The 131,652-nt window shown below is 39.2% G+C and overlaps 3 protein-coding genes across 6 annotated transcripts; 2 read left to right on the top strand and 1 right to left on the bottom strand.

The window, feature by feature from the left end:
• The first annotated feature begins 47,235 nt into the window (after positions 1 to 47,235).
• On the top strand, positions 47,236 to 52,218 carry EIF3F (eukaryotic translation initiation factor 3 subunit F). The gene is made up of 8 exons (XM_059821245.1): positions 47,236 to 47,518; positions 47,613 to 47,683; positions 47,968 to 48,047; positions 49,142 to 49,279; positions 50,370 to 50,461; positions 50,659 to 50,795; positions 50,935 to 51,048; positions 51,822 to 52,218. Exons 1-8 carry the CDS (start codon positions 47,236 to 47,238, stop codon positions 51,897 to 51,899), a joined length of 993 nt encoding a protein of 330 aa, XP_059677228.1. The 3' UTR covers positions 51,900 to 52,218.
• A 7,164-nt stretch (positions 52,219 to 59,382) lies between these two features.
• ANXA7 (annexin A7) lies at positions 59,383 to 74,894 on the top strand. Its single transcript, XM_059821198.1, has 13 exons — positions 59,383 to 59,435; positions 62,940 to 62,997; positions 65,864 to 66,080; positions 66,388 to 66,495; positions 67,612 to 67,655; positions 68,041 to 68,143; positions 68,436 to 68,530; positions 69,233 to 69,346; positions 70,642 to 70,812; positions 72,320 to 72,490; positions 72,599 to 72,674; positions 73,904 to 74,016; positions 74,514 to 74,894. Exons 2-13 carry the CDS (start codon positions 62,941 to 62,943, stop codon positions 74,634 to 74,636), a joined length of 1,392 nt encoding a protein of 463 aa, XP_059677181.1. The 5' UTR covers positions 59,383 to 59,435; position 62,940; the 3' UTR covers positions 74,637 to 74,894.
• Positions 74,895 to 78,439: 3,545 nt separating this feature from the next.
• PPP3CB (protein phosphatase 3 catalytic subunit beta) lies at positions 78,440 to 122,109 on the bottom strand. Of its 4 annotated transcripts, none has more exons than XM_059821195.1 (14): positions 122,060 to 122,091; positions 109,626 to 109,826; positions 107,346 to 107,470; positions 103,980 to 104,091; positions 102,957 to 103,102; positions 97,508 to 97,647; positions 97,333 to 97,410; positions 97,140 to 97,234; positions 95,742 to 95,867; positions 93,632 to 93,709; positions 88,955 to 89,039; positions 87,553 to 87,650; positions 81,843 to 81,872; positions 78,440 to 80,159 (listed from the first exon to the last, which is right to left on the bottom strand). In XM_059821195.1, the coding sequence occupies exons 2-14, from the start codon at positions 109,651 to 109,653 to the stop codon at positions 79,981 to 79,983; spliced, it is 1,320 nt and encodes a 439-aa protein (XP_059677178.1). In that variant the 5' UTR covers positions 109,654 to 109,826; positions 122,060 to 122,091; the 3' UTR covers positions 78,440 to 79,980. The 4 variants fall into 4 exon arrangements, with proteins under 4 accessions (XP_059677178.1, XP_059677179.1, XP_059677177.1 ...); XM_059821196.1 differs by having other exon boundaries at positions 88,955 to 89,036; XM_059821194.1 differs by lacking the exon at positions 81,843 to 81,872 and having other exon boundaries at positions 122,060 to 122,109.
• Between the last annotated feature and the right edge of the window lie 9,543 nt (positions 122,110 to 131,652).

Below are 131,652 nucleotides of genomic sequence, written 5' to 3'. Positions count from 1 at the left end.
CTGTTGTTGAATATAGCATGTTCCTCTAAAATGTTTGAACTACCACTAAATTAATTTTATGCTTACTTGACACAGGTTTTCCTAAACAATGTATTTTCTGATTTGTACAACAAGTTTTCTTTACACAGATTTATGTGCTTTCCGCTTATATATTTTCCTGTCTTGCCCTAATGTAGTTTTATAAAAGGTTAAATGTTTGGCCCCTTTCCAGAGACACATGGCAGCCCTAAAGCTTTCCTAATGTGTCCCTTGAGAAGTCTCTGGGACAGAGTCGTCCCACATGGGACAGATCTACCAGAAAAATCTCTGTCACACCATGCCCCGTTCTCAGCCACCATTGCTGGGGGTTTAGCCACATGAAAGAGGATATGTCCCCAAAATGTCAAAGCTCTGGTGCACCCTGAGAGCTGTAAAAGACAAGAAAATTCAGAAAAGCTTCAAGGTTACCCTGACTTAAATGGAGGCTTGTCTAGCTTTGAAGTTTGAGAGTGATTTAAGTCACTGAAGTCCTTGCAGTCTTTGGCTGGATCAGTGATTCTGGGCTACATATTTTGGTAGATATGTCCTCATCTGTAATTATATTTGATACAATCTTGCTCTGACAAATATGCATTCCAAACATATTATTTTTCTCAACATATTTTTCACAAAGGTCTACATCTATTTTGCACCTTATCTTCATTATTTTAGGCAGTTCCCACCCCAGACTCTCTGCACTCCATGTTCCCAAGACAAGAAATTGAGTGACTAAGGGAAAAATGTGTGAAAGAAGGTGGCATGAATAACAATGAAGATGGGCGTGCTCACATAAATCAGCAGTCACCATGGTCACAGATGGCCTCCAGCTCCAAGACTGCCACATGACAGTGATTTGTAGGCAGTGCAGCAAAGACAGGCCTTGAAGAGGCTTCTTCTATGCTCTAACTGGAGGACAGTTAGAGCATAGTTGAAGTTTGGCAGAGGAGTTCCTCCCACTTACAAGAGAAGGTGCCTGAGTGGAAAAATGCAGACAAATAAGGAGATAAATATTGGTGGAATAAAGCAGAGGCACAGGAAAACAGGTATTGCATTAAACTGTGGATGAAGTCTTAGCAATGAAAAAGGAACAGCTCCTTTGGCTTTGTTATAAGTACCAAAGCTGGTATTTTTCCTAATGAAGCATGATTTTTGGTTTGGTTTTAAGTGTCCATCTTGCACTACCTTAAAAGGCTTGTTGGTTTTTTCCCACTTGGAGAAATAATGAACACCCATGTTCTGAAAATAGGAAGAACTTTCACTGGAAGAGTCGTGAAAGGCTGAGTATGTTAGTATATTGTTAAGAAACAAAGTGCATGGGAAATCAATTTGATACAACAGAATTTAATACTTTGTATCCCTGCTTAAACTGATAGTATCTTTCACTAATACCATGTTTGGGTAGTTCTTACTGAATCCTAGCTAGCAGTTATGTTACTAGTAAATCCTTTGGGGCAAGTTTTGTAGGCAAAGGTAGTATCTCTTCCTAAATTAACTGATACAGTTGAGAAAAAACAGACAAGCTTCTGGTGATGTCTGCTTCCTAAGTCTTTGACAGAAACACTCCATTATTCCCCATGGATTTACCTTCTCTGACCCTCTGACACAAACCTTTTTGAATATGCCATTTAACTTAGTAGTAATATAACTAATAGAGACTAATACACTCTTGGATGAGACATGGACATGTTCAGACTACTAACTTTACTTCTGTTTCAAGCTTATTCTTGCCAGGAGCTGTTCACTGAAAAAGTTTGTTCCCAAAGACCTACTGTCTGAGGAGCCTAAATCTGATGTTCCCGACAAACATCATTCTAGGACAAATTTGCAAGCCTGAACCTCAGCCTATTTAGGTCCTGACAGAGACCATGAGTTTCATTTGCATCTGGAAGTGAGCAAGAGGAGGGAGCACTTGCAAAGACCATTCAAGGATTATTCAAGACCTAGCAAACCATTACTCAATTTTGCTGTGTATCAGCGGAGAAGGAGGAGGAAAAAAACCCAACCTGTTAATTGATTTCCTTATATTTCTAGGAAGGCAAAGAGAAATTTCACACCTTCCTTACTGCCCCTTATTGAGGGCAAGTATCCAAGCAAAAAACATTACAGTTTTAGGAGCCACTCACTGGTTCATGGGCTCGTCTCACTATCATGCTGATCTACAGAACCAGCTCTGTCTTTGCAAGGCGAAGATTCTTCTTCTGGGCATGTAGCTGACTTCAGAACATGACTGTTTAGAGACTGAGTGGAATGTTACGGTTCAAAGAGAAACTTCAAACAAGCTCACTGTGCTTGTAATATATACACTGTACACTGTTACCTAAAAAAAAACCAACCTATCAATCACAAACAAATTCAATCAAAGAAGAAAAAGAGTGCCTAACCATTAGTGACTTGGTAAGAAGGACTCTTCCACTAGCAGGTATCTGGTGTTGTTACTTAATGACCAACCCTAACTTCAGCACTTTAATACAGGAGATGAGTTATAGTTCATTGTATTGGTCTGTTGCGAGTGGGAGGAAGCCGGAGCTCCCCAGGAGGGTGCCAAACCACGGGCTGCTCTCACATATTCAGGGGACGGAGCAGGAAGGCGGGGGAATGCACGAGGTCCCTGTTCCACTTGGTGTGTCCAAACTGATGCTGAGCATTTCACAAATGCTGTGCAAGGTTCATACACAAGCTGGAACAAAGCCAAAACTTCTAGCACAATCCATGCATCCATGGAGTAAATCTATTCGTTAGCTACTATTTCCCCTCCCTCAGCTATTTTGACTTTGTGTCAGATAGGAGTTTGGATGTGGCTAATACTTTTTCCAATTGTAGACTACAAAAATCCATTAATCATTTGAGAGCAAGTTTCTCTTGCTGGGACTAAAAAGCAGCTAAAGTCACAGTTCATAAAGTCTACAAAATCCTGATCCAAATATTGCCAAAAGCTTACAAAATTCAAATGCCAGTTTCTTGGTCTATCCCTGACAGAGGAGAGGAAAATAAAGCCATCTAAACCAACATGAAGAGTCTTGGCAAACCAGTTCTGTTACTTCATGAAAAGGTCAGGACATAGCTGTGGAATGTGTGTTTATCCAAAGCTGCTACGCCATGAGAAGGTGGGGCTGTCACTAAGCAGAACTACATTTAGTGGGAGGTGTTATGCAGCATGATGACAGTATCATTTATGTCATATTTAATGTTTCTAACAACAGATAAGAATACATTAATAGTTCATATTTCTGCTCTCTCCTATTCTGTTAATGCTCATCAGTACATCAGAAAATCATGGTTCATTTTGAAAGTATTGCTGCTTTATTTCCTAAAATGCATAGTTTTAAACCAAATTCTCTGTACATCACCATATTTATACACTACAGTTGTTATCCAATGGAAATTTAAATAAAATGGAATTGTCCACTAGCAAAATAATTGTGCATGAAGGTAACTTCTATCTCTTTTGAATTTGAACACTAAATGAACTCTACCTTCCGGCTCAGTAAGTTTGTCTTTCTCTGCATCCAAATTAGTATCCCAAATGATATATCAGTGGCTCGAAAGCAAATCAAATTTATTCAGTCTCCTCTTTTCCATGAATGATGCTATTTCTGTAAAGACACGAAAATTATCTTGCTGGAGTGTGCAAAGATGCTGGGACAGTTTATGCGGTTTTGGTCAACTTTGACAACACTGATTGGGGTTCTGGTGTGTATTCTCCTTTTTGTTAACTTGTTAAGTTTAATGTACCCAGAAGTGCTATCAGCTGAATGCTATGCTATTTAACAGTGTTTGTGAACATGCCATGGTATAACTGAAGTTTCTCAGCATCAGTATTTTCTTGTCGAAGTCTGAAACATGTGCCTTGGCTTCATCTTCTATACCAAACTTCACAGGGTGAACCAATGGCCCAGTACAGAAATAACCATGTCTAGTGGAGCACTGGAGCACTGTTAAGGAAAATCTTTAACAGACTAGAAGCCAGGCGGAATGGATGTTTTCCTTCAAAGCCCTGCAAGCCACAATCTTGGTTTACTTCTTTAAGGGAAGCTGTTGCCATTTCTGTTTGACAGAATGTCTTGTTTTCCTGTCATATTACCTTACTACCTGAACTGCTGCTACAAGGGAAACATTGATTAAAGGACTTTATTGGGGTGGAAATAAGGGAATACTGAGGTTCTGTTGGGATGCTGTGTAGTCAGCACTTGTGCAGTAATCAGAATAACCACAAGAGTTTTGGAGCCTGGGGCACATATACTATTTGCTCCCTCCTGCTCCAGTGAGGGAGGATTCTGTAGGTTCTTGGGGCCTGGAAGTATAAGTCCATCTATCCTCCCTGCCCCTATTTCTCAGTACTCATAGTTTTCATGAACCTAAGTAATAATGACCTCAGGAATCCCAAGAGAAGAGTTCAAGCAGTGAATGCTCACTCTTTCCTCCCTATAGCAGAAACAGGCATATAATTGCCAAATAATGGATAACGTCTTAATTGCTTTTATATAAATGACATGTTCTGACTCTTTTCTTTCATCTTCCTTTTTTCCTGTTTCCTTCTATACCAAAAGGCATGTTTGCTTTCCTCCGCTGCCCGGTCTCCTTAGGTTGTTTTTTTCATGGTGCTTCTCTACATAACACCACTTCCTTTATTCTGACAGAAACAATTTTCTATCCACCTGCAAACTCTCCTGAATGAAACAGTCTTGCTCTCTGCTCCATGTGATTATTATTTCTGTAAAAATGAGATCTATGCAATATTAGTTGCATTCACATTTCTGACAAACATTTCTGCATACTCTTGCAATTGCATCAAGGCATCTGTGAAGCACTCAGCACAGAGGGATGGCTTTTCCACTTGCCAAGAGGTTTTTCTTTTTTACATCAATAGAGAGGTCTTTTAGCTTTAGAGAGAGAGGGTAATAAGTTTCACACAGTGCAGGGGCAAGCGCACAAGAAGCGAGTGATCCATCACCTGTAGGCTTCTTTTTACGTTCTGTTATCAGATCTATCTCTTTCAGAAGTTGCCAATGCTGTAGATCCCTGTTACCAAAATATAAATACAGGGCTACTTAGTTCTGCACCTCAAAACTCAGAGCCTCTACAGCATTTCAACTTTCACATGTTTTCTTCTAATCACAAATATGGTAAGCTTCTGTTCATTATTCTTATTGACAAATGAGGAAGCCCTTGAAGAGAGAGGTGAAACTTGTTCAAAGCCAGTCAGTAAGTAGCAGAGCTGCAACAAGCATCTCCTGACCTCTGGTCATGAACCTCAAAATATGCAGGCTCTGGTTAGTCTGAGCTGCAGGTCAGCATATGCAGGCAGAGTGTAAACTGTAACCAAATGTGATTCTGGTTTTATTTTGCATAGTGGGCTCTTTTTTTCAGCAACTACGTATCAGGATAATTCAATGGCTGTAGTTTCCAAAAATCAGTGTTGGTGAGTAAGGTCTTTTACAACGCTCACAGCTTTCTATAAAGTATTAAAATGAGAGATGTTTATTTAAAGCTAGCACTGAATGCACAAATCAAGTACCTCAGTGACATAAATGTCAAAGAAATTAAATGTGGTGAGGTAGAAACATGTCCTGTAGCGTTTTTTACAGCTCATTAGGAATGCAGTAGCATGGAAGTTAAGAACAGAGCTGTACTATGTAAGGAAAAGCAGTAAGACTAGAAAGGATAGCAGCAAATAGAGTAAAAATTGTTTTAAGTGATTGCTGATTGCAGGTGCCCAATTTGAATTTTCTTGGGCCTGTAGTTTTATCCTCACAAGTGCTGAGTGTCTGCACTATGCAGCATTTTTGAAAACAGCTTTTAAGTTATATAGATTTCAATTTAAATATATCAGGGGTGAGGATTCATTCAAATGTTGGCTTTTTTTTTTCCCCAACTTTAACATCAGTGGAGTCATCTTCAGCAATTTCTGTCATTTATTTATTTAGTTTCTCTGACAAAGAGAAATTACTTAGTTGGAGCTCAACAATATTTTAGTCTCCCTGATTATGTAACTAAATAGACTTAAAAGAAACCAAGGATGGGTTCAGCACAGCTAACGTGGAATAGGGAAATGAAGCTGATCTGCCACTGTCTTTTGGGTGACAATAGAAAAGGCCCTTCCCTGACTCAACTTCTGCCTCTGCATAGCGCTGGTTGAGATTTATTCCTCCTTTATAATGCTTGGGCGGACGCTTTTTTTTCTTCCCCTCACCCCTCTATGGCTAGAGCTCAATCTCACATCTCGCACAGTATTCTGTTCAGAGATTCTTCTGTTTCAAGGCAGCTGCTAAAACGTACTTCAGGAAATAATTTCTGTTAGCAGTTTTGCTGAAGGCAGCATCAAGAGCCCTGGCTGGTGCTGCCAGAGCACAGGGTCTCCTTGTCACAGCCTTCATGTCACATCACACAAAGCTGTAGCATAAGGAGAATATTGAAGTTTCCCCAGATATGCCATTTGATCACAAAGCAGAGTGTATGTCTCGCAAAACCATCTCTTGATTTATGGCGAGTGCCGAGAAAAAGCTAGAAAGCTCTAGTTCTAACCTATTTTCATCTACTCATGTTTAAAATTAATGTTGAAGTTATATATCAAAGGCAAAGTCATCCAGTAACCTATTACCACACACCTCTATCTCCAGATGCACACCTTGTTTTCACTCAGATAATGGCTACATAAAGACTGTGAGCCTCTCAAATACAATAGGAGTGGGAAAGATAAATAACTAAAATAAAGTCTTGTTTCAGGGGAAGAGGTTTGTTATGCACATGCTTTTATATTCCAAACACCACTTAAAGACTGGACTGTACAGATGAAAGAGTAATTGTTTTTAGCTGTCATCTCTCACAGATGGTTTCTCACAATAAGCACAAACTTCCTTTAAAAGTAATTGCAATGAAGAGCAGAGCAAGCACCAATCTGTTTGCTTTGTTCTGATCCACACTTAGTACAGCACCTAACAAGAAAACTTGTTCTCCAGCTGCTGGTTATGGATGAAAAAATGCACTTTGCAAACTTGCATTTGTTACAAGTTTCTGTGAATTTCACAGCCTGAATGAGAGCAGTAGTACTTGAATGAACTCTAGCAATCTGTTTCAGAACCAGCAGAGGAAAGAAACTTGTCTCCCAAGTCAGTGCATCACTGGTGTGATGCTGCAGCCTCAGTTCTGCAGGTGATGCTGCACAGTGAAGGTCAGAGTGCATCTAAGTGGATGGTACTGGTCTGGCACATTCAGGATCTTCCTCTTAGTGAACGCTTCTTGTAGCTACTCAAGGGCCTGTTAGGTGACTGCCTACCTTCTAGTGCTCCAGCCAACACAGCTGCCACAGACAGAGACCTCCTCTCTGACAGAAACACCATAGCCCAGTGTCTTCCAGACAAAAAGAACCAAATCCTTAGGGAGTGTAAATCAGCTCTATCCCATTGAAAGCTGTGCTATTTATAGATCCTCCAGGAATCTGTCCACACATAAGCAACTCCAGCAGTAATGATATTCATAGCATAGATGGCATGAACTTTGCCACTACATTGTATATAATTTTGCCAATGAGCATATCGAATCTCAGCTTAAAAATCAACTGAGGATTTCAAAGCAGTAAATCCCTGCAGTGTGAGACTATTAGCATTGATGAAGAGGTGTCAGCCAAGTCTCTTTTATGGGAATTCCAGAGACCAAATCTCTTCCTATTGCAGCATGTCCCAGGAGGCTGCGGAGAATGGCTTTCCCCAGCAAAGATGACCCTGCATCTGCTCAACAATGATAAGAGTTCAAACCACGGGCAATTTTTCCTGTGTTGCCTTTCGCAACACTGACATCAAAATAATGTTAGATACTATGGTGATAAGAACACCTGGAGTCCTGGCTGGGCTATTTTAAAAGAGAAACATGGCCTTCTATTTTGCAAGCACAGATACTGACCAAATAAAGCCTTCAGCAACAAAACCTGCCTTTCTTTCAAATGGGTGTGCTCAGAGCTTGCCTATACTGTTCCCATGTGCTTCTGCAGCAGCGTTAGCCAAATGTTGCCTCATTCTGTTTAAGCTGTCTGGCTTGGGCAGTCAGTGTTTTTGTAGCAATCCCATCTACTCTCTCCCAGTCATGAAGTATCTTACAGATAAGCTAGCAGTAGAGGTGATTCACTGCAGTCCTCCCACCATCAGGTATTGTATTTCCCTGTTGTCCCTGGCTTGCAGTCTGGTTTTAGGCAAGTTCCTTTGCCCCATGCTCATTTCTCTTCCATAGTTCACAGGACAAAACATGGGATGACAATTACTATCCTAAAGACCTTCAAGTTGGACCAGGCCTGGCACAGCATCTCTCAAATGAAGCCACCAGAAACATTGTGCAAGGCCAGCACAGTTTCAAGTAACTACTAGTGCTGTCATCAGGACTCTATCCACTGTGCACTTTCTGTAGCCACATGTGCTGTCACAGCAAAAGTCTGTTAGGAAATCTCTGATCTAGCATGTGTTGATCTGCATTACAAAGTGTTTCGTAACAAAAGCTTATAGGAATTAAATACCAGAAAATATGTGGGCCTCATATTGCTGTTTACTACCACAATCATTACGTGGCTTGCACTGAAGTTTTACTACTGCTTTCCAAGCAAACTATCAGGAAACATGAAGGAATTTTCTATGCTTAAGTAAATAATGTTCAAGGAACAAGACAACCTCCAGCAGGAAAAGGAACTACTGCAGTATTTGGCTGGGACAGATGCCACAGTATTTTATTTTATTAAAAGGAATGGAAATTTAGTGATAATTTTTATCCACATGATCTGTATTCAAACACTCATTAAAATGTTGGTTGTTCAAAACACACAAAATTGCAACACTTTTAGCACAAACCATTTCAGTTGCTCTGACCAGTCTTCTAGAATCTGCAGACCTGTTAAAACATTTTCCAATATGCATAAATATTCTATTTTCATTACAGTTGTTGTTAATCTAGTATCAAGCCTCTGCTAAACATTCCTAAGCCCAAAGATCTGTACTCAAAGAGCAAGGATGTAGGGGTACTGCTAGAGGCTTCTCACTTCTAACAAGCGAAACTGACCTCTTGAAGAAACAGCAACTGCTTCTTCATTTAGTTTCTGCCACTAATCTCTCTAATTTTTTGTGAAACAGACCCTGTCAATATTATTTATTTTTAATAAAGAAGAGATCACTGGGAATGACGGAAGGAGAGACTAAGGTGAAATACCTATGTAGCGCACGTGGATAGCTACTTATGTCACTGTTAGGAGTAAGATGGTCACACTGGATCTAGAGAAGGCAAAAGCAATACATTAAGTTATTGAAAGAGACTGTTTACAGTTAGATGAACACTTTCAGGAAGAGGTTATAGTTTCATACTCAGGAGCATAAATCCTTTCCAGGGGATAGTAGAGCATTACTGTCAGAGATGGTACTACTTACAAGGCCCAGAAACCTCATGGTTATGGATTAACTGTGCTAACTAGAGAGAACTGTAAGCCACATACACTGTGCCTAACAGGACACAGAAGAACTATGCAGTGAAATCCATGAGAGGGGAACATCAGAAAAGGTATCCTAACACCAGTTCTCAGAAATCAGCTGTTCTATATCTAGCGTTATCTTTGAAAGACCCAATTCTGTAGCTGTAACAGCTGCCCTATGTCTGACACTCTGCACTAAGCAGGCTTAAAACCTAGTGAATCCACTCAGCAGGGGATTTCTCCTGTGAGGGGGAATCCTTTTGTAACACAAGACAATTGCAGCTGTTCCTTCCTCAGCTTCTGCTATAGGAAATGCAGCTGGGAAAGTTAGCAAGGCCTGGACAGCAACAATTCCTCTGTTCCCAGCTTCTGGAATAACAGGTCAGCAACCATTCATATAACTGTAGAGCAAGGTACAAACTGACAAATTTTGCTGGGACAAGTTTAGTACAGTTTGCCACAAAACTGGGCAACTACTGTGTTCTCTGCAACCCTAACCCTATTCCCACCTGCATTCAGCACTTAATTACATTTGAGAAAACAGTCCTGTAGGGTACAAGTCTTTCGGGGAGCTGGTGTTTCCAATTAATTCAGAACCTTGCTAGATAACATCTGTTCACCCTTACAGTGGCTGGCACAGAGCTTTATGCTTGACTACCATTTCAAATGCACATGCCAAGATCTTCTGCAGAAGGGAAGCAGAAGATGATTAAAACTCTCATGAATTTTTTCTAAAATTGGAAGACCCATTTCAAACCCTGTAGATAAGCATTTGTAGATATGCCTCTACAAAAAGGAGCCCTGTTACCTTAGGCTGGATGACACTCAAAACAAAAAGGCTTGCCCTATTTCTATTAATTAGTCAAAGAGATAGGGGATTTTGGTAATGTTTTTAAAGGTGCATTTACAGCAATAGGGAACACACTACAGTCTTCTGTACTCCTTATCTCCTGCCCATCACTCCAGTATGTATATTCAACATCTGTCCTTAACTGAGGCAGGTTGTGGGGCTTTGCTCAATTTGAGTTTTCTTAGTTCTCTTGACTTGGATCCAGCTGCTTAGGAATTACTGGAGTAGTCAGACACCAGTTCAAGAAGGGCACTTGAGAAGAAGGGGCTTAAGTCTCATTAAAGTCAACAGACCTAAGCACCTGGGCTGTTGCAGCTTTGTTTATCAGCATTCATTCAGGAAACTATGCATGCGATGCATTTAGGCACACGAGAGTTCCTGGTGCAGCATTCTGGTCATGCTCCTGGAGCACACAACTGGAAGTCTAGCAAAATTATACTTCTCAGACAGCTCAATTAGATTATTTGGAATTCCAAGACTCCGCAAATTAGGATTGCTGGTATCCATCCATCTAGCTTAGACAGCTCTCTTAAGTAGCAATTTTCCCTCTACTTTCTTCTCTTACATTGCCTGCAATGCAGAAAAAGCCCTGTGCAAGATTCTGCCAAGAGCACAAGCAAAACACTAGACAGGACAAGATACATAAGAAAATTCAATAATTTGACTTATTAAAAAGTGTTTTCAGCTAAGGTGTGAATTAGCCCTTCTTTGACTTAATCAGCCTTTCCATGGTGGCTATGGCAGTCACACTCCAGCAGATTTAAGGCAACACATGGGGAAAAGAGAACAAATTCACTTGTAAAGGAACTCCACTAGTGTCTGATATTATTCTAGGTGTGAATTAACCTAAGTAGTTTATCCCCAAGCAATTTCCATTTTCAGACTCCTGTGCCAACTAATACTTTGCCAAAAGCAGAAAACTGACTGCCAAATCTTACCTTGTAGTTAAGCACAGTGCTGCATCTTGAAAACCCATTTTGGGAGAAGGGCTGGGCTTGGAGGTGATAAACAGGATAGGAGAGTTCAATGCTATGTGGCCGCTCCTCAGTTCCTTCCAAAAATAAACTACTACACCCTTTGAAACAAAACCTTGGCCATGCAAGATATTAAAGCCCTTAGCTCAAGCACTCTTTGTACACAGCAGGAGGAGATGTTATCAGGAGCAGGCCAGCCAACAGAAACAACTGCTAAAGCAAAATCCTTTTGTGACTGGTCCATTGTTTCTGAACACCCAGAAAGAAGCAAAGGGTGTCCCTCGCTGGAATGGAACATCCCTGTGTAACAGCAAGAAGCTTTGCAAAGATCATTAGCTACTATTCAAAACAATGAGACAGTGAAAAAACACAATGTGAGGGCTTACATATACTTTATCACTTCTCTGCCATTCCCTCTCCCTACGTACAACCACTGTCCCAAACAATAAAAAGGAAGGAGGTTGCTGTCTAGCGAATGGAACAGGATATTGTAAGGCAGGACCTCCTGGAGCCAGGCTCAGAGTTAAGTGCAAGCTGCTGTAAAGTGCACAGCAGGAACCCGCAGTCAGACTGAAGTTCTGGCTACACTGCTGTACCAGGGAGCAAGGACACACAATGACATTTATCACGCCTTGCACAGATGATCTGCATTTGGAATAACACTGCCTCTTTATGCACCTGGGCACAGACAGCCTCTGGCCCATGCAGGTGCATTAATACAGTGTCAAAAGCCATCCATGCCATTTGGAGATGACTAACTGTTTCCTCACTGTGGTTCCAGAGACTCACAAGTGTCAGATTTGGTGACTGGTCTTTGGCACAACAACCACAGAACAACCCTCATTCAAAGCATATGAAGAAAGTCACACAGAGGAGAAACAAGAATTATGTTGTTACAGCTGATACAGCCAGAGCAAGACAATGTATAAAACAGGAAAAGTAGCTAGCAGGAGAATGTAAGAAGATAGGAGATAGAGCAGTCCCACCCGATGATGTGCTGCCAATATTTTAAAATAACAGCTCCCAAAAGCGTCTCCCTGACATGTGATGGATCCCACACAGCAGGAGTGGCTGTGCTGCAGAGAGAAGTGCTGGGTGGGTCGAGGAATCTGTTCGCTCTTCTCTTGTTTTCCCCATTTAAACAGCATTTTCATAAACCAAGGAGGGAGGTGGCTCCACTTGGCAGACAGGCTCCTCCTGAGTAAATTTGCTGGAAGTGTTTATTCTCTGCTCCTGAAAGCTGTACTGATCCTCTGCCCCTGAAAGCTGTACTGAGCATACTCAATAGCTGTGCACAGAGCTCAGCAGGTACAACCCAAAGAAGTGCTGAAGGCTTTGTGCAGGGAATGAGATTGATCCTTCCCTCAATATTCCTCCTTCCCCCTTCCGAGATACCTGGTCTTTCAGTATAAGATGTATTTTGAAAGTAATGTAGTTTTACCCCCCAAAATTGCTTGCATGAACCTCAAACAGGGATGAACAAGTAATAACCAGAAAATGCAATTTGGCATAAGAAATCACTTTCCTCTTCAAGGGCTGGTTCCTAAAATTCCAGCGACCATCCTCCCAACTCCCAAACCTTACAGACTGACACAGGTTTACTGAGTGGGATAAGTACGCCCTAGATTCTTTCCCTATAATCCCACTCCTTTTAGGCACTCACTTGTTTCCTGACCACTTTTTGGGTCCTCGAAACAGAAGAGATGTAAAACCCACAGCAGTGCAGGAAGGCTCACCCCCGTTCTCACTAGGTGATGCAGTGTGGGAGGAACTCGCTCTCAAATCACCCATTTCAGTCCTCTTCCCCCACACACCTATAGATGATGCTTAATTATAACTGACACATATTTCTGCTGCAGGGATTGCTTTATGTATTTCAGACACCTAATGCTAAAAATGCCCAATCTTATTTTAGTCCCAGACCAGGTTCCCAAAAACGACAGCCAGCCAGCTCATTTTATAATCAGTAAGAAGGAGACTACTGTACCTGTGTTACATACTTCTGTCTTTTCATACTTAATAACCAGGTGCTGAATTGTCCTCTAGGGAAGAATCCTATCAGGGCTGAGAGTCTGAGGTATTACAAAGCTGCTTACATTGAGGCCACTCATGATTTATGCACTATGTGATTAGCCAGAATCAGTCTCTAGGGTTAAGCTTGCAGATACTATTTCTGTCTATGGCAAACCAGTAAGTGATCTAATCAAGTATTTTGCTATTTAATATGTAGCCTAATTAAGATATTATAATATATTCAGGAAGTAACATAAGGTCCATGTCCTGTAAGAGATTTCTCGTAATATGAGAAAGTCACTTTTGTATAGGTTTAGAGTGATTAATGAGAGGAAACTAGCATTAGAAAAATAAATAAATAAGAACCAGAAACATGCAGGAACGTTGGCCAAGAAGTACAGAGGCCCATCAGCAAATAAACGCAGCACTGTGATCTGGACTGAAAACAGTTCCCCAAGTAAATTTATCATCTTCGGTACATTAATAAATCCATGTGCATGGTATTTGGAAAATGGCACACAGTGCTAAAGATGCTGAAAGTCCTGGTAAAGGAAACAGTCCGTGTTACCATCAGGTATTCAAAAGCACCAGGTTCTTCACTCCAGGGTGAAACAAAGGTAATTTTGTTTCAGAGAAGGCAAGACAAAAATGGATTTGTGCTTTGTGCAGGACCGCTATTCATTGCGGGAAAACATAGTGACAACAGGTGAAGTCCTTACTCCAGTAGCTTAAATGTAATCTCCTGTTCTAGCAGGCTGAACTTGTCCAAAGGGTCTGAGTGAGGGTGAGAGTCAGAATCCATTGCCCAAGAGGGCTAAAAGTCAGGTCAACATCCTTATCAGAGGGTTCAGCCTGCTCCTACTGGAACCAGAAAAAGGAAACCTATCCCTATAACATACCACATCCTCTCCATAATGCATGTCTAAACCCAACTACAGTGCAGCCTGAGGTAGGCACTGAGTTCACCTTGCCTAGACAGCTTTCCCCCCCATGCAAGGACTCACATCAGGCCATGACATTCCTCATTTTAGGACTCTGACCCCTCTGGTCTGTGTTTTGGTTACAAGCCACTATTGACAGCTGGCCACCAAGTGTGCACGTAAGTCACACAAAAACACTAAGCAGCCTCCAAAAGGTGTGCTGAGTTCCTATACTTCAAACTGCGGAACATCTGTATCTGCAGGAGGCCACAGGCTAGGTAGCTAGGGACGAACCACCAGGGTGAAGGAGAAGACTAATGCACAGCTTCCCATGGCTGGCATCAACTTATGCACACAAAAATTACCAGAGCCAAGCCACAACACTGCTTTGGTATACCATGATCCAATATGCAATCTTTCAGAGATTCACCTTCACCCACCCCCTTAATGCTGATAGTGACACTGTTTTCCAGGGGGTCATTGTTCCATGACTGCAACACAACAATACCATGCACTCCCTGTTAAGGAGGAGGAAGACAACAAATCAACTATTCAAAAACTTTAGAGTGAGAGCCGGTCTTGATATAAGGATGTCAGAATACATAAAGTCCACTGCATTCCAGGCACATTTTGCAATTGTTCATTTATCCACAGTATTAACAGTTTACCTATCATTTCTAGCTTAAATTTGCTGACTTCACTTACCACAACTATCTATCTGTGCTTTAGTCTGAGCTACCTAGATTGCTTTTCCTTTGTGAGATATTTCACTGCCAACTTCAGCTAAAACCATGAAGCCCAAGCATATTTCATTATTCAAATTGCATCAGATTTGTACCTAATGTCAGAAATTTCAGAGCCTTACTGAGAAACCCATATTCAGTTCATTATATTTTTAATAGCAGTTACTAGGAGCCCCAACAGATAGCTGAAGAACAACTGTTTTTTGTTTTGGGTTTTTTTTGGTTGGGGTTTTTTTTTTTTTTTTGGTGGTTTTTTTTTTTTATCAGGAGGTAAATTCAGCTGCTTGAGCAAGATAGAAATTAAGTTCTGGCTTATTTCAGAGACTCCACCTCCATAATTCCCCCTGCAGGATATGGAATGGCTACAAACAGGATAAATTCAGTGCCTGATAATAGCGTTAGATTAGAAAACGTTACTGACTGCATATCTCCATGCACAGAGTAGTGTTACAGTTGTGCTTTTTTTTTTTCAAGTACAGTGACATTGTCTAGTCATCACTTGCCTTTCAAACTTTCTCTTTAAGCTTTTGAATTTTGTGTCTTCAGACCAGTAAGAGGTTTTTGGTTGGTTTGCACTTTTTTTTAAAATTAAACTAGTCACCATGGTCAGCTTAGAAGCTTTACCCAAAGTGTAGTTTAACACAATTACACAAGACTTGCCAGGTCTTAATAACTCAGCGAAGGCACAATGTTTAAGACCATTTTCTTCTTGAGAGAGAATCCTGGGGTACACGGTGATTATCATGGCTTACTAGACAAAAGGAACCTGATGTTCTAAGGTGTTTAGTATTTAGGATTTTACTCTTGAATCATTTTTCAATGTTTCAAATGCTCAGAAACACATTTAACAGGCAAAGGAATTGCCACTTGAAACATTACAAAAGACAAAAAAAAAAAAGTTTTCATCTATTGCATTGTGCGAATTCTGCAAGACCGCAGTGGAACATTCATGTCAATAGCGCTGACTGAACATCTTTTGCAAATAAAAGGTAAAATTAAAAATGGCCATCATTTTACCCTTATCACAGATAATGATATAGAGACTATTAGCGCTGAGCCAGTCTGAGTGGCATATCATAGATAACGAGGCCAATCTCAATGTTATCAGCATCTCAGTGTTACCTCACATTATAAGTTAAAGAATGAGTAAGCAGATTAATGTAGTCATGTATTTTTAAAAATATGCATTTTAAGTGTTCCCTGAGTCTAGTAAGCCTTAAGCAAGTAATCCCTGTAGAGAATATTCTGATAGTTATTTTATGCATCAATGTTACTAGGCAACATTCATATCATCTTACACAGTTGTCCATACTTGTGCAAGATCCCGCAAAGAAGGACAACATTGCAAAACTGCAGGCAGAGCTGGATCCAGACACTTTGAAGACACTGGAGCAATGCAGCAATGTGACTGCAAAAGTGTTATGTGACTGCCAGTTTGTGTGCATTAGGTAGTACTAGAGGAAGCCTATGGACTTTTTAGTCTCCCACATCCTTTCTTCTGGTAAATTTACACCTACTTGTAAAAAAAAGACTGATTTTTCACAGGCTGTCTCTTGTGAAATCATTTTTGCCTCTGCAGTTGAGTACAACATGACCCTCTTTTTAGGCTTTTTATTCATAGCTGCAAAAAGGTGCTAGCAAATGAGATTCAGGGAATCTCAATGAAGCAGGTAAGAAAGATTTTTTCCCAGAACTTTTGCATCACTCTTGGGCACAGATATTTTATGACCAGGTAAAGACAGACAACTGTGCTCAAGATTCAGCTTTAGAGAATGTAAGGTCCTTAAAGTTGGGAAGCAACATGCTATGACAAAGTAGCAGCAAGTCTGTAATGTTATTGTTACAAGGTGCATTATGTGAAGAGCATGGACAGGACCAAAGAGTTTATTGTAAATTGCAGTAAGTATAGAGGATGCAATGATCACAGCAGATCCACACCCCGTATGTCTGCTACACTTGTCTCAACCTGATGTTGCACACCTGTGTTTAGCTAGCATTTGAAACATTTTCTTACTGAAAAGTCTCAGCATTAGACTATAGTTTCATTATTGTGTGAAGGTTCCTGTTGAATTCAGTGGAATCATTCCTGAAAAGTGGTCAACTGCACTGGGAAAGATAATAGAGTATAAATTTATTTGCAAAAGTTATTTTGATTCAGATTTTTAAGTGTGCTCTTGTACAAAGTCATGGTTCTAATAAATTTTGCAAAACATGCATGAAAACTGATACAAATAATTGCTCATAACACCTGAAATCTTCAACAAACATTTACTATTTTTTTGCAGAAAAACATTTGACCAGACTTTGAATTTAGAAGCATGCTCCTTATTCATTGTTTGAAATCCTAATAGCATGAGTAAATTGACGCTTTTATGCCAGCCAGGTCGAGGCTGGTTTACATCAATCACCCACCATTCATGTTCATTCCCCTACCCTATATGGTATTGATTTGTGGCTCACTGCATGACTGAAATCACAGTGACTACACAAAATCATGCACAAGTACTCATGCAAGCACTTTTTGCAAAGGTTTTAGTCTTCTCTTTCTAGGAATGTTCTTGTAAGCAAAAGTTTGCATGGATAAATACTAGTAGAAAACCAGTAAAGTAAGATTCAAAGGTTGTTGGGGGGGTGAGGAGGGTATTTGTTTGGGGCGGGGGGTGGGGATTTGCAGGTATTTGGCAGCCTTTATTCTTGCAGAAAAAATGTTGTGGCATTTTCCTATTTCTGCCAGGCATGTGTTTATAGCCTACACCAGCAAAAGTATTATCAGATGCATAAGTGCAAGCTGGAAGTTAGCTGGGCTGTGTCAGAGCCTAAGCTGGTAATCGTTGCAGCTCTTTTGACTCAGCTGAAGGATAACAAACACCAACTGAGGATCCAGCCCTTTACATGCTGTCAAAAGGGGAGGGCTGTGGAAAGTGATACCCACGGAATCAGGTTTTGTGTACATTTCCTGCCATTCTTTAGCTGTAGTTTTCCATTGTTCTAGTTCATAATCTTATGAAATGACACTCCAATTATATTTGGGTTTACAGTTCTATAATTCCCCTCACCCTCCCGCATCCCAGTCTTCACTACTGCTAAAGATTCACGTATAAACTCTAGAAAGAGTTCTCTAGCTTTTAGGCATTAAGGAATTATGTTCCCTTGTACTGCATGGCAACTAGCTGGGCTTTCAATTGAACAATTAAAAAAAAAAAAAAAAGAAATACAACTGCAGACAAATAAAGGTTTTTTAATCTTCTCCTGTTGATACAGCAGCACTATGTCACAACAGAAACTAGTGCAGACTTGCCAACTCCAGTAGCATAAGTGCTCACTGTTATTGCTGTGCAGATTATCAGATCCATGAAAATAGTAAAATGCGATAAGCTAAAAGGATATTTACCACAACAGTTTCATATACTAAGAAGTCAACGTCCCACTCCTGCAAACTGCACGTCTTCTGCAAGGCTCCATAAGGAATCAAAGACTCAACTGCATCAATTGTTTATATAGCAGAACCCATTTTTTTTTCTGGATTCATGTCCTAGGTGGAACTATGGCCTCAAAAGAGACTGATATCTCTGTCCACCATATCCATTAACTACAGCTTTAATTATTTTATTTAAGTTATTACTTTACAAAGTCTTTATTAAAAGCTCTTGCTATAGCTGCATTCACTTTAGGAGTCTTTAGGACTTCAGCCCCTTTAAATGTGCAAATAATTTTCCAAATCTTCTGACCTAGCCAGCCAACCTTTTTAATCCATCAACTTTAGAGAAATAAAGGAAACAAGACTCACGGGGTCAAGATTAGAATTCCACATGATATTCAGAAGGGCTACAGAACTAAATTCTAGATTGAAGAGAACTGGCAACTGCTTTTTGCCAAATTCATCACCAACATAAACAGATGTAATTTCCAAACTTATGCCAAGTTGCAGCCACTTATTCTAAGAGCGTGACCTTTTTCATTCCAGTTATTCCTACCTCCCCTTGCCCCCCAGTCCCTTCTTTATTTTGGCACGCAGCCCAAGACTGCAGGTACCAGTTATGTTTTTATAATACTCCAGTCTCAGTTTCCAGTAAGAGGTAAGAACAGCCAAAATGCACATGACAGGGCCCTTATAAATAGTTAAAATCTAAACAACAGTCCTAAAAGAGGAACAGATTAAAAATGGCAGCAAGAGGCCAGATCTTACAACTTGTAAAAACGCTGAAAATGGAGGAATCAAACTTAGTTTGACTGAGGAAATCAGGATGAACAAGATAGTACAGTTTCAAATATGATTCTGCATTGATTAATAGCAATAAGTTCAGCTATGTATTGTATTTTGGTAAAGCACAAAGCACTGAGCACTTGTAAACATGTGTTAAACAACAGGCTGAAGGTTAAAGAGTAATTCAGTTTGCTATTACTACACAGAGACCTCATTAATCCATGGATGCCTCATCCAGATGTCTAGGTACCCAAAGGCTTAAAGTGTAAGCAAACCAATAGGTCAATAATGTAGGCTTTTCTATTAATCTAGTAGGGCCTTTAAAAGCTATCTGATTAGCCAGGCCTGGCTGTCTAGTCATCATTTAAAGATTTTGCTGTCTTTTCATGCCAAGTCTCCGATTTCTCCAGGACAAAACTGCTGAAAATAGCAACTTGGAACAAAATTATGGCTAAGGATGTTTGTTGCTCGACTTCAAGCCCACTTAAAGTCTAGATCAAAACTCCTGTCTTATATCCCTTCACTTTCAGTTGAACAAGGGTTTGACATTCTCTCTTGCAGTAAGTCACTTCAAAGTTATTTTAGTTTTACATCCTAGCAGCTCAATAAGATCTCCATTTCAAGTGTCTTTAGCACAAGAAGTATCGGACTAACAGCTCTGAAGACAAAAGACCTGGCTACAGACAGCACACGACACAGGAGAGTAGCAGAGCAGCCTTTCATCCCCCTAACCATGATCCAGCTGGTGGATATAAATGTAGACTTGATATAAATGAGGACTTCAACTTCAGCAACATGTCTATCTGCATACTATAACGGTAGTCTCTCTCAAAAGCTACAGATGTCTAATTTGCAGATGCACTGAGCTGAACAAACCCAGGGGTGAGAGCAATGTGAAGACACCAAGATTTAAAATACTGCCCTAGAAATGGAAGGTCCACATGCTGCCATCCACCATTTGAATCAGCTAATTGTTATTACACAAAGGGTCACTCTAGATCCAGTTTAGGAGCTGGGTTGAGGAAGCTGGTGAATTCAGCTATATATACCTTCTACAGAGCGAACAATATATACAGAAGTATAACTGATAGGTACATGCACATTCCTGAAGTTGGCCTGTGACTGCCAAAGCCATTTGGATGCAAATACTAAATACATAATTGCAGCCTATTATGCCCCACATAATACCTGCAACTCTGGACTTGGAGTGATCACTTGTATGGAGTGATCCCTAGCAGCCTGAACAACCAAAGCAACCGCAGAGTTAACCATAAACAACTCATTTCCAGTGTTAATGGAAGTTAGGAGGACAAAAAAAAGTAGTCATCTCACATAGCTGTTGTTACAGCTAATATTACATATAAAGGCTTAGAGCTAACAAAATGTCATGGACTGCATTCACCAGCAAGTTTCAATTCCAATTTCAGAAGTTTCTATGGTAACTGAATTGTTAATCCACATGGTTGATATTCCAATTCATGCTACAGATCACATTTGACAAACCTCATAAGCTATCAATTTACATCTAATTGATTCCTTGTTTGGGGATATAAAGTGCCATCTGCTGGGTTACAGGGATTACATGGTTTTTGTATTCTCACACACTGCTTTTAATTACAAAGATGAAAACCCAAATGTTTTAAACAGAACTTTGGTAATGCATTAAAGTACAATTAAAAAGAAGCAAACAGGTTCAGTATTTATGATATTGAGTGCCTAGAGTGTCCCTGTTGTTACTTTGCCCACTCGTTTCTTCTTGCATAGGGATCAGTGGGCAGGACTTGTCTGCACCTCACAACAACCTGCTGAAGCTCCAGTTAACTGCTAGCAATGCCATGGGTTATAGTAGCATGGGACAGAGAATGGAACAGCAAAGGATGCACACAGCTCACTGAGGCCTGGCTCCATATCAAGGTCAATCACAAGCAGTTGTTCTAGTATGAGCAAGTTTCTTTAAAAATAAAAAGATGCCACATCTCTTTTAAGGGATATTTTACAGCAAGTGTGCTTCCTTTAAGGAATTATGGTTATTTCTCCCCATTCAAATGTCTTTACCAGCTTCCAACCATGAATTATTCTAAAGTATTAAAGCTCACCAGTTATAACATTCCAAAATATTGTAATCAATTTTGTAAGACTGCTTAAATTAGAAGTGAAGTTAATTTGAAGCTCAGTCTTGAAAAAATAATATTTAGCAGTTTTGAACATTTAGCAGTCTTAAAATTAGAACTTGACACATTTTTCCAATAATTAGTATTTGTAGCATAATTATAGTTTGCCTATCATTTTAGTAATCCTTAAAGAGCTTAGCTGCAAATCAAGAGTCTTTATCCAATATATAAGAATGTTTCTAACCAGTAGAAAACACTCAAAATCCCTTCAGCTACAGACTTTAAGAGATCCTCATGGGTGGGGAGGAAACAGGGGGATGAAGACAACACACATACATCATTTCCAGATAGTCAAAGCCTGCAAAATGAAGTATAATTTGAGATCACAGTCAAGTGCCTTCAGAGAGGCTCCATCATTCAGAAGTTACATCTGGGATATTAAGCATTCGGTACTTCCATCTTTCCAAAACTTCTATATAGCCTGCTTCTCTGAATGTCCTCCAAGTCTGACTCTCAGCTCAGCTTTGGAGGAAGCAATTTCATTTTCCAGTTCTATCACTTAACCCTGAACCTTTTCTTCAGGCCACTTATTATCAGCATCATACCAATAAGTCCCCCAGAAGTAAAGTTTTCCTCTGTAATAGCCTCTAGACCCAGACAAGGCTTTCCAGAAGGCCTCTACCTAGTAACTCAGGCTCAGTCAGATGAGTTATTGCAAAACCATGCCTCCAACAAGCCCTATCCTGGACATACTATCAGCTGAAAGATTTAAGACATATCAGTGTCTACCTGCTGTTTGCATACTCATTAAAGAGCCTTTTCAGAAGTTTGTACACGGTATGCCATTTCTTTGTCTGGGTCACAAGTACAAAACATGGTATTACCCTGACCTGTAATTTCAATGGCAAAGACTCAAATACATGCATGATTTATCACCCTTGACACAATTTCTATTTTAAGTGTAGTCTTCAGACAACATAAGAGGAATACTTGGACCTAGTATAGTTAGTTGTGTTAAGATGAAGCATAAGGCTTTTTCAGGCAGAAAGCCACACTAAGAAGAGAGTGTGTTCAGTAACTATATTTCTTAGTGTTTTTCTGCAGAGTTCAAGCTACTGAACAGCTAAGTCATTCATTCATTTAGCATGTGAATAGAGATATCCCTTAAAATACAAGGCTTTTCATGCAGGCCAGCTTAAAGCTGTGGGGATCCATTGTGAACTCTGTTCAGAACAGTAGTTAAGTTTCTGGGACAGCTCTATTTTCATGGAGTGGAAACTACATTAACAAATTCAAGGTTCAGTACTTTTGTTCCTTCCTAGTCTGCCATAGCTCCTTCAGTTTAGCGCCTCTCCAATTTCAACTACAATATCTTTCCAAAAGCAACATTTTTGTGCTCAGATTTTTGCACGCAACATCAGTCCTTTAAATACCAAAACCTAAGAACTTAAGTCACACTGCAGAAATGGAAAAAATGTTCTGCAGAACTGGGCAGGAAAAAAAAAAAAAGGATTCCTCATATAGCTTTTCAACAGAGCTATACAATCTGCAAATCAGTTTTCTTGTGCCAACCACTACTTTGTGCTTTTATGCTGTGATATTATTCTGCAGTTGCCAGCAAACTTAGCAAGAAAATGTTTCACCACCTGATCAACTGCATGAGAAAAATAATGGCATTTATAATTTAAAATGGACAGTAGATTACTTGTCTTGGTATGATTTTGGACATTTAATTAATAGCAAATATTTTCAGCTGATATTCCCCCTTCTCTCCCCCTCAATTTCCTTCTCCACATACAACTACCCATTGAGGACAAGCGTTTGATGCTTGAATGAAAAAGAAAACTGGCAGTTTAGGGCTCTGTAGAGTCTCTCCTCAATCTGTGAAAAATATTTGAGAGCCTAGTAACAGTAGAAATCACTAAACAGAAGGTCTTCTCTGTTATAGGGGAACCAGGCAATCTTATGCTCACCAGCAAGTTAAAAATTCATGCCGCATGACAAGTTTGGAAGTTTCATTTCTGAGAATGGGAGGAGATTTTGAATATCAGTAACTAGCTGTAGTAAGTGTTCTCAATAGTCCCAGCTACTTTTTCCCTTCTGAAAAGGGAAAGGGAGGGCTAAAAAAACAATCCACAAGTGGTATCAGTCTTTCTAATAGAATTCAACAGATTTCTGGAAAGTGTTAAATAGGAAAAACCCAAATTTGTAGGATCCCTGTAGCTCCTAAGTAGACTCATCACGCTACCACAGTTTCCTTAAACTGCAGTACATGAATAATGTTATGTATTACATACAATGTTATGTAAGGTGTGCCATAAAAAAAACGAACAAACAAACCTACAAAAAACACAGCACCCTCCCAAATTTCAGACTATGCTAAGCAAGTATAGATATCAGTAAGGCAATACTATTCAGCATTCAATGCTTAGCCTTTATTTCTACGTTTCCTTCTCATTCCTTTCCAGCTGCCCTCTTGGGATAAGGTTGATGACGGGAAGCTTAAAGGTAAAAGAAATCAGAAGGAAAAGCAAGAACAAATTACCACTTAAGCTATTTCTGTAGTATGTCTTTCACTCACATTGTGAATTTGGGCAACTCAAGATCTTTCTTAACTCATGCCACTACCAACTACCCTAGATAACCTTCTCCTTCACATTGGGCCTGCAGAAGGGCAGTGCATATATATATACTGCTGCCAGACTGGTTTCCAGCTCCTTTCGGGCAGTACATGTAGATCACTGAAACAGTATTCCAGGAAGACCTTAAAAAAAAATCTGGTGATGACTTACTCAACATACTACTCTGGGTTTGCTGTGATGCATCCTGAAGTCTTCTGTAAAAGCCTTTTTCCATCCATTTCCATAAAGAAAGCTCCCACCAATACACACACTACTTCCTCCAAAACAAAAGTCAGCTCACAAGAAACCGGAATCTCTTATTCTCTCCATTGGCACTACCTTAAAAATCCATAGAGGGGAGACATTTCCAGACCTCTAGCTACTGCCCTTTGCCTTTTGTTATAACAACTGCTCTTAATATGCCCTTGGGACTGCTCTACAGTCCCAAGAATGCCCATCTGAGCAGCCTGGCATGAGCCAGCATTCCTGGTACACTAGCCAAACCCACAATACTTACAGATTATTCTCTCAGCTGCCTGGAGGATCATATCTGCTTCTGGCAGAATGCAAATGAACTAACGGTTTAGAAAAGCCTGCGTAGAAAAGAAGGAATCAAATGCTAGAAAGTTAATAGTATAGGCTACCAGGTTTCCAGGAAGCAGCAGAGAACCTTCTGGTTTTGTGCCCTGTAACACACTGTGCTACCAGAACAAACCAGTTAGCAACAAAGAGAAGCAAATAGCAGAGATGGGGCCACATGAGGAACCCAGGTCTTCAGGTTCTGCTGACCCCAGGCAGTTTTCTGCACTGTCCATTGCATAATGTGAATGACAGAGTGATACTGACACAAACACAAGCTCACAGAGCATGTTGCCTACTGAGGTTTTGCTTGCTGTGGCCAGTTTACTCACATAATTCCTGACACTGGCAACAAAAGTTGATACTACTGTAGCAGCTTCCTTCTGCTACTAAGAAATATTTGCTATAAACAGTAAAGTGGCCCTGTAACTTCAAACTTGCTCCTTTTTATTTGCTCATGAAGTGCCTTTTTGGGAGAAAATTCCATTGTTTAATTAACAGCCTGTTTGAGGGTAATTGCTACACCCATCACTTCTCTAACAATGAGCATTCTTCAGAGTTTACACAGCAAACATGGATCATATGAACCAAGCTAGACATTCTCCATTTACATCTGGTAGGAGTCCACAGCATGGATTAATTTATTTGACAAGCAGGTGAGTACCCTTGCCATCATTTAATACTAACTACAAGCCATCAAGAGAAAGGATTTTTTTTATCAGTCACAGTCTCCAGCCCAGGATCAAAACTTCCATTATGCAGTGGTTAATGGACACCAGATTTACAAGAACATTAGGCTGTGAACTATGTATTCAGATTGGCATTTATTTCATGCTGTCCCCTGCAACTGTGGGGCAAAAAAAAACAGAGATGAGAACTAAACACATACAGGGAATAGTCAGAAATAGACTGAACTTGGCTAACAGGGGAGAGTTCTCTTATCTGTTGTCCTCTGATTTCTTCCACTGACAAGCAGCTTGCCTTGTTTTCTGAAAGTCATCACGTACAACTCCCTTGAGCTAAAAAGGTAGTGGGTGTTCTTAAAAGGCGAATAAAAAAAAAATTGAAACCATCTTCTTCCTGCTTGTATGTTATCTCATGGAAGTAGTCTGTGCACAGGTCTTCCATGTGGTAAGAAGCATCAAACTACTGCCTGTCTGGGCACATTATTACTTTTTCTACAAATGCAGCATGCAAAACTTTATACCCTTCATCAGAAACAGAGAGATTGCCACCAAGTGGATCTCTGGGCCCACTGGTTGTCAGTTATTCCAACAAAGTTAACTCCTGGTCCTACTGGGGGTGGGGGGTGGGAAATGAGGTGGTGATTGGGGAGGAATGAGAAAGACAATTATCAACTTAGCAATAAACTTCAGAACTCTAAAAAATAAAAATATATTAAAAAAGAATTCTTTCCAGGTCATTTTAATTCACTACAAGAGAATAAGACTACTCCTTATGTGGAGAGAATAAGGAGCTGCATCTCAAGACAACTTAAAGCTAGATGGTTTAAATCTGAACCCTTGCTAGGAATGGATTCACAGCTTAGAGAGCTCTCGAGTTGGAACTTACTGGCTTGTGCCTATTTTGGAAAATATTCTGCATTGCCAAAAGAGAAAGGTCAACCTCAAATACCACAAACTGCAATACAGTATTACACAATATGATCTCTTGCCCATCATAAACCATCTTCTCTGTCTTCCAGGTGACCTATATTTACTAATCAAATATTCAAGTAGTTTTGACAAATTTAGGACTCATGACTTAAACTGAACTTTACTGGTACTCACCCTAAGGGAAGATTAAATGAGGAATGAAGGGAAGGGCTAGATACTAAGTTTATGCCCTTGTGTCTTCTACAGTGCACTTATTTAGTAGTTTTCCATTCTATGGCTGTTGCTTTGATTTTCTGAAGAATTTCGTGCTCAGCAGTACACACCTAACTCTGCAGTTCCTGTCAGCATGCCCAACCAGCTTTGCAGTAACGACTGGTATTTATACTGAAGATATTCCACATCCCTCCAAAACTGACTCAGACCTGCTTCAGACAGGTATCATGACAGAAAACACCCAATTTCCTCTCCAGGCAGTTGCTCTAGCACACAGACAATGGCCTGGAAACTCATCTCTGGGGACACATAGGGCTCTAATACAGAACCACCCATGTATAGTCTCATTGTATATTATTCTATTAACATCAGATTATTTTCCAAAAATTATACTGAACTGATTTTTAGAAGAACTCCTACCAATAAAGTCTGAACCAGCAGACACAGGGAACCTATATGCCAAATTTGCCCTTTTGATCCTATGTTAAACTCAAAGAGGATCCAAAATTCCAAAGTGGTCTCCAACTTTGAAAAGTAACTTGATCCAAAAGACACAAATCCAAGCTTCCCAAGGGCTATGCTGTATAAAAGCTGTGTTTGTTTTTTCAGCTGGAGATGGTATTGAGCTACTTTATTTTCATCAGTTATCTTTTAGATAAATATATAATGCTAGATATATGCAATGTCAAAACAGAGCTGTATATTCCATGTAATATTCAGTTATTTTTTTGAAGCCTGTTAATTCGTGCCAGTAGAAATTGCATTTCTAGAACAGTACACTTCAGCTAGATCAGACAGGTTCTTTTTTTTTTTTAAACTTGCTAATGCAACAGAGTACTCAATGAAGAAGCACACAAGAGAGAATGACAGAATGATAGGGGTTGGAAGGGACCTCTGGAGATCATCTAGTCCAACCCCCTCCACCAGAGCAGGTTCACCTAGAGCGGGTTGCACAGGAATGCATCCAAGCGAGTTTTGAGTATCTCCAGAGAAGGAGACTCCACAACCTCTCTGGGCAGCTTGTTCCAGTGCTCTGTCACCCTCAAAGTAAAGAACTTCCTCCTCATCTTTAGATGGAACTTTGTATGGACCCAAGTTTGTACCTGTTACATCTTGTCCTGTCACTGGGCACCATTGATAAAAGACTGGGCCCATCCTCCTGGCACCCACCCCTTAAGTATTTACAAGCATTAATAAGATCCACCCACCCGGTTTTCTCTTCTCCAGACTAAAAAGACCCAAGTCCCTCAGCCTTTCCTCATAAGAAAGATGTTCCAGTCCCCTAATCATCTTTGTAGTCCTTTGCTGTACCCTCTCCAACAACTCCCTGTCCTTCTTGAACCAGGGAGCCCAGAACTGGACACAGTACTCCAGATGTGGCCTCACCAGGGCAGAGTAGAGGGGGAGGACAACCTCCCTTGACCTGCTAGCCACACTCTTCTTGATGCACCCCAGGATGCCATTGGCCTTCATGGCCACAAGGGCACATTGCTGGCTCACGGTCATCCTGTTGTCCACCAGGACTCCCAGGTCCCTTTCCACAGAGCTGCTCTCCAGCAGGTCAGCCCCTAACCTGTTCTGATGCATGGGGTTGTTCCTCCCCAGGTGCAGTACCCTACACTTGCCTTTGTTGAATTTCATAAGGTTTCTCTTTGCCCAACTCTCCAGCCTGTCCAGGTCATGCTGAATGGCAGCGCAGCCTTCTGGTGCGTCCACCACTCCTCCCAGTTTTGTGTCATCAGCAAACTTGCTGAGGGCACACTCTATCCCTTCATCCAGAAAGTATCCTTCCTCCCACCCTTCAAAATAATATTGGCTGCAAAAATAACCAAACCCCAAAACTGATGTCAAGAATAGCACGGAACTGTGCTTTGCTTTACACCAAGAGTTCATTTAGGATATGGTCCCTGCAAGCATTGACTCTGACCATGCTGCTTGGCTTGGATAACAAGCCAGTGGCCAAAGACTTAAGATCATTTTATTGGTGACAGCATTGGTGTGCTTAAGGGTCACAAGGGGTTCTCTGAGCCTTATGAACTGAAAAGTCACTATCCTAAAGAGCTTATAATTTTATATATGATGAGAAGAATAAAGTATTTGTCATATTTTATAGACAGGGAATAAAAACACATGGTTACAACACAATCACAAGAAGTTGGTGGTTAGATCTAAATATTTAAACCAACAAAATTGTTCAAATTATTTTGCCGGACCTTTCCCTTCTCCAGTCTAACAGTACCTGGTAACAGAGCAGCCTTCCTATAGAGATAACAAGACAAACTCAGCAGTTAGGATACCATGGTTAACTAGTAATAAGCATCAGAACCAGCTTCTGTGACCATAATTTGAAGGAATGGGAAGACAATTCAGCCTAACTTCAAGCTTCCAAACACTTTTTCTTACAAGCATAAGATTAAGACTGAAGGAAAGAAACAGCTGGTTTATTAGCATTTCTTAGCTATGTCAAGGATTCTCACATACGTCCATCTCGTAGCTTTGTATGTTTCCTTCTTCACATATTCATCTTCTTGCTGTTAAAAGATTCCCAACAGCAATGGAAACTGGATCTTGCTGTTCATCCAGAATCCAACACAAACAATCTTGGGTATAAGTTCTTTCAACACTTCTCTTACTCTTTTGCTTTTTCGTCAGCACCTGGGTTTCCACTGAAACCAAGAAGAAAGCTTTCTCACCAGATATATTCAGACCTTTCACAGGCAAATCCCCAGAATGCTTCACTTTGATGTCTTAACACTAGCATCACCACTGCCACCTCAGTTACCATTAGACTCGACACACTTCCTCCAGTTCCCAGCTTGCTCCTAGCCCCCAGCTCTCCAGGAAACCCTTTTGTCCCTTCTCCATCCTAAGAAGAGAAATGGCCTACTAGGAAGCAAAATTACAGTATACATCTTCAAAACAATGGCGTTGTACATACAAAGTTGACCGACTGCAACATCCTCCCTTTATACTGTCATAGCTGTGTTCTCTGCTGTAAATGCTCTCATGTATTCAATTTTATTAGTATCAAATACCGTCTCAACAAAATTGAGGCCCACTGAGCTGACTGTTGGTCTCAAACATCTGGTGATGCTTTGAAGATCTGTCTAAATATTTCTAACAGTGCCTGCTATAGCTAAAAACAATCCCCACAAAATGTGGGTAAACAGCTTCACCTTACACACATAAAGCACAACTTACAAGGTTCTTCATATGCTGCAGATCAAACCTCTCAGCACCTCTGGCTCATTATTACATCTGCCAGCTCTACCTTGCCTCTGTCTGCTGCAAGTATCCCTTCTTGTGGGACCTCAACAGTGCCACACACTATGGTGTTTCACAGTGCTTTGCAGAAGAGATTAGAAGCACTCCCATTGCCCTCCCTGACATGTGGAGAAGGCAGCCAGAGTTCATCAAAGTGGAGGCAAAAAGTTTAGAATCTTTAGGGAGTTGAAAACATCAAGATCACCTATGGGAAATACTTTGAATGCCTGCATGCTCAGGTTGCATAACAGACTGGGGAGTGTGCTCCTGGAATTGGTTCCCTCCCTCTGAGCACAGAAGAACCACCCAGAGATGTTTGGATTGAGGGTGGATCTATCAATTATTTCGATGTTCATGGAGCCAGTCCTCAAGCTGCATCCCTCAGTTTGAAAAGGCAACAGATGACATATAGAGGAACTTGTTATTTCCTATTAGTTTTGGTGCTTTAGGTAACATTTTTTTTATTCCTTTGGGTAGCTACCTTCAGGGTGCAGAGTATCTTCCCATCCCTTGCAATGGCCAAGAAGGAATTGCAAATATGTATTATTGGAGACAAGAGTGCTGGCCTGTAAACCCAAACCAACCAAATGTAGTAACTCCTATTCACTTGTTTGCTCCGCATACAGTTGTCAGATGCAAGGAATCCCAAAGAAGGTCACTTGCCGAAATAAAGTTCTCAAAATGGCTATAATACAAAGTCATCAACTTTCATCTAAGTCAGTCATATGCACAGACAGCTAGAGAGCTGATATCTAACCCTCATTATTTTCCTGCTACATAAAGGAAGGTGAACTCATTAATTGATGCCTGTAGGACAGAAATACCATTGAAGTCCATCAGCAAAACCGAAAACAGGAAACATCAACTAAAACAGAAGATGCAACACAAACAATGCCATTAAAAAATTATTAAAAAAAAAAAAAAGAAGTGATAAAAACCTCAAGATAAGTTCCTCCTAAGTAAGAAACAGCTTTTTTATTCAACACAATGCCACCAGCTGACTTACCCTGATGTTGTATTCACATAGCCAGGTGGATGTATGATAGCTTTTCATGGAAACACACTTGCAATTTTACATAAAGAACACTCGTACACTTTTGACTAAGTTAGTGCCCAATGAACAGGTTGAAGAGCCTGACCAATACTTTAGAAGATTCAGATGAGTAAGCCCAGACATTCAAAAATCCTTATATTGGAACAGGATACTTCAGAAGTAAGGTTTTGGAGACTTCCAAGCACAACTAGTTTTCATACAAGGGGCAAGTCTTAGATCAACCAAAAGCAGTTGAAACTCTGTTATTGGTGGGACCAAGATCAGCTGGTAGTGCAGTAAGGACTTCACTACCTAAACCACGTTGTCCTATTCACAACACAACAGCTAACCTTATTTAGTTATCTTCCACTTACAGCCATAAATTGCATGAAGATAATCAGAAAAAATGCTTAGAGGCACATTTGTTATTAGCTTCTCTTTAACTGAGAAACAAATTGGTTTAATTTGTGTCATACCAGACTTTATAAGCACACCCTGTCTTGCTATGAGCTGCAATAGCAAAGCAACCCTTATACTTGTTTATGCATCACTGTCTTCACCCTCCTCACTCTTGACCCCCACACCAAAAACAGAGAGTAGAACAGGATCACAGATCCCCGATACAAGCATGCATCCCAAGTCAGGGGCATTGCTGTATTTAATTCTTCTCTAGTTGCCAGTATGCTTGTCTGTACTAAATTTCAGCCCTAACTCAGGACTGAGAAACCCAAGCACCTCTTCAAGTAAAAACACATACAGGACATAGAAAGCACCAGTAGAGCTGGAGTACAGATCTGATTTTAAAAAGGAGCCTCAAATGGCTGAAATCTCTGGATTTGGCAGGGGAAAAAAAAACCACAGCAGATTTTTGTTACCTTTTCAGACAGCACAACACATCCTGTTATAGTTCTACGTACACACAATACTTCTGTTTTGCCATTTGCTAGAGGACCACACAGCAGATAGGATCTACCTCACTGGTAGATCTGGTCAAAAATCAAAAAGAAATCAAGTTCATTCAAGGCCTATCTACTCTGATTTCTAGTCTAGTCTGACTAGCCTAGTAACCTAGTGCACTAACCAGGACTGCAGACAGTAAGGGTTTTTAGGGTTCTTTTCCAAGGTAACCTAGAACATGAAGAACTTGAGGCAAAGCACAGACTTTCTAGACATCTAGTATTCCCTCCCCCAAAGCAGAACCTCTGAGCTGGAAACCTCAAAGCTTCCAGATTCTAATCAGCTGTTCTGCCTTGCTCAACACTTCATTGTGTAATAAGCAAACAGGTGATTTCAATCAGCAATCGCCATTTCCAAAGGGGTATGTAAAATTTTCTGATTTGCAGATTACTGCAAGCAGTGTTTTTATTCCGAGTTGGGATAAACTTGAGCTAAGATTTCCTGTGGGCCAGAAATACTGCAAGTTAATAATGCTCAAGAACACACACTGCTTGTAATTTGGTTTTGTAGAGCATCAGTAAGTGTTTGGGGCATTGCAAATGGCTTCTTGAAGGGTAGCACTCAAAAACCCCACAAACACACTAAAGAAGTTAACCTCAGCAATTTACATTTTGTTGAACTGAAGTGTTTCACAATATCAGAGATGAACTGGAGAGAAAAACTGTGATAAATTATACAGGCATCATTTAAAAGATGGTGTGCTGAGCTTACAGATAAGCTATTCTGATAACAGAATGAACAATACAATCTAAGGACAAACCAGACTGAAAAAAATTTCCTCCCATTACAGAGAATAACATGCCTGCTCCTTGAGCCACCAAATTTTTTGATGGCATTTTCTATCCAATGATCAGCATGCCTTTCTTGTTATTACTTTGTCTGTGCTTATAGAGAGAGAGCTGGTTTCAGACTATGCTTAGTCCCTCTGTGAAGATAGAGTTCCTTACAGTTACATTAAAGCAAGCACATCTAGCTTCTGCTAGATGGAATCTGAATGGCTTATTTATGTCCTAGAACCCCTCACTGTTAAATACAGAGTCTTAGCCAAACTTGTAGGAGTTCTTTAAAATAAGGTATTGGAGGTTTATTCCCACTTTCACAGAGACTGAACAATTATTGATGTAAAGCCTGCCAACTGCTGCATCCCACAGCATGTTGCTATGGTTTCATTAACTTGAAGCTGAAGCCAATACCCCAGTTCTTTAGAGCAACGCACTAAGGCTTTTTTAAATATAGGATGGAGAAAGCCTCTTCTACCAGACCTCACAAGGTCTGGACCAGCAAGCAAATCAAAGCTCAAATGTCCCCCAAGAGCAGCTCTAGCCAAGCCATACAAATCAAGCAGTTTGCAGTGCAGCGATCTTGTTCAAGACGTGGCCAAAACCGACTCCTAGGAAATACTGGGAAAGAGATTTTTCTGGCAGTGCTCTTTCGCAAGATGCACTCTTGGTAACACGGTATTGCCACATACTTAGTACAAAGTCAGACTTCTAGGGAGAGTCAGATGCTCTTAGTCAAGTTGAGATTTTCAATGGATTCCCCTGGATCCTAACTTCCCATGAGCTTTGCCTGCTATCACCATGCTCATACCACCTCATTAAAGTAATATCAGGGTAATAGTTTACCAGGATTGTGACAAGCCCAAGTCAGTGCTTTTGAAACCCCTTTGTCCAATAAAAGATATTGAAATCAATGTGAGACAACACCTTCCAAAGGACATCTCCTCTTCATTATGAGTACTTTTTGGCCACTAATGTTATCTCAGTTTGTTATATATCACATCACAGCACAGCATGCTTCTGAGAAAGCATATGCTGGCTATTTTTAAGTGCAAATTACTATTTTTTTTTTTTTTTAAGCAATCTTTCTCCCACCACTATTCTCCATGGTGATCCTGGATTTCAGATGTTAAGAGTTACAGTTATGGAATGAGATTACCTGTTCCTTGGATTCAGCCATGCTGGAGTTTATGCAAAAGAGCATCAGTCATATTGTGCTATTTCATGGGCACAGGCTTCACAGGAGCAGTCAAGGTAAGCTCCTTCTGAATTTTGCCTAGGGAAGAAACCTAGTGTCAAAGCCAGTCTAAATAAATAAAGCCACAAACACCTGCTTCTTTGAATTCAGATATTTATGAACAGGGTTGGTATCCTTGCCACTTGCTCCCCTCTCCGCCTCAAGCTCTAGAAAATTTTAATTTCACAAGACACCCTGGTATCAGTTACACCAGATAGAAGGCCTACTCCAGGCATGCATCAAAGCCAATGAGATAAGAATCTGTCCCAACCTCTACTGCAGCACGCAGCACAACCAGCATTTATTTAGCTTTTCCCTTGAGCACTGATGCTTGGTATTTCTTAAATTGAACAAAGCTATCTAGACTGACTGGCTGTTTCCAGAAGAGCAGCAATTAGCTGCTTACATCCTGGTGGTATCTGTGATTACAGTCTGATTTAAGAACCCAGGATTTTAGTTCTGGTTATGGATCAGGCATCTCTGTACCCCAGGAAAGCTGTTTAGCTTGTTTGTCCTCACGGCCTCTCGCTGCCAGGATCTGGAGAAAAACCAAGCTCTTAAGCTGCAGTTTCATAGAAATTGTCATAGAACAGCATCATCAGGCTGTACTTTTACAACAACCTGAACCAATCCAACTGCTGGCCACCACAGTCCTGCTCCATCCTTGCCTCAGAGTCCCACACTCCTTCTTTGCATTAACAGAACAGACACCAAGGAAGTTATAAACTTTCTCACCAGATCTGAAGGCAAAGACAGCATTATATGAGGACAGATAAAGGCCAGAACCAGCCTGGAAGGAAAGTAGGACTGTGTGGCCAATTAGATCAACCTCAGTCATCATAGGAGTACAGCTTTTGCAATTCTCAGATCTCACTAGCTCAAGTATTAGATTCATTATTGAAAGCGTGAATGGAAGGCCACAGCAGAGCCTCTTGATCCAAAGCGGTTTTGCTATTCCAGCTAAACAGAGTCCATTATGAAAGGACAAGATTAGACTCCTCAGCTATTACGAACAGAAGAAGGTCTATTGTTGACTACAGCAGTACTCACAGCAAGAAATGGATTAAGCCCCAGAAGCTGAAGTGAGGTGGCAGACAGACAAGATAGGTCCTCTAGTTGGCAGAGCGCTAGGACAGAAGGGATGCAGCTTGCCCACGCAGCAAGTCAGAAGCAGAACTAGCTAGCTGCCCTTCCCTTTCCCTGTATACTCTTTCAACAACTTTAGCCATTCAGTCTAGTGCTTTCTAGGCTAAGCATCTGTTAGAGCTTATTTTGGCTCAGCTTCAGGTCTCAGTCTTGTTCTTGGGAAGGTATTTTGCCAAATGAAATAGCAACCTTTTGGCTCCAGTGCTTGTGAGCAGATATTTAAAATATTGTTTTTGTCAGGGACAACTTCTTTTGATGGGCTGCAAAAGAGCCAAATTCAACTTGAGACATTATTACAATCCCTTACAATCCCTGGAAGCTCTGGTTTGCATTTGATTAAAGGGCAATGGAAACCGAAGATTTCATTTTAATGGAGCAGTCTTGAGTGTTTGCAAAAGTTCTACCCAAAACCCAGAAGAACTTCTCCTGTGGTGACACAAACTGGACATACCACTTAAAACAATTAAGTACCGTGTTCTATTTGCATAGCATGTGTCCTGTAATTTGACTTCAGCTGACAAAACAAATGCGTTTAGCAACAATTAAGATACACTAAAATCAGTACTGGTATAAACCCACAGTCAGAATTATGTCTTAGGAAAGGCTTGGTATTACACAGGAAATACAATTCTAGTTCCCAGGCTGAACAAAGACGATAAAGACTGAACACTACCTTACGCAAGCCCTGTTAAATACTGGACTATGCTACAACTCACTACCTACGCAGGCGGTTGTATTTGCTTTGAGTGCCTCAGTTGCAACAGAATATTGAACAATTTTGAACAGTTTTCAGTTGAAGGGATACTCTTCCAATGCTATTGACATGAAACATAGCAGCATAGAGAGCTTCCATGAGAAGGCAGACTGAAAGAAAGCACACAAAAATAAAAGTTTTCAAAGAGAAGAAACAAAAAGAGAAGCAAGAAGTGTTCCAGCCCAAAAAAGTCTTCTGCAAAGCTCTGGCTAGCATGCAGTCTCATCACCTTTGGAGAGTTCTGTTACAGGATTCATAGTCACCCAAGGGTAACAAGCACATCAAGGTAAAGCTTTGCTAACTTGCTGTAGCCAACCATCAGCAGCTCTACAATTCTTAACCAACAACTTACATATTTCTGTGAGCCTCTGTATACCTGTAAAAATGTACAAGGCTCCCACAGAAATGAGAAGTATGTTCCACACACTCCCTTTTTCCCCACAGCCCTCAGTCTTGCTGTAGATGGTGGCATGACTGATCATTTGACTACCATCTGTCCAACATCTGCTTTTTAGGGAAACCACCTGCAAATATAATTAGCTGGCTCTAGGCTACCATTATTCATAACGAATACCTTGTTGTATATTGAAGCTATCATATTGAAGCTATCACTAATGCTATTCCGTTAAAAAGATTCAGCGTACTGACTCAGAGCATGAGATCTCTGCTGGGGATGTTGTTTGTTCCTGTGTGTTTGTCCTTCTGTGAAGTTATATACCTGCATTACAAACACCACCATACAGTGATAGCTGTGGTACCTGAGCAAGTTAGCTTGGTTATGGGAAATAATATAGCTGGCTGAGCACAGAAATTAAGTGGCCCCACTGTGAATGGTGTATTAGTCCAGAGAGGCTGCTGTACTAACATGGCCTTAGGGCTTCTCATACCTAAACTGTTTTGTGTGTGTCTGCATTGCAATGTGTTTGCCATGCATTGGTCTAACATATATAACACAAACATACACATTATTATTTTCTTCTTGACAGTGATGCTATATTGCCATCAGCTTTCAACATTCAAATATCCTATCTAACGATCCCCAAAATTGTGAAAGTGGGGGAAAGTTTTTGCATATTGACAAAACAGTATTTGTTTGATACAGTATTTCTATAGTCGTAATTTTCTTTTGTAACATTGAGAATTAAAAACTTAATACAAAACTCTAAAAGCTGATATTATCACTTACTTTAGGACTACAGTAGCTTGTCTTAAAAAAGAAACAAAACCCAAAAGCCAAAACCAGCAATTATTGCAAGACTTGCAACAAAATGAAGTGTTTGGCATCACACTTCTGGTGGCAATACAGTAGCATGGCACCTTACACACGAGAAAGAGTTCAGGGCTCAGAACAGCCATGGACAGAACTGCAGGTGCTTCAGTCATTTTAATGCCCAGAGGTTGCTACAAACTACATTTAGGATTCCACTCCTGTCCCCTAAAGGCATAAGTAAGCTCAGCCAAACCACTGACTATTCCTGATTTCTATCTGAACTGCAAACTTTTTGGAGCTATATATCCTTTTGTGCCTGTGTAGCTTCATCTGAACAGAAATAATAATCCAGGCTGCCACAAATCCAGATCCCAGACTCAAGCAAACTACTGAAGCTTTAAGGTGCCATGACCCAAATTCTGCTTGCAAAGGGAGTATCTTGCAAACTCCCTCTAGACTCATAAATATAGTTCTCTTTCCAATAATTTCTAGTTAACATGTTTTCTGCATTTAAAACCATAATCCTTTGATAACTTTGGGAATATTTGGAAGATATTAAAAAAAAAAAAAAAAGATTAAAAAACCCCCAGAAAGCAGTTGGGGATCCCTGAAATTCATTGTTTATATGAATAAGCCATAGAACAAATAAAAGGCCAGACTGACCACAGTAATAACTCCCAATGCTGATTTGAAGAAATTAAAAGCAGGCCAGGAAGCTTAAATCTAAATGTGTTTTCAATTGATCCTTGTTCCTGGCTGTGTTTAATGGTCAGCTGTTTGAGAAACCCTCTGGGGTTCTACTAGGTGATTTCAAACTGAGAAACAGCAAAGAGTACCACAGAGAGTGAATTTAAACACTGCTGAAAGGTTGCAAACTGCCAGTCTCAGAAATGTTTTATAGAAGAAATACAGATAAGCTTTTTCCACTCCCTCTATCTACAGTACTCATACATCTCCCAGGACAGAATATCTGAGCTGCTAATGAACTAATTCTCCATAATTCTCCTGCAAAGCAACATGGTGTTACCTTCCATATCTTACTCTTATGTAGAAAGACTCTAGGCTATATTCAGATGACCAATATTTCATCCATGCCCCTAAGTTTAGTGTTTCCTGCAGGCTAGGTATCTCTGGAGGCCACATCAGCCAATACAGGACTCAGTGCAGGGACTGAGGTAAAATTTGACTCAGTTCCACTGGGCGCAATGTATGTCTAACCTCTACTACTCTGAGAGCATATGTTTATAAGTCCAATACTCTAGACTTTCATTTTGCTGGAGAGATGCTGTGCTACCCCTGAAACAAGTCTTTAGCTTCTGTTCTGTTTCTATTCGTTTCTTCAATTCTTAAAAAAAAAAAAAAAATTTTAAAAAGTAAAAAAATACAGAAACAAACAAAGACTTTCCCCAAAAATTTGATCCTTGATAGAGAGAAATTTTTTTTTTTTTGAGCTATACAGACAAGAGATACGTGAAGCCATAGGGGCAGGCATGCTCAGAATGAGATAGAATGCATTAATGAACTAGACTATGGTGATCAGAGTGCAGAAGCAAGACCAGAAAAGCAAGCTGCTAGCCCAGCCTCCCTTTCATTCCCAAATACTCAGAATTCACCTACCCCACTGCTGGCCAGCACTGTCACAAGCTGATGACACCTCAGTTCTTTGTTTCATGCTGTCATCCTGTTTTCAAAGGTTACAGCTATGTTCAGACGGTTTGTGTTAAGCAGGTAAATTAGATGCTTATGTTAGACATCTAGGCTCTGTAAACTCTCCATAAAATCAATACTCAGAGTGACAATTGCCTTAAGAGGGCAACTATGAGCATCTATATTAGACTTCAGCAAGGTGACTGAATTGCTTTCTGAAGGTGCTTCTCTTACCATTGACCACAGAGAGAACATACAGAGTCCAGGCTCCAAACACGGGCAATCATCTAAGACGGAAGATAGACTATGGAAATACTAGCCATGCTTTTGTCCCTTGGCCAGAAGTTATTAGAAAAGTATCACCCAGTAACTTTTTGGCTACCTATTTTTTAAAACATCAAATGAGGTATAAGAGGAATGAAAACTGAAAAGTCAGGCTGCAACACCTTTTAAAGCCATTGGGAGACTTCTTACTAGCAATGTCTTTTTCTGGGTAGGTTTCTCCTACCATTCAAAAACCTTTTCTTTCAGAAATAAGGAAGGGATTTGCTTCTCATATTTGCTAAACTGGGACAAGACATAAAAATGCAAAAGGTTGTGACTTCCACTTTCTTTAAGATAAGATGTACTTACTAAACCTGACCATTCTGCTAATGAACTCTACAGAATATCCCAAGGTGTATACAGATGAAGTATAAGATACTGGCACATTATAAAATGAGGCAATTTATTCATATTTGGTAAGGAAAATTCCTAACAACAAAAGGATCTGGGAGAGAAGTTTTACACTATTTTCAAAGACAGACAGAATCCACTGTAGACTTCAGAGGGAAGAGAATGAAAAAGAAAGATTTCTAGACAGAGCTAGCTAAGGAAAGATGACTGGGCATGGTGAGGGATATCTGCCATAAATTTTGCCATTGGCAGAAGGCAGCCTTGCTGGCAACTATGGAAACAAATGACTGAGATGATATTTCAGTGATGGATCGGCTCTTGTTATTTATTCCAATGCAAAAAAAGAGATGCAAAGGGATGTCATTCAGAATAGTAAGTGGCAAATCCCAAATGTTTGAGAGAATTAGAACAAAAAATCCCCAGAACATCTAAAACCAACTCTGGAGACTCTGAACTTTTCAGGTCAATTTACACTGGGTGAAATAAATTAGCTGTGAAGTTGTAACTGCAAACAGAAATTTGACTTTTCAGAAGGGGGCTGGAATTCTCACCTGAACAGTCTAATTAATTGTGTTTGTGTACTCCCCTGTCTGCCACAATAACTCAAGTTGAGCAGAGCTGTAAAGGCTTGTGATTCAGCTGGAGTACTGGGCAGCTTGGAATCAATTCTCTATTTGTGCAGACCAGTCCAGCCAGCCCTGTGCAGTTCACTCAGCCAATGCTGTAGCATGCTTTCTGATGCAGAAAGACAAATTGGCAAACAGAATATTGAAGGTGAATTTATATGTCAGCGCTTGGGGTATTTCAAATCCACAGACAGATTAGTTAAGACAGCATTTAGCAAAAGCAACCCTTGCAAATGCTGTACTAGAGTCCAAGCTTTCATGATGAACATGTTTGATATAAATGCAATCAAATTTTGCTGCTACACCTGAGGTCTCAGCAGCATGAACTCACCTCAGCTAAGGAATTATTTCCATTTATTATTGGAAAACAGTACAGAGATAGTTACTGTTCTCCTCCTGCTTAGGCTAGTGGAACACTTCCTCCCTCTCCAAGTGCAGAGTCTCTGGGTCAGGAAATGCACTCTTCAGCTTCCTCTCAAAGCTGTTTCCTCAAAAGGTAAGGTCTTTCCTGCCCTTCCTCAGTAGGCTCTCTGTCCATGTCCTATATACAAATCTAGCCACTGCAATATCATTAGTCATGTTTTGCAGAAGTGGAAAACTGAAATCTAAATGTTGAATGACTTCCTCAAAGTCAGTGGCAGAAATAAGAGGAGAATAATACTATCTATTTGTTAGAGCTAAAACACTACCCAAAGCATGCCTCTATCATTACTTCAGCTATATGGATGAGTTGCCTTAACATCGCCCAGTAACAGAAATGCAATGGGCCCTCAGGTCTCCCAGGCTCCTACACAGAAACTGTCCCCTAGGTTTTATTACCACTGTTCCTTTTCAGCTCCCATTTCTGTGTGTAAATGATTATCTTCTTAACTTCTCTCTCATTGCCCCCTTATTCATCCAACACATCATGATGCAGCTGCTTCATACTGGGAAAAAAGCGCAGAGCTGTGAAGGGACAGACAACGCTGTCAGACTGGTGATGTAAAAATCATATAATCCTCGGAGTTCGCCAAATAACAACATGTTTGCCATTTTCTCTCTTGGCAGGCTTCCCTACACCATCAAATGAAATATGTGTTTCCCAGTCTAGTAACTTCACCTCTGCATGCAGATTCCACCTCAAGACACCAAAGCTAATGTTCGTGCTGAGTGACACAGCTAACAGTGCCAGTCCCAAAGGTCTAGCTCAATGTTTCTGGGGACATAAGCAATTTTGGTCTGGGCTCAAATGTATGGAAAGTGGTGACTTTGACCCATGCTGTAAAGGACACCAAGGAAAGGACATGCTTACTCGTAAGAGAAGTAAAGCTGTGAAGTGATTTTATAAGAACAAGGGAGTGGGAGAAGAGATTATTTGACCAACAAATAGCACACTGATACATTAGCTGTTACAAGTGTTAGAAATTTTTAATATTTGTAATCTGCCTGCACAAGAACTTTCATACTTATCTGCTATCAGTGACATTACACTTCATTTTATTTGGATGTCAGTAGGTATTCAAGGACACAGCACTGCTCTGTTACAAATGCTTTTAAGTCAAGCACAGTAGCAGCAAGTTACCAGACAAAGGGACACTGTGTTAAAGGCTGCCTGCCAGAGATTACTTATTCAAGTTGATTACACGGAAAGGACAGTAGCGCTGCCACACTTCTGCCCCATACTCCCCAGGAAAAAAAAGCCAGGAGTCATATCTAGGTTTTCTTCAGTTCTCACTGCATGAAGTAGGCAGGAAGAACGTAATGTAATATAAAAAGACACGAGGTTTGATCTTGCAAGGTAGTGCACCTACCTGCTTTGCTAGGTCAGTGCAAGCACATTCTATCTTAGTACTACTAAGTACAAGTAGTATATAAAATACCTCTCACGTGAAATCTGACGCAGAACATGATTTGAAGCAAAAGCAGAAAATAATCACAATCATAGATCATCAAGAAGCAGGAATATCCTGAGAGGTTGGAGAGTTAGTGCTTTCATCAAAGACCCAAAAGACCTTTCATTACCATCTATTTCAGTAAAATTTGGGGTCGTACAGCACATCTTAGGATTGCACCGCCATAACATCCATAAGTAAATCTCTGTGTGACATTCTTATGTGAAATGGCACAGAAGAATTAAGGTAGAATTAATGAATTCACTGAAGAGAGAAACTGGCAAGTCAAATACGTATAATAAATATTGGTGGAAAAAGTACTACGCACAAATTCCCACTTACGCTACTTACTTCAAACCAGGCAGAGGTAAGTCACTAATTAATTACCATTAAGTGATTACAGAGGATGTGGTTTGTATTCACGACTATCTAATTGCTTTAGTATCAGAGGAAAATAAAATTGCATCTCTTCGCAATAATCAGTAAATCCAATTAAGCATGAAACTCATGCAAAGGCAATGATTTCAGACCCCGGGAAAGAGGACTGGAACTAATTATCCGGTACGAGGCCGCGCTTGTACGCATGTGAGACCGCGTGTGCCTGCCGCCACCTCGTGGGGAGGCGCCCGCTGCAGCCCCGCGGGGCCCAGCCCGGGCCGCGGCCTGGGAGGGCCGGGCACCGCCGCCTGGGAGGGCCGGGCACCGCCGCCGAGCCGGGCCGCGGCCTGGGAGGGCCGGGCACCGCCGCCTGGGAGGGCCGGGCACCGCCGCCGAGCCGGGCCGCTGGGGTGCAGGCCGGCGGCTCAGGGCCTGGCATCCCTAGGGCCATGACCTGCTGTCAAGGAGGCCTTGGGTGATGTTGGGAAGCCCAGCACTGCAGGGTCTCTGTCTGCAAACGCAGGTGGAAATAGGGAGCCAGGAAGGGACTCCCGCATCCATCCCTGGAGGGCCAGCACACAAGACCTTTCTGAAAACACCTGGATGAATTACTTTTCTTCTGGCTGGCAGGAGAGGCAGTACCTTTTATTAGATCAATTGATCTTGCTGGAAAGAAAAACAGACTGCCTTTTAGGCACGTAAACACTTACTCCAGGTCTGCCTTCTGGGAGCCACCACAAGATCTCCTATCATTCATTGGCCATAAATCTCACGTGCCAAGAAGTTTCACATTTCCCAAACAATCCTATTTCTAGTTATCCCGTTTCTTTTTCTCCACGTCCTATATATATTATTCTTATTTCATCCTTTCCTTTCCTTTCTTGCATTTTTCTTACATTTTCAAACCCAAAACCTAGACAATAGTACACTTCAGGTAAGATTCTATTTCTCACATCTTTCTATCTGTGTATCTGAAGCATTCATGATGATCTGCACAGTGTTAAGTGATTTCTCATCAAATGCATAAAATGACAAAAATGCCTCATACACCATTGGTCCAAAAAGCAGGAGTCTGCTCTAGTAACGTCTAGCAACATCTCTCTTTATGCAAATGTTTGCAATATGCGCATGTAAGCTGAGGCATCGCTGTTAGATATTTCTGATTTTCCTCAACAAATTGTGGTATGGCAGTTGTATTATGTGGCAATGCCTGCACAGGGATTATGCCTTGTACGCTTTTCCATTATTACTTGAGCAGCCGTAGTCCCCGCCATGGGCGTTTGAATATCCTACGGCCAGTACAAAGAACTAGGGGAGAAGCACGGTAGAAGGCAACAGAAGACTCTTTCAGAATATCCTATCAGCATTTGGAATAAAAGCAGTTAGCCATTGATCTCAACAGTAAACAATGAATTACAACAACAACAAAAAAATGCACCAAAGAACATCCTCTCTTCAGGAAAAGCCTTTTCCAAGTTATTACTGATACATTCCCATTGAAGTCTGAGGGGTTACAGTACTGCAACAACAGAAATCTGCCTTTTAGATCAAAATGCCTTTTATCGCAGCTTTTAAATGTAGTTCACCTTCTCTCTTTTTTGACAGATCTCTCACTGGTCATCTGAAGCAGCGGAACTGGTACATACAAGAATCATGAACAGCTAAATAAATTGTTTTGGGATATATTTCGACAATTTAAAATTTTCAACACTTGTCTGAGCCAATTAGTTTGTACCATTTGGGGTTTGCTAGGGTTTGGGGATCTTTCATCTACTGGCAATCCCAAATGCACATGAAGTGGAGGAGTATCCAAGACATTCCACTAAGACTAAATAAGGAAACGATTACTTTTTGTAATAGAAAAAAACCACCCAAAATAATAAACAAAAAACCCAAACAAACAAAAAACTAAAAGCACTGCCCATCATATAAAAGTCCTGGATAGAAGGTAGAACATACGGATCCTGAAAAACACAGATAACCAATAGACAACAAAAGTGCTGGTAACTTGACTGTGAGAGAAGGTGAAGTGGGAGCTCTGTGAGCACAATGAAGGCTGGAGACACAGACTTGAAATTCCAGGCAGGGAAATGGACTTCTGTCCTTTGATCCCAAAATTATTTGGAAAATGAGACCTGATAATAATTTTTTCTTAAATAAGCATGATTATACAAAATAAATGTTGAGTGACTGATTTTTCTCTTGGCAGAAATAACTGAAAGACTCTACTAACTTCTTAGACTGAATGCACAATAGAAAATTATTCTTATAATGATGGAATAAAAATGTTGGATTCAATCCCATGAAACTAACCAGATAAACCTATGTCCTGAAATGATGAATCAAATAAATTGTAAATACTTTATTTTACCTGTAATGCAATGTAAGAAATATTTTTCCTTAGAGCAAGAGATGATGTTGCTTCCAGTAATACAAGCAAGATGAGAAGATAGCTGCTGATAAAGAATTTATACATCATCTGTGAAAATGCAGCTGATGTGACAGCAAATGCAATAATAGTGATTCAGTCACACGTAAGGACTATAAAGAGAAATCATACAAGAGCATAGCTAGGAGGTTAATTATATTCACCACCAAAGTCAGATGCTGGGAAACCAAGCAAGGAAAAATGTAAAATCAGAAAGCCCTGAGTTACCACGCTGATCCATGTTCATGGGCAAATGTGTCTTCTGTTTCTCCTCTAGGCAGATAGATTTTACTGTAATGGGTAGTATCTAAACATCTTAATCATCTCACTACATGGATGCTACGTTTTCAACAACAGGCACCATTAGTATGTGTGAGTGGTAACTATCGTCCTCTAAAAGTAAATTGATAATTTGTGAAACAATATTAATTATGAAGGTCTCTATTTTTCACTAGTCATTCAGCAAAGAAAAACAAGTTTTGTAGCTTGGACACATCTGCTCCAAGCACTATCATGACTAATTTTCTTACCATTAGACAAAAAGATTTATACAATCTTTGTATTAAATGGGCCAACCACTTATCTTTGACTTTTGAGATATAGGCTATCCATCTTTACATACACTCTTCGACATGCTGTCCAGCAGCTTGATGTCAACATATTAAAAGGAGGTTATCACAGTTGCCAGTTTTGAAGCACAACTGCGGCTCCATATTAAGCTGTCCAATTTTAAAGGTGGCAATGTAAAGGTATAATCTGCAGGTCTTAACAAGCCTTGCTTGCTTCACCTGAATCTGCAGCTGACTGTGTCAAATTAAGCACCAATGGCAGTTTCATGCAAACAAAAATGAGATCAAACAGCTGCTCTCTAACAAGAACGCCTCAGACGTCAGACCTCTCAATGACACATCAAAGCTCCAGGAAGAAAAACATTTTAAAGCTTGATGCAATTTGACCCAGGCACACCTACAAGAAATGAAGGCTGCACAGTGAAAGCCTAAGAATAGGAGATCCAGTTTTTACTGGTACACAGACTAGGAAGTGCTTTTATGAAGAGATAAAATCTGTTTGTGTTCCCATGCATTAGCTCTCCTTTGTAGCTTTGACAGGTGTTCCCCACTTACGTAAAAGAAGTAAATTGCTAGCACATGGGTAGAATGTATTATTTTTTTATTGAGCTGTTCTTTTTATGCTCAGGAGCCTGTCTTCAATGACTGAGTTGAAACTGATGATGTTCACTGTTATGAAGCAGAGAAAACTCCAAAAGCTACGAGTCATGATAAAATAATTTTTTATGTTAAAATTACTTTAACTGGTAACCCAGATATGGGAAAGAGTGTGTCAGGAGCCCAAAGTGGATCTATACAAGAGTGAAGATGATTGTACCTGAGGTAGTAACCACCACTGCACTTTTCTCTCTGCTACACCTGGCAAACAACTACCTGGAAATGTTCTCAATTATTCAGACACCTGATTGACAAAGTGGTGCCAGAGAACTGATACAGTTTTTGACTGGCATAGTTTCACTGGACTAAGCATTGTATCAGGAGGTGAGACTTCTGGATCTTTCAGTGTTTATATATGTGTATACACACACAAACAGTTTACTTGTGGGAAAAGAACAGCTTGAGACCAAAAAAACCCCCAAACATTTCAAAGATACCTGAAGTTCTCCCTTAGAGTTCATCAAACTAATATTTAAAACTGTGATAAAAGGTTTTGGACTAAGACACTTAGAGATAGATCTGTTACTATGTTGCTACAACTGTTAAGACAACAGCTGCAAGCATATGGTCCAGAAAGGGAAAAGGATGCACCAGAAAAATCCAGTCTCTTTACCAGTTATCAAAAGCATAGATGCTTCATTTTACAACCATACCTGCCCCACACAGGTTTGTTGCTTGAGAATGGACACATGAGGTGCTACAAGTAATTGGTAAATTATATTTGAGAAGTCAATTTGTTGAGTAACTATTAAACCTCAGACAGAGGTAACCAGCATTTGGTCTCTGCATGATACTTGGCAACCACATACTCTTCTGGGCCTTGTTGGCAACAAAGATCTGGAGAACAGGGCCAATACTGTAAGGGCTGCATAGGCCTCACATACAGCACTACTGGATAACCTTCCTCACTGTGGAGGCAGCTTGGTGCAATGTCTGCAGGCTGCTGTGTTTACCACATCACCACGCAGCTTTAGGGCAGCAGAAGTGCTGCTGCCTCTACATTCACTACAAGCAGGACGAGGCAGCAGCAGCGACCCTGCAGCTGCACAAACACCTCAGCGGCCACCCACAGCTGAAGGCAACACAGGCCTGAAGGGCAAAGGGGAACATGCCAGAGAAACACAGCCAGCTGAGGCAGCCCAGGGACACAGCAACATCCCTGAGGTGGTGGAGCCTGGAAGGCCACAGGGAGCTCTGGGACACCCGGCCCTATTCAGCCTACTTCCCACAGGGCCCTCAGTCCCAGGCACCGCCAGAAGTACCCAACACCAGACCGGCCAGGCGAGTGCTCGGCACTGCACACACTAACAGAAACCCTGCCCTCTGCTAGCCACCAGAGAGGTAAGTGCTTCCGCCACAGCCAATAAATAGGCCCTCGCGCCCTGACAGACAGAGGGTAAGAGCGGTGCCAACCAATGAGAGAGCAGATAGGCACGGAGGCGGGGGACGCGAGGACCCAATCGAAAAAATTTCCGGCCCCGAGAGGGTGGAAACAACAGTAAGCTTCAGTCACAGACGGTGTCCCCATCCTCCAATCAGAGCGTCTTCCCTCATCGTTCTCCCCAGATTGGTTAACAGGTGGCAGGAGGGCCTTAGCACAACGCCTTTCCCCAATGAGAAGGTAGCACTGGGTAACAGGCTTTCAAATCAGCCAATTACTGCTGGCGCGAACCCCCCCCCGCCCGCCACCTCTCTCTTGCAAAATGGCGGCAACAGCTCCTACTCCGGCTCCGGCTCCTCCCGCGGCCTCCCCAGCTCAGAGCCCGACAGCGGCGCCTGCAACGCCGGCGGGAAACGCTCCCCCCACCGCCGCGCCACCCCCGCCCGCCGCCCCGGCGCCGCCGGCTGCGCCGCTGTCGGCCGCGCTCTCGGGCCCCTTCCCCGGCGGCCGCGTGGTGCGGCTGCACCCGGTCGTGCTCGCCTCCATCGTCGACAGCTTCGAGCGGCGCAACGAGGGGGCGGCGCGGGTCATCGGGACGTTGCTAGGTAAGAGCCGCCGCCCCGCCCTGTCCGCCACCAGCCTGGGGGCGAGCAGGCCGCCGCCCCCACGGCCCCCCCTAACCGCGCTGCCCTCCCGCAGGGACCGTGGACAAGCACTCGGTGGAGGTCACCAACTGCTTCTCCGTCCCTCACAACGAGTCCGAGGATGAGGTACGGAGCGCGGGACTGCACGTCCCCCACCCCGGAGGCGGCACCGGCGGCGGGCGGACGCGCGGAACGGGGCCGGCCCGCCTCGCGGAGGGGCTCCGCGCCCGCTCCGGATAACCCGCCCAGGCTGTGCCGCAGAGCAGGCGGCGGGGACTACCGATGGGTGCGGCCCCTGTGCTTCTCTGCTCTCCCTCTGATGGCGGCGGTAGGGCTTGTGCTGGTGTTGTCCTCCACTGAGTATTAAGTGTCCCTGTAACCAGCTGACTTGGTCCTGTCCTGTTTCTCAGGTGGCAGTCGATATGGAATTTGCCAAAAACATGTATGAGTTGCACAAGAAGGTGTCTCCTAGCGAGATCATCTTGGGCTGGTAAGTTCTCCTTCCCCAAGAACATGCACGCAGTTGTGTTGGTCCCTTAAACTACTTGAAATATGTAACTGTCACAGGTTGAAAAGCAGAAGCGCTAATGCTTGTGACAGTAAGATCTAGCAACTCTTGTTACAGAGTCAGTTATAAAGGTGCTGCAATTCATAATAGGAAGAGACGGTAATGGAGACTTACAAGGTTTGCTTTTGTTTGTATCTAGAAAGGATATCACAGAGGAGTGATGAGTTAGAGAATACTTGCACAGATTTGTTAGAAGAACTTAGCTACCTTTAATACAACCTGCACCACGGAAGATAACTGGTTAGAAAGAAGGGAGAACGCAAAAGAGTAGTTTCAAGTACCAAAGGCCTCAGGAGGAATCAGTGATATCAGCTTGAGCATGCATAAGTTCTCTGCTGAGAAAAGGTGGAAGTACTTGTGTGGGATGCCAGGCAAGATCGGTAGGGTGTTACCGGAACAGTCTGTGTCTGAGTTTGTGGATAGATAGCTTTATTAATCTTTTCATGCTTCTCTGGTCCTACAAAATAGCTTAGTTCTGTTCTTGTGAAGCAAGCTTCCTCAACAACCTTTTAATGGCACAACAAAGTGCAGTTCTAATGACAGGAGTTTTCCTGTGTATATGAGAAGCTAATTGCAGAGCAGCTAAAGGAGCTAGATTAACAAGTTCTACCTCCTGCAGAGAGATACTTGATTTGTGGAAGATCTACTTGGTTGGTCCTAATTTGTTTGGCATGCTTTGGCTTACACAGAAAAAAAGAGTTGGTCCAGAGCATAGTGACAGATAACTGAACCTTGGGTGTCTGATGTCAACTATAGCGACTATGGCTGGTACTACAACACTGGCCCTGTGCATGTTTCAGGCATGTGTGTGCTCAGCCTGTGATTCCCACAATTCTAGGACAGCTGGCTATAAAACTACAAATGCCCTAGTTAAAACACTTGTATTTAGTATGCTTCTACAGCTCCGTGTTTGGAAACCAGTGTTTTAGGATACAAACCTGTTAAATACCAACAATACCAATCATTGGGCACTTGAATGTTGGAAGAATGGCTCCTCAACTTGTGCTCTTTTGAAGGTATGCAACAGGTCATGACATCACAGAACACTCTGTCCTGATCCATGAGTATTACAGCCGGGAAGCGCACAATCCGATCCACCTCACTGTGGACACAAGTCTCCAGAATTCACGCATGAGCATTAAAGCCTACGTCAGGTACTCTGGGAGACTGCATTTCTGGGAGGGGAGCGATCTGAATTACTGAGAGAGACCACATCAGGGTTACAAGAAATGTAGTGGGCTGCAGTGTCTCATTTTGGACAACATTGTGCAGTAGCTAAAACACAGCAGTGAGACAGGGATCATGGCTTACTTTCCATTGGAATGTCTTGACAATCGTTTGTAAGTTGAAAGACCTAACCTTTCATAAGCTGGTACCTTATTGGGGTGGGGAATTGTGACTTAATTAACTTTAAAAGTGTTCTGGACATTTCACAGCATTCATATAGCTAGCATTAATGTCACTAACTTCCATCACACTGTCTGAATGCTAGCCTGTAGTCACTGGGCTTTATTGCTCAGCAGTTCATTCATACAAGTTGGAGAATTAGCGTAGTTAAAACATAATTGAAACAGCATCTTCTTGATCAGTCTTTCTTCCCCTTAACCCCTTCCATTCTTATCAATTAATAATGAAGATTAAATATTGAAAAATGAAACTATTCCACCTCACTGTTCTTCCCAGTACTGGCTGAAGTACTATCCTCTTTAAGGATAAAATACCAGCCTTTCTTTGTAGTGGAAGTCTACTGCTTCTTGACTGTGCATCTTCAAAAAGGAAGCTGTTCCATGACATCTTACTTAAAGCATAAATGAGCTTCAAATACTTTGAATAATAGGAATAATAAAGGTGTTGAGAGTGCTTTGTACATGAATTTTTGTCATATTTATGTTTGTTCCTTAAGTGATTTCTCAAAGAGCACAGAGTATTTCAGGATAGAATACCTGCTCTATAAGCAAGAAGGGTGTCTAAGAAGATAGTGTTTAGCTCTTGATGCATTCATGCTGACAAACGTCAGACCAGCTAGGAATATTCTTGGATGAAAATGAGCAATTAATAGTACGCCAGGACTGATTTCCTGTCCTCAGCTATCATTGGTCTTAATATTGCTGATTTTGGTGAGAATGAGTAACCTACTCATGTTCACACTTCAGTGCTAACAGTGATCATTGAGACTGAAATATATTACTTCCTCCCTTAAATATGTCCATGCTGAAAATATTTTGTTCTTTTTTTTTTTTCTAGTGCCCCAATGGGAGTCCCTGGTAAAACTATGGGCGTGATGTTCACACCTCTAACAGTGAAATATGTTTATTATGATACAGAGCGTATAGGAGGTGAATGTTTTCTTCCTATTTGTGTTACAACCATTGTTGTGACACTATTTAAATGCTTTTTTATCCTGGTAAAATTGCCATTCTTCTGGGAGTTAGACTGTCTTGCTAAAGCTGTCATAAAAATCTGCAAAAACTTAAGGATTTAAGATGGTTTCTGTGGCAGCCAGTTTTTTCACTGATCCTCCTTTTGCTTTCAGTGGATCTTATCATGAAGACTTGTTTTAGCCCTAATCGAGTGATTGGCTTATCCAGTGACTTACAGCAGGTGGGGTCAGCATCAGCCAGGATTCAGGATACCCTGACCATGGTGCTCCAGTATGCAGAGGATGTATTGGTAAGGCCAGCTTTTTATGAGTCAGCAGATAACTTCAGTGTAAGCTTGTGCATCTTGTTTTTCGTTTTATATATTCTCTTTCTGGGCCATAAACTTACTGAGTTTTACTCATGTTGAAGTGTATGTTTCTTATGCTTAGTCTGGCAAAGTGGCTGCTGACAACACTGTCGGGCGATTCCTGATGGATCTTATTAACCAGGTGCCAAAGATTTCACCAGAGGACTTTGAGACAATGTTGAACAGCAATATCAATGTAAGTTCATCATGTAGTGTTTTCAGTGTATTGCCAGCAATTTTGAACATTTGTCATACAGACACAAATTTGTCTGCGATCAAAACAATCTATTTTTTCATACAAACATGTTAATAGAAAATACAGCCCTTTCTTGTCAGTAACTTGATGTTTTAAGAGCTCAAGGTGGATAAATGAGCTTATCATAATAATCTTGCAAGCAACTGCAAATGAGAGAATAAGTTTTAAAGTACTTAGGAATTATGCAAGTAATCTGTAAGCCAGCACTAATTCTTCTTTTAGAGTGACTGGACAATATGAATTACCACGCTTAAAGCAGTATGGATTTCAAGGATAACTGGTGACTTGCCAGCTTCCTTTGCCTGAGCTGAAGTTCTGTCTCCTTACGTAACACTTAGGACATGAACAAGGTTTTAGGGTGCTACCTTATTTCTGTAACAGATTTTTAGAAAGTGAAAGCTGAGTTTCTGAATGTGTTGTTCACCCACAATCTGCAAGACCAGAAGTAATTTTTAATTTTGCTTATACCCTTTGACTTGCCTGGTTAACATGGGTGAACTCAGAGTTAAAATTTCACAAGCAGTGTTTCATATTCTGGGAATACCAAAACCTTCTTCCTGTGAGGGAAGCATTCCTCAGGGTAGGACTTTCAGAACTAACAATATTTCTTGTAGCTGATTGTAAACTGCTTTACAAGTGTTAAAAATTCAACTCCCTAATAAGCTACATCTTTGTTAATATTTCTGATCACTGGGTTTTTTTTCCCCTCTCAGGACCTACTGATGGTAACCTACTTGGCAAACCTCACACAGTCACAGATTGCTCTCAACGAAAAACTTCTGAGTTTATAAAGAACCTTCTGCCACCCTACACTTCAAAGAGCTTGAAGAATGAGCAGATACAGTTTTCTATGGTGTTGTTACAGATTTCCTTGGACTGTAATTTAATTACCTAGATGACTTGGTTTACATCTTTATTTCCATTGCCCTGAAAAATCCCTAACATGGTTTAGGAAATGAATGGGAACGGCTGCAGTTTAGTTGAGCCCAGTATTTTAAAATGGAATACGTGAATCTTTTGTCTCCTGGGTTTATCTACTTGTATAACAAAATGCAGATTTATTGTAAGAACATATTTGAAATAAAAGTTCCATTGTAATGGCAAGAATGGCTTCTGTCCAGAAAAAAATGTTCTCATTTATTGTATAATGACTCCCCTTTGAAAGAAAGGGGGGATAACGTCACATCAGGAAAGAAAACTAGAGTGGATGCAAATCAACTCCAATTCTGCAGACTTCTTTGCGGGATTTTTTGCCAACTGTTAAAGCACACTGAAAGCATGGCTTCCTGTATTGCACATAATAATGCTTTTCCATGGAGGACTACAGAATAGTCAGTGGTTTATTAGTGGTGCTGTATATATGCTGCCTTCAGCAGGGTTCTGATGAGAGTATGAGACAGTGAATTCAGTTTACATTATGGTATTTCTATGCATATCTGATCCCTTGGGAAAGGAAATCAAGGTTAATAGCATTAGGCCCTCTCAAAGTAAGGGTTCAGAGAATTAAACTAGCAACAGAGTTCATGGTTAAAAGGGCTTGAAAAGGCTACTAGAATTGCCATCTTTGCAAAAGAAGAAAAGCACAGCAGAACTACACTTCATGAAGTTTTGAGGTTGAAAGCTGGGTGTCATCAAATAGGAATTTTCTGTTCTGTGACCCTGTACTGCTGCTAAAAGTATGCAAATAGATACTTCCCAAAACCTGTTTCACATTAAATGAGTTCTAGTTGAAAGAAAGCCAATACCAATCTGAGCTGTAACTTTTTACAGTCTCTGCTAATAACATTACTTTTAGAAATCTGGTCAGCTGTACTGAGGAGGTTTTGCCCAATAGAGTAAAAGTGTCCCTCTTCCACAACATAACTGTTGCTACCTAATTACTAATTACTATTTTTGACACCTCACATCTGTTTTGGTAAATGAATCTGAAATGTTAGAGAAGCCTGCAAAACCAGTGTTCCCCAAAATAATTTTTGTGCTAATCTGCCAGATAAATTCAAGAATGGGACTCAGGTTACAAATCTGTAGATCCTGTACTGGTTCCAATCTGGAGAATTCCCCCAGTGACTCAATACTAAATTCTAAGTTCTAATTGCAAGGACAAGGTACATAAAAACTGAAGGTAGCAAAGATTCTAATCTCTTTGAAAATGTTACTCATGAGCATTACATATATAAGTGTTAAAACTCAGCTCTTTTTTATTAGTCTGAATAAAAATGTTTTGTTTTCCCTTCTTTAAACTTAATATTCATAACTTCGGCCATTTAACTATTTCACAAATTTTCAGGTCAAGGTGTTTTTTAAAGTAAGCCTTGAAATACATGGAGGAAAAGAGCAAGCAGCAAAGCTGGGTAAGTCTCTTGATGACGGCAAAAAAGTTGCAGGGGGGGAAAGCATGATACTCTTTCCCTGATCTCTCCTCTGCAGTAAACTCTTGCCATTCCCTGTTAGGAAAACTGATAAAATGGAAGAGGAATGATTTTAAATGCTCTACATATTGAATAACTATGCTATTATTTAAGAAGCTGCTATGCACAAAATGCAAAGTTCTGAGAAGAAAGATCAATTTGTGAACATTGATACAGAAAAGGTATTGTGGAATTTGCCAGTCTTACAAGTACCTGAAGACTAATGGTGATATGTCATAAGGGACTGAGGTTGTCTTCCTAGGTAGAAAGATGCACTGCAAAGTAGAGGCATCAGAAAAGCGCACAATCCATAGGTTCCGTTGTGTGCCAGACAGCACAGTGACAAATGCTTGGAATTGGTGTAGGAAAAAAATAGTTGCCCTATTAAAAACTCTATCTGATCCCATCCATTCTGTCCCTTTTTACAGGGTGAATGGCACATTGTGAACCTTACTTTGAGTCTGGAATTTTGAATGCCTGATTGCAAATGTCAGTGGCCACTCCTATGAAGGACAATACTGCAAACACAAATGTAATGCACTATTTTGCTTAATTGTAAAGCCTGGGCTGTATTATTACCTAGGAGACTGAGGCATTCCTTCTCTGGAGTTTGAAAATCTCGACAAGAATTCCTAAAGGTATTTTATTCTAATTGTTCCACTTTACGGAAATCTATAAAAACATGAAGTTCAATAGAAAATCTGGTGGGAAAAGCTTGGGAGTCAAGAAACATCACCAAGGATTTCAAGCTTTAACTTGCTATTGATTTGTAAACTACAGACCTCTTGGATTTATTAGGGGACTTTTTGTTTATTTGTTTAGGATGCGTTGCTCCAAATAACTTTGACAAAGTCTAGCTTTAAATAGTCAGATAGTTCTCTGGGTATGCTTCTATATACACTGTGTATCATATTTAGTCATATTAGTTCCCTCACTAATACAATAAAAATTTTTTCTATGTGACATATTCAGCCTTTTCTTAGATGGTTTCTCTGAATGAGTACAACTTTACTGGACATTACTGTATTACACATTTATTTCTAGCAATGGACATGTTTTCCTGGTAAGTATTAGCCTTTAAAATACCTTGCTTAAATGGCTTTGTTACCAGCTCCTAGCACTCAAGTATTCAATTGCTCAAATGATAAGATCTTTTTTTTGTATCCTGGCTTAGTTGAGCTGATTTTTGGTTTTTACCTCAGCATAAAGTTCTCATTGAAAACTTCTTTTCTTCAATATACATAACAATATTCACAACAGAGTTTACTGTTACAATCTATTCTCTTGTTCCCCTTGGGTATACTGTGTACTTACAAAAGTTGGAGGAATGTATAAAATCAGTCCACCTTGTTGCCTTGGACCCTTCTCAGACATGTAATCTCAGTCAGCCTCAACAAAGGAACAGAGTTTCAGCAAAGCACCTCTTTGCAGTACAAAGAGGCAATGAAACCTTCTGTTTTTTCAGTGAGCATGGTGACCTCTGACAACCTGCAGTTTAATCAGCATGCAGACATTACGCTTTGTTCTGACATCTTCCTAGCGTAGTAAGACTGTACTTGTTCACATCTTCGAGCAAGTGCACGTGAAACCCATGAGCACAGTAAAGTACTCTGTGTTACTTATCAAAATCAATACTTGCAGGATGAAGTATCTTTAACAGAAACGCCTTCTTAAAATTGCAGGAGGGAGCTGGTAATGCTCCAGTATTTCTTAACTGATGACAGTCTCAGTAGTAGAAAGAAGATAGGGTACCACAATGGAAATTGCAGATACCTGACAGTAATTAGCTTCCCGGTGCTCTGTTGTGCTGCAAGGCTTGTAGATGGCATTTAGATGATTCTTCAATAAGTATTAATGGATAGACAGTATGCAACAGTCAGGTTTCCTATGACTGTTATCATGTACTTAGGATCGATGCTGCACACAACAGTTCTGGTGGTGACTAGGATTAGAGTAAGATCTAAAGGGAGTCCTTGCAGACTGTATTGTATTACTGTTAGTTTGCTGGTTAAGCTAAAAAGCAATTTAAATTTGACATTCTAAATTCATGTGACTGAAGAAAAGGGTTAATATTATGTGTTTCTCTGGGTAGGGAAATAAGTTTGTGCTGCTAATTTGGTGTGTTTAACAGACACTTCATTGTTGCCATCTTCACTGACTCCCTGTGTCCACTAACTTTACCTTAGAAGGGGTTTCCTGAATCACAAATAGAGTTCTTTCCTGTCTTGACCAACCATATCTTAAATTCTATTTTAAATATACTTAAATATAACTCCTTTGTTCTTATTTCATGCTCTTCCTGGTATTTATATGTAATCTGTTATAGGTAGCCATCATACCATAGCCTTCATTTTACGAAACATACTAAGCTTTATCTCCTTTCTTCTGATGCACTGTCTATGCTTTGATCACTTAGCTGCCCACTTTAAACTTAATTTCAGTCTTTCTTGAACTTGAGATGGTAAAGACCATACCCATATCATCATATAGATCAATGAATATAAGAATACCTCAATACTTTCCTGGCATAAATTCCTTGTTTGCCTCTTGGTGTCTGTCATGTAGTGTGAATGAGCACCCCAGTCTCTTGCCCCTGCTGTCATTTGCAGCTGAACTACAATTTGCCAGGAAAATTATTAATTCGAATGCATGACCTGGCATTATGACACTTTTTAATAAAAAAAAAAAATCTAGATGCACGTATTTCTCCTGCTTTGGATTATTCTCAGTATTGGTGACACCTCACAATTTTGTCACCAGGTATCATTAGCTTATTCCTAACTTCTGTGCCCTACTCAGTTAAGAAAAAACTTGGAATTGATCCGAGACCAACTTAACAGAATTCTACAAATTCCCTTTTCAACACGGCCTTTGCTCTTTAAGTTGTTTATCCTTGCTCATGCTAATTCCTATCTTCTGTAGTTTAACTAATTATGGGTTCTTCTCAAACCTTCTGTCCACAGAAGGCTTGAGAAAAATTTATACTGAATTCCTCATTTAGAATGTACATTGTGTCAAACTGACCCAGTACATCCAGTGATCGATCTTTGATAAACCATGTGTTTGGTTGTAAGCCTTGGAAAGGCTAATTGTTCTATATTGTTGAGAATAACAAACTTTTTATTTTGCTATCTGCAATTTGATACTTTAAAAAAAAATTCCTTGCCAGAATTACAATTTAATTTGCTGATTATTTTCGTATACTGGGATGAAGGTCACTAAGTTTGCCTTGTTAGTTGAGTCATTTAAGTTTCTTGGCAGAATACTTAAGCTGCTGCAAAGAGGAAGTAGTGTTTTGGTGTGTGATTATATGAACCTGTGGACATATGCCATCTATTAGTAACTAATGCAAAATGCATGGTTTTAATCCTAAGGATTAGAAAGTTGATGGTGAAAAACATCAGACATGCTGCTCTTTTAAGTAGTCTAGCAGAACAACCTGCTGTTCTCCTTCTGCGCTTTGAGGAAGGGTGAAGCGTCTATTTTTAGTGTGGTTCCACCCAGCAGAACTAGAGACCCTGGTGGCAACTCAGTTGTAAGGTTTGTGTGAAATCTTCATGTTTGGACTACAGTGGGTGGAGCCCTAACATGACTCACTGGGTAGTGACTCCCAGTTGAGCAGCTAACCAAACACAGGCTTTTCCTGAAGTGAACTGAAGTTGCTCTACACCCTGTGCACATGGAAGGTTAACTCAACAGCTAACTTTGACTATCTGCATTTTAATTATTGCAGTCACAAGGTAGTGTAACAAGAAAAAGTATTTTTAGTACATAATTTAGATTTGGATCACTGCAGTATCCTGTTGGTTTGTTATACTTTGACCTACGGTTCAAACCTGACCGGATCTTGTTGCTTACGGCAAACTGTGGGAAAGTAATTTTTTTTATTTAATTGTATTGGCTGAAATGGAACATCAAAAGTAATGCCTCATATTATTTAAGTGGGAAATAATGTTCCAACCAGGATACATAGCACAGAGAAGCAGCAATGCTTTAATGACCTACGTCACCAATAAATTACTCTGGAAAAAAAAGAAAAGTTTTGTTTCAGCTCTGTTGATCGCAGTCAGTTAGCACGACTATGTAGTTGAGAGCCAAGTCCCTCCAGACCAGAATTCTGTCCAGTATCATGTCTTAGCAGAAGATGCAAGGCTATTACAAAAGACAGGAGCAAGAGTTTGTCTCCCAACTTCACTGAACTTTGTAATAGTGAGAAGTTGCCTTGCCTTTCCTAACTGCGCTGGCTCTAGCTATAGTAACAAGCCATGGGATTTCCTTAAATACAGGGAGTGAAATTAGATGACCACAATGGTTCCATTCCATGCTTTAAAGTAGTAATTCCAGATATTCTTAACATACAACACATTTAATGTAGATTCTCCAGACATAGCTGTTTTATTAGAATGTTTTCGCTTGTTCTTTTCCCACTTGTTTGTGAAAACAGATTGTTCCTTTCCTGAATAGCTCAAATCCAAACAGTCCACTAAATGGAAGAGACAAAAAATTGTGTATTTTATAAATATATTTGGTTCACATGGAAACAGGGATTTAAATATATACCTGTTCTGAAAGAAATGTGCTTAACAGAGATGAAATAAGAGTAGACATACACTAGGAGTGTCAGCTGAAGAATGCTGTGAGGATTAAATTCTTAAAGCTGCTCCTGGTGTGTTCTGGGCAAACAAGGGAGAACAAGCCCAATTTTGCTTAAGATAGGTCATTTATTAGATTCTTTATGTGGCTTTAGGTGCTTTTCATTTGAAGTGGGCAGGCATGGTAAATTATTACCCACCTATTTTCTGCTGCCTGCACTTAATGCTGTTTTACAGACAAGTTAGAGCAGTGGCTGTTTTTTCATCTAGAGCTCAAGTGCTGCACCATGTTACAGGAAAAAAATTGTTTGCATTTTAATGGTCTCTGAACTGCTAACATGCTTATCATAAAAAAAGAGAAAGTTATTTTGAATAATCTCAAGTAACCAGTGCATACTATCATTGTATCTTGCTGGTCAGAATCTCTTATGAATATAATTATACCTTCAGGTAAAGGAAGGATGATGGGTATGTAGTGTTTGTTCTACGTGTAATATAAACATTACAATAGACAGAAACACTAAGTGCACTTCCCACAATTGCATACAAATGACTATAATTAAGATTTCTTTCTAGAGAAAGGTATGTAGTAGTCAGGACAATCTTACCTTTATGCGCTCTCAGGACCTAGATCCTGATCTTCAGTAACTACATGAAAAGGAGCAACTCCTCCAACTCCACTTATGTCTTTTATATACTTTGCATGTTACACCCTGTTCTGGTGGCCTCTATGACTTGGGCAACTACCTGCCAACTACGGAATGATGATCTTGATCTAAAGACTCATGTGTTCCTGGATAACAGACTCGATTTAGAGCTACATGCATTAGGGCTGAACTCCACTGCAGTGGTGCCGTAGGGAAAGAGCAGTGTGGACTTCTCCCTTCCTTTCCTAGGCAGGTGGCTAAGGACTCCCGTGGGATGGCATCGCCTGGCGCTTCCCGTGTTGAACACCTCCCCTGACACAGCTCCACTGGCAAGTTGCTCTGCGTTTCTGTGGCACTTGCATCTTTTAACTTACCTCTCAGCCGTTTCGAAGGAGAACTGGCCATACTGCAGCTTTCCTTCAGCAGGATGGGGCAAGCCTGCACAGATGGGAAAGGGGTCCCGGGTTAGCTGGGCGACCACCAGCGGCAGCCGCTGCCGGCCCGCCTCGGCCCTGCCGGCACTCGGGCGCGGCGCCCCTGCCCGCGGGGAGCGGGGCCCATGGGCCGGGCCGGGGCGGGCTCGGTGCCGGGGGCGGGGCGGGTGCCGCCCGGCCCCACAGCCTCCATTTTGCGGTGTAGCTGCGGGAGAGAGGCCGGAGGCTCCGCAGGTTTTCCCTCAGGTGAGGCAGCTGGAGGGGGGGGATGGGAGGAGCCGGCCGGCCGTGACTCGCGCGCCCCTCGCCTCAGGGCCCGGCCCAGCCCCACTGGCGGCGGCTCTCCTCACACACCGCCTCCCGTGGGGGCTCGGCCCCCGTCCCGCTGCGCCCTGCGGCACGGGCGTGCTGGCGCCCGGGGCGACCCGAACGTCTGCCTGGGACAGGGCTTCCGGAGCCGGCTCTGCCCGCCGGCTCGGGGCTCGGCAGGTGTCCGGCCGAGGTAGGCGCCGGCCTGCCCCAGAGCGCCGCACCCCCCTGGCCGGGGGCCTGTCCTCCCGGTGCAGAGCAGGGACGAAGTCCCGGTCGCCTCGGGAGAAGTAAGAGTAATACCTGTCTCCGCCCGCAGCCGTGCCTCGCCGGAGGGCTCGCTGCGCCGGTCCGGGGCTGGCGGCTGAGGGAGCGGGGAGAGACCAGGGCCATACGTGACCGCCCTTCCCGCCCCGAAACGGAGCGGGGGGGGTGTGGGGGTGGTGGCTTGCCCGGCGGGCAGAGCCGGCTCCGGGCGGGGTGGGGGGCGGTGGTGGCCCCACCGGCGTCCCGTAAAGGCTCCGGGGGCGGGTGTGATGCTGGCGGGGGCGTCCTCGGTTGGGGGCACAGGTGTGCGCGGGGCGGGGCCGGCCCGGGCGGGGCCTGCTCTGCCCCGTCGTGTGCCGGGCTGGGCCTGCGGGGTCCCCGCGGGGGCCGGGCTGCGGCAGCAGAGGGGAGACTTCTCTCTGCTTGCCTGCTGAACTCCTGCCCAACACGCCGAGTGTAGCGCGTCCCCTGATGTTACACCGTCAGAGCTACATCTGCCCCCCAAAACAAAGAGACTTCCCCCCTCAGATTTCGACTTCAGCCCGCAGAGGAGAGCCGGCGGGTGCTGGCGGGTGTTGCGGCCCACAGCCGCCGTTGGCCCCTCCGCCGCTGACTCACCACCGGGCGGGCTGTGACAGCGCCCGACCCGCGGCTTAACCCGCCGCCGGCCGGGCCTCGCCTGGTGCCCCGTCCGGGGCAAACGGGGAGGAAATTGAAATCTGATGGGAAAATCTGTTGGTACTTTGGTTGTAAAAGCAGTTCTATCAGAGCCTCTGACGATGCTTAGGCTAAGTGAGGCTGTGTGCTATGGCAGCGTCAGGCCGGTGGTTGTGAAGTACTTGATATTATGTAAGTGACTTAATTTATCTCCTGGAAAACTTTTCTACGTACTGAAAGCTGTTTCAGGAAATATTGCTGTCTGGTCATAGTAAGTTTTGAAGAGACTCTTGTAACTGGTCAGAGGCAAGCCTGAAATGCCAGGTTAGCATCATGTCCATCTAGTTATAAAAGGCCTGAAGTGATTAAAGCAACAGTCCTTATCTGATCCTTTTATTACTCTAAAATATTTTTTTTCAAATGAAAAAGAAAAAAAAATTCAGCTAGGTCAAGCAAATGCAAAGAAAACATTTTTATTTTGTTTTTGTAATTCAGAAGAATGACCAATAGGAATCAGGGTCCTGTTAAGAGGGGAATGATTAAATGAAATACCACAATTCCCAGTACCTGGCCCAAAAGAACTCACATCACAAATTGAATCCTAGAAAAGGAACTGATACAACAAAAGTAAGGAAAGCGTAAACAATTTACCGGTGCATTGTAAGTCACAGGTTTAGACGGGTGGTTAATTTGCTAACCAAAATACAACATAGTCTTGATGGCTTGTTTGCTTGAAAAGGAGATGTTGAAAACTCATGCCTTAAAAAGCTTTTTGCCTTAAAAAGCTTTTTGCTAGAATGTGTTTGCTAGTAAATCAGAGACATAGCTGAAAACTTAAATTAATTCTAAATGAAGTATCTTACCAATAAGTCTAAAATTTGGTATATTTTAATATGGCTGAATTTTGTTGACTTCCTTTTATTGTACAAATTAAACTTTTCACAGCTGTTGAAACAGCTGAGTTGCCATCACCAGCTGTTGATTTTGCATCATGAAAAACGTAGTAAGTTGTACAGTGGAAATGATACAGTGTGCCTCACAAGTTTTACAGACTTTACAATCCTGTCTTCTTAACGGTGTAACTTTAGTTGAATTACATTGAGCTGAAAAGCTGAAGAACTTTTTGTTTTTTAATATTCAGTTTTGCTGACACAATATTTTCCTGTAAGTAGAAAGAGCGAAACTGAATTCGGAAGTGTTGGTGGTTATCTTGTTCCTGAAAGGAGTTACAATTAGTGTTGAAGTCAGAAGTACCAAAAGAAATGTGCTGTTGAAAGCCAAATTTAAAGTCCATTCAAGCAGCTGTCAGTAATAAATACTGTACAGGTACTGATTTAAGGTGTTTCTTCTTAGGGAAATAAATAGCCATTAGCACTGTTTATGATTAAAGCACAGATTTACAAATACGCCTTATGTTCTTCCCCCTTTATTTATTTGGAAGTGATGATCCAAGTTTATCAGTGTAAGACTGCATAGCTGTGCTTCTCTGCAAGTTGTTTTTGGCTCTTATTTGAACTAACCTACTCACAGTTTTAATGTTTTCCACATTAAGTCTCAGATGTTTAATTCTATGACCACCTATTGCCTTAATGGTCCAACGCAGTAAGAATTATGCTTTCAAATCCATTTGGTTTGGCCAGTGAATACCTAGAAATGTGACTAATCATTTGTGTATTGCATTCATTTTTATATTTCCCATGTCCTTTGATTTGTGCAGCTAAGGTGCATACTGTCTTAGAAACATGCCATCAGTGACTCCCAGGCCCTGATCAGGGAATCTGGCTGGTTAGCATTAACATGATTTTTTTTCTTGCCATTAAATGTTTCGTGACCTGGCTAATGTCCTCAAAACTCCCTGTCCAACTGGGTGGCAACATGGGGGATGATCTCTGTCCTGGTCTATTTCTACTCCCCAAGACCCTCTATCAAAAGTGAGACTAAAATAAACAGTTACTGGCAGGAAGCAGAAATCTTCTACACAAATGAATTAATGCTGGGGAATTACACGTTTTTATGATATTATCATTTTACATGGGATAGATAGGGTACTGCTCTTCTCGCAGGAGCTATCCCTGTGAGTGGAGGAGTGCAGGGGGATGGGAGACAGGTGCTTGGTGCAGTGCGGGACTGGGGCCCTGCTCTAGCCTGCCCCTTCTGTTTCTGTTCTGGCAAAGGGCTCAGCCCCCTCCTGCTGGCACCTCGTGATGTATCCTGTATTTCAGAGTTCTTCTTGGAGGTTCAAGCCTCTTACCATGCTTCAATGTCTATCTGACCCTAAATAAGAGTGGTAGTTAATTGCAAAGTTGAAGGTGCTTCCCTTCCGAATCCTGCTTGCTATGGTCATGTGTATGAAAAAAAGGAAACGTTTTGTGGGTTTAATAGCTGACAAGTACTCCTGAGCAATTCTAAACCTACTAAACATATTGTTCAAGTGATTTAACAGGTAATTATCAAGGAAATAACTACTACAAACGCATATATAGTGCCTTGACACTGAAAATATCTTTTTTTCCCCAGAATGTCATACCCGGGTTATCCCCCTTCTGGCGGCTACCCTGCTTTCCCTGGTTATCCTGTAAGTATGGCTCTTGAATGTGTTGCATTCCTAATGTGTTTGTATTCTGTGAATACCCCTTCTTACTATGCTCTGTGTGTGTGTAAATAGTAGCTGTCAGTTCATATACAGTATTCTCTAGAAGACCTCTCTAGAGGTCTCTGTTTTTGTCTATATATCGCTGAGGACGAATTTACAGTTGTCTCATAAGAATTCCAAGAAGGAAGTTTAAGATTTTTTTTTTTTAATGTTGCCTGTTGTTCCAGAAAGGTTTTTGATTGTTTGGTCTTGTTTTAGTTTATCTTTGTCTTGCGAGTTTAGGTTTTTTTAATACTGCTAACTATCTCAGCAAATAATTTTTTTAAAGTATGAGTAGTTCTTACATAAATATGAGGGTCTTTACGTACAGGGTCAGAGGTAATCTCTGAACCAGTCTCTGCCACAGTCTCTACCAAATATTCCGCATACCTGTATCCCAGGATTTACAGAGATGCTGAACAAACTTGAGTGGCCATTACCCTCAGGAAGAGCTTGGAATGTTTTAGTCAAGTAGCCCAGCTTTCATACGACACCAAGTAAATATTTTTCTGAGGATAAACGACACTGTATCTTGACTTTGACCCCCTATCCTTCAGCCGCAGGACTTTGTTCCGCCTTCAGCTCATGACTGAATGGACTAAAAATTCCAGTGAAACTTAATGCAAGGCTGGAATATATCAGGTGTTGCTGATACTGCAGTCTTTTTGATATGCCTGCATCGTTTTTCAAGGCTAGACACAACTGTGTGCTTTTATTAGTATGGCACTGATCATACTGCAATTGTGGGTATTTTATATGGTCTGTGTTTTATGTAGTACAGAACTAGACTTAAGCATAGCGCTCAGCCTGGATCCCATTAAGATACTGAAAAGCTATAAATACATGCAATATATATATATACATGCAATAAATTCTCTGATTATTTTGCTTTACAATTTACACTTACTCCCTCTGAAAAACTAAAGTCAGTCAAACGAAAGACAAACATTAGAAATCAGACTTTCTTAACTCCAGGATTTCTTTTCCTCCCTCAAGGTTCTGCTGAACCCTCATGATTGTAGCTTCAATTTATTTTTAACGACATCTGAAAATATTTTTTTTCTTAGCTAGCATCTAAAATATAGCCAACTTCAATGGATTAATTTAAAAGACCCTTTAGATTCGATATCAACGATTCTAGGTTTCCTAGTCTCATTGATGAGGCCCAAAGTGATAACCAGTGCAAAAAAACAATGTGAAATTATTTTCTTCTGCAATAGTGATAGTTATCTGAGCAGGGCTTTTGAGTATTCTAATTTTGGGTTTGTGAATCTAAATTCCATTAAAATCTTTTTGCTGAGTCTGGCAGAGAAAGATTAGATTGTACCGCTAGTGAAGAGAATATTGTATAGCCTGGGCACAGTAATCTGGGAGTAGAAATCTTGGGGCAGCCAAACCTGAGGAGAACATTTGAGCTAGACTTTACTGCTTTGCAGTTTATTTCTGTTTTCTGGGCTCAAGAATGAGTGTGTACTGTGTGTAATGTGTGACCCATATTTCTGAAGCTAGTCAGTAAAGATGATTCCCATCAATAAGTAGTGAGTCCATACATTATGCTTCATTCTGAAGCTGATTTTAAATACCTGATAGTTAAGATCAAGTATATGACTTTTAACTTACAGGGTTTTCTCTTAGTGGTCCTGGTCATTCAAGTAAATATTTCTAATGTACGTTAATGGTAATAGCAACCTTGGTGGTATGACTGGTAAGTCGTACACGTAGCAAAACAAAGGCATATAGATGTTTGACTTGTTCTTTTTATTTAAAACCTGTAATAGGTGTACAATCTGACTCAGTGGTCCAGATTTAGACATTGAATGTCTATGCTTTATAACCTGGATTCCAAAGGAAATGGAAAAAAAACCAGAACACCACCTCTTGTAAGTTCTCACCATGTAACATTTGAAAATACCAGTTGTGCAAGAGAGGCAGAAGTTTCAAAGATACTAAGCTCTTGACAGTCCTATAAAAACAGGAGGTGAGCTCCTAATGATTCATAGAGAACAAGCCTAGCTGAGGTCACCTCTTACTTACGCAAGATAGAAGTAGCGGCTTTCCAGTAAAGGACCATGGGTCCTGGTGGTTGACAAGTTGAATGTGGCTCAGCAGTGTGTGTTCCTTAGCAAGAGTGAAGCCAGCAGGCCAAGGGAAAATATTCTTCCTCTGTGCTCAGTGCTCACGAGGCCACATCTAGAATACCGTGTCTCATTGTGGCCTCAAAGTACAACAGACACGTGGATGAACAGGAGTGTGTCCAGGGAGGGCTGCTCGCCTGGAGAAGAGAAGGCTAAGCGGATATCTGTTCAGTCTTCTGCTACGTAAGAAGGAGTGGTAGAGATATTGGAGCCAGACTCTTGTCAGAGGTACACAGTGAAAGGGCAGCTGGCAACAACCACAGGTTGTAATTGTAATTTGATTTGAAGAAAACATTTTTCACCATGAGAGTCAAACACTGGAACAGGGGCCCAGAGAGGCTGTGGATATGTTGCTCCTTGGAGATACCGAAAACTTGACAAGGCCTTGCATGACCTCATCTAACTCCAAAGCTGGCCCTGCTTTGAAGGTGGATGGGATCAGAGGCTGTCCAGAGGTGCCTTCTGCCCTGCAGCACTCTCTGATTCTGTGTCAACATGGGAGATATATCAGAAAACCCATCCAGACTTCAGGAATTGTGCTGCTGCCACTTCAAAAGCGGTGAATCTAATGATATAATTCATGTTATTATACGTGTGGACATTTTGTTAGCTTGAGAGTTTTTACTCTAATGTCCTGTTAGCAGGTGTACAGACATTCCATTTTTGTGTTTCAGCCGACAGGACAAGAGTCTGTCTATCCGCCAGCTGGTCAGTACTCCTATCCCAGTGTTCCTGGAGGATACCCTCCGGCAGGAGGAGGGACCTATCCTGCAGCACCACAAAGTTCTGGGTACCCAGGGGCAGCAGGATATCCTGCCCCGGGGGGCTACCCTGCCCCTGGGGGCTACCCTGGAGCTCCCCAGGCTGGAGGAATGCCACCTTATCCTGGAGGTAAGATCCTTTGTTAGAGTACCACTTGGGAGTGGGTTTTGTTTTAACTATTCCCTGTGCTTGGTAGAAGTAGTAAAGAAAAGCAGCTTTGTTCAGCAGTCAGTTTAGGCAGCAGCATGTAGGCAGCCAGAGAAATTGCCATCTAGCAATAAATACCTGCATGCTGATGGCAGGGCCTTGATGGTTTTGGGCCGCTGCACAGACACAGAAATTAGTCTCTTGCATAGCTCTGCTCAGGAACCCGGCTCGTGTGGTGTCAGAAGTCAAGTACAAAACATTAAGAGTGATAAAATCTTTCTTCTCCTAGCTCCTACAGGCCCTGGATTTGGTGTGCCTCCTGCTGGCCCTGGCTTTGGTGGCTATCCGCAGCCTCCTGCCCAAAGCTATGCTGGAGGTGGACCAGCACAAATTCCAGGTATGTTATATGTAAGAAACTTTAAGCATCCAAGGTTAAACCAAGAGGTCCCAGGATAGGTAGTAACAAATTAGGTCCTTGCTTTTGTTACTTTTAGCTGTTGAGGTTTGTGTGCTGTATACCTCCTACCACCTGTCTTGACAAGACCACTGAAGGGCTGATGAGAACCATCTCTATAGGTGCTACATCCAAAAGGGATGGCTGTCCCAGATTAATGGTCATGATGTAGTGGTTTAGGTGCTTATCCTTCTTGAAATTGCAAGTATCTGATAAGAACTGTGTAATCCAGAGTCCACATTCAGTGATCATCTAGCTGTTCTGTTAATTTCAAAGAAATGGATGCATTTTTCAGATCTGTGTTCATGGTGATCCCTGGCATAGTGGGGGAAGTGGAAAGGAGAATGCACCCAGTTCCTTAAAAATGGTGCAGTGTTTTTAATGCTTCGAGTGGTCAGTTACCATCAAGGTGATTTTTGTCCTGGAATATGTCAGTTGTGTTTGCAAAAAATTCAGAGCAGCAAACCTTTTTTTTTTTAAATTATTGCTTTGTTAACTCTAATAATAACTAAGCTGCTGTTAAAATGATAACAATTGTACGTATGTATTATGGATAAAAATAAAATTCCAGTACAAAAAATGTAGTTGTATTTTTGTATTCACAGTGCTTTTGATCACAAAATGAGATTCCTTCAATTCTTTCTGCACCAATGAATTCATAATATTTATCGTTTATATGTTAGACATTTTAAAGTGTATAATATGACTTTAAAAGGGAGCACGGGACATGCATTCTTCATTTGCATGGGCTATCCTGGCTTTTGTCAAAGATAGAAATATTTAGTAAGGAGAAATCCTTCCAGTTCCCACAGCACCAGTAAATTTAGTATTTTTAGAACTGCTTTGCTAGTGTACCAGAATGCATCTGTGATTGCTTCTTCCCATCGTTCCCGAAGGCAAGAAGTTCAGTTACTGATCATGATAGGTATCATTACTTAGGAAACAGTTTTTGTGCAGTGGCAGGTCTGTAAAGGGTTTTCTTTTTGGATTAGAAAGCATTTACACAATAAGAGGAGACATAATTAATTCCTTTTATCTTGTTCTTGAATTTATTTTCAGTAGGGTATCCTGGTGGACAAGCACCATCACCAATGCCTGGTCCGGTATGTGCTGTATCCTCTTCTGTGATCAATCTTATGTGGCTTCTGTGGTTTTAATGTTTTTACAACTGGTTTCCAACAATTTACAGCATGTTCTGCATCAGGAGTTCCCAGCTACACTCAAGAGTACAACCTGAACAAAATCATAACCCTATATCTGTGTATACTCACTCATCAAGTAGATCTTCATCCATACAATTGGGTAAAAGCATCGCTTTGGCATTGGTGGGCCAAAGCTGTTGAATGTCTAAATGTCGCCCTGATTCTGTCTTAGAGAAAAAACAGAGAACTAATGGACAACTCCTTCTGAAGTACTGATTCCAAAGTTGTGATTTTAATTTGAATTTCTGTTGTGCAGAATAGCTAGTTATACGTGACTTATTTTCAGCCTGCAGCAATGGTTCAGTGTACCCAGGGCACAATTCAAGCCGCTCCAAACTTTGATGCTGGAAGGGACGCGGAAATTCTACGCAAAGCTATGAAGGGGTTTGGTAAGTAAGCAAGAGAAGCTTAATTTCTGTTGCGCTAACTTCTTAATGCCATTTTGTCCTTTTCTTCATTTTTTATTTAACCGTACATTTTTTTCTCCCTAAGGAAGATTTTCAGAAGTCACGCTTTCAAAATTACTTGGGCAATTTCATAGACGAACTTACATAGAAAATTTCGTAGGCTTAAATGGTAGTCATTTATTATGTAACTATGCCCAAATACAGGATTATAAAATGCATAGTCTTGGAGGGATTATGATGATTTCTTACATGCAATTGCACTTGTGTTTCCAAGGAACTGATGAGCAGGCTATCATCAATGTTGTTGCTAACCGCTCCAATGATCAAAGGCAAAAAATCAAGGCAGCTTTCAAGACTATGTATGGCAAGGTATGTTCAATAGTTCTTTGAATCAGTAAACAAAACCAAACTTCCAGCTGCTGCTTTAACTGCCTGATTGCATTTTAGTCCTGGGGAGTAGTTTGGGCATTTTTAAAATGCACTTCTTTTGGTTATATTCCTCGTGTACTGGGGGACATCTGCTATTAACATGGTGTTGTCCTGATACCTGGCAGAAGCAGGGGAGGGGGAAGGTTGGGGGCTGGCTCTGCTCCTGACCAAACAAGAAGCTCCTCTGCTTTTGTAATGCTTGATAGATAGAAAATAATCAAGCTTAAACTGTCCTTGTATTAGTGTCTGAAACTACTGAGTTTTTTATGCACACAAACCAGTACTGAAATCTGCTTTTTCATAAGAAAAAAACCTGAGAAACTGGTTAGTCAATAAAAGGCTGAGATAATTTAATTTCTTCCCTCTGTCATTTTTGCAACTTAAAGTGAAATTTTGTAGTTGTGGCATTTCTCAGGACCTGACTAGGTCCTAATTAGTGAGGGGATAATGGAGAAGAGCTGACCTGTCAAAGTTTTGGACGGAGGGTAGTTCTTTATAAGAAATAAAACAAAGCTTTACAGGAAAAACAGCACAAAAGTAGAAATCAGTCACAAAAGTTAAGTTCTAGGTTGATCTTTTTTCCCTATATAATCTACATGGCTAACACTCTCCAAAGCCCTTTTTGTGTTTATAATTGAACAGGATTTAATTAAAGATCTGAAGTCTGAGTTAAGCGGAAATGTGGAAGAATTGATTCTAGCACTCTTCATGCCTAGCACCTACTATGATGCCTGGAGTTTACGTCATGCAATGAAGGTATGGTTTTCCTGTGAATGAAGTAGTTTAAAACCATCTTAAAATGTACATCTAAGAAAAAGAGAATACCTGATCCCTGCGTTGTTGAAAAATCCTGTAGTGGCAAACAAATTTTGGGACTGTGGGGCTTAAAATTCTTTTCTGCTGCATCCCCCAGTTCCAGCCAATTTCTGCAGGATTAGCCAATTCAGAGCAGCTGTCCATCCAGCAGAGGATGAAACGCTGCAGGACAGAACTTTGTTCTCTGCCTCTTGGTCATAATTTTTGCTAGAACCTAGAAAGGGCCAGGGTGCCGTTAAAACTGTAACCACTGTTTAAATTGAAGGTACGTACCTCTCCTTATTAGGAACAAACCATTGCTACTGAAAAATATTTTTGGATTATCCCAGGCTTTTTCCAAAAGGACAACAATGAAAAAATATTTTCTTAAGGTCAGATGATGCACGTATCTGTTCAAGTATTAAGACTGCATTAGAGATGTGGTGAGCTAGTTGGTTTAAACTTTTAATTTGGGTAAACTGGTACATTCAGTTTACCAGAATTTCTTGCTTGTTTTGAGCTGCAGCAGCTAACAGGTGGCTGATACTGGAAACAAGTGACTTAACCTCATGTATGAATGCAGACCTTCTGAAGAATGTGGAGCTTAAATGAAGAACTGGCTTTTGTGGATGCAATAGCCACCCCTTGACCATTTTAAAAAATTTGTATTATAACATCGCCTAGAAGCCTTACATAGACCCACTCCTGTCTAATCTTTGCCTGAATAGAGATGGCCGTGACAGCAAGATCTCATTGTATACAGAACTCACAGTTAATTTTTATTCTGGGGAGAGGGAAGCGTCTATGAAAAGTCCCTGCTGGTGCTCCATGTTGAGGAAGCGGCCACATTTGGAATAGGGAACACATTTGTATGCTGACCAAAACAGAATTTACATGCGTATCTTTGGCTTTAATGATTATCATAAGGCTCTACCTTCCTCCAGTATGTTTCCAGATTAAGGTTGCCAAAGAATTTCCTTCCTAAACCGTTTTCCAGTTAACTTTGGCTGATGTCACTGTTGTGGATGTATAGTTTTGGGATACTGTTTTGAATTGGTGCAGAATTGAATGTTTGAGGAATCTTCATTCCATTTTAAGTATACAGAAGACTTGGTGCTTTCACACTGCAAGGATACTGTTCTTAAAATGTATATGGTATTAAGTTTTGAAATAACAGATGACTGCTTAATGTCACAGTTGAAGAAAACTGAATAGGTAGCACTTTGTAGTTATGTCCCCTTTTCCTCTGCCTACAGGGAGCAGGCACTCAGGAGAGAGTACTGATTGAGATCCTTTGCACAAGGACAAACCAGGAAATACGAGAAATAGTGAACTGCTATAAATCAGAATTTGGAAGGGACATCGAACAAGACATCAGAGCAGACACTTCAGGACACTTTGAACGATTACTGATATCTATGTGCCAAGTGAGCTTTAATTTTTTTTTTTTTTTTGTAAGATAACAGTGTACAGTCTGACTTCGATGCATGTAGTCATAATGGCTCCATAAATAGCCTGTGTATGCTTAGCAAGAGCCAGTTTTTTAAGAAATTAACCCTGGGCCATTAATTTATTCCCTAATGACAAGACATGACACTTCAGTCCCTCCTCAAGGAAGAGATACTTCCTATCTACAAATCTATGATGAATGGTGTGACCTAATTTAGTACCCTATATTGATCTCAGAGAATTTATGTGTAAATACTTTATTGTGCAGATGTCATCAAGTGGTACTATAAAGCAGTGCTCCACACTGCTGTTAAAGCAAGATGCTTTTTATTTTTTGCATACGTTAACAAAATAATTTGGGTGAATCTGACAGGATAATCTTTATGGTGTGTAGAATACCTGTGAGAATCCCTACGAACAAGCTAAGAGGCACCGCAGGGCAAAACTTAACTCCCAGCTTACACCATACTCCCTTCACATCACCAGAATTAGGGAGGTGCTACTATTGAACTCGGGTGAACACTGGAGCTTGCTTATCCCGTATCATTTAACTAAGGCTCTTTTTGTGTTGAAGAACAGTAACTATCCCTGTTTAGGAAGAAAGACGTACTAACGCGACTTCCCACATTTCTCTGATCAAGCTGCCTATTTGCTATTAGGATTTCTGTGACACTTCTCTATCTCATTTGCCTCTACCTTTCTGAGAGTTCAGCTACACACTAGGTATTTGGATTAAAAAGTCAAAATCCAGAAGAAAGCAAACCTTGAGAAGCTCATGCTGCTAATTTTTATTTTGATAAATCCAGTACTTTACAATAATTGACAACTACATAATTTAAATACTATATTAACCACTATAGATACAACAGTATTTGAGAGCGTTTATTCAGCCTACTCAGCCAGTATATTTAGCAGTATCCATCCATGCAGTGGGCAGCAAAAAACCAAAGCACATAAAATGTCATATAAGCCCTACTGACATACTAGAACTATAGTAAGTGCTTTCTGGAGACATTCTTTCTTGAAATTAGCAAATTCTAAATAAAATAGAAGACCTGAGGTATTTCAGGTGTGCATATTCAGTAAGATAATTCATTAGTTCGTTTGGGAAGATTCTTTGCAACTTCAAGCCTAGGAACAAATCAAGAGAAAGCTTACATTATTAAGTAAAATAGAGAATTAAGTACAGTACTTACTTAATTAGAACTATGAGATGGTGGTATGTATGGGTGAAATTATCTGAATCAGTGTATCTAGAGTTTAAAGCATGCCCTACAGATAGGGTTCTTGGCCACTTTTCTATTTGTTGCCTATAAGAAATATTAAACCAAAGAGTAGTTTTAATGCAATGTAATGTATTTCAAACTGATGTTACTCTTTCTGCTTCAAGCTTTGAAGATACATGCTTAGCGTTTACGCTGCAAGCAGTTAAAGCATAGCCTTCTCTGTGTAATTTCATCTGACATCTGTCGTCTTTGCTTTTAGGGTAATCGGGATGAAAATCAAACTGTGGATTATCAAAAAGCTCAAGAAGATGCTCAGCGTTTGTACCAAGCAGGCGAAGGAAAACTTGGGACTGATGAATCTTGCTTTAATATGGTTCTGGCAAGCAGAAGTTTTCCCCAACTGAAAGCAACAGTTGAGGCATACTCCAGGGTAGGAGTTCTTCACTGATTTCAAATGAGCTTGGTCAGTGTATTTTAAATTAAGGTTCCACTTGTTACTGCATTTCATTATCCACATATTAATCTCATTTATTTGTAGATTGCTAATCGTGATTTATTAAGCAGCATTGACCGAGAATTTTCTGGAAACGTGGAACATGGTTTGAAGACTATTTGTAAGTGATACGTTCTTCCCTCCCCTTATCCTTTAGGAATTACACCTTCTAAACATAATTGAAGAAGAATCCAGTTCAACACTGGCCATATGGCAAATGAACACACAATCTGAGACTCTGCTAGCACACAAGTAACTTCAATTATTCAAATTACTAACTTTACACTTAATTGGAGAAAGTAAGCACCCACCATGAAGAATTCAGTTTGAAACAAGAAAAGGCTACATAGAAACTACTTGTCACTTCTCCGGGAAGGCAGGCAACTACACAGAAAGGAGGGTCACTGGTTAGTGCTTGTAGCTGTGTTTTTCAGAGCTCTGCAAAATGATGCAAGTAGCAGTGTAACAGAGCCGTGACTCTAGTTGTGTGGCACCTCGGCAGAGACAGCTGAGCCACCCCCACACACGATCTCGGAACCAACATGAACCTACTTTAGGCATAGTTCCCTTTTCACCCCTCTTCCCCACCATGACCTACCCCCAAAAAGCTCATCATTTGCTAAGGAAAACTTCAGCAAAATAGAAGACCTGTTTTGAATTAATTTTGTCCTGCTGACTTGTCATAGTAAAGCAGTTCAAATTTAGCATGATTTGCTGATAGTGAGAATCAGTATGATTTACTAGTACATCTGCAGACACCAGTCCTACCAATGCTTACCAAAATGACAGCATTTCTGTAGCCATAATGGATAAGCAAAAGCTTCCCAGATTATATTCTGCTCAAGAGTTTTATGGGAAAAATTCTCAGCTCTGAGAATTTATTCTCAACTCTGACAATCACATAAGAATAAAGGCTCATCTCTGAGAGCGAACAAACTAACCGAAACAAGATCCATTCTGTAACTTCTAAAGTGAGAACTTCTTACAGTTGCACTTTTCTTAGTGAGATTCTAGCAATGGAACATGAGTAACAAACCTTGTATCCCAGTATGAGCTATCCAAGGAGAAGAACGGTTTTTAAATTACCAATTTGAGAATTAAGGTTTCAGTCAGCTTTGAAAAGCACCTCCAGAGAAGTTAACTGCTAATAACCCTAAGTTTTCGTATGAAGGAATAACTCATTTGGTCAGCCTGAAAATAAGCTTAGCTCTGTAAAACAGTTCCTAGTTCCTGTAATCTACAGTAACTGGATCTTCATCAATACCCACCTGTATCCTGAACTGATCCTGCCAGGTATCACTATACAGTATACAATACTGGAACTAATCCTAAAAATATACTTTATTGCAGTGCAATGTGCTTTAAATCGCCCAGCCTTTTTTGCAGAAAGACTTTATTACTCTATGAAAGGAGCTGGCACAGATGATTCTACCCTCATCAGAATTATAGTCACTCGCAGTGAGGTAAGAAACTATCTCCTCTGTAAATGTCACATGTAGCAGAAAGCTATCTGCCCTAACCAGCTTTTCACTTAGTCCTTCTTTCACCGCTGTAGAAACCATGTATTGCAATGAAGCTTTTACAAGGTTCAGATTTAGATGAATGCGTTAATTTCTTTTAAAGCCAGCTTTTATATAGTAATTTAATTATCTCTGGGTAGATAGTAATACTGCTTGTCTTCCTTCTTAACTGTGGTTGGCTGTCCATGTAGCAGATAAGCACCTCAAGTTCAAAGGTTCAGCTGTTAAGAGGCAGGATACTACAGTCCTGCTTTGGGAGCTGCTCCTCTGTCCTTAGAGGGACCAGCTGGCTTGTAAGACGTGCAGAGTTCATTCAGCTGTGCATTCCACCCTTGGCATGCGTTCTCTAGTCCATGAGGGAGGAGATGCGGGGTGACTATCTAGGAGTTAAAATCGTACACGGTGTTTAAGTTTTGTGCTTTTTTTTTTTCTTTGCATAGATTGACCTTGTGCAAATTAAACAGATGTTCACACAAATGTACCAGAAGACTTTGGCTACCATGATAGCAAGCGATACAAGCGGTGATTACAGGCGTTTGCTGCTGGCAATTGTTGGTCAATAGAAGAGGATTATCTGTTTTGTTGTTTTCTTTTTTTTAAAACAAACTGAAGGATATGTAACATGCTTTATGCAGATGCTGACTATCCTTGTGTGTAAAAGAATAATTTTAAACTTTGTATAATCAAATATGTCTTCTTGATGATTCAATAAGCTTGTTGCACTTACTTACAATTGCCTTAATTTACAGCACATAATATTCTTTATTGTATAATAAAAGATATCATCTATTAGCCCCTAAGCCATAGTTCTTTTGACCCAGACAAAACCACCTCCCCTCTGCCAGACTCCCACATGATTAAACTGTTTGTATCAGCCAAATATCCAGCACTCAACAAGTTTCTTGAAATACCTAAACTTAACTGCTGAGCTAACTGTGGATGACATGAAAAGCCTGAGGCCGTGAAGTTAAGAATTGGCAGAATCCGACTGTACCCCCCTATTTAATTTCTTAAATTAGTTACTGTTAGTGGTTAGTTACCATTATGCTTAAGGCAGCAATGGAAAGGAGAAATCATCTCAGATCTATTTTTGAAGTATCTCCTTGTAAAGGAGTGGGTTGTACAGCAAATGACTGAGCAATGAAAAAAAGCCAGTATCTAAATGCTAACACCACAGAACACGTGTAAATCCAAACTGAAAGCGATTGTGACCTAGACAATATAAATGATTATGTGGATGGTTTCAAAGGATTTAAAAAGAACAGCTTTGAATAGCACATTTGGTTTTTCAGAAAGCCAGAGTGAATCTGTCCCCAGCCATAAATGTAACAGAAGCTTCAAGCCCAGCAGCTAGCAATGTGTTTCCTAACATTTCTGAACAATGCTGTAACAAATAGCGATTGTATTATAGGACACCCTCACACAAACAGCGAAACCCTATTCCTATTATCCCTCAAACAAAAATAGCTAGGGCTGGTAAAGTTGATTCCAATATGGCAAACCTTTCACTCTTCCAGAGCACGTACATAAAGATTTTTGCAAAACAGTAATAGATACCAAGTTTACCATACCAAAAAAGCTGAAGTATTTCACTTATGTCAATGTTCTGCAACCTAAATCTGACTTTAGACTATAAACTTTTTCTGATACTAAACTCAGAAATACAGTTCAGTTTAAAATTTGTAGGTCAGATTAAAATTAATTATTTCAAATACGAACAATAGATGGAAGTTGATTTGGGGAGGCTAAAAGACATTCCACTCTGCATTACTTTGGTCATCCTTGGTGGAAGTATCCACTGATACATATCTAAATATCTCTGTCAATAGCTTTCCAAGCTTGACCAAGATTCTTATAAGCTTTCGTTCTTGTTTCTTTGCTCTTAAGCAAACTTCCTTACAATGAAGCTTACCATTTAATAATTAAAGCATATTAGTGCATCTGTATCTGTTTACGTGACTAAAAAAATCACCACCACTTCACTTGTCATTCAAAGCAGAATATCAATTAAGTCTGGCTCATACATACTACTACTACTACAAGAAAATGAACAGATGAATAGGGTTCTATATCCTAATGACATTCATCTGTTTTATGGCAAAAAGTTATTTTCATTAGATGCTAGTAACAAAGAATTGTTAAATAGGGAACAAGAATTGAATGATTGATAATGAAATTGTAGCAAAAAATAGGCAAGGAAAGAATGAACAGATGCTGTCTTATCCTGCCTCTGAAAAAGCCTTATTTTCTAGGTAACTAACATAATGGTGTTTCAAGATTAAATGTTAGAAAAAAGAAAGCCATTTGTGAGACTATTCCCCTCAAAAAGTGTTCAGACTCAAACCAGAAGGGACCTGCCTCTCTCGAAGAGAAAACCAGCCCCAATCCCAACCATTTGTCTTTCTGCTAGAGGGGCCAATCTTCACAACTCAATAGATATGACTATACCAATTTTTCCCTTTCACAATTGTAATTTAACAAGCTTTGAAAGGAAAGCTGTTGTTTAACACTATAAATAATTTTGGGTGGGGAGGTTGTGTGTTTGCCATTAAACTAAGTCCAGGCAGGCTCCGTGAAGGAGGCGCGTCTTCCCTGTTTGGCTCACCAGGTGGCAGCAAGTTTCTCTCGCACAAGTCCCTGCTTTAAAGTAAGTCCCGCAAAACCTTATTCGAGCACGTTCTGTGCTTTCGCTTTTCCGTTTCCCTAAAACGCATTTACACCTCTCAGAACAGTCAGAACCCCCAGCCCACCTCTGAACACTCCTCCTCCCTGCTGGTGCCCTGCCGATGGCAGCGCCACAGCTGATGGTTTGATCCAGCAGTTCAGGGAAGAAGTGGCTTCTTCCCTGGGACCCGCACGGAGTCTGCTGAGCCCAGGGCAGGGCAGGGCAGGACTGACCTCTCCAACAAAGCAGGATCCAGCCACGCCTCTCATAGCTTTTGCTACCTGTGTCCTTTGGCTGACAGAGCTAGTTCCAAGCATTCTCCCCTCCCTACCCAAGAACAGACTAAGGACATGTAAGACTTTCCCCCCCACCCCCCCTTCAATCACTGAAAGCAGAAAACGAGCAATGCAAACTACTTACAGTTTTCTGGGAGGGAGGATATAATATCTTTTCCCCAACAATGCAAGAATTGGAGACAGCTCCAGACTCCACCTTTCAGAAACACAGTGGTAAAAAATGAGTACCTACTTTCCAAGCAAAGAAACCCTGTTACCTGACTACTAGCTTAAAGGGTGACAGGAGACACACAGCATGAGAAGAGAAATCAGGTCAACAACTGCCCAAGAAATTTTCCTTTATTGCAGATCTGCCTTCATATCTAGCAAAAACTACTACAGACAAGGAAGCAAAACAGATATTGCAAGGGAATCCTCAAGGAAGGATTGCTGCTGGGCACTTACTGCCATACAAGCATCAGAACCAGTTCTCTCCAGTTACAGTGAGATCTTTCCAGACAGACTCAATCTCTATTTTCTCCACATACACAACTCCAGCTAGTCAGAATACTAATCACAACTAAGAGCTGAGTATTAAATCATGAAAAATACTGTCTTGTGAGGTTGAGAAATTTTCCACTAGCACTTACAAGGAGGGAAGTACCATCATAATGTTCATCACGTGTTTGTTCTGCTCTAATACGACATCGTACAAAGACTATACAGTTTGCTAGTATGGGGTTGCTTGATTAAAAAAAAAAAAAAAACCACCAACCAAAACCAAACTTACCATTTTTTAACTTGATCTTCTGCACTCAAACTTTGAGAAGAGTTCCCAATTAGAATGCATCTGCAATAAAGTAAAATCAAACATTAAAACTCCATTAGCAATGGTGTCTTTATTATTATTTTTAGTGTTCCTATTATTTTTATCTTTTATCTTAATTCTCATCCTGTTCAGCAGCTTGTCCTTACTTTAAAAAGAATACACCAGAAACCTAAATCAGGTGTCTGTATTGACTGTCAAAAGAGTCAGTCCTCCCGCTCTGCCCACAAAGCAGCCCCAATACACACTAGTGTCTTGTACATCTCCTTCACAACACCACACAAAGGCAGCGGTACCTAACAGCCTTTCTAGCATCAACTAACACTGCTCGTACAAGCTTGTACAAACCAACAATGGATGTCCAGTTTAACGGACAGGAAATACCTAGGTATTTTATTTATGAGAGAGACTCAAAAGCAAAAAAAGAAGCAGCAACAACAGTTAAATTAAATAGCATTTACATTAAACTAGTTCTCTGCAAGTTAAATCTGACCTTTTAGGCTTTTTTTTTTCATTAGCTTAAATTTTAAAGAATATTTCTAAACAATTTTCAAGGTCAGATTAGACCTACATATGCCAAATAAAACCAGTACACAATGATAGGAGCCGTAGCCCATGCACAAAATTTATTGTGTGCTACTGTTTATAAAATACTTGAATAGTTCAAAACATGCATAAAATTTCCAACGTAGGGGTATGTACAGATTGTACTTGATGGCAAACAAAAAAAAAGGGGGGGGGGGGAGATGAATTCTAGTGACGCAAGTTTCAAGTTGTGTTCCAGGGGATGAGGAGGACATGTAGCAAATGTCAAAATATATAACAAAGTACAGTGGCAATCAGTACAGTCCATTATTTGTGAACAAATTAGCACAGGGCTTCAATTTTTATTTTAACCAAGCAGTCCTGTAGATACCAAAATACATGCAGTCTCAAGTTTACACTTTCACTAATGCCTTAGCAGTTGAACAGAGCAATTGCTTACGCGCTGCTTTGCCTAAACAAAAAGTTTGTCCGATACAGTTTCAGTTTCCTTTACAGATTTAAAAATAATAAAAAGCTTGCAGCTAATCAGCCCAGTGATTATTAGCTATTGATGCAACTGTAATACTCACAATAAACTAAAAGTACCCATAACATCTAGGTAACCTATAGATGTACATCATAGGTCTATATATTAAATATTTGCAAAATGAAAACATGCATACACAAAATACAATGCCAAGCTTTACAGACTTGATATGAATCAAAATTTACTTAAACAATGTACAAAGTTCAATTAAAAGTACCTTAAAATTAACACTTCCATATTTTTCTTACCTTTAAAATTAGTATATATAATAATTTTTTTTTTTTAAAATTCAAGGTGGGGAAGAGTCTTGAAAAAGCTGGGCAAAAAAGTTTCTAAATTAAATATTTTTTTTAGATCTGTGTTCAAGTAATAAACATTCCTACATAGAAATCTTTCAATAAGCTGTAACTAAAAAATACAGTGAATACAATATAGACTTAGCAACATCTAAGGAGTAAACCTGAGGTCAGCATTTTACAGAATGACCAACTGAGATTTTTTTTTTTTTTGGCATTTTTTCTGTCTATTTAAAATACAGTTTTTGCAGCCTCAGATATTTTAAGACCATTCTAATCTATCATTTTAAAGACATTTCATGAAACCAATGTCCATTAATAAATAGTTAGCTCTTAGGGTTGTATTTGAAAGTCTGATTTAAAAAAAAAAAACAAAAAACAAACTACCTCTACTGAAAGAAAAATCCCATTTGTAAACTTAAAAGTGTTGACAACGATAAGCGCAAGATGCTAGTCTAGATGTGCTTTAGTGATAACAGCCCGATTCTTTCCCCAGATCTCTTCTGAAGCTCCAGCAGCCGCCAGTGATGGACTTTGTGTAAATAGGTGAGGCAGGCTCCCAGGAGGTCGGGTCACCACATAAAGAGAGGGGCTGTTGTCTCAAAAGCCTGATGGTCTTTCTTCACTGGGATCAAGTCGGATGGTTTTCCACCTCATACTAAGTAGTCACTTCAAGCGATCCCCCTGGCTATTTCATCTGTTGTCACATCAAAAAGCAGTAATCTAGGAATTCTCAGGCAAGACACGAGTGAGTAAACCAGAAGCTGACGTGGTCACTGTGCATTGTTGTTGCCAGTTCCATTGTTTCCATTGGCATTTGTTGTGTTTATAGTATTAATACCATCTTGCTGCAGAGCATCTTTTCTTGGTGGCATTCTCTCATTGATCCTATCCAAACCTTTTGCTTCTTCAAAACTGCAGATTTTATGTTGCGGAGAGAATCCTCGTATTGCTTAACAAAATGCAAATTTGATATGTCAGTAATGGAAAAGTAAGTTGAAAGCATATACTTTTTCTAACAAATGATGTTTAAAAACAGGTAAGAAATCAGCCAAAGAAACTTATGGCTCTGCATCTGTATTAGTAAAAGCTTCTCTAACCTGCCTTCCTGAAATGTTCAACGGCAATCATGATTTCAGTTTGTAACAAAAAGAACTAAGTATGGCAAATATTCTGCAAGCAGGAATCGAGGGGTTTAAGCCCGCTTGATTGCTTCTGCGTGTCCCTGGCATGGCCAGCTATCAACACCAACTGCTTTTGCTGCCCCGTGCCTCAGGCTTATCTTAGCATCCCCCTTCTCTTCGGTGGAATGTCAGTAAGATCTAAGCAGCACAGCAAGTGCAGTGGAGGCAAAGCAGCAAAGGGTTACAAAAGTAATAGCAGGTTTATATCCTGCATACACATCGATAGCCTGATCCTGCAGTTTTCATGCAGGCAAAACTGCGGGATGTGGTTCGCATTCTGTGCTACTCATGTGGATGATGGAAATGGATGCAACCACAATCACTGAGTTAGCACCGCGGTTAAACAATGGTATCGTTTAAATACAAATGTATTTAAAGTAAGTATAGAAAATAGGTATACTTTTGCTACTGATTATTTTAATTAATGAGGTCTGTAGTTGAATTTAGACCTGAAAATGGCTGACCACATAATAAGCCTGAAGTCTTTGGGATGAAATAATTCTTTGGAGATTTAAGTACAGCTTTCCACTCACAACAATGGGACCTCCTGCACGTGTGTGTGAGAACAGAACAGAAAATGGCAGTTGTTTATATTTTTGGAGATCTGACTTCCTTAATTAAAGAACAAAGAATACAGTCATTAAATGGTGCTTTGCAACCAAATCTGAAAAACCCCGAAGGTAGCTCTCTCAACTGCTATGCTGTTTGTCATTCACTTCAATGAATATTGAGTAAGAGGAAATTAAAGTTATCTCCGAAAAGACAACAATCTGAAGTTGAATACTCTGAACACCAAATAATTTGATGGCATTTTGCTCAATACCACTTACAAAGGATGTATATACAACTTATTGAGCACAGAAGCACTCATAATCCATGGAATTTAATATGCCGTATAATGGCAGGCTGGCATATATACTGGAAATAAATTTGGTCAACAAATTACGTTCAAAATCTATAGAAAAGAACATTACATTTATATGTCTTGCACTACCAGATGTGTTACGGAAAGTTTTAAAAATGTATGTTCAAAGCCATTAAAACAGATTTTATAAGAAAAGGCATGCATAAACAACCCTCCTTCCACATATAACCCCCCCACAATCAAACAAAACCTTGCAGTTGAATGCAGGAAAAAACCACTAAACACTACCATTTTTAAGGACTTCAAGACAACACCACGTATCACAACATGCTATTATACAAAACCTACTGCATATTTTGTAAGAACAAACAAAAGACCAAAAACCCCCCAAGAATTTTCCTGCAATATTAAAGATAATCATCATCCTAAAGCCAGAAATGAATGTTACATGTAAAAGGGATGAATCAATGCAGTTGATTCATCTCTGCTTGTGCAAGTTGAAAGTAAAACACACCCACACAGAGCACTTTTGAATTCCCTCCCAGACACCACAGATCTCTGCCAGCGGCAGAGACTCTGATCATACCTTTTTCAGCCTCAATTGCCTCTACAGTGGCTGTACAGAAGTGAGCAGATGCATGCAAAATGAATGAGAAAGATGAAGAGTGTAATATCGCACAGCAGAAAAGGCAATGATCAATTTAATATAGTATGCTACGCCAGATTAGATTACAATTAGTTAAAATGATAATTAAGGTTTTGGGGGGTTGTTTTTAAGTTTAAGTGAAACTTCTCCTAAATTTTAACTAATACAATTTATCAACTAAAAGTATATCAAAGCAACACTAATTAACTGATGTTATTAACCGCACATTTCTATAAGGAGGTGTTTTAGTTTTTGTTTTGTTTTGTTTTTTTAAGACAGCAACAGAAAATTTCAACTGATGTTAAAGTTGTGGTATGGTTTAAAAAAAAAGTACTAAAAATCTATTTGAGACTACTATTTCTGAAGATTAAAATGTATTAGTGAGCTTCATTAAATTACCAGGAAGGACCCTATAAAAATAACACTAGAGGTGTTCTGATAGTAAGAAATTATTTTTCTCTCTATGTTTAGCTCCCTGAGGTTTAACTAGTACTTCATTTTCTCACCGTATTTTAAGCTAAAACAGGTATCTCTGAGAACTGAACCGTGAAATCTAAACCATAAAAGACAAATCTAGCAAGTCATATTTACAAAGTCTCATAAATTGTTTAGTTGAATCAACAGCAAAGTCTACAGCGGGAAGAGGTCTGGATTTAACAGAGTCTTGGTGGGTGAATTAATGTGAATATTTAAAAAAAAATTAAAAAATCTAGCTTTTACTAGTTGTTTTTCGAACTAACTAACCATGACATCTGCTGTAATTTCTTGGGTGTAAGATCTTTCCCAATTGTTTTAGCTCTAGAAGTCAAATCTTTAACAAGGTTATTAGTGTATCAAAATCAAAATAACTTTCTATTAGGGCAGACTTGCTAAAGAAACCACTTTGTAACTATGACCGAAACTGTAGCTAAGTTTCAATAATGGTAACAATTTTTTGCCTTCTGTACTATGTGCCATGCCTCTAATATCATAATTTCTGAAATATTAACAAAAATTAGCATACACAGTGGTAAAGCTACTTGTGTAGTGCTTGATGCATACTGTTAACAACAAAAATCATAACGGTATTAAAGCAAATGTTGGGGAAACTAGCTATGTAAGAAAATGTCATTAGATCAGAATAGAAATTGTTAAAACGAATTAAGTTTATTACTTCTCATTTCCTGTCCAAAAAAACCTCAGACACAACATTTCAATTGCCTATATACTATGTTGTTATGTATCAATTGCCTACCCTATGCCTTAACCTCACTGTTGCATAAAATTATAATTTCTACTGAGATACTCTAAATAAATAAATAAAATTAGATACTTGCATTAAGTGCTACTAAAATAATGTGGAATACTTAAGGGTAATGCAGCATTTTAACTTTTACATACTGCACATTCCATGCTACCAAAAAAAAAAACCAAAACCAAACCATTCCCTGCATTTAAATCTACAGAGACAAGGACAATCCCAGAATTAAAACAAAAAGCCACTTGAATGGATGGTTATTTATGTTTACATTAAGGGAAAGATGCTTTCTCAAATTGTAAAAATAAATTAGTTTAAGAATTATTTTAGAATGTCACCAAATACATACTTTCATACTATAATTAATTTGCCATACAAATACAAAACTATGTAAAAAAACCACCTCTTTCCACCATTTCCTGTTACCTGTGAAGTCTTTGTTTTCAATCTTTTCCTGAAAAGATCATGAATACTGATTTATCTCTGTAAGTTATGTAGCTTGGTCATAAATACAAATTTCAAAATTTACTCCTAGTTCATTCTACTTGTAGTACTATTATTCCAAAAAGATCTTGGAATACACATCACGGTTAAGAAAAAGATAATTTTCAACTTGACATAAAAGAACAAACTGACTGGAAAATACAAGCACTTAAAAAAACCACACTGTAACGACTCAATTTGGAAAATAATTTTGTTGGATTCTCTTTTGCAGGTACATCTAAATTAAAACTACATTCTTTGTAAACCCTGATAAACCTCAAATAAATACTGTATCATACTAACAGGTAATCCTGAAGTCTTTGCTCAGAAAATTCTCAACTTGAGAGCAAATTTTAAGCAACAGGGTTCAAGGAAATCAATGGCATTTCCATCCTCAATTCCAGCTCTCCCCCTGCTTTACTTAGGGGACAGATACAAAATCCTGGCCAACTTTCAACATAAAATCAAAAAACTATCTTACTGCCCTACTGCCCCTCTAACTAATAGCAAGGGCAGCAATGAAAGATAAGAAGTACTTGGCTAGTTCAACTGATTTCCATGGAAGTACTTAAAATTTTTTAATTTAGGCTTGTGTTTAGTACATTGCTGAGTAAGGCTTTAGGTGTTTGGTTTTTTTTTTTTTTAACCGATGTTGACTCAATTTGGAAAGTAATTTTCTCGGATTCAGTTCACAGAATATTCAATTCACAGAATAAGTCACTAGGAAATGCTGCTTTAAAGAACAGTACTTAATATGGTCTTTAATATTTCAGCTACTATAATGCAAACAACATGAATAATAAAACCCATAAATCTACATTACAAAAAAATTTAGAAACATACAAAGGCCACGATTTCCCAAAGTCTGTTTTTATCCTAGTACATTAAAGCTATCTAAAAATAACCTACGATTCATTTTTCAAAAGTATATCCATATATTTCTGGCAAAAAAAAATTATATATTGACTTCTTCCATAGGATGCAGTTTTGCACTTTTTTCCAAAATTATCTTTTTTAACTGACTTGTCTTTGTTTAACCCTTTCACTACAGTTAGAATTTTTATTTCACCCTCAGACTGCTCTGTTTTGCAGTAAGAATCTGTTCAAGCATTGTCCATAAAGCAGTTCTATTTGACTAATGTGTTTGGTGCCCTACTCTGCATTATGTCAATGCCAACAACCTCCTCTCCTCTGAGAACAGCCAGTATCTCACCAAAGATAGGAGGTGCGGCTGAACAAATTCCTGAAACAGTAGTGGTATTTGCTAAGGTCTAGTACAGAATATATTACTGACATTAAGAATTACAATAGGCATATATGCAAGAATTGCATATGCATTGCCTTAATGGTGACTTACATATGTCTATATATATATACTTGTCCTGATAAAAAAAATTTCAGCCCAGCTCTCTAGAGAAATGTAGAGATACACTCCAATTTCTTACAGCTTTCAAAGCTTCTTATAGATTTAATAGCAACCAGCACAACTAGACCTTTTCTCAGTGTGCCATTGACGAATGAGCACTCGTTAAGACTGAAACCTGGAAAACCCATGACATATTGGTCAATCTTGTGAATTTTCAAGCAAACAAAAGAATAGAATAAAAAAAAAAAACCCTACAATTACTATTATGTTCTTTTATTTTCTCAAATCTAGACTAGTTTAAATTATTGATAGTATACTGATCAACACAGTACAACATACTTCAAAAAGTAACTAAATATTTGTAGTAACAAATCCTACTATACTATCAGTGACCATATTTTTGCCAAGAATATGAATTCACGGATATTATGATGGTTTAGAAAAGTGTCAATCTGTGAAGTTTTATTTTATTTTTTGTTTACTTCTAGCTTTGCAGTTGAGCATAGTAATTTGAAAACTTCTAGTTTTTTAAGACTGAAACAATAAAATTCTTATCAGTAAAAAGAAGTTACTGCAATTTAAGAAGAACTAACAGCTGGCATGAGTTACTTTGAACAATCAACACGACTAAAACAAATGAGGTATATTAATGTAGTGCATCAAGGAATATTGCCATCAAAAGTTCTAGTCAAGGAAAAAAACAAACACACCCACAAAAATCCAAAATGCATTTTGCATACTTTCCAAATGTCCCACATTTTCAGTAATGATAGAAGTCATATGTTTTTTGTTAAAAAAATTTTCTAGTCAGTTTGATCCTCTCTGATATTTGTAATGCAACATGGATAAAAATCTGTTAAATGAGTGAGAGGAATGCAGACTCTTTTTTAAGCATAATAAAGTATCTTATTAAACAATGAAAATTAAAAATAGAACATATGCTTTTAGAATATTTGGATGGATTAGGAAACATACACCATTTCTTGTTATAGACATTCACAAAACAATCACATACATACACTGGACATATAAACTTACTTGTAGACATTATATGTCCACTGAAAAATGACTTAAAACATGACATTCCTGTTTCAAAGCTATTAAAATCCAGCTTTGATAGTTTAATAGAAAATGTAGTGAAAGGCTTTAAAAAAACTACATAGAAAATTTTAAAAATTCAAATAAACAGCCTAAATCACAAAATGAGAAAAGCAGCTACTCCTGGAAAATAGATTGTGTAAAAAGTGGTATTCACATATTACAATCTTTCAGCAGTTATAAAATTCAGTGGCCCCATACAACAGTTTTATACTTTCTACTAAAGCCTGAAGATGGCCAATAAAAAGTCTTTGAATAATTTATGTTAAAGAGTGCTGCTGATATGAAGTCCAGTTTCAGACTGGTATATTTTAGTTATCTACCACTGTGAACAGAAACCTGGACTTCATTCCTTTAACGCATTTGGTACAATCTCATAGCATTCTCCCTAAGCCTAGTTAGTAATTTATGGGCCTTGTGAAAAATATGATCCAATGATTCAACAAACTAAAAAAAGAAGAAAAACCTTTTACAAAATATTCAATGAGCCAGATTACAGGTATATTTGTATAGAGTTCTTTTTATTTTCATGCAAAAAAAATATATGCACACTTAATAACACCCTTTTATTTTGATTTATTTACAAGTTTTAAATTCAATCCCTTTATTCTCAACTGATTTTATAACAATTACTGAATATTTTTCAAGTACATTATTGTTCAAAATGCACAGACAATGTGCAGCAGCAAATGCAGCAAACCTCAAAAACAAGGTGCTACAACATTGCTTCTACATCAAGAGACAGACAAGTGTCTGGGATAGTGGTTTAATTTTAACACTTATACAGACATACATCTATACCTAGAGAGAGACAGACAGATCTAAGAAAGCAGCTACATCTGCAGAGGAAGGAAACAGCATGTTACAAGGACAATTCAGGGAGGTCAATTATACATAGAACATTTGACAAACAACATAGAGAACAAACTTTGGCATTAATTACCAGGGTACAAAACGTAGCACATTTCAATCTATCAATGAAGTGTAATATGGAACTCTGCAGCCTGTAGCTGTTTGCTAATATTAATATCAAGAAGTATTTGACATCGTCAATGAAAATACTAACACATCTATAATAAAACCATTTTAATGGAAAGCAGACAAGTAATGATGCAAAATTACATTGCCATTTTTGTATCTGTAATGATCAAATGCCTCAATACCAGATCTATATGGTCATCCCACTTCAGGCATCTGTGCCACCTGAAAAATTATAAACTAAGGAAGTTCAAAGTCTGAAAAATGTGGCCTCACACCGTTGAACTTGTTTGCCTTTAGTTTTATACCCTGGTTAAGTATCCATTTCACATTGCCTGATTAACACAAAACACTATGCTTGTATCAGCCGCTAAGACAAGAACTGAAAAGCATAAGAAATTCCCTGCATGCATTATGTGTAGTGTTAGCAAAAGAGTGAGATGTGCCCCAGTCCATCTGAGGCACAGCAAGTTGCATAACATCATTACCACTTTGCAGGGTCTGTCGTCCTCCAGCCAACACTCCACTAGGTAACATTCCAGTGGGAGTCAAACCCTTGAGTGTCAGCACACTTTCACTCTCCTCCCTGATGTGAGAAAAGACAGTAACAAAACCTTAAATATCTGCTCACGAAAAATTGTATTCAAGCAAAGTAAGGGATGGGGAGAGGGAGAACATCTTTTTCCTGTGCTTTATGCATGTCAAGACTGAATATAAATTCAAATTTAAACACCTAAAAAGGGGAAAATATTTCTATTCTATACCAGTCTTTCCTCTGCCTAGGAGTTATAAACACTGATTATTTCTGAACCAAATTCTGAGCAATTATTCACATGCAGGCTCATTAGCTTTGAAATTAGCATGGAATGCCTCAGGAGTTACTGAACATACGAGATGAGGGGTCTGGAGCACAAGCCTTATGAGGAGCGGCTGAGGGAACTGGGGTTGATCAGTCTGGAGAAGAGGAGGCTGAGGGGAGACCTCATCGCTCTCTACAATTACCTGAAAGGGGGTTGCAGAAAGGTGGGTGTTGGTCTCTTCTCCCAAGTGACTAGTGACAGGACAAGAGGAAATGGCCTCAAGTTTAGAGGGAGGTTTAGACTGGATATTAGGGAAAATACTGAGAGAGTGGTGAAGCACTAGAACAGGCTGCCTAGGGTAGTGGTGGAGTCACCATCAGTGGAGGCATTCAAGGAACGTGTGGACATGGCATCGCAGGACACGGTTTAGTGGGCATGGTGGTGTTGGGTTGATGGTTGGACTTGATGATCTTACAGGTCTTTTCCAACCGTAGTGATTCTGTGATTCTGTGAACATTTCTCAGCGCCACAAAACAATCCAGTTTTGTTCGAAGTGTCTATGCTTCACAAAATACCAACTTAAAAAAATTATCCCTATTTGAACAATTATGGTCTGTGGAAAACTATACATTCTGGGTAAATGTCATCTTGTACCTAGACAGGTACAATAAAATGGTATTTTTTAAAAGCTGAAAACAAACAAAAACCTGAAACAAAAAAACCCCTAGTCCTCAACTTTGTGGTATGCCAGAAATTTTCCAAGCCAGTCCTGACCTCCATTACACCCTTGATTTCAATCTCTCCAATTTGGTATTGTCTTTCCAACGCTTGTAGTTAATGGCTGGACAAATAACTTGTAAACTAAGGATCGTGTTCTCTAATTTCTTGAAACATGTCTCAAAAATATCTTAAAAATATTCTTTAACCAAAAATACCAACATCAATGGGGTGCATCAATATGCCAAACAAGATTCTGATGCACAATGATCTCCCTGAAAAATGTTTGGCATCCATTATCCTGGAATAGAGATATCTTTTCCTAATATACATAGTAAGAGGGGGTTTAAGAATGCAGAAGTCATTCAAGTACCTGAGAACAGAGAAGACTCTTGCCATCTTGCCAATTGCACGAATTTTGTTTCTGATTATTTCTTTCCGTGCGGCAGCTGTACCTACTTTCAATGGAATAAGAGAGAGTCTCAAGCTCATGAGTGTTTACAGGGCCACCATTTTAAAGCGCATTGAATTCAACACAACTGTTTAAGTTCAGTACTCTTCACAGGAGGCCAGTACCCAAACACTTAAGGGCACAGAGTTATAAAATTATGGCTTCAGAATGCCATCAAAACTATCATCACCTCTGTGTCCACAAAACACACGCAAAAAAGTTTAGGATGTTCACGGTGATTTCCTAAAGCTAGCAAGCATCTAAATTACCACCACTACAGTGTAGTGACTATCGTAACTCATTTACCTAAATTTTACACTTAAAATTCTTCACTGACATCTGTGTATATCAAGATGTAGGCATGCAGCCCAATACAGAAACCGAAGAGATATTAAAGCCGCGAAAAATAAAGATTTGTTGCTAATTCTTACACAGCTGTCCGAGAGAAAACAGTAGTTTGTTTGCTTGTTGTTATGTCAACTCCCCAAAACACACACCCACAAAGAACCCCACAAAATAAAATGCCAAAGAATTGCAGTGTTACCTCTCTTACCACCTAAGTTTATGTTCCATATCATCTTAGGTTTGCATCATTTGCAGGAATTACAAATACCAAAGATCTGGAGTAAATACTGCATATTCCACAGAGCAGAGAGATACCATTTGTGACAAATAAAACGGAAGACAAAACTCTGAAATGAGGCTTGTGATTGGGAAGGAGAGCCACCTTTGCCTGCCTTGACATTATAAAAATGGAAGCTCCTTTCTCCAACACTAGGCGTTGCTGGTTTGTTTCAATGTATAAAAATCATCCTTCCCCTCATCCTCCTTTCCTTTTGTTGACTCCTTAATTCCACTAAAACAGTACAGGCAAATGAGGAGATATCAAAACTAAAATCCTTACTTCCCCTCAGCCGTTGAGGCAGGAAAGTATTAATTGCGCCAAGATAAGAGTAACTCAGTCATACTTCAAATTCAACCAGAGGGGACCAAAAGTGAACAAACTCAAGACAGCTTTGTTAGGTATTCCAGATCTTCCATATATCATTGTTTTTGAACCATGGGAGAAAGGTACTCATTAAAAAGCCGCCAAACTAATTTGCAAGAATGTAGAAGAGAGGATCACAGAAGTGGGCAGAGGAAAGCTGCATATCCACAAATTAATTTGTCTACTCGCATTCAAAAAAGGCAGCTGTGGAAGAAGCCTTTTTTCATCCCTGCTCACTAGTATTTAGCTTTCATATGAGAGTACATACACTCTAGCACAATAGAGTCACCCTTTCAGACCACAGCTGCAAGAACACAAGGCCTTCTGTTGCACAAGAGTGGGTAGGCTTCCCACCCTGAACACCAAACCAAATAAAATACAAAAGATAAGGCATATAGGGGCAAACAACAAAATCACTCAAGAAGGAAAATGTATAGTAGCAACAAAGAAAAAAGTGAGCAAGAGACAACCTTTGTATGAACACAATGGAAAGTATCTCGGGGTATGACAAGTATCTGCCAATCCATTTAAACAAAATGAAAAAGCCAGGAACTACTGAGTAAAGCTTTTTTAGGCAAAGGAACAACTTTAATGAACTGCAGACACCAAATTAAACAAACAAACAAACAAAAACAGAAGGCTTAGAAAAAACTTCGAATAGGATAGGCTGAAACAGTCAATTTTTACTGAAAATAATTTGTTTTAAATTTTAACTTTTAATTTTTAAAGTTCTAGAAGTTTTTACTTTCTTTGAACGCTATTAAATAACAGCTTGAGGATCTAGAATGAGCAGGGGACTTTTTCAGAGTTTGTGAAAAGGCTAGGGCTAAACAAAGGACCATCAATCTTTCTATACAAGTCCTTCAATTTTCCTTCTACCTACACCTATTTGAGGGCTACACTGATGCAGAGCTGTAACATGCAGGCTGAAAAGATTTCATGCAGTGCTAGTGCCCGTATCTCAACTCTGGAAGGTCCCTGTGCCTTAGAAGGAGGAAGGCTGGTTTTGGGTAGTTTTAGTGTTTGCTTGGTGGGTTTTTTTGGTTGGTTGGTTTTGGGGTTTTTGTTGTTGTTGGTTTGGTTTTTTGGGTTTTGTTTTTTTTTTTTTTTAAACATGGTCTTTCATTGCCCCAGCCCTCCAGAAGCAACGCAGCCAAGCCAGAAGGCCAAACATTACTCCAGGCCGCAGCACTGCACTAGTGTGGCCACTGAATCCTGGTTAGTTCAGAGAAGAGACAGTAAGGTGGCATCTGCTTGCAAAAGAATGTCTTGATTACACCCTAAATTAAGAGGAGATATGACAAAGAACTCTATGGTTCTCCATTCCCAATTCCTGCACAAGAAACAAATTCTGAAACACTCATACTATTATGTTCCAAAGAATTCATATAACCTTTAGTAGCATCTCTATAACCTAATGCATTCTTAAGTATTAGAAATATTCTCTGGAAGTGACAAATTTATACAGACAGCAAATTGATTATTAGGTAAGTAATGGTGAGAAGAATTCTTCTGCACAGAATTATCTACCCTGGAATTTCCAGAAAACAGGTGATAAACCATGAATTTAAGTTAGTAGGCTTCTTTTTACATTTTGCATCCAGCCATCTTCAAAACTGCACATACAATCAAAAAGTACCTTTCTGACATCTCAGTTGAAGGAAACTAAAAGTACTATATAAACCAGGTTTTGGAACATTGTATGAACACATTCCATGCACAATCTTAAAAAAAGCTAAAGAAAAAATTATTAAAGAGCAAGACACACTACTGAACGCTCCCTACACATGCAGGACCAAAGATAAAATTTTAGAAATAGGTAAAGAATGAAATTCTACGAAAAAAGAAATGGAAGAAAGGAGTAAAAATATTCATGCACAGAAAGACAGATGTCTTGGAATATGACTTCTGAACAAAATACACAAACCTTTATAAACATCCCATTAAAATGGGTAATAATAATAATAATAAAATGCTACATACGTCTCTCAACAGAAAGGTATTTTCTGCATTAATACTTTTACTGCCAGGTTCTATGAAGTCATATTTCAAAACATTCCTACCCTGTCTGGTCTGTACCTTTTTTATTGCCATATATGAGTCGCTCTTCAGATGGAGAGTCCAGAAAAAAAGGAAGTGAACGATGGAGAAAAAGGTGAGTGAGACAAATAAAATAAAGATATTTAACTTGGCAGTGGTAATAAAGAAGGAGCGGAGAAGAAATGTGAAAAAAATAAAATGGGAAACTGCAACACTTAATGCATTCATCAAACGAGAAGTGGAATTGTTGAGTGTGTTTTAAGATTTGACGATAAACAAGTGAAAGCTTGAAAGTCAACAGTTAAAAAAAAAAATCCATTCACATAGAAAGATAAAGCATAGACAGTACCTAGGTGGCATTAAGAGATGCATCACGCAAAGAAATTGTTAAAGGAGAGAGAATGATAAAATAATTCAAATTAGGAAACTGCAACTATCGTACTAAAGACAGGGCATATGCAATCAACTGATGCCTGCACTTATGCTGGACAACCTAAATCCTAGCATCTCAGAATACCACCAAACCCTACCCTGCAAATGTCTGGTATAATTGCTTTGTGCTCAATTTAGTAGGATTACTTGAATGGAAGATATAAATTAACTGTTTGCAGGATCACATTTGAGACTATTTCTAAGTTTTCACATTTTTGGCAACAATCTAAATGGCAGCAAAGTTCAAGTGGCTCATAACCAATGCATTCCAATCTAAAACACACAGCTGCTTAGCACATTATTCTGCTACTGAATTTGAACAGAGCAGTTATCAAACATTAAGAATGGGGTCATGCCTCTAATATCTTTATAAATGATCTTTAGTGTTCCTCAAAGGCTGCTGAATCTTTCCTTCCTCCTCCCCCATCATCAAACAATCCACCAAATCAGTTCTGTTATTGGATAAAGTGAAACAAGTCTGAGAAACTTTTAGGGGTGACATTAAGCACCACTGTAAAAAAAAAACCAAAACAAAGTGTGATATGCTAGGTCTTCATGTTAGCGTTGCTTCTTAATCATCATGCTAAACATCTCCTTAACAATATACTGTATAATAGTTTACACTATAGAAAAATGTTATAATTCATTACACAAATACATATTATACAATGTACATATTAAAGTTCTCTTTTTAACTTTGATGCTTTAAACTCAAACACCAAGACTTATAGTACTTTGCTATAAGAAATATTGTATCTTTCACCTATATCATCTCTTTATTGAAAAGCAATCATTAAGAAATTTAAAATCTTATAATAAATTTATTTTAAATTTTATCAAAGTAAGTTTAGTATGTTTCAAATTTAAAGCACCAAGAAATTCTGAGAATTTTCCACAAAAAGTTTCAGTTTTAAATTGAAATCAGATATGAATATTTGCAAAGGATACCATTACTGCTTCTTAATCACAAACACAAAACCACAATTCCCTCCTCTGCCCCCACCAAGTGTCATTATCTAAAGAAAAATCTGAAGGCAATTTTCTTCAAATTCCAGGTAATATTACACCAGTCTAAGTTAACTACTGTTTCACAAGTTATTACCATTAAAAAGATTTATATATCTTAAAGTAACCCCTACCGTCAAATTGATCTTCTCCCTCTGTCATCAGTTCATCATCAGAGCAAATGCTCAAAACGTTCACCAACATTTCTGTTACTGTATAGGAAAAAATAAATCTTAATTAATTCCCTACAGATTTTTAAATATTTCCATGCTCACAAGATATAACTAGTCACCAGCACCTATAGTGAATGAACTTCCCACATTAGAGCCATTGCTCAGTAATCTAGTTTTCTTGATGTGCGCTATCACAGAATTTAAAATCTCAGAAAAATAAGCAGCTAAAAATTATACCACCTAACAATCGGAGAACACAGAGCTTTACATCCTATCTTACAAGGAGTTCTTTTAGATAAGAATTTTCTTCTCGTATATTAGTATTTTTACATTAGGATAAGTATTTGAACTAGCTTTTATGCAAAATTTACTTAAATATGAAAACATTTCAACTGCTCAAATTTAGGTTTAAAATGAGAAAGCTATTCCCTTCCTGGCACCTGCAGGCACGTAGCAGAAGCACTGAAGCAGAAAAATGTTAAGATATAAATATGGTGCAAACTACCTGTCTTTTCAAACACCCCTTAAAAATATTGACATAGTGGATACACAAACTTGTCTTAAAAAGGTTGTATTTTCTTTCTCCAGGAACCTCCCTATTCTGCTACTCAACCTTTCCCACGTATATCAGACTCTTTCTTAAAACAGCCAAACTTCTCCTCCCCCTAGAGTGTTCAGAAACCTCTTCCAGAAGTTCAGTCAGATGGTTAAAAAAACCTGTAAATTGCTGTCTACATTTATTTATGACTAGTTCATACAATCCCTGTGTTACCTGCTGTGGTATTCTTCTCCATTCTTGGAGAAGTTACTCTCTAACGAAAAAAACAAACAAATTATTCTGATTTTGATCTGTTCAGTGCAGACTAGACAATATTCACACTTTATCCTTCATCCAAAGTGGAAGCATGTATTTGTCCAAAGGCAAGACAAACTACAAGGGCCATGATTCTAGCAGTCTTAAGCATACAGCGAGTCAATGAGCAACTTATTTAATTAAATAGCACTTGGTGTCTCATTACCAGCATCATAACAAAAGCAAAATAAACAGTATCAACATTTTCAACAGCAAAGGGTTATCTACTGCATCATCAGGTAAGAGAGATATGAACAAAAATCTCAGTTCAAATGTCAGGTCCCTCCATTTAAAAATAAAAAATTGTTGAGTGGGTTAACCACAGTAGAAGTGTCCAAATTATTTGCTTTTAACTGCTCACTAAATATGTAAATATATAATCTCAAGAATACTTTTCAAAGAAATTCAAAGAGCTTTCCAGATCTTTTATAAAAAGAGAAGTTCCTGTCATGGACGGATTTTAAACAGACCCAAATAGCCTCTAACCTCATTACTTTTTAACTGAAGACTACTTGGAGCCCCAGTGTCCTAGATTCAGAGTTATCAACTCTAGGGTTGGGGGGGGAAGAGAGGTTCTGTGCTAAATTACCTTTTTTGCAAGAGAAATCATAACTGAAAAAGTTATCTTTAATGAAGGTCAATTATGATATGCACTGCCCACTGTATGGACAGTGAAGGTCTGTTATAACTATACAGAAAAGTTAAAATTTTATATGAACATCTCAACATAGTTTATACCTGTAACTATACAAGATTAATAATGTATGTAACTTAGCATTTTGTAGAATACGAACAATTTTCATACCGACTTCAAATGCAGTTCAAAGGAACTACTTAACAATGCAGGTATATACCCTCAGTGGAAATTTCTGTTAACAGATCTGCTTTATTAGATGCAGTTTTAACTATCTTGACTGAAACAGGTGAAGAAAACAACCAAAACCTGTAGAACAAGTTGTATTTCAGTCTATCCTTTCTCAGAAATGGCACTTTCACATGCCAAAACACCCCTCCAAATCAGTTTAACAACTTTACCAAATCTTTCTAATTACACATCCAAGAAGTCTACCTAATAAAGACAAATACAGATACCCATTTTCACAAAAATTATGCAATTAGTGTCTGACTGGTAAATACATTTTAAAAAAATAAAAATCTTCCCGACATCAATCTGGGAGAAATAGGAAAGAAATTCATTGATGTATAACTGTTGCCTACCTTTTTCTCCAACAAATGGCAAAGACCATGTGAAAACATCCATAAAATTTGGTAGCCAGTAAGGATGAGGAGAACAATTGAACTGACGAATATTCATCACATTGTTTTCATATTTTAATACAGCAGCTAAAACAAAATTCAGACATTTTGAAAAGAATGTTTAAAACTTGCGAGTACCACAAATGTAAAGTCACAGGTTTGTTTTAGCTCTGTTTTATACTATAGACAAAATAATCCCAGAGATACTCCATCCTCTTTCTTTCACAGTATTTACAGGACAGATTTCTAATGGAGAACTTTGGATTTTTATTGCATATGTTGCAGTTTACGATACTGCTACATGACAATATAGTTCTATACTATCCTATTATAGGTCTATAATGAACAAAGACTTTTAAAATGTCCTGAAAAGGTATAATTTCAGCAACTTTAACAAAATCCTAACTCAGAACAGTAGTATATCCAGATTCAGGTTTTATTCTTTATATGTGTCTCCCTACATTGTAAGCCTAGAGTAAAACCATAGAAATCTAGAAGATCAGGGAGAAGGGGAAGCACAGAGCAACAAAACAGAAAAATATAAGCATTCTAAAGCTAAATAAGCATTGATTGCATTTTTCCATACTTAAGCTTGCATTACACTGGGAATAGCTGATGTGAAAAAGGATTCTTAAAACGCAATATCCACAGAGATAGTGAAAAAATGTAAAAAGCCAGTTGAAGCTATTTTTATTTCTCCTTTACTTTACAATCAGTGCAAGTAACAACAGCTCATCTTTTCCTCTATACAGTTAATTACTCTACATAAGCAGTATGGGTTGGGGGGCTGGTTCTTTGGAGATGGGTGAGAGAAAATGCAATGTACTTAATAGAAAAGAGGTCTTGGTTTCAAAGGAACACTACTTGAACATTTGGAGACAATTCATTCATCACATACTTGAAATGCCATACTCTACCACAATGCAGATTCTTGGAGTTCATCCACATGTAATTTCTTCTGTCCAGAATTACACAACACAAACTACCTTGTGCATAGGCTACTAATCAATGCTTCCTCCCTTCCTTACTTAGTTCACAAACTAAAGACAACCAGAGGAGTGAAAACTCACAGCACAGGAAAGCTTTGCCTAACTGGAAAACACCAGGTGATACATTCAAAAGTACTACATAGCAACAATTTTTACAAAGGAAATGTTTGCCCAGACTCGTGCTTCAAGGTACCCTTATAGGAGATCATAATTTATGTCATGTGTTCTTTTTCATAATACCACTTTTATTAATGGATTTTTTTTGTCCCTTCATTTCTTACCTGGCAAAAAATTCTTGATATTAGATGACTTATCTAGTAAGACATTTTTATTTTCGTATTACATACACTTATTAATAACAAGTTCTTACCTTTATTATTGTAGACATCCAGGTAATTAGGTGCTGAAAAAATTGTTATTAGTGATGGGAACCCTGTAGTTTGACTTTTCCTGTACATTCTATAACTGCAAAACCAAACAGATTATTTCACATCTTACAGCAATAAGCAATTAATTTTTATTTTACACTGTGAATAATTTCTTGAAGGACACAAAGTACTTACCCCGCATCTTGTGCTTCATGTGCTCTAATGATTGACAATAAATTATTATTTTGCAAAAACTCACAAACTGCTGGATAGCTGTGAAGTGAAAACAACTATGAGTAAAAGAAATTATCTTAAAATACGCAGCAAGAGTCAGCATTAAAACATTAAATAGATCACAGCATACTCTCACCTATAAAAGTACGAGCATCCTCTGACTGTATTGTGACTGAAATGCTCTTGTGAATTTTCATTTCCAAAATCTTCTGAAGGATCTGACCACAATAAGTCACACATTGGTCCAAATGCTGGAGGCTCTTTGAATCTATCTAACTGTTTGATAAAAAGCAACAGCACAAAGACTCTTTGAATATTAAATCAGTAAGTTTTACGCATTTGTTAAACTACATATCCATCAATACCAAGTGTTTTTAGAATAAATCCCAACCATATCAAAGAGAAGTAGTTTCTGTATATTTTTTTCTCTCCTCCTCATGAAATAAGGCAGAGGCATGCCAAAAGAACCAAACCTGTTAAGAGGCAATAAGATTTATTAGTTGTAAAAAGAAGGGAGATAAATTCCAGACTGATGGATATGTGTAATACAAGGTCAAGTTACAGACAAGGAACAAAACGGTCCTTTTTCATGCACATGCCATATCTACCAATCTGGAGAGACTACCAGGAATTAGCAAAGAAAAACAGTACAGAAAACAGGAATGACAAAAGAAAAGCATGAATAATTAGCACTGACTAAAGAGACTATATCATCAAAACACCCCCCCCCCAAATCCCAACCAAAAAAACCCCTGAAACACCTGTCTCCATAATGGATAGTTTAACAGTGTAACGAAGAGGTGACTGACTAGCTTAGCCATCTTAGCGTTCTTTCATACAGGCTTTATTTCTCAGCTATAACCCTGGTGTAATGGGCCATAAGCATTTTGGGAGATGTCTGTCTTTGTTTTCTTTTCTCTAGCTGCTTCTTTACAGATTTCCACTTGGAAACACCTGTTTTAGCAGCCTGCAACTTTCCTAGTAACCACAGTGAAAAGGGGCAGAGGTGAGGAGGACAGTGCATTTGTTAACGTAAAAGGAAAATACCCTGCTTAAGTAAGTAACATTCAATCAATCTCTGATGTCCCAGAAATGAAATTAGATATCCCAGATTCAATGTAAAGTTTATTTGATCTTTATGTAGCTGGAGTTTGTTCACAAGATGATTTTATCCAAGAAATGTAGGAACAGTTCTTTGATGGACAGTGCATTTATCTCACTTTACCTCCCATACCAAAGAAGATGACTTTGATGGTACTAGAGAACACTTAACTCTTCATGACAGGTTCGAAGGGAGGTTTGGTGAACACCTGGTGAATTTGAGTCTAACGGTCCATAGGAATCCATTCAAATATGGAACCAGCAGTAGTGCCAAGCTCTCTCATGCCCTGGAAAATCAGAGCTCCCGAGGCTGCCACCTGTAACATAAGTGGAAAGGTCCAGATCTTTACAAATTCCTGCCAGATAATGGCAAGGCAGGTATTAACTGAAGTTGTTGTTGGAATTTATTCAATATTAAAAATCCAGTGGTTTAACGTTTCCCACACTGGATGATAAACCCGGTATGGAATATTTCTTCCAGATTGAAGAAGTCAGTCCATCAACTTCTGCAAGTACCTGAATTTCTGTAGATTAAACCATCAAGTTTCTAAACCTCCAGCAATAAATTTGGGTCCAGAAGCTAACAGAAGCATTCTCACAAGGAAGATTCAACTGTTTGCCGATTGATGTTTCCTGCAATACAGAAGGCTGAAAGTCTAGAAAGCATTTCTAAGAAATTTTCTGGAGTTATTCTTCAAGGATTTTCCTTATGACTTTGGCCAAATGAATAGAGACATTATAAATAAAACGTTTTGGTTGCTGCAAGCAATGTACCTCTCTCCCAAACTACTTTCTCATAGCATTGGAACAACAATATAACCATTTCTTGAAGTAAGGAGGTCAGTTTGTAAAAAATAAATATACTTACATACACACCAAATCAGTGTCTCCTTCACTAGACAGTCTACCAACTGGCATGGTTCTCAAGACATCTCAAAATTTAAGTAAATGTCACTGCAAGCTACTCAACCCAGATTGCATATATCAAATCAGAATAAACAACTTAAGGGTTTCTCTACAGCAAGACAGCAAGAAAGTTAACAAAGGACGTGAGTCAATTCAAAACACTTGTTACTGATTAACTATTTCTGAATACGTTGCGACTATGGCAAACCAGAATCTCAATACAAATTAGCTTCATGTATTTCTAAATATGATTAAGGTAACTGAGAAAAACAATTTTATTCAAGAATAAGAATCACTTCTTAGTGTTAAAACAGAAATACATAGTATATTTTTTAATACATACCATAAGATATTTAAATCTAAATTAATTTCTAGGTATTATGCAGTCAGGGCTACTAAACTGAAGTGCATCATACCTCCACATGGATGTTCAAATTCAGGAGTAGCAAAATCTTGCAGGTAGATTAAGGTACAGCAAATTAAAACTACTTTACTTTTGAGGCAAAAGACCTTCACAGAAGTTTCACATACTTGAAGACACAGACACCAGTTTTAATTAATCTGCCCTAATTTTCCTGAGAACTATCACATAAGTAAAGCCCTAAAAACAATGTGAAGGCCAGTGAAGAGTGGCAGTCATCTTATATATTACTAAAGAAAAGGAAATTTCAGCAGAGCACAAAGGAAGGAAGGTATTATAAAGACAGATTCCCAGTAGCGCCCCCATATATTTCAAGGCACATTGCTGATCAAGCCTTAGTATCACCAAGAAATAAACAAAAGAATGACCATCTGTTGAAAATGAGGAAGAAAGTTCTCTCTTCTTTAAATTAAGAGTCCCCATAACCTTATCTGGACACTTCCCTCCTTATAAATCACTAGGCTTAAAATCACAATTCCTGGAATTCTGTTTCAGCAGAAATCTTAGCACTGTAAATGAAATCAACTAAACAGCATCTCTAAGTTGGTGGACATGTGTCTGAAAGAGACATTCTTTACCAACACAATCACAACATCTGTGTAAATGAAGTTCAGAGAATAAAAATCAGATTACTGCAAGTTTCACAAACTTTCATTTTCCCAGAAATAAGAAGCACTTGCAGGAATCTTTCTGGTTAGGCTTTACTGTCATAGCTACTATGACAGCTGTCCTCTACTGGAAGTAAGTTTATGCCAGCAAAAACAATAATTTAATTTGTGTAGTTTCATCACCTTCCTGAATCAGTAATACTGACAAAAGACTTTATACAGAAGAAATTGCATCTGCACAGAATTTTTCCCTTTTTCTTAGGTGATTCCTATACTATTTATAGAGCTGTGATTTCCCTTCTTATGCCAGATGATTATGCCTACACATGTTTGCAGAGAAGACCTCTCCTCAGTAAGAAATTTTGCTAATAAACCTAACAAACCTTTTGCTAATAAACCTTTTGCTAATTTGCTTGTAATATTATACAATTGTCTTGACTGCTTAAAGAAGTCATTTCACACACCACGCTTGTACCACAAGTATACAGTATTTTCCTAGATATAAAAAGAGCATTTCACATCACACATATAATTTAAATACATTTACAATAGCAGTGCATGCCAAGCTCTAATGCAGCTATTGAAGCTGCTGCCAACCCATGAATAGTGCCTTTTCCAAGTTACCAGATGATTCTTCAAAAAACAAAGAAGGTCCAAGGAACAGTTCTAATAACACTGCCTTACATTTATAAACATGGTTTTCATCAGAAGCAATATACAAGGCGGATTTTCTATATATAAACATACAAGCTTGTATTTCATCTTAACGTAGACTTGCATGTTATAGAAGCACATCTGAAAGTACAGGCCAAGATGACAGAATTACCTTTTAATTAAATTTACTTGACACTTTGAAACCTGATTAGCTGCAAGACTGGGACTAAAAGAAAAATTAATCACTATCCTATTATGACAGTGGCTTTCCAAAGTGTTCTTCCAGACTATGTTTCCTCTACATTACTTTCCAAAAAGCTTTGACCATGTTTCTTTTCATCTGTAACGTGAGAAGCGTTAAGGCCTTGTCAGAATGGCACCATTCACTCACTTCGCTTTCTTACTTCTCTTTCCCTGCACAATGCATATAGAATTCTGCACACGTTAGTATTTGCTCCGAAAATGCAATGTGCCTCGGTATGCTTTCCCACTTACACCACTGAGCTTGTACATATACTTCCTCTCTGTTTCTACCATTTTCTTCTCCTCTCACATCATCCTGCTTGGCAGTGTAATATCTGTAAGTGAAATAAGCTGACATTCCAGCCTCTGAAATGGTCCAGTCAGTACAAAAAAAATCTGGTGAATTCAGAAATGAGATTCAACTGGACAGCAGCCTATAAATCTGAGGAGAGGGAGAGGTAAAAAAGAAAAATGGAGCACAAGTAAAGGAGAAAACGCTAAGAAAATGAGAAATACAATAAATGAAGATAAAAGATAAAATGGGCCATCAATATTCATACACTATAAAACCAAATTAGGAACATGCTTTTTCCTTCTCTCTAATATTTAGATCTTTTTTGAAATAGGCCCCCCCCATACCTTCTTCCATGTGTGGATAAACAACTTTTTTCCTCCATCCTTACCTATAATCACAAAGCTTTCTTAGAACCACCTAGTTATATTTTAAGCTGAAATCAACACCACTTTAGCTGTTACTAATCGTAACAGGAATAGTTTTTTGATTTCCAAACGTAGCAGTCAAGATGTCAGCTAAGTTAACTAAAATAAGTCAAAAAGGAGTATGCAAAAAGGAAAGCAACTGAGTTTGAAAATTCACATCTGATACAATCTTCACCTGACATCAGCAGTCCATGCAAGCTGAAACCAAGTTATTAGAAACAAATACCTCACATGTCATTACAAGCTTCTTCCCTTTAAATTGCACACCACTATTTAGTGTTTCCATTGTGTAATTTTTAAAACTTGTTTTCATTCTTCTTACCGATATACTCAGCACATTTACCACAGTGAGAAGCACTCCACAGCTGAAACTCAAAAGCCTACCAAATTTGCCATTTTAAATAGCAATCTGAAGTTCTATTAAATACTGCAATTCCACGCTCTTTCAAAACCAAAACCCACACAAACAAGAGAGTAAAAAAAAAAAAGTTTTCAAAGAAATATAAGAATAACTGAAATATGATGTTTGATATACCAAACAATTTTAAGACTACAATTAACTTCTACGAGTTTTGTCCTGAAAGCCATGAGAACGCTAGCTCTTATCTAGAAAGAAATATAAAGCACTATTTAAATTGGGTATGAAGCTCTTTACATGTACTACCTGTCTCAGGAAACTGCAGAGTTTTTGAGGCTTTGTTTTGTAACAGTCCCAGCTGTGCCAATGAGATCTACTAATGGAAAATGCACTACATAATCCAAGGGTTTTTAATTCTGATACTGCTTAGCCTACATTTCAGTTCCTGATTTACACTTCCCAAAAGAGACGCGAACAGAAAACAATATACTGACAATTTCACAAAAGTGACGTTGTATAGCATCATATCAATATCTGTATTTCCACTTATTTTTCAAATACACAAAATACTCACTCTCCTAATGTCGTCTAGTGTATTAATTTCTGGTGAAAGTCCACCATGAACACAAAGAAACTGTTGATTTAAAAGAGCAGCAAGAGGGAGACAATCAAAAGCTTCCATACAAGCATCGTAGACTCTTTCTGAGTACTTTATTTTACCTGCAGGAAAGAAAATATAAAAGATTAAGAAATCCACATTAGATGGAAGAAGTAATCTAGTGGATCATAATTATAAGAGTAAATCTCAAAGTGAATGCTTAAAAAAATCCAACACCACAACAGCAAGCACATTTCTAAGACATATTCTCTTCCATAACTATAAACTTTGTTTCTTCTTCTGATATCTCAAGTGTGGAGAAACTATTTTTGTTTTTTAAAAAAATCACAGCATTTGTGTTAAACAATTATAGACCATACTTCAGTGTAAAATACTACTGAGAAGTTTGTGATTTCTCATTTACAGTGAAAAGCTAAGAACTGCTTATATATTACATCACTTTTACCTACATCAAAGAGGGTTTTACCAGGCAAATGATCCATTTATCACTGGATCAATACTTACACAAGCCTCCAAATGGAGGAGCAGCTTACATCACCGAAAGAGTTATCTAACTAGTATAGTTGAAATCAATTCCCCAAATGGAAAAACTACTTGGCAGTAGGGTTTTCTTGCTAGCTTTACAATGCTGCTCAGCAAGTTACTTTGCACTCCTGTTTATAGCCAAGACAGCAAAGGACCTTCCTCTCTCCAGGATTTTAAAATAAGGATTGATACATCAAAATTAACTCCATAATGTATCTTTACAGACAGCAGTCTTCTACATAACTTGCACTCCAATGCCACACTTAACTGCAAGCAATTCTACAGAAGTCAATGGGGCCTCCAAATCACAGTATCACTAAGGTTGGAAAAGACCTGTAAGATGTTTGCAAGATCTTAATTAAACTAACAGAGAAACATGTCGTGAACAAAATGACAGACCGTAGATCAGCAGATTGGAAGTAAGCTAATTTTACATTCTTAGACAGTACTTACATTCTTGTTTAAAGGTAAAATACTCTGTTAGGTGTCTGCATTCATGGTTGCCTCTCAAAAGAAATAACGTGCTTGGGTAGAGAATTTTCAGGACCCATAAGTACAGCACACACTGTTGAAAAACAAAGATATCCAGTAAAATACACTAGTTTATAAGAACTTTAAAAATTGTTACTGAGAAACATTGAGTAAGAATGTTAACAGCTTCAAAAGTACAGCTTAATGTGCCATTTTAAAATACAGCAGTACTTCCCTGAGTCCATTTCTGGACATGAGTTATGCAAATTGCTTATTACTTTTCTTAAGAACAGCCACACAGAATGCTGAAAAAACATTTATATTTACTGGACACTCAATAATAAAATAAACTCAGCAGAATTATATTACAGAACACTTTCACCTAGACAAATAATGTATGTGTTTGTGCATAAAATCTGATTTTAGAATATGATTCTAAACACTGGCATAAGAAGGAAAGCAGACATTTATTAATAGAGATTGAAGGAAAAAACCCCACAGAACTATTTACATTAAAGTCAGCTATAGAATTTGGAGACTGTTTTAAAACTAAGAATGGACAGATTAAACCTTTTTTTTACCCTAATACTGGGAAAGCTGGTTGTTTATTCAGTATTCAAGCAGCAAATTCACAGAATTATAGTAAGTTTCTGTATATCATTATTGCAACATCAGCAGCGAGCAGAGTTGAGGACAGAGCTACAGAACATGCACAATTTTTTCAGTTTGGAGTCTGTTACCATCCAGCAGTTTTGAATGCTGAAAATGTATTTCTTAAATTTCAAATCTGATTCTTGTATTTTTAACTGAGCACAGAAATCTCAAGACCCCAGAAGTTTTGGAGTACATTGAAGTCACCTGCAAGTTGTTATTATTATTGTCCTTAATCAATATGAATACCCTGAAGCTATCATTCTTCAAAGTTATTTTGCATAGAATAGTAAGTACATAAAGGAAGAAATAAAACAAAGGAACAGTTTAAAAAACCACAGCAAACATGAAGAAATACAAAGACTTCTATTGTGAAGTTTAACTAAACTAATTACTGAATTTTTCTTATCTTCTTAGTAAAAATATGCAAAATAGTAATTTTTCTAATGATACCACTTGCTTTCCAGTGTTTCTATAACTCTAAAATATCCTGATATATTGCAAAGTCCCCAGACTCTTTAAAACTGTTTCCCAGCAGAGAGCATAATCAGTTTCTTACAAAGCAACTGCTTATCATCAAATGAATACATGAGTTAATTTGGCATATTCTACAGTTACGAACTGTTTTAGCTAAGTCAGTTTGTATGAAAAATTTTAAAAAGCTGTCAACCTTGAACACATTGAATAGAAAAGTGGCAAAATAGTGCCTTCCTTTCCGTGAATGGATACTACATTTGATTAAATTGCTGAGATTTACGCGTTCTCAAACATGTTACCTATTAAGTACAAAAAGCATTTATTTTTTTTTACCTTTCCTGTACTGGCATACTTATTTTTTATTATTAAATACAGACCGACTAATGTCAGAGTTCTCTATGTCCTGTTACTTCTAGTACAGAAAGAAAGAATCTGCACACGCTTCTGTGAGGTACTCCATCTTGATCCCAGCAGTTTGTTATGTACAATCACGGTAGCATATAATTATCTTTCCTATTAGAAGTGATAACATTTTTTAATTGGAAATAGGTTAATACTAAAATATCAATGCAATTAAAGAAGTTTCAGGACAGACTGAGTCAGAATTTATTAGTGAAAAACCAAATTTAACTGTTTGTATATTTTTAGAAAATTTCACCTTCTCTTTTCTGTGAAAAGTCAAATATTTTACCAAAAGTATATTACATTTCCAATCACTAAGAAAGATTTTAAAGTAACCATATATGGAAATTCCTGGAGGTCAACTTAAACTTCCTAACTGCTAATTAAGGCAAAAATTTAAGTACGAAAATTTTTTTAAGGTTAAAGTAGAGAATAAATGGCTGATTTTCATGTACTACCTTTTTCTTTCTCAACAGGACCACAAAGCATAGACCCACCTTCATGCACTTGCAGCAATTCAACTTCATTCAGATAATCTGCCATGTGACTTCACTGATATTCCAACAGCCACTCAGAGCAGAAGAGAGCAGATTATCTCAATGAAGACAGACAAGCCTTTTAAGAACCCTGCAGTGGTTTTCAAGAGTATATTTAGCATACCTTTGCATATTCCGCAAGTATATTTAGCATGCCAAATACTGTATTAAAAATTAAATTAAAATCACACGAGGAAAAAAATTGAGCCTGTTCTTATCAATATATTGAAGAACATCCATTGTTCAAAACTTTTTTGTACTAGTTAAAAAGCTTTCATACCATGTTTTGATATATTAACATATATTGTTAGTATGTAAATGTCCTTTTCACGTACAATTACATTATTTGTTATCATCAAGAACAGGCCAAGAAGATCGAATTAATAAATAGGGAATGTCTGTTGAAATTTTTCCTTATAAATTATTTTGAGGCAATCACTCATGCTGCATCTCCTGTTTGTCTACTATCCCTAACAACCCCAAAAAGGCATTGTGCATGCCCTTCAGAGTATATACCCATACATGTTATTAGAACAGCATAATTGTAATACAGAAATGAAGTATCATACACCACGACTTGCAAATGGTATGCCACTCTATTAGATTTGGTATCTGTGAAGAGATCCCAAGCTGAGGCACTTCCCAAGCTGGCTCCAAAAGAATAGTTAACTTAAAAACCATAGCTCTGAAACTAACTGATATGAATAAGTGAATATTTCTGGAATGTAGCATACTTAATAAACATGCTGAAAATTAGAAAATTATTTGAATTCAAAATACCTGAAAAATTAATGGCAGAAACACAGGTCATCCTTAGGGAATATCTGTAATCGCCCTCAGAATTTTAGTAAAGAAAAATATTAATAATTATTAAAAAACATTTGATTACATAAGTAAAATGAATCTACTTTACACAGATTAACAACTATAATAAATTAAAAAACCTTGCAGTCATGACTCACCTGTTCTCCAAAAACATACAAACACATCTTCCTGCACATTACCAGAGAAGCAGGATTATGTATAATAATGCTATAGAATTAAACTTTTTAAAAACTAAGTAAAGAAAGAGGAGGAAAAATGAGTAAGTCTGGTGATTTCAACAGGACAGTCCAAATGGCTGGTCAATATCCTCCTGTGAACAGGCCTTTGTCATGGAGAAAGCACAGCAAGGAAGAACACATTCACATGTTAAAGCAGACCTAAAATTTCATTCGAAAACCTCCGTGAAAGTGTGCTTATAGAAAAATTTAGGACAAAACAGATTAATATATTCAGTTACCTCTATACTAAAATAACCTCTGTCTACATAGTCACCGAGGAAGAGGTATCTTGTGTTAGCAGGTGATCCTCCCACTTCAAACAGCTTCATTAGATCAAAGAACTGGCCATGAATATCACCACACACTGCAAGCAAAAATTTTGTTCAAATTAATTTAAAAAAAATCTAACAGAAAAGTTACTAAGTTATAGTTAAGTAAACAGCCACAAAGTACTTCTAATTAAGAGGAAAGGCAGGTATAAAGCAGGAATAACAGAAATTTTTGAACCTTCCCCCTTTGCTTTTCATTAAGATGCTGTCCTCACTACCTGTGACAATGATGATGATAGCCCTACTTGAGTCTAGCAGACTGTGGAGTATTTTTCAAACAGTTAATGCACTGAGCATTGAGTTCTTCAAAGTTGTCAGCAGCTTTTTACTGTCCTCCCCAACCCCTCAGGTATCTTTGCAAATTCTCCTTGGTATACATATTTGAAAACGTCTGTTGCTTTGCAACAATTTGCTGTGTCCATGTGGGACTGAAAAAAGCAGGAGTATGCTTTTGTTTCTGAGTCAGTCTAACATACCTTTTAATATCACCATATCTTCTTTTTGCTCAGTTACTTTTCTCCTTCAAATAACCATGTTCACTATTTCAACAGCTGATTTTTCTTGTGTTTTTAGAATATGAGACAGGACAAGACCAGTGGTCAGCAACCTAAGGCAGAAGCGCCAAAGATAGCAGATCGGACGACTTTGAAGAGCATACAGCAAAGCGAGGTCATCTCACAATTAAAAAAAAAAAAAAAAGTATGGAAGAGACAACTGCTCCTAACTCCTCATTCCCACAGGAGTTCCCAGCTCAATGGAAGTCAGGAGCTGCCTTCTCGCTTCTCCATGAGGTATTGCTGATAACAATTAACAGGAATTTGAGAGACTACGCCTTCCGTTGATGCAAAATGTCACTGATCAACTCACGAATAGTATCTTCCAACATCTCAGAGTTTATTAGTTAATTTTTTTGGGAAAAAAATGTTGTTCTAATTTTGGAAAGAAATATTGGATATGGCACACCACACTTTAAAGGTTGTTAATCCCTTGCAGCAGACCATTTGTCACCATGACCTACAAAATATTAGACTAAACAGAATGTGTCCTCTTTTATGTCACTTTTCTTAAGATTTCTACTCAAACACTGCAAGAACTTTTCTTCTTTTTCAGCTGCCAATATACCAGTAGCTGTGGGTAACTATCTGAATAAATGGAAATATAAACATTCTAAACATATGGACAACATTGTAGTTTTGAGCTTTATCTGGAGCTTCAGAAGACTGCGTTCAGACAGTCACTTAGTGGTTTCCACCATTTCAATCATTTGGTTTTTTTAAAAATGTCAGTAATAATGCTGTACTGTTTAAATGTTTTCATTCACCCGATACTAACAATGTAAAGCAAGCTGATACCCTAAAAGAAGCTTTTCAGGCACTAATTTTATATAGGTTCATTTAGAAGAAAACATATTCAAATGAAAGAAAATCTGATTTGAACACAAAAATCAAATCTGCTTTCATTATCATAAATAACAGATACACAATGTAAACTATTTTCTATGAGTCAGATTGTCTATAAATAAAAGTACTAGAGGACACCAATTCCACCTTTCACCAGGTCAAACAGAAACAGAACTAGTCAAACCATTAAAATACTCCAAAAAACCCTAAGATTCATTTTTGTATCACAGTGGATCTGGTCCTAGCCTGTTAAAGATGCTAAAACAATCTTTCAACACTTACCAGTACTACTACCCTCACAAGAACACGGTTTTACATGCAATTGTCGGTCTCACCTACAGAGGGACTATAAAGGTGTACTTTTCACTCAGAAGTCCAGTTCACAATATTTGCTTCACACCACAGCTATTAGCTTCTTTTCACATATTTAGAATTCAGGATAATTCCAAGTTCATTTTTCTATTCCAGGTAGATGTCTTTATTCCCACTTACAACATTGCACGAATTAAAAATCCGTAATTCATCAGCATTTAACTACTTTCTATTTCATCATTTTAATACCACTCATACTATTTTTTTCAAATAGCTTTAATGCCTTCATTTTGCAAAATAACGTGCAGCCTATTTTTTCAGACCATTTGAGTACTGTTAAGCAAATGCAGTTGTGAGGGATAATTCAATAAGATTATACAGAAATTTTATTTTAGCAATTTTTAAGACAAACTCTACTACTGAAAAAATCTGGCTTTTTTCAAATTTAATGATGAGTGAAATTATCTAGAAATATTACCTGTAATTGGAGCTTCAACTTCTATCATAGTTTTTTCCCTCCGTAATATTGCAGCACCCTCATTGATGATTCTAAGTGCAATTTCTTCATCCACTCGACCTTCTTTTATCAAGTGGTTCTTCAAAATGTCAACCCTTGGTCTTCCATCTGTGTCAAACACTTCTTCAGACGTCAAACGATGTGTTGGTGGAAAAGGGACAGCTAAAATTTAAAAAGAAGAAACAGTAGTCGCAACAATGCTATTTAAAAAATATTTTCCATCTAGGATTGGATCTATCATGGAATAGCTGCTATCCAAAGTAGCAAATTTGTCTTTCAATCAACCAACTTGATGACATCATTAAAAGCTGGATGGAATAGTGCTATCTGCATACATATCTAAAAAAATTAACATCTGTAACGTGCAAGTTTGTAAAAACTATAATGCAGAGTTAGAAGGCATAATAATATGTACAACATTTGGAAGAGTCAAAACTGCCTTAGCAAAGGGACATCATCTCTCTCCAATATACTGTCATTCTCTGAAGGACTCAGCAAGTATTGGGGATGCAGGAAATTGATTTAATATCCACTCAGACTTGCAAAAGGCATTTCAAAATAAGCCCACAATCAAAGCTTAAAAAAACCCAAAAAACCAAAACCAAACAAACAAACCAAAAAACCAAACAAAAAACCCCAACAACCAAAAAACCACAACCAAACAAAAACACCACCAAAACAAATCCAAAGCTAGCAAGAAAAGGATACAACACTGTTTAAAGGACTACAAATAAAAGGAGGTAACAGCCAGCACATGGAAAGGAAGAAGGTCACTGGAGGAGCCCCACTAGAATCTGTGCTATTTAATAAATTTATAAATTACACTGAAAAGAAGGTAACTCATGGGGTGATGCAGCCTTCAGGTGACAGCAAGTATTCCAGACAATGAAGAACAGGGCAGGCTATGAAGAGCTACAGAAGTTGTCCATGCTAATGAGTGTCTCAGCAAAATATGACACATTAAATATTAATAAATGCAAATTAATGAAGGAAATAAATCCTAACTTTACAGATAAAATTCACGGATTATAAAATTACTATTACTATTCAGAAGCAAGGTCTTTCCTATAGTTCTAGGAAAATACTCAATGCTGACAAGTCAAAGAAACCCAGAAAACTGAATGTTAAGAATTACTAGCAAATAGAAAACAAAAGAAGATGCAATTATGACACTGATATATCTAGTATGCAACTCTGGTTTGCCCACCTTATAAAAAAGAAAGAATAATTTAAAACGGATTCAAGGAACAATAATGAAAATCAAAAAGTTAGAATGATTTCCGCTACAGCAGCTTACATGAATTCAAACAATGGCAGTTCAGTTACTGCACAAATGAAATACGGATGTGGGACATGGAAGAGGATACATCAAAATTGCCACTAAGCAGTGCATCAGAATATCATCGCACTCATGCAGGATTACAGGAAATAAAACTAATCTGAAAACAAAACAAAACAAAAACAAACCCACCCCCAAAATAGCATACCACTATTGAAAGAATTAAATAGAAAAGGTACAAAAACATTCAATTTTTCTCCATTTAAAGAAAAATTGGAGAAACATTTATTCAAAGATAAGTACAACTAGTACTATGAATATACCTGCAGATAATTATTCACACTTTATTTTCTTACTCTCCAAAGTTAAACTTTACTTTCCAAAAATCAATGCTTAAATACTAAAACATTCACTGACTTCATTTAAATTGACTTCTAGATTACTAGCAACACATTGCTACCCTTCTGATTTATGCAATAAAAAAATATATCAGTAAAACAACATGCATAAATCACATACATGTATTCATGGAAATTAAATTATAATAGAAAATAAACTGGAGAATTGTCTATTCTTCCTCTTATAAAAGTTTCTAAGTAGGAAGAAGCTGAAAAACGTGCCTTGACATTACATATTATAGAACAAATTTGGAACTTTATTTTTAGACATAAAGTTTTTTATTAACAGAAAAGAAATGGTATGCCTTTCCTTCCAGTCTCCTCTAGTAATGATTCAAGTTTAATTTGGAAGTGTTAAAATTCCATGTAGTCCAAACGTTAATAAACAATGTATTTAAGAAATCAAGAGACAACCACTTCTGTTCCATGCACAACAATTGTTTAAAAACATAAATCTGTCTCTGAAAAGAGAAATCCATTGTTCCAAAAAAGATAAATTTAACCAATTTTTAGAAGCACTTTATTATGAATATACAAGCATCAATTCTAGCATTCACTGTTTTTTTAAACTTGACTTTCCAACCTTCATATTCTCTTAATGTTATTTTTGCATTATTTGGAAGTTTATATTCATCTGTACATAAATTAGTTTTAGGCCATTTCTTCCCCCACTTTTTTTAACACATTATTAGTGAGCCCATGACCACCTTCAACAATGCAAAGTTCAGCTCATCGTTTTATAAGAGACCAGACAATTCACAAAGTAGACTTCTCCTGCTTTAATTGTTGCAAAGGTATTAGAGATCATACCTTCCCAGAACCAAAGTCAATCACCTCCAAGACACAGTTTTATAGGAACAGTACTTCATTAGTTCTAGTATTACTCCTAGGTAACAATCTACTTAAGTGAAAGATGACCCTTTTTTCTTTTTGGAGGTTTTTTGGGTAGATACAGGGTGTGGTAGAGAATGGTCTGTTGAGGTGACGAGCTGCTCTTCAATCTCTTATGTGCAAATCATTACTGACTTATTACGACTACCAATGGCTGCAGAATTCAGAAAGATGGTGTTACCTCTTCCTTTATGACAATTCAGAAATATTTCAGGGGTTCTAAGCACATGGCAGACAAAATACTCTCTTCTTAATAAAGTTCTTATGTCTACGTAATATATTTCATATCAGATTTGCACAAAAATTAATGCTGTCTATTTTAACAAACTACAGCTTTGAGTTCATCTAGCAAGTTACATTTCCTGGGAGGCTATAAAAACAGATGTTTCTGTCCAATGTCTGGAAAGAACTGTCTCAAATTATTTGAAATAATATACTTACAAAAATTCAAATTAAAAACTCTGTATATCCAGGGGTTATCCATACTGTCCAAAAATCACTAGTGTTAGTATCAGAAGTAGTTAAGCATCTGTACAGTTATACTTGCCTCATGAAAAAATGAAGTCTTAAAAATATTCCTCAAAGTTTAACAAAAACATTTTCACACAATACATGTATTTTCCTATTGCTCAAGAAGGATTTTTTTTTTAAGAATAATCTTCAGAGAAGGCAGAATAAAACATGGCTAAAAATTTTATCTGCATCACCCAGCTGAATAAAACAGTAACGCTTACTATAAAAACTGTTTCTTTCCATTTTATACTTTAAATTTTACCTTTGAAAAATACTACAAATAACATTTTAATAGGTTAAGGATGATAATTTTTGAAGCATGTAGACAATTTCTGCAAACTAATGGCTTTAACTAAACCTTTGATGAAGTAGTAATAAAATGTTATAGCCTAAGGAAAAAGAATTGCGGCATGATGTGTTCCAAGACAGAAATATAACCCATGTTTCAAAGTCTTTGTGCGTAACCTGTGCTTCGGGACTGTAACAGAATGGTAATTAAGAGGAATAGCCCTAAGGAAATAACATGGTGTTGGTCATTAAAGGATTCCCTTCTTGCATTCCCAGCAAAGCTAAGCAATAGAAAAGCATTTAGAGATGAATCTCTAAAGCAATCCACACTGCAGTACAAAATAACAGACTATATCCTATTAGTAAAAGTATAGATGTTCGTAACAAAGACAACACATAATGATTTACAACAACATACAAGATTTTCTAAACCAAACCTTTGCTTACTAGTCAAAATTAATCAATTTCACTTTTAAAATATGTATGGATGATATAAATGGAACTATATTGATTTAAAATTTTAAACAGTAATGCTAGGGAAAAAAACCCAGTGAGTAGCTTTTGGGATTTGTTAACAACAAGGTTTTGATGGTTTTTATTACTATTTGTATATACATTTACAAAGAGGAAAAAAAATCACCTTTCTTTTATGCAGCAGTACTACTTAGAGACATCAAAAGCAAAAGGTCTAAACTTAGGTTCTACGCTGACTTTCTACAAGCCTCTGGGTACATTTATACCTTACAATAAAGCATGCTACAGAGATCCAAAAGTTAGCACCAATCTGAATGGATAAATTCACAGTACATTGTAAAGAGGTTCAAAAGTAGAAAAACTACATTGGCATGGCACTTTACCCAATATAATAATCCCTGCTGAGAGGTGCAGTATGGCAACTAACACAAACACACTACTTCCAGACCCAAAGCAGATCTCACATTGCCTAGTAACTGAGTACAACAGTAGCTGCTAATAAAATCTTACATGTAGATACTGTAAATTTAAACCATGCTGATATATATGCCCATTTTAATAACCTTGGTTAAATCTGGCTTCTATCAGAGGCACCCTGTTGGAACAGTCTCATGAAACAAGATGAGATCAAAGTCTCTAGACTAACAGTAGGAAAAAGTATCAGGGATCAACCTTTCAAGGTACTGTACTTCCACAAGCAAAGTATTTTCTGCTCTTAAGACCTTAAAACTTACATAATTCTTTTTCTCTGACAGTGAAAGAAAATTAGCCATTTTTCCTCCATAATCAGGAGCCCATGACATATTCCATGAACTCAGCTTTGGCTGTAAAAGCATGCTCAACATCCCAGATTTCATTTTCTGTTTTAAGAGTGGTTTTGATTTCACAGATGAAGTCTCAGCTCACATTACTAAGGTTACTAAACACAGACACTGTCTTTGCAAAGAATTTGTTGCTTTGGTGGTAGGTATACATGAAACAGTACATAACATTTGTCTACACTAATATATCAATCAACCATGGTGTTCTGTGAAAAGATAGGCCGGTATCCTTCATTTTGTCAGCAGGTTTGTTACCAAGACAGCATAGCTGTCTTCAGTTTTTCTGTCGTTTGGTCAGGTTTTGTGGGCTTTTGGTTTTATAAATGCATTGCTGTCTATGTATTGTCACTCAGAAGAATCACAAAGCCTAACACCTAGCACATCTTTCAGTCTGTCCCTGGAGTTTTCATTCCTCTGCCAACATCTATACAGAAGAAAGAGATGTAGCACCCATGACTGCTTGAGGACAGAACATATCCAATTATCCATCTGCATTTGGCAGAATAGATTTGAAAAGAAATAGCATAAAGACATCACAGATGGTCTATGGACCAGCAACCTTGAAAATATTAGTTAAGCACACACAGCAGCGTCTACTTGAATCAGAAAGCTAGAATTAATAGTTGTCAAAAGATACGAGTTACTCTATTCATCCCAAAGAAGAAAGCACAGATTCAGCAAAGTCCGTTTCTTTCGAATTATGGTATTTTTCCTAAATGCCACAAAAACTTTTTCCCTTTAGTCAAGTTTCTTTGAATGCATGCCGCCTGCCATATTAACAAGCGTTCTAGAAGCAAGAAAAAAAGACCCCATAAACCTTGAAACCATACAAAAGCACTGCAGGCACTATTTATTTTATCCTTACTTACCATGTACTTACAGTCTTAAAAGTTTCATAGAATTTTAAATCTCAAATGAAACTATTGATATACCTAGTATGTCACGGTGCATCCATCTTTTATACTGTCTGTGTAATTTTTCAATTAACTTGGTTGATGCTTTTGGAAGTTTCTCTCAGGAAAAATACCATTATTTGTTTGAAAAGTATTTAAAGATGCTCCTCCCATTAAAATGGTCATAGTGTGTTATGCCAAAATATTATTTAGTGCTTAAATGTGCTTCTGGCAATGATGGATTCATAGGTCTTTCCCTCCCCATACTCTCTGTTTTCCAAACAGGGTGGTTTAAGGATTTCCTCTAGAGTTTCATCCAGACCATCATGTTTATGATCACTGATAGAACTATTTTTCACTACTTTGTCCAGACCCTGAATAGATGCTTTTATAGTTTTTGCCTCCACTGCACCTTACTGCTATGAATTCCACAATTTTAATTACACATTATATGAAAAAGTATTTCACCTTTCCTTTATATTAATTTCTGGAAAAATTTTGTTTAGTACTGCATTTCTCCTTTTCACAGGGAGACAAAAATAACAGTTGTTTCCTATTTAACTTTTCCATTAAATACAATTCATGATGTAAGCAGTATCTAACTCTACCCCCTACTCAGCTACCCCTTTTCCAAGTCACAAATTTCTCATCTTTGTTGCTCCACCTTGCATGAAAGCCACTCTGTGCCGCTGAACATACCTTTAGATAAAGAAGAAAATCAGGAAGGAGGACCAAAATTACATGCTGCTGTTCAAGATGCACATACAACACAAGATGCATATAGGGGCATGATGGTGCATTCTCTTTTTTCTAAACTTATTTTCTAATATCCCTCAATTGCTATCAGCCTGTTTGACTGCCACTGCACTAACGTTTTCCGAATTTTACCCATACAGACCCTAATGTTTCTTTCCCGAGTTCACTGCCCTCTACGTTTAAGCAAGAACTGTTCTTTCCCTTGCAGAGTCTACTCTGCCTTTATCAGAATAGCATCTCCTGCAAGTTCTTTGCCCAGGCACTCAATCTAACGAGAGCTTTCTGAAACATCACTGGAAGTTTACTATCATAAGAAGTTCCACCTAAACATGAGGAGGAACTTCTTTACTTTGAGGGTGGCAGAGCACTGGAACAAGCTGCCCAGAGAGGTTGTGGAGTCTCCTTCTCTGGAGGTATTCAAAACTCGCCTGGACACATTCCTGTGCAACCTGCCCTAGGTGAACCTGCTCTGGTGGGGGGGTTTGACTAGATGATCTCCAGAGGTCCCTTCCAACCCCTATCATTCTGTCATTCTCTGATCCAGAACCAGTGTTATTATTTACCATTCACTGTTTTCTAAATAACTTATGAATACAGGTAAAGAGCACAGATGACAGATGTTAACCTCCCTGAACCATGGAAGTTTATTACCAATTAACATCCTTTCTTTCCTAACTAATTTTGATCCAAAAGAGGATATTTCCTCTTTTGCTTAATTTAAAGGCTCCAGTGAAGAAACCTGATGAATAGTTTTGCCTGGATCAACCAGTTCGCTGGCTCCTCCAAAACATTCTAACAAATTTTCTTGATTTCCATCTATGAAAACTGTACCAACTCCTCTTTAATACTGTATTTCAGCAGGGACATAGTTAGTCCACTCTTTCTTACAAGTGCTATGAGTCTGCTTAAATTAAACTTACTGATCTACAGTTCTCCAGTCCAATCCAGAGTTTTTAAAAAAATGCCGCTGTGCTCCATTTCTCAGACTCAGAAAATAAGTTATGCCACAGGCTATGGAAAATAAATTCACAATTTTGCACCCAAAACCCCCAAAGAATTCCTTTAGAGTCACTAGACAAATATCTTCTGGTCCTGGGATTTTTTTTTTTTTTGAACATTTGTTTTGATGATATGTTCTGAAACCACTTACATTTCAATGAAACAATTCTTTGGTCCCATTCAGCAATAAGAATTGACTCATGTGTGAAAGAGTCCTTAGTTCCTTACACAATAAATACACATGTAAGTAGTTGCCAGATTCTTCTGCTCTGGCCTTACCTTCCCAAGCCTCAACTGCCAATTGGCTCTACTGAAGTCAAGGCAGGCTTCCATTTTTGGGTGGGTTTTCTTGTTGTTATTTTAAGATTCATTCACTCTAACCATCCACTCAAAAAAAAAAAAAAAAAGTATAAGGCCAGTCAAAGACTAACTTGTCAGAATTCAGTTCCATTCCACTGTCTCTCCCAAAACAAAATTGTGATTTTTTTTAAATTTTTTTTTTTAAAGTATGACCTTTTAGTACTCTCTTTACTCTGCTGCTTTTCTGGATCATTTTAGAATAATTTCTGACCAGCAGCATAAAGGCATTCTAAGTGCCTTATAATATTTTTAAAACAGCCTTCATGTTGCCTGTAAACATTTATCCTTTTACCCGTTTGTTTTTTTTTTAACCAGACTGAATTTTAAATTTAAATATTGTCATGATTTCTTTTTCTCCTACATGAAAATCAGTTAAAAAGTAGCTATTAGTGTCTTAATTTGGGACCCTGCTCAAGGCTATGAGTTACTTCTTTTTGGGATTCTCTGAAGAATTGTTTCAATGAGTTACCATTTAATATCCCAAATGACTGTTTGCCAATCAGACTGTATCATGACTTTTATCCAAAACAAAGGAATACTGAAGCCTCCCATATCCAGAACAGACACCATCTCTAAATTTAGCAAAAAATATCCACTAGCTCAGCATGACAAGGTCCTGTGGATTGCTTCCCAAAGCCTAGGAATACCCACAGCGGGCAAAGCCCAATGCCGGGGACGATAGACTACTTCCAAGTACAACTTTGCGGTGTAGCTACTCACAGGTGGGTCAGAGAAGCCCTGGTGCTTTGCCCTCAAAGGAAAGCAAATGAAGGGTCATCCCTGCCATGCCCAGGACCACTCTTATCACGCTGTCAGAGCTTACAAGCTCTTCTTCCTCCCTATCAGTGAAAAACAGTTTACTACAAGGTAGTGAAACAGTTGTTTCAGGAGAAAAGATACAATACATTAACAAATTTTAAGTATGAAAGTCACATGCTCTGAATGGTCAAGTGTGCTCACTGACGTCAGTCAATTATCACCCCAAAAGAAAGGCAAACCCAAACCCTAAAGAAACAGGTACAGCAGTTAAATATCAGTAACAATTTAAAGAAAAAAGATTCCGCCACCCCCCCCGTGATTTTGACAGAACATAATAGAGGAAAACGCTATCTTCCACGAGACAGTAAAACACTAAGTATCATTCTTCAAAGATGAAGAAGGTGCCTTAGAAAACAGAGAAACAAGACCACAGGTGCATTTTCTCATCCCTCTTAAAAAAAAAAGCAGTAAGAAGAGACATCTTTGGGGAACCCAATGCCAAAAACTGACTTTAGGCATTTCAATTCTGTAGCTAACCATTAATTTATAGGAAACTCTGTTAGTAGAAATTACTTAGACATTTTAACTAAGCCACGAAAAGAGAAACTTTGAGCTTTTTATGCACTCTAAAAGCAACCAATAATCTTTGATGACACAATTCATACTTGGGAAGGTATGCCAGACCAACACAGCTAGACTGTATAGACTGCATATTTAAAATCATTATTATGTTTATTACACATGTCTAATATGACCATTACATCTGATAACCTTTCAGATATTGTTCTAGATATAAGCACTTCCCACTAATTGCTAAATACACAGGTCAAAATATAAAGGGGGACACATCCTAATTATTATCCTACCTTATCAGAAAAGATTAGTTACTAATGATACAATAGTTTAACCATTCTTTCTTGGGTGAGCATCTCTTGTCCATTTCTGCCAACATATAGTATTAGTGGTAAAGGATTTAATTTCTCATGGCCTCTAAAATTTAACAGTCTCTGTTATTTTTTCCCCTCTTCCAGCAATACAGAGGAAGAAAATAAAGCTAAAATAAAAGCTAGAGATGAAACAATACAAATACCAGCAAGCATTAAGTCCTGAATTCACACTTCCTCCTCAAAAGACCTGGTGTATGGAGAGGACAAAAGCTGAAATATGGACCAATATACAGATACACCAGATAATATTACTACATTTTTCTCTGTGGCTGTTCTCAAGGACCTGAGACATTATAAATGAAATGTCTCAGCAACGAGAGACAGAAAAAGCCTGGGTGCCCCAAGGATGTTTTTTCTTGGGAACAGAGCTGGCATACAAAAAAAGTAACATTTTCAGAACACTTTAACACTTTTTTTTTCTCCTATAGTGGATCCCATGAAACAAAATAAACATGAAAAATTATTGCCTTAAAAAGATTCTCTAAACCTTATTTGTGTAAATAAATTTACTAATAATTATCAGTAAGTAAGTTGATACACAGGAAAAAAAGAGGCAATTTCTACAATTATTCATAAGCATTACAAAAGTTAAAAGTATAAGACATTATGCAGCCATTTGAACTGTTGCCTTAACAGTTTCACCAGCACGCCTGGTCCACAATTAAGAATTTTTTTATATTTGCAGTATAGAAAATTAACACTTTTAGGTCCCCTGGTATGCAGTGTTGTCTTGACAAAAGCAGAGCGTCCACCTTGAGAGTATCACCACATCTGTAATCTATTCATCGTACAATAGGTAAGAGTACTGTGGACATTCCTGGTATGTGAGCAGCAACACATCTGTTTGCGAACAGAGATGTGACACAGTTGTCACATTTTAACATGGTTTCAACAACTGTATTTATGTTGCATAGATACTCCCACTTAGCACTGACATAACCTGCAATCTTGCACCCCCGAGGTCGCTGCCTGAAAAAAAACGTATTTCCAACTGCACTGCACCTAATGAGGGAGGTGGAACTCAAACCACCCTGCCCTTCATATGAAGAACACCGACAGCTTGGAACAGATGTCCAGGCTTTCTCCAGATGCCAGTGATTCAGCATGACAGGCATGGACAGGACAGGTCAACAGAAGGAATAGAAAAATGCTGCTATATGAACATTTAACTGGTTGTAATTATATCAGATGAAGCTATCAGAGCCTAATTACCTTTACTATAGTTCTGTATCCTACACACCCAGGTTCAAAGAAATACTGTAACCCCAGGCTATAATCCTGTTAGAATGAAGCAAGTCTATGATTTTGAACAACCAGATGCATAGGTCGCATTTAACAAGCTAAATCATTAAGTGATTGGAAATCAGCGGGTTTTCCAGTGCACTAAAGTATCTAATCACTTACCGTTAGTTCTCCTGCATTGTTTGAAGAACTTGTTACAACAAATTGCAGTAAAGGTACAAAAATTCAGCAAGTCTAAACGCTATACATTAAAGAAGCACTAATAAGTACAAGTTTCTAATAGGCTAGTTTTAACATCTTCTACTTTTACTCTTACAATTTGTTCAAAGAAATCAACAGGTTAAGCAATCCAAAATGAGTAACTTACTGTGAGTAAAGCTTTCCAGCTTACTGGAAAACATGCCGATTTCCAAAACACACTATGGGATTCCAAGGCTTTAATTAAGGCCTGCTGAATACAAAGGCATCCTTTTCATTTCTCAAGACCCCCTGTTACATAAAAAGTTAAATGAACAGATCTCCACCCCTCTGAAATCAGTCAGACCCTGTGTTCCTAGGAATGCCAATCTTAAAAACAGACTGCTTTGTGCACAACCATGAATTCCAATAGCCCAGGTCTGCTATCACAAATGTCCATGCTACCAGAGTCAAATACAGTTCAACATCAAACCTCCGAGATAAAAATAAAATTATCTATAATTTGAGTAAACAAACCCTAGAAATTCTCTGAAGTGTTACCTATGCTATCCTCTTAATTAACAATTTAGATCCGATGAATATATTTTAGGATACTTTAGTCGCAAAGGATTACTCTCCCCACAAATGCTAAAATGACACACTTGATGTGTTCCAGGGCAAGGATCTTGACATTTTACAGCATTTTGGTCACTAGACCGTCTTAATTTTACACAGATAGATGTACTTTAAAACGTCCTACTTTTTCTTCTGAGAAGTATACCGTTCGACTTTTAAAGTCTTCCCATGAGACCGTGCTACCAAGAAACAGATGAAGGTGAATTTTCTCCATCACCTGAGACCAGCAGCCAATAGAAAGGGCGGCAGCGCCTTCCCACTCCCTCTTCCCCGGCGCTGTCAGCTTCTGCAATTACAAGGATCTCCTCTGCGCAGACAGAGGAAAACCCCCACAGAGAACGAGGCGTGAAGGAGCCAGATCCCAGGCGGGGAAGCCAGTGGCCCCCGGCCAGCCAGCACACGCGCACTCGTGCCAGCAGCGCCTGAGCAGCGCATCTGGGCGGGATGCGCCAGGGCCGCAGGCCTCGGGCACTGCCTCCACCCGCGGCACGCAGACCTCGGGCGCTGCCTCCACCCGCGGCACGCAGACCCTCAGCCCCACGGGCAGCTCCAGCGGAGCGCCTGCCCCGGGGCTCACCGCGGGCAGGGCCAGCCCCGCTGCCTTCCCGGGCAGCACCCGCGCCCAGCTCGGCCTCCTCGCCTACAAACAAGGCCAACCCCGGGTATTTCCACGCCTGTGCGGGCAGCCCTCCCCCGGACACGCCGCTCCCGTCCCCACCTGTGGGCAGCCCGGCACAAGCCAGAGGCCCGCGCGGCGACCACGCGCGAGGACACCTCTCCCCACGCGCGGGCGGGCCGCCCCTCCGAGCCCGGACGCCCCCAGACACTCGGGCGGCCTCCGCCCCGCCGGGGGTCGCGGCCCCCGCCCCCCGCCGGGCAGCCATGTTCCCCGCATCCCCGCTGGGCCCGGGCCCGGGCCCGGGCCCGGGCGGCGCCAGGCCGCGGGTCACACGGACGCTCACCCTTGACGGCGCGCTCGCTGGTGGCGTGGGGCGGCAGCAGCAGCACCTTGCTCCCCTCCTTGGCGGACATCGCTGGGCGCTGCCGGGCTCCGGCGGCGGCTGCTGGGCGCGGCGGCGCCTTCGTCCGCCTCCTCCGCCGGCGGGCTGGCGGGGAGAGGGGCGTGCGGCGGCCGGCGGCGAGGCGGGGCGGGGGCGGCTAAAGGCCCCGGGCGGCGGCGGCCCAGCGGAACATGGCGGCAGGCGCGGCTCCTAGCTCCTCGCGCAGCGAAGGGACAGTCCGCCTCGGGCCCGGCATGCACCGCGCCGCCACCCCACGAGGGGACTACGGGAGCGTGGCGAAACTCCTGTCTCCGCCGCGCCGCCAGCGCGGCCGTTAGGGAGCGTGGCGAAACTCCGCTCTCCCCGGGGCGGCGCCTCCGCCGCGGGGCGCGGGCAGGGGCGGAGGCTGTGGCCCGGCGCCTCCGGGCTCTCCCCGCGGGCCGGGGAAGGCGGGCGAGGAGCCGGCAGCGCCCCGCCGCGGCGCGCCCCCGCCCCCGGGACAGGCGGGCGTCAGGCCGAGCCTGGGGGGCGGCAACGGGGCCGCGCGGCGGGGGGGGGAAGAGGGGCGGCGCGGCGGGCGGCCCGGCCCGGCCCCCAGCGTGCGAGGGCCGGCGGCCACCATGGAGAGCTCCGCGGGGCCGTCCGGCCGCCCCTCGCTCCTCGAGCCGGGACAGGGCAAGGCCCCGCCAGCCGCAGCACGGCTGGGGGAGCCATTTTGTCGGGCGGCAGAGGGGCCGCCTTGCCGGCCGGGGTGAACGGGGGTCCCCGGGCCCCTCCTCAGAGCGAGGGGCTCCGTCCGTTCCCACAGCGGGGTGCCTCTCGCCTACAACACCGTTGGAAGGGGGCCCACAGCCTCACCTCTCTGCTGAGGCCTTAGGTGCAGGGCCAGCCTAGGACAGGAGATGGAGGAGGAGGAAAGAGAAGTTCCCCCCAAGAAAAAACCTGGGCATAGCTTACTGCAAACTCCCAGCACCAGATAATGCAGCCAAATGTCTCTGCTCCACCCTTGGAGCTGAACAACACTGGACAAAGACGGCTGCCAGGAGCATTAGCACTGACAGCCCTCAGTACCATAGCACTAGCTGCCCCCTCCCAGCCCCTGACACCCCTCAAAGCTGCATGGGGAGACAACGGGGCAGAGGCACTGCACCACCGGCTTGATATTTTAAATACAGCAGGGCCCAGCCCTTCCATTACACACAAACCATGCAAATTTCGTGTAGAGCAATGGGTCCAACTACATGCAGGACTGTGCCTTGGCAGAAAGGTTGGTACAAGCATACTAAATCTAAGCTAACCTGGTCATTCTTTATGACTATTCCATACTAAATTAACTGTACTGAGGAAAAAAGCTAAGTAGTTCCTGTATTCCATTGTACCAGCTGTTAATTTCATCCTCTCTCCTCTAGTTTAGTGTATCCTGAGTTGTACCGGTGCAGGTTGGCTGTAGGACTGCACTGTAGTTGAGATCACAGAGATTAGCTGAGTTTAAAAAACAAAAAAACAAAACCAAACAAAAAACACCCCAAAAAAACCCCAAACCAAAAGTCTCTGAATTTGGCATCATTTAAATATCTGCCAACAAAGCCAGTCAGATCTAGCAAACATCTAAACATACACATATAACCATATTTAATCAAATGCAGTACATCTAAAGAGTTGCTGCTTTGCATGTCAGCTAATAATGCAGCTCTTAATGCATTAGTTTGCACAGCTCAGTACAAATATTTCACACAAGAAATCAGGAATTTAAGAAAGAAAAGCCATTCAGAGGTAATAGTTTCCAGCAAGGTCTTGGTTCTTGCCTCATTGACGTCCAAGGAAAAAGGATGACATCTGAGGTGAGTACCTGTCATCTTGAGCATGAAAAGCTCTGTGGCTCAAGCAAAAATACATTACAACTGATGGGTTACACAAAAGCTTGGTTTGACGTTGCTTTTTTTATTACATGGCCAAGACAAGAAACTTTGAATGAAATATCACTGTAAGGACATTCAAGGAAGCAACTGAAAATTTTGAGGGAATCAGAATTACAAACCCTTGGGTTATTTAATAATAACACTCTTAAGACTCCAAAGTTTTGGAAAAACAGAATTCTATTCATTCCATGTCCACAACTGAAATGTGTGTGTGCATGTAAAAAGAGAGCTGGGATACATTAGAGTATCATGGAAGAAATCCTGGATGACTGTTTTGAATATAATCGCTAAGCTTTCCAGTAGCAGGAATTACTACTTTATACCACGTTCTGCAAATGCCTGTCATTGTACAACCAATTTAAAGGGCCTGTTTTTTAAATAAAACAAAAGCTCATTTGCTTCAATAGCATGCACGTGTATCCACTCAGAATATGCAGTGACAGCATAGGATAGGAAGGGCAGTAAGTAAATGTTGCTCCTATTGACTTAGCATTAGCTTCAAGCAGATCTGCTGGAGGAAGGAGCAGGGGGAATGAATTCAGTCTCTTATTTAGAATTAAGAGCTCAGTAATAAATGCGGTTTGAATGTTCGACAGCGTGAAACAGCAGAGAGGTTCTCATATTATGAAGAAATTCATTTGTCCATACATTTCCAAACACACAGGGAGCCCAAGACCTTGCCGAGTGTTGTCAGGAATCACCTCTTCACCTCACCTGAAGTACAGTTGCAAGAGAGATGTCTCTTACTCTTTCAGTTGCTCACTTCTCTCATGAGCCCACAGCCAACATGCATCTTGTCTCCTGGAGTATGAAGTAAAAGGGGCTGACACAGTCAGAACTCTACTTGAGGAAAAAGCATAGCATAATTTTATTTTGTTAGGATTCTGTGCCAGAAGGAGACATTATCAGCTTCTAGGCAGCATACCTAGTGCTCTGCATGCGGAAACACTTCCACTCATATCCAGGCATCACCTGAAGAAAAGGCTCATACAGATAAAATCTTGCTGGTTTCTCCCCTACCATAAATACATCAGGTTAATGTGATCAATGGTGTTATGTCTCCCTATGAATCACACTTTCTTAAAACATTAAAAATAATAATTTTAATAACCTTTTTTTGGATAACAACAGCTAGAAAGAGAAGTTAGCTAGCACAGTTACCTTGGGGTTTTATCATTGACATTTTTCTGACATATTCCATCTTGCCTTATTAAAATACAGAGCATGTGCCTTTGTCATTAGGACAATACCAAGACCTGTATTAGGGAGACAGAGAACTACAGAACTCTACCTAAGCCTTTTAGCTTGTCATTGAAGCTTTTTCATGTAGTATTGTCCCTAAGTCTGCTAGAGGCTCTGGAAGGGACATTCACATTGCCCCAACTCACCTCATGGTGACAGCAAAGCTGATAGATTCGGTACATCTTGTGTTCAAGGAATCAAAACAATTTCTACTAGCATCACAAGTAGCGTTATGATTGTAGGAATTTAGGAACACAATTACAAACAGAAATGTGGCCTTGCTGGTAGAAGTCAGTGTGCCTTTATAATCTCGACAGTTTCCTACAAATCTCCCACAAATGCCAAACAAAGGAAAGTATTTCTGAAAAACGGAGTCACATTTTACTTCCTGTTTAGCTTTGCCACCAAGTGGCCACTCCCTTCCACACATTTTAATACCTAATTTAAAAACAAAAACCAAACGCAGCCCTCACCAAAAAAAGCCCGATTCCTATTCTGACTGGATATTCCAAACAATTAGCTAGTGCAGGACTGGTTTCTGAACAACTGCTTTCGTAATGGAGAAACAATTCAGCAAGAGAAGGACATGAAATAATCAAGCCAATTCATCTGATTCTGTACCATGGGGAATGGAGCCATTTGGGATGCAGATGATCCCTGTCTTCTTCCTGCTCCATCTCAAAGCAGTACACATTGAAGCTGCATGCAAAAGATGTTTAAACAAAAGGTGTTATGTTAAAACCTAGACTTTTCTGATGCCTCCCCTGACTGAGCACTGCAAGGCACAGTAGCAACTACATTTTAGTAAATCGTTGCCTCAGACAACAAGTGCCTTTTACTGAAGTTCAGACAGAAGTTAGACATAAAAACGACTATGTGAAATTCTGTAACCATCTCATGCAGGAGGTCAGATGACAGCGACATATCTTTAAAACTGGCACAATGCAATGTCCCAGAATCATCTAATTACCCAACAAGGACTTTTTGAAAACTCTAAGAAGGAAATTGAATCACAGGAGAGAGAGATATATTCCAGATCCCAAGAGAAAGATGCATAGAGCAGATCTTGCAGAGATAAACCAGGTCTGAGAGGGGAAGACGTGCTATAAGCAGGAGAGTAAGATGAGGAAGACCAAACTTTTAACAGGTTGTTCCATTGCATTGATTCTCAACTAGTGACTGCTTGAAATTGTCCTTTCTGAATTGCCAGAAATGGTATTGCGGTTGGTATAAACTGTGAGACTGCCTCAGAACAAGCCACATTTTATTTTAAATGAACTTTAACATATTGCTGTACTGAGTTGCAATAGGAATACTTGAAAGCTTTCTTTTAAGAGGACACAAGATTTCCCTGCTGTCCCAAGCCAGCTTTTTATGGCAAACCTTATTATCTGTAACACGAGGGCATCATTCAGAAAGGTTGAAAGCATAGCCTTAAGCCATTTTCTCCAGCATCAAGAAATCATTATCATGGCAAGAGTTTAGCTGCCAATGTCATCCAGTACTGAGAAGCTGCACTGACTTGAAAAAAACCCAACAAATTATCAGATAGTTGCTGGTATAAATTACAAGCTACTTTACTATTACAGTTCTATCCTGTTACACTCCTTTCTTGCACACACTTCCTTAATTCCCCGATAACCGCTATGAACAGGCTGTGGAAGTACAGACTACATTTAAAAAGCTAGTCAAGGCCACAGTCATTCCTTGCATAATATCACAACTGTAAAAAATAGGCTAAAGCAAACCAGCCTGTGCCACTTAGCCTGACTCTAGAATTTTAGGTGTTTTTTTTCATACCAAAACCTATCAGCCACATCTCCAATTTAAATCTCACACCTCTGGAGTGATAGTACCTCAAACTCTTCCTTAGGTTCCTCAAAACACCGTTCACTTGCTCTGCTTAAAGCATTCCTTCCCCTGCCCTTATTATCTAGTTCAAACTTCTCCTTCCTTAGCCTTAAGCGATTGCTCTTTCTCCTACCATCTGAGACCAAGCAATTCCCTCTCTTCATTTATCTTTCTACTTTGATGATATTAATAGACTATGATCCAATCACCTCTACTCACTCTAAAAATTGAGTTCACTCTGCTTTTTGCTGCCCTCCTTTGTGTTCTCTCTAGTTTTCTTAGAGCATCCACAAGCAAGAGACTTAACTGACAAGCTATTCAAGGTAAGCAGGTCTACATATAGGACCTTATTGAAAAACAACAATCTTGTTGCTCTGTAATAGGAACTATGATGTAAAGCAGTGCGTTTGGGTTTTTTTTTTTAAGCTTTGATGAAGCATGTTGATCCATGAACACGATGTCCTACAGAAAAGAGAAATCCCATTAGGCAATTTTAAAGGAAACTGGGGGTGGGGGGTGGGGGAGCAGGGAGCAAACCCACAAAAGGCAGATACAATGACTCAGTTGCTGAAAAGTACACGTGCTCTTTCCTCACAAACACATCTGGCCATCATTACCAGATGGCAAAAGTGCCACTATGCCTTCAACTCTGCATCCTTTTCCCAAGCTACTGAGACCAAACACCATTAAGTATTAATAAGAATTAACTGTTCCATTGGGACTGGACAGCTTAAGAAAGAGCTGAACAAAAAATGACCCTCATAACTCAGCAAACCTGAGGTCGTGACTAATAGTTAAATGAATGCAGAAAAGGATATCCCAAAATAATCCCACATAAGCATTTAAAAGCTTTTCTACTATGTATTTTTGTCCCAGTAACTTTATATGCAAATAGAAAATTGTAAAAATCACTGGAGAGATGTGGGCTTTTTCCCCCCATAAACTATGAGAAGATGTTCTAAATTTATTTTTTGGTCTGTACCACCTCAGCTCTTCATATGAATTACAACCTTGTGTTCAAATCAGTAGTTTATTGTGACAAATCAATTGAGACTCACACACACATACCTTCCTCTTCAGATGAGTAAGGTGTCAACCACCTGACTTATCTCTGCTATATTAAATAGCTCCTTTTAAGCCTTTAAGGGCAGTAAACCAAAACCAGCCTAAAGCACCGAAATGGTTCCTTAACGTCAAGTGAGGTTTTTTTCATCTATCTGGAGAAACTAACTGAACTACCAAAGCAAATGGAGAATTTATTTATGCATTATTTCATCCAATTAGGAACAATTAATACATAGGGTCATGAACAGTCAGTCTTAACTTCCTAAACATACTTAAAAATACATCCCTGATTTCTAAAAACTTGTAGCTGCCTTAATGGTATAGTGTTAACTTGCATTTGATTGATACATATCTAAAAAAAAGTCAGTCTGAACCTTTACAAAAAGCTGAAGTTTAGTATGCTGTATTGGAACTACAGAAATTTGAAAGCAAATTATCTTCAAGCAACAAAACATGTAGCTCCACAGCAAACAGAATCTAGAGATTTTTCAAATAGCATGTAAGCTATGATAGTAGGTTATACAATCATGTATCTATCTATCACAACCAACACCTTGTCAGACAAGAGAAGTAGAAATACGCATTCGTAAGTTAAATTAGCCTTATGTACAGCATTCCAGCCAAGTAATTCAAGGTTAGTAAGTCAATATTTGTAAATCAAAGCAAGTTACTTGTGTTCAGCTACCCTTTACTCTTCACATAGATATTGCATGTTAACATGCTCATCCTTTAATGTGCTTTAAGCTATTTAAGACAATCTTGAATAGTTTGATTTTTTTTTTTGGTAATTGGCAAGAGTTCTATGCTTGGAAGTCCTTCAATTGACAGTCACATAACAATTAACTGGTATAAATTTTGATTAAAAAAACTGGAATGATAGATAGCCCTAGACTGCCATCAAAATCACTTTGCCCGAGTAATAAAAAAAGTCAAGCTAAAAATTAACAATATGAAATGATCCTTAGATTTATTACTAAAGTGCAGCTTCATTGTACTCACTTTTCTCATGTATTCATATTTAAAATTATTTAGATTAGTGATATATTCACACATAAAGCTTCTCAAACGTATGATTCCCTGGTGATTCATTTGGGACTGGGCCATCCCAAATTCAAGATAACACTCTTTCAATAAACCTAATGTAAGTTAATTTACAAATAGACACTTGATCTTCTTATTCATGAGTATATTCAGTGCTTACTCACTCAAGAATGAATACTAAAACAATTCTATTGATGCCAATAAGGAAGTTTAGGTTTCTTCAGCTGAACTCATCCATTTGTATCTGCTTCCATATACATGCTAGCAAACATATTCAGTGTTCTGAAATGACTGTATAGCTGATCTTAGTCGGTATTTTTCCATTAATCAAATAGCAATCTTAAAAACATTTCCAACTTACATTTTTTTTGTTTTAAAGGATAAAAAAATCCTTCAATGAACCAGGAGAATGATGTAGGTAGAAAATAATTTCAGCAGTAGTGCAAGAGGATAAAAAAAATAATCTAACATGCTTTTTGTAAAGCTTTTTTTTTCTGAAGCTTTAAAGGTAACTCCATCAGTGATAGTAATGGTGGAAGAACTAGCATAAATGGAGTATTACAGATATTAACTAGGCTTGAAAAGGTTCTGGACTATGCAGTGATAAAATGCTAGATGCAGCAAGCACAGATGGATGAAAATCTCATATTGTGCTTCTTGCCACCCATAGTGCGAAATGGGAGACAGCACAGTGGTAGGAGACTCCGGAACGCATCTAACATAAGCGAGGTATTTGTAAAACCCAAGCACATTTTTATCTTTGCCCCATCTGGTATAAACACTAACTTAACCTACACCGTTTGCCCAGCGTCTGTCTATTTATACATACAGCAGTGGCATGTAAATGTTTCTACACAGCTTCATTTACCGTGGTATGAACGTTATTATACTCCTATAAAGAACATTGCCTACTCTCTACATCAGTCAATCTCCCCTTCTCAAAAGCTCCAGTGTCAGGTTAATGCTGAGGACCCTCTCTGCACAGGAATCTATCCATTAAAAAGAAAGAAAGAAAATTCAGACAGACCAATTACTGCATGTTCTCTGAGTGAAGAGACATAATGCACACGTTTTCTTTCAATTTGACATCTTCACCTATCCGTCTGTTCCTTCCTATTCCAATCTACCCTCTCGCTCTTGTCTTTTGCTTTGCTTCTTCACGCCCCCCCCGCCCCACCTCTCCCCAAATGACATTAGATGCAAAACCTGCATGACTGCCAGTTATTTGGAATCCTGCCTACACTTTATACATCCTAATCCCACCCCAACCATCACTGGTAAGACAATTTCAGCAATGTTCACCATCATGGAAAATATTCAGTAAGACAGTTCCTTCCCTTTTCCCAAATTCCCCACATCTTAACGTGGTGCAACAGCCTTTGTTTAGAAAGGACCAGGCACTTACCGCACTTTTGTAGCTCACGTCTCTAAAGCAGAGTGCATTTTGGTTAACTGACTAGTGCTGTACACTTCAGCACATAACTCCATTTGAACAAACCTGCTGCTCAGCAGATCTGAGTACGATTTCCATAAACAGTGTGCACAAACTCTGTTGCCTTCAAGAGAAGGAACTGTGCTAGGCAATTCCTTTTCCATATACAGAAGGATTATATTTATACAAATTTGCTACTGCTAGAACACCAAGTTACTCCTAATTTTATTATTGCTCTTTTTTGCACCCTACACAGCCGGATCTAAATCCATATTACAAACACAACGAGAGATCATACAAGTACAGGGAATAAGAATTTTCTTTTTAGGACAACTGAAATTATTTTAAAATGTACATTTGAGTGTGTGTGTGGAATTTCACTTCATTCCATCCATCATCCTGCTCTGCAGCCAATGACAGATATTTTACGAAGCAAGCCCTGGTTATGTTGCATCAAAGCTTACAAACTTTATAAACTCTAGGGCTGTTCCAAAATAGCTGCTTAATTCCTTGTGGAAGCTCTCTCCTCACCCTTCTTACAGGCAACAGTGAACTTTAATGAGCTATTAAACTAATACATAATTGATTTTTCTAGGGTTTAAGTAGCCAATAAATACCAGACACACTTAAAAAGTTAGCAGTTAGTCAAATGAATTACAAGGTAAATATTAACTTACTAACCTCACTAAGACTTGCAGGCACAAGCTACAGATGAAGTAAAGGTATTTTTCCAGCTTCACATTTTCTCCCATGTTAAATGTATTGCTGAATCTGCTTCAGTTTCTTTCTATTCTGATATACCAACATACTGGTTGGTATGGAGATATTTCAGAGGTTATGTCCCAATTTTACTTTTCAGGCCTCTTGTTGAGTAAATTTTGTAGTAAGTAATTAATATACACAGGACATTTACAAATCTGTTTTGAAACCTGGTAGATAGAACTATGATGATGGAATAAAAACAACAGTTCCCTTCATAAAAAAACCGGGATACCACCAATGAT

Source organism: Gavia stellata, chromosome 9 (assembly GCF_030936135.1).
Source record: "Gavia stellata isolate bGavSte3 chromosome 9, bGavSte3.hap2, whole genome shotgun sequence".
NCBI classification, from domain to species: Eukaryota; Metazoa; Chordata; class Aves; order Gaviiformes; family Gaviidae; genus Gavia; species Gavia stellata.
This window is presented reverse-complemented; position numbering and strand designations above follow the sequence as displayed.

What these genes read in the sequence shown, in the direction of transcription:
- EIF3F (XM_059821245.1), top strand. Translation starts at nt 47,236, where the DNA reads ATGGCGGCAACAGCTCCTACTCCGGCTCCGGCTCCTCCCGCGGCCTCC. An exon ending in ACAACGAGTCCGAGGATGAG is followed by an intron (nt 47,684 to 47,967) that starts GTACGGAGCGCG and finishes CCTGTTTCTCAG; the next exon opens with GTGGCAGTCGATATGGAATT. An exon ending in TGTTGAACAGCAATATCAAT is followed by an intron (nt 51,049 to 51,821) that starts GTAAGTTCATCA and finishes TTCCCCTCTCAG; the next exon opens with GACCTACTGATGGTAACCTA.
- ANXA7 (XM_059821198.1), top strand. Translation starts at nt 62,941, where the DNA reads ATGTCATACCCGGGTTATCCCCCTTCTGGCGGCTACCCTGCTTTCCCT. An exon ending in TCAAGACTATGTATGGCAAG is followed by an intron (nt 68,531 to 69,232) that starts GTATGTTCAATA and finishes ATAATTGAACAG; the next exon opens with GATTTAATTAAAGATCTGAA. An exon ending in CAGTTGAGGCATACTCCAGG is followed by an intron (nt 72,491 to 72,598) that starts GTAGGAGTTCTT and finishes ATTTATTTGTAG; the next exon opens with ATTGCTAATCGTGATTTATT.
- PPP3CB (XM_059821195.1), bottom strand. Translation starts at nt 109,653, where the DNA reads ATGATAGAAGTTGAAGCTCCAATTACAG. An exon ending in AGTTGAAGCTCCAATTACAG is followed by an intron (nt 107,471 to 109,625) that starts GTAATATTTCTA and finishes TTTTGCTTGCAG; the next exon opens with TGTGTGGTGATATTCATGGC. An exon ending in AGAGTCTTCTCTGTTCTCAG is followed by an intron (nt 87,651 to 88,954) that starts GTACTTGAATGA and finishes TTCTCACATCAG; the next exon opens with GGAGGAGAGTGAAAGTGTGC.